Genomic DNA, 144,179 nt, shown 5'->3' with positions numbered 1-144,179 from the left:
ATACGTTCTTAAGCATTTTCTGCTAAAATTGATGGAAACCATTTTAATAAAAATGAAACCAGTATTGTTGGAAACCAGCCAGATTAGTTAAGTAGACAGCCTTAATTGTGAGAAAATTAATGAATAGGCAATTCATTAATAGATATGTTAGAAAGGTTGGAAATATAATTTAGAACACAAAAGTTTATAACTTTTATAATTATGAACACATTATTAGCACTTGATTATTAATACAGACTCTTGAAATGCTGTGGGAATAAGAAGCTTATGCACTTCTCTAGTCAACAGAATAAAAAGAGATAATATGACTTGTTATAACCTTGACTGGTAGGAATATGTCTCAACTTTAAATGATACAGAGCTGTGTTAAACAATTATTGGTCAACACTCAACCTACCTCAAGATAAGAGATATAGCGTGAGAGAAAGCATTGTCTTAAAAGCTGAGATAATGGGTGGAATTTTCCCGTCCCACCTGCCATGGGTGGGACAGGACCATGCAAAGGTCCATTGACCACGGGCAGGATTTTCCAGTCTTGAGGGGAGCATGGCCAGATAATTCTGCCCAATATGTGTAATACCCATTGGTCAGGCCAATCTATTACCATAGCACCTCCGGTGGAAGTGGTATCAGAGACTGATCAGCAGTCTGAGAAGTCTCTACTTTCAACTATGACAACAGTACAGCTGGTCAACTCAGCAAACAATGCATATACTGCTACTCCCAGCCAGCATGCCCAACCACAAGGGATGCTGCAACCTGCTAGCAGTCTTTCATCATTGACAACAAAAAGCAGAGATGAGAGTGCCACTCAACCGTCTACTCATCACAGGAACGCTCTTCCGAGTGCTTCGAGATTGTCCACATAGAAAAAGAAAGAAAGGCTACACCGAGGAGACAAATACCATCTTCATCTACTCTGCAAGAAACAGTCAAGAGTAACAGCAACCATGGATTGACCCAATAGATGAACTGACTGGTGTGATGATACTGTGCTACTTATATACTTTATGTTTCAGGAGAATGGTTTTAAAGTTCAGTTTTTTTTCTATAAGCAGTTGATATGTCTGAAGGGGATGCAGCAGAAGCTGGAAAGCAGGATAATTACTCATTTAGCTATGTCGTGTTTATTTAACAGAAGGCTAATGGACTTTTGTTTATAAATGGGAAAGGACCCCTAGGGTATTTTTTTGATTAGAGTTATGGAAGGTTACTTTAGGTATATAGGGTCATATGATCATGAGGTTGATGGGAGGAACTGGTTTTGTAGCCGAGAAATAGCTTTCTGTGGTTAGTTGCTGACTGGAGCTGTTTAAAGACAGATGTCTCTCCCTTTCTTTGCTAAAGTCGCTCTGTAGCTTCAGTACTTTCTACACTAATTTAAAGCAAGTATGCCTGGGTTTGCTAACTGTATTTAAAGTAGGTTTACATTTATGGGAAGACTGTTGTTTACTTGGAACTGAAATAGTGATAAGTTAGAAATTAGAATTGTTTTTTTTCATGTTTAAAAATTGTTCAATTATTAAGAGGTAAAATGCTTCATTTTGTTAGAGTTATATTTAAGCTGTTTTAGGAAGAAAATGTGTTTTGAAAGAAGATTCCTAATTTATCAGTTAGAATCATTCTTGGAGTGAAGCATCCAATCCTCACATTTATGCCAAAAACAAAAAGAATGTTGGGGTCTAGTCTGGCTTCATAATATACCTTGGGATTTGGGTCCAGGGTCCTAACACTAGACATGGTTCAACATTAAGCAATGTAAGAAAAGAGTGAAAGCATACCCAGTTCAACCTCCTGACCAACAGCAAGAACCTGGCCCAACAGAGCCTACCACTCTCTCAACAGAACAGCACACAAGATGTGGAATGTTTATAAGGCTTCCAGACCATCAGAACCTCTAACGTCAAAGATTTGAAAGAGGGAGATGGGGTACTGAGTATGTTGTTAATGCTAATACTGTAAGAGCAATAATATTGGAATAACATTAAGGTTGTAACAATGAGGTAAAAGCATAAGACTGAGAACAACATAGGACTTGAAGTAAACTAATGTAACTCTAAATTGAGGAAATAAAGACTTGGGATGGGTTAGTAGAAATGTCTGATACATACAGGTTAATGTGGGACTGAGTACAGTGATGTAAGAAAGCACATTACTCAGATCTGGAGTTAGTGTGGTGTTGGTCAGAGATGTGTTAAGACCTAGAGATGGAAATAGTTCCATGCTGGTACCCTTTACTGTGTATCTGTATGTGGTTACAAGTAGTTAATAAAGACTTGCTGTTAACAAGCTGAAGGCTACAAGGACTTCATTAACAGTCACCTTCTTCAAACACCATCCCAACAATTCTTACCACTCTTTGGATAAAGAAGAATTCAATAATCTGACCTTATATTTATGATCTCCAGTTTTGAAATCCCACACAAGTGGAAATATTTCTCCAAGCATATCCTATCAAACCCTTTCATTATCTTAAAGACCCAATCAGGTCATTCTTCAGCCTTCTCCTTTCCGGAGGAACCCCAACAGACTTGTCTTTTCTGATAAGTATATTCTTTCAGTTCTGATATCATCCTTGTAAATTGGTTTTGCACTTTCTCCAATGCATCTCTTTCATTTTTATAATGATGAAGACTAGAGGCAAAATCTTCTGGCTGTGCATGCCAGTGGAATCTTCTGGTCCTGCCAACAGCACGCCCTCCATCGCGGATTTCATGGCAACATGGAGTGGATTCAATAGGAAATCCCATTGACAGTGGCAGGACCAGAAGATCCCACCGCCGACCAATGTCATGCCGCCTCCCACTAACTCTGCTCTGCTCCCTTCCTGAGGTGTAGCTACATCCACAATGCTGTTAGGGAGGAAGTTCCAGGATTTTGACCTAGCGACAGTGAAGGAATGGTGATATACTTCAAAGTCTGGATGATGAGTGGCTTGGAGGGAAATATCCAGGTGGTGGTGTTCCCAAGTATCCGCTGCCCTTGTCCTTCTAGATGTTAGTGGTTGTGGGTTTGGAAGGTGTTGCTGAAGGAGCCTTGTTGAGTTTCTGCAATGCAACTAGTAGATGGTACACATGACTGCCACTGTGAGTCGGTGGTAGAAGGAGTGAATGTTGTGGAAGGGGTACTAATCAAGTGGGCTGTTTTGTCCTGGATGGTGTCGAGCTTCTTGAGTGTTTTTGGAGCTGCACCCATCCAGGAAAGTGGGGAGTATTCCATCACATTCCTGACTTGTGCCTTGTAGATGGTGGGCAGGCTTTGGGGAGTCAGGAAGTGAGTTACTCATTGCAGGATTCTTAACTTCTGACCTGCTCTTGGAGCCACAGTATTCGTATGGCTAGTCCACTTCAGTTTCTGGTCAATGATAACCCCCAGGATGGGGATTCAGTAATGGCAATGCCATTGAATGTCGAGGGGCGATGGTTACATTCTCTCTTATTGGAGATGGTCATTGCTTAGCACTTGTGTGGCGCGAATGTTACTTGCCACTTGTCAGCCTAAGCCTGAATATTGTTCAGATTTTGTTGCATTTGGACATTGGTTCAGTATCTGAGGAAGTCAATGGTGCTCAACATTGTGTAGTCATCAACGAACATTCCCATTTCTGACTTTATGATGGAAGGAAGGTCATTGATGAAGCAGCTGAAGATGGTTGGGCCTGCGGCACAATGGCACAATGGTTAGCACTGCTGCGTCACAGCGCCAGGAACCCAGGTTTGATTCTGGCTTGGGTCACTGTCTGTGTGGAGTTTGCACGTTTCCCCGTGTCTGCGTGGGTTTCCTCCGGGTGCTCCAGTTTCCTCCCACAGTCAGAAAGATGTGGTTAGGTGCATTGACCCGAACAGGCGCCAAAGCGTGGCGACTAGGAGAATTTCACAGTAACTTCATTGCAGAGTTAATGTAAGCCTTTCTTGCGACTAATAAATAAACTTTAACTTTGACTTTTACCCTGAGGAACTCGTGGAGTGATTTCTGGAACTGAGCTGATTGACATCCAACCATCACAACCATCTTCTTTTGTGCCAACCCTCCAAACCCTCCAATCAGCTGAGGGTTTTCCCCCAGATTGTCCCTGTAGTGGGGCTTGAAATCACAACCTTTGAGGTAAGAGGATTCACAACCGAGCTCGGGTTAACACTCAAAAAGATGTATTTCCAGGTTTGCAGACGACACTAAATTAGGAGGCACAATACGTTTCGTAAATAGGTACAGAGGTGACACAGACATATTAAATGGGTGGTTAAATGTGTGGTAGATTGAGTTTAGTGTGAGGTAATCCACTTTGGATCTAAGAAAGTCAAATGAAAATGTTTTACTAATGGCAAAAGATTAAGAACTGTAGAAGAGCAAATGGATTTTGATGTCCAGGTGCACAAATCACTAAAAACAAGAGCTGCATTTGGTGATGTCACCCTTCCCGGGCAGAATGGAAATTTTTGGTAAACTCCTCCTGCAAAGATCGTGCTGCTGTTAGTAACTGGGCTTGATTTTATGAATATAATTTCTATTTGACTATCTTTTATTGGGGGAGGTTGTGGTTACTTTGGTCACGAGCTTGATTTCAACAAGCTCATAGAGATTTAATAAAAATAAAGTCTCTTGACTGCTTGCTGTAGTGTGCTGATCAAATAGACTTTATTTGCTGAATAAATAGACTTTGCTATATAACAGACTGTTTCCTGTAGGTCCACCTGCCTCCAACACAATGGCTGACACAATATTATCAATAGGCATGGTGAGTGGGTGTGTCTAACACTATATTAAAAATTATTAAAAAGGATAATTAAATCTATCTTTGAAGAGGGCTGGTATACAAAGGGGTGGAAGTTATGTTATACCTGTTCAGAGGTCTGGTTAAACATGGGTTGGTGTGCTACACTGTTCTGGGCACCACAACTCACGAGGGTAAATTGACCTTGGCGAGATACAGTGCAGATTCAGTGGAAAAATACTGAGTTAGTGGCATAGATAGGCTTGTATTCACTTGACTGTAGAAGATTAAGGGGTGATCTGATTTAAGATGATGAAAGAATTTTATAGTGTAGATAGGGAGAAGCCTTTTTTTCTAGAATCATACAATCACTACAGTGCAGAAGGAGGCCATTCGGCCCATTGAGTCTACACCGATGCTCCGACAAAGCATCCCACTCAGGCCCTAACCCCGTAACCCACGGGGGGAATAGGGCTAATCCTCCCAACCTACTCCAGACAATGCTAACTACTGTGCCACAGTCCCAACTCTGGTGAGGAAATCCAGAACAATGGGGCAATAAAGGGCCCAATCATGGCCAATCAACCTAACCTGTACATCTCTGGATTGATCATTGTTAAAAGCCTATCTGGTCCTCTAATGCCCCTTTAGGGAAGGAAATCCTTACTTAGTTTGGCCTACATGGGACTCCAGATCACAGCAATGTGGTTGACTTTTATCAGCCCTCAGTTTAGAATGGGCAACAAATGCTGGTTTTGCCAGTGATGCCCAAATCCCATAAAAGAATAAAAACTGGAGTGTGGTACACATCAACAATGATCTAATTGCTTGGCAAAATATACTTAAGAGGCTTATTCAGCTGGGCCAGAGGAAATGGAGATCAATCCAAGGTGCACCTTTCAGACAACTGTTTGCAAGTGCAGCGGACACTGCCATACTAGAGTAGGGCTTGTGAGCCATGCCAGGTGATGCATAATACCACCACAGCACAAACCATTGTCTTACAAGATGGATGGCTACCATCACCTTTATGTTGCAATAAGGCATTGGCATTTTCTCACAGAAGGATAGGAAGTGCATTATTAAAGGCATGATATTGGTGAGAGAAGCAGAGTGCAATCTAAAGTGAGTGGACTTATGTAAAAATAGACTTTCATCAATAACTTCAAAATGCTTTATATTAAATTGGTTATAGTATTGGAGTGGTTGTGTGTCTGCTTTAGAAACATAGATATCTGGACTAATAATGAGTTCAAATCCCCTCCACACAAAATGTGAACTTGAATTTGGTTTCAAAAAGCTGGAAATAAAAAGCTGACATCAGTAAAAGTGACCATGAAACTGCTGGATTGTCAGTAAAGCCCAATTATTTGACTCTTAATAACCCTTTGAAGGTACCTAACAAACCATTAGTTGCTTCAAATCACTAAAGATTGCAGGTGTTGAAGGAAGTGGCCCACCAGCCCCTTCTGACAGCAATTAGGGAAGTGCTATAAATGCGAGACGTGCCAACAATATCCACTTTTCAAGAATGAATCAAAATACTACAGTTGAAGGGGTGCTTTAGTGTACAGCCTCCTTCATGGTAGGCAGAGAAAGTCTCTACCAGAGTAAAATAAGAAAGGTTGTTATGTACCCTGGAAAAATTCAGATTAGGTTACAACTTCATAGAAGAGGTTAAGACTATTTATTGATCTCTCATGGCATCAATCTTGGACTAATAGTTCTCTATTTGGCCCACTTGTTTGTTCCAGCATCTCTCAGCAACAAAGCTTTTTGTTCAATGTCCTTTGGGACTTACAGAGTATGTTTATTTTTGGTTTGTACTTTGCTATTTTAGAAGGTGGACATGAAGGATAACCTCACTTCCTAAGGTTGATGAGCTCGTCTTCTATGAAGCATGATATAGAATAGCTAGTTGTAATTGTTCATATAAACATTGTCCAAAAAGCCCTTTTGTATTTTTCCTCCCATCTTTCTCTCCTTTTCATACCTCTTCTTCTAAAGGTACTGACTCATAGTGAGGCACGATGCCATGAACATGGCAAGTTTCTGTGTTACTTTGCCTAAGTGCCTATTCCTAATGTATATGCCTAAACAGTGTTGGAAAGCTATTTTTTCCTTAAAGGGCTACATTGTTTCACCTGGGGTTCCAAAACGTACATTTTCTGGCAGAGATGGCACGGTGGCACAATGGTTAGCTTGCTGCCTCACAGCGCCAGGGCGATTCCAGCCTTGTCAGCATGGAGTTTGCATGTTCTCCCCATGTCTCTGTGGGTTTCCTCTGTGTGTTCCAGTTTCTTCCCACAGTCCAAAGATGTGCAGGTTAGGTGGATTGGCCATGCTAAATTGCCCCTTAGTGTCAAGGGGATTAGTAGGACAAATATGTTGGGTTACGTATACAGGGCTCGGATGGGTTGCTCTGTCAAAGAGTCAGTGCAGACTTGATGAGCTGAATGGCCTCCTTCTGGACTGTAGGGATTCTATGAGGTAACTGGATAGTTTTCTGAACTGGGAATCCATCTGAATCCATCCTTCTTTCTGGCCTGGAGGTGGGGAAGGGGGACACTGGGAGGGGTCTGAGATTAATTGTAATGCTACAACTGCGGTGTCAGATTTGCCCACTTAGCACAGATCAAAAGTCAAACTCTGGGGCCTTCTGGTTGTCATGTCTCACCAGAACCATTTTAACACAACTTTCTTTCACAGGAAGGTTTAAATGTTTTTAGGAATTAAAGCAGAAAATTCTTGAAAATAGTCATCTGATCAGGCAACATCTCTCAGAAGGGAAATAAATTTGATGTTTCAGGTTGTTAAATTTTGGGCAGAACTGGCAATAAGAGTGATCTGACTCAAAGAAGAAATAATAAAAAAATTGGAAACTTAATATTCCAGACCACAAGGTATTCAGAAAAATAAGGAAGGGGCAAAAAAGAGGGGGTTAGTAGTATTGATCAAATAAAATATTATAACACTGGAGAGATGTAGTTGAGGGGTCAGAGACCCAGCCTAACAGATTAGAATTAAGGAACAATTGAGGAGTTATTACACATGGGGGGTCAGATAGCTGCTTTGTGATGTGAAGTGATGCCAACATGGCAGGTTCAGTTCCTGTACCGGTTGATGTTATTCATGAAGGGCCTTCTCAATCTTGGCCATCCCAGCAGCTCTAGCTATGGATGACCTTCCTTTCACCATTATGGAATCATCAATTTTATCAAATCATCAATTCCCCTGTCCCAGAGCCATTTTCAACTAATTGAAGCCAGCCCACCTTCAGTTAGGTTTCTTGTGCTTGATTTCACCTTATTCTTTTCCATGACTATTCCAAACTGGATTACTGTTCTGCAAATCCTCTCTCACTGAAACATTCAGGACAAGATTCAGCATCGCACTCTTCCTTGGTGATCTGGAAATACACTGATCAAAACAATCGCTTGTACACATTTCAGAAACCGGGATGGCCAAAGGTATAAAGATTAACACGAGACAAAGTAGGATCAAATCACAGGAGAGAACAAAGCTGAACGTAAAATGTACCAAGGTGATGTACAAGAGGAATAAGAGGGACAAAGAAAGAGTATGATAATAGATTAACAGCGAACATAAAAGGAGGCCCCAAAGTCTTTAATAAACAAGTAAATAATAAAATGATAGTGCAAGGAAGAGTGCTACTGATGAGAGATCAAAAAGAAGGTATAATGGAATGAGGGAGGTAAGGGAAGCTCTGGCCACAATCTTCAAATTCTCCTTAGATACGGGGGGACTGGTGCCTGAGGGCTGGAGGATTAAAAAAGAAAGTGGGATTAGAAAGGCAATTACAGGCCATTGAGCCTAATATTGGTAGCGAGAAAACTGTGACAAAAAATAATCCAGGACAGAATGAATCGGCATTTGGAAAAGTCTGGAATAATAGATAAATGTCAGCACAAATATGTTTAAGGGAATTCAGCTTTGACCAACTTCAGTAAGTTCTTTGATCATGTAGAGGATTAATGAGGGTAATATAGTTCATATTGCGCCTATGGACTTTGAAGAAATACCACATAATAGACTTGTTAACAAAATTAAAGCTTATGGAATTAAAAGGACAGTGGCAATGTGGACATAAAATTGGTTAAGGGGTAGAAAACAGAGAATAGTGGTGAATGGTTGTTTATCAGGCTGGAGCGATGTCCCTCAGGGATTGCTGTAAGGGCTACTGCTCTTTTTGATGTATATTAATGATCTAGACAAGGGAATATAGGGCACAGTTTCAAAATGTGCAGCTAATACAAAATTTGAAAATGTAATAAACAATGAAAAAGATAGTACCAGACTTCAGGAGGATAAAGATAGACTGGTCAATTGGCTAGACACATGGCAGATAAAATTGAAAATAGAGGAGGAATGAAAGAAGGCAATACAAACTAAATGGTACATGTTTAAAGGGAATGCAGAAACAGAGACCTGGAAGTATACATACATAAGTCTTTGATGGTGAATGTATAAGCTAATAGGAATATAGGGACATAGGAGCAAGAATTGGCCATTCAGTCCTTTGAGCTGCTCTGCTGTTCCATTGGCAATATTGGGAGAGGCCATTTGCTTATAATTCCCACTCCACCACGTTAAACGACCAATGCAGTGGGGTGGAAAATCCTGCCCTTTGTGTTTTAATAGGGTCACCTCTCATTCCTTAAAACTCAAGTGTGTCCAAACTGTTCAACGTTTCTTTGTAACATAGGTCCCTCATCCCAGGAATAAGTCGAGTGAACATTTCCTGAACCATTTCTAACACAATTATATATTTTTTCAATGCGCAATGATGCATCTAGCAGTCTGCAGCCGGCCTCTCGACGTGAATAGGCTCTATCTGCTCCCCCTACTGGTGGGAAGCAGAATATGGCCTCTGTATTGCATGGAGTGCCGTAAACTCACATAACTTAGTTCGCTGGAAAGACGGGCGAGAAAACGGGAGGTTTTGTCACCCATTCGACACTTAGAATTTTTCTGGGAAAGGATGATGGCAGCAGATTCAGTAGTAACATTCAAAAAATGATTTGATGGAAATTTTTTTTAATGAGGACAATAGGGATAGAACAGGAGGGTGGGATTAATCAGATAGCTCTACCACTGGCACAGGCTGAACCACCTCCTTCTGTGCCCTATTGTTCTTTGACTAATAGTTTGTGATTTAACAGGTTTTGAGCAAGTGCAGAGACAAGGAAAGGGAGGAATGGGGAGGACCATATGTTGGGAGGCAGTGTGAGCAATGGGGAGTGGTAATTGGATAAGAAAAGAACCAAAACATGGATCCTGGGGAGTTGAAAGCGCCAACAGCAGGATCGATATTAGCACCTGCTTGTGTGCAAAAGTGGGGGTCAGAAGTTATGATCTGAAATTGCTGAACTCAGTGTTGAGTGCAGAAGACTGTAATGAGGCAAATCAAAAAATAAGGTGCTGTCCCTTGAGCTGCCATTGAACCTCATTCAATCATTTTAAGAGTTCCAGGATAGAGTGGGAGTGGGAATGGTGAAGTAAAATAGCAAGCAATTGGAAGCTGAAGGTCATGCTTGTGGAGTGAATGGAGAAATTCAGAAAAGTGATCAGCCAACTGCATTTGGTGTCCCCTAAGTGAAGGAGACTGCATTATGTGCAGCGAATGCAGTATAATAAATTGAAAGAAGAGCAATTAGGAGAAATTCTGAAAGGCCTGGGTTAAATATGATCTGATCTTTAGTAAAATTAATTTCAACACAGAACGGGCAACACAATCTTCATCTGTCGTGAGTAAACCTGGTTCCAAAATGAACAGAATTCCAAAATTAAATGGCCTCTTTAACTTGATCTCTTTCTGTCCTCGGAGAAACAGATTCTAAAAATTAAAAGATATGTCAGGTCATTGGGGAAGGGAAAGAATACATAGATAGGTCAGAAGAAGGAAAAGGCCGGTGGCCTGGACCTACTCAAGCTCTTTGGGCTGAATTTGAATTTGCGGGAGTGTGTGGGTTTGGGTTCAGTTTGGCAGGGGGGGGGGAGGTTAAAATCCAGAAAATTGACAGTGCATTGGGAAGTCGGCACCAGCTTCTGCAGTTCATCCCAGCACGATAAGCTGCCTGCGTGCAAACCCCTCAGGAGAGGCAGGTTGGCAATTAACATATGTTAATCGCTCAATTAGAGTGATATTTATACACACTTTCGACTTTAACATTGAGTCCACAGGATGCCCGGTGTATCTGAAATTCACTAGTGAAGGCAAGGTGAGAATACAGCAGTGATTGAAGGAGCTGAAATGATCCCAGGGAAATATGTCAGTAAGTACTTAGCACTCACAATCGCTTGTGGGCAGATGTTTGTCCACAGTACCTTTGCTGTGACGTTCCTTCTACACTTTGGAGTTTACTTTCTATGCTTTGGAGGTTTGCTCTGTTACATTCAAAAGGACGTCACCTATACTGCCATAGATTGTATCTCAAATGAGGATCAAGAAGATCAGCAACAACTTGCTGGCCACAGAACTGTAGCTGAACATCAGAGAAGGCAGCAGCACAGAGCTACCAGCCCGCAATACAAGGTCTATAGACAGGGCTCAGTGTCTGCGACATTTCTGAGCACCAGTGTCTCAGGAGGCTCAGGATATCATGTCAGGTGATGACACTCCATTCACCACCTTAAACATTCACCCTGTCAACTGTTGGCATACTGTAGCTGTGGTGTGTTGCAACCAGATATACAGCAACTCACCAAGGCTTTATCAACAGCACTTTCCAAACCCGAGACCTCCACCACCTAGAAGGATAAATACAATAGACGCTGTGGGAATACCACCTCCTGGAAGTTCTCCTTTGAACTGTACCACTGTTCATTCAAAGAGCAGGATTTTACAGCCCCGCCTGCCACCGGAATTGTCCAGTGCTGCCGATAGTTGAAGGACCTTTAGCTGGCCCACTGCATAGCCAGTGGCATATCCCGTTAGGGAGACGCCGGAAAATCCTGGCCACTGTTACTGGACCATATTCCTGGAATGTCCTACTTAACAGCATTGCAGATATACATACACCACAAGGACAGCAAAAGCTCAAGAAGGCAGCCCACACCACTTTCTCAAGGGTAGTTAAGGATGAGCAGTTTTGACAGACACACCGACAGACTATGAATGAATAAAAAAGAATTGCAACTCTTCAGATAATGAAGCCATCTGTTCCAAATGCAGCAAGACCTGGACAATATCCAGGTTTCCTCTGACAAGTAGCAAGTAACATTCATGCCAAACAAGTATCAGAAATGACCATCTCCAACAAGAGAAAATCCAACCATTTCCCCTTGACATTGAACAGTTTTACTATCGCTGAATCCTCCAATGCCAACATCTTGAGGGGTAACCACTGATCACTAACTAGACCAGCCTTTCTGTGGCTACAAATTAAAAGTCAAAGACTGGGAATTCTGTGGCAAAAAACTCATTTCCTGACTCCCCAAACCTTCTCCACCTTCTGCAAGACGCAAGTTAGGGGTGAACGCTAGCCATTTGTCTGGATGAGTGTAGCTTCAATACGACTCAAGGAGCTTAACACTACCAGGTAAGAGCAACCTATTTAATTGCCACCTCATCCAGCACCTTAAATGTTTACTCCCTCCACTATTGATACAGGTGGCTACAGCATGTAACACCGACAAGATGTGCTATGGCAACTCGCCAAGACTCCATTGGCAGCACCTTCCAAACCTGTGATTGCTACGACCTAAGACAGAATGTCTCCAAATGAGATGCTTTGTCTTTGGAAATATATCTGATGTTTATAGCAAGAGCCTATTGATGCTAGTAATGCTGGGTCTAGGAGAGGTCATTAATATTGATAGAGGGGAGCATTCACTGGCGCTAATTTAATGGGTCTGGGAGGTTTCATGAATGTTTGTAGTGTTGGTGGTAGAAATTATATTGAAGAGTACCATGGCTGGGAGGCATCATTGATGTTAGCAATGGGAAGGATCACTGATTCTGATAACGATGAGGCTCAATTGGAATTTGAAGATGATACAGGTGAGGCTGCTGTATAAAATTGATGCTGATATTGATGGGGTTCTGAAGAATTGCTTAATATTGGTAGTGTTGGGATTGGTAAGAATCACTGGGCCCGATTTTACCATCAGGTTGCACCCATTTTTGGGCGCAAAAACTTGGTAAAGTTGGGCGTGAGGATAGTAGCACGTTCCGTGCCCGCCTCCGCACCGGTTCCCCCTTTGCCAAGGCCCGAAAATGGCCGCGATCGGACTGTGCACAGAACGGGTGCGGTGGCCTTTTAAATGCATTTGCATGCATTTACATTGACTTAATGGGCTGCACACCCAACCTTACCGGCACTTCCCCCTTTACCACTGCATTCGCCCATCCAGAATCAGCGTGAAACAGACATGCTCCACAAAAGTCCAATTTGGGCGCTCCAGTTAGTGAGGAGGTAAGTGCCGAGCGTCTGATGGCCCTCTGCTTGAGATTGGTGGTGGGGGGAGGGGGAGGGGGGTCCGCTGCCACTCTGCTTGAGATCGGTGAGGGGGAAGGGGTGGGGTCCGCTGCCACTCTGCCTGAGATCAGTGAGGGGGGAGGGGGGGAGGGGCCACAATTAGTCTGGGTGGCGGGAGGGGTTGGGGGGGATAAGGGTCAGTAAAGTTTTGGGGTAGGGCAATGTCTGTGGGGGCCAGGGGGAAGCATTATTTGGCCCGGGAGTGATGTGGCAGGGGAACTGCATTTTATCATTTTTCCTGCGAATGCACAGTTGGAGGCTCCGATTGGAGCTGCAGGATTTTGGGCACGTTAAGCCCCACCCACAGGCTTCTGCAGTGCGATTTGCAATTGCTGATATTTTTTCAGGCAGCGTGTGTATAGGGGCACCTGAGAATGGGTCTAAAAGTTGGATCTGAAACACTCCCAGTTTCAAGTCCGTCCAGCACTTGGAATCAAAATGGTAAAATGGGGCCCTCTGAGTCTGGTAATGATGGGGCTGGGAGGAATTGCTGATGTTGGTTCTGAAAGGGCTTAAAAAAGCTCCGTTGCTCAGATGATGTTAATAGTGTTGAGAATGGAAGGCGTCACCTATACTGTGAAGGATGGAATTGGGAGGAACCATTGATGCTGGCACTGCTGAGACTAATAGGAAAATGTCCAGATTGTGAGAGAGATGATAGTGTCCTTGGTGGTATTGGTGACTGGGAAGGAATACTAATCCAGGCTATCATGGGAATGTGGTGGTGAGAGGGTGGGAATCACTGATACTGCTTCTGAAGGGATTGAGATTCAGACTTCCATGGTCCCTGTAATGCTGAAATTTGGCCAAAGTTCAAAATTATTCTGGCTGCAAATTTCAGTTCCACTGGTGTCACCATTATGGAAACCCTAAAACTCAAAAGTAGAAGCTAAACTGTTTTCAGCCACTTCCGGCATGGCATGCATTGATCACCATGCTGGACAGGGCAATATTGCGAGTGTGCAGTGCGTGCATTGGAAATATGCAGAGTGGGCAGATGGTCACGTCACTCAGCGTCCAATATTGATTTGACATCCATCCTGATATTTTAGGACCTCAGAGGTCCTGTTAATTCCCGGTGTTAAGTACTGAGCATGGATTTAGCTTCATGAAGGACTAACGATATTTAAAGGTGCCGCAATGCAACTTTCAGGGCAGGTTTTTTTGACTTTCTTTTTCTGCCACAGTGAGTGGATGTGTTGTATTTTTCTAAGGACTTCAGAGGATTTTGAAGGCCTGAGAGTACAAAGCAACTTATCACTAATGGGGCTATAGTTGCAGTCCCTCTTGATCTGCAATACAGGAAAATGCAGCACAAACCCTAATGTGCAGAAGATGTACACAGAGGCAGGAGGAAAAGGGCGAGCAGTAGAAAGTTGTACTTGCCTGGGATCTGCAGGAGGTATTGCCTCAGCCAAAAGAATGTCTAAGGCAGTTACCATTCACCAAGGAGGTGCTCACTGAACTACACCGCCTCTTGGAAATGGGCCAGCAGCCACAGAGCAAGGTAAGGATGGCAGTGCCAGTGGCCACCAGGATCACCATGGCTCTCAATTTCTACATAAGTGGATCCTTCCAGATAGGAACATGTGACACTGCCAACATTTCATAGTTCACCATACATCACAGTACTGGGGAAATAATACACCCTTTGAGCCAGAAGAAAGAACTTCATAGTTTTCTCACTTACCGCAGGGAAATAGTGAGAGTGGGAAAGTGTGTTTGCCAAGGCAGCAGGAATCCCAGTGGTGCATAGAATCACTGGCTCCACATAAGTGGTTCCCTAGGCATCACATATTAACAGGTTGATGGACCAGAAATGCAAGGGTTACCAGTGACCTTGTGAGCGACCTTGCACCAAGAATCATGTCAGTGTTTTCACACTGCACCGGACAGCAATTCCCACAATGTTTTAGTCACCACACTGAACCAGAGGCTGGGTGCTTGATGACAAAGAATGCCCACTTTACAAGGAGCTCATCACTTCACTTTGCGACCCAACTTCATATAGTTACACCAAAAATAACTTCGGGTGAAGGGGTTAAATGAAAAAGTAGAAACAGAAGTAATGAACAAAGGAGGAGACTGGACTAATCGCAAGTAGTCATGTGTTATTAGAGTCGGAAAGGGTTAAAATATACCTACATGCCCTTGAAGTAATTGGATATTATAATCATATGTACTCACTTGGAATGTAATAAAGTTATCTAGTGTTGTATATGTGAATAGACATAATTGGGTAGAGATAGCAAAGCACTACTGTGTAACTTGATGATTGGTGAAAATTAAATGTATTGCTATCTGTATATCAGCATAAAACTGGTGTTATTGTAGTTTTTTAGGGTACTTGTTCTCCATCTTGAATGGGTATGCGAGTTCCCTCGCATTTCCCTGAATAAACTGGTTTTAAAAAAGGAAATCTAAGTCTTGTTTGGTCTTTGTGGAATCAGAGAAGATCCTTATCTCCCTTTCATAGCACTAAGAAGAGTGAAGAGTTTAGATAATTAATATCAGCAGAGAAAAGTACTGCAAAAACTTAAGGAACTAAAATCCGATAAATCCCCAAGAACTGATGGCCTACATACTAGGATTCTAAAAGAGATAGCAGCAGAGATAGTAGATAGACTAGTTATGCGGGTTAGGTTGATTGGCCATGCTAAAATTGCCCCTGAGATGTGTAGGTTCGAGGGATTAGCGGGTTAATATGTAGGGGTATGGGGGTAGGGCCTGGGTGGGATTGTGGTCGGTGCAGACTCGATGGGCCAAATAGCCTCTTTCTGCACTGTAGGGTTTCTATGATTTCTATGAATGGACGGGAAGCATGAGAAATATTCAAATTGACAGGTTGTGACTAGTGGAATGCCACAAGGATCAATGTTGAGGCCTCAGCTATTTACAATCTATATTAATGACTTAGACAAAGAGTAAAGTATCTGAGTTTGATGATAAAATAAAACTAGGTGGAAATGTAAGCTGTGAGGAGGACACAAAGAGACTGCAAAGAGATATAGACAGGTTAAGTGAATGGGCAAAAACGTATTATATGAGGAAGTGTGAGGGTCATTCATTTTGATAGAAAAACAAGGCAGACCTTTTTAAAAAGGCATCTAACTTGTAAATGTTGGTGCTGAGAGGGACTTGGGGTGTACTCGTATAAGAAACAAAAGTTAGCATGCAGGTGTAATAAGAAATTAGGAAGGCAAATGTCAAGTTGGCCTTCATTGTAAGGGGATTAGAGTAAAGGAATAAGGAAATCTCATTATAATTGTACAGGGCTTTCGTGTGGCCATACCTGGAGAACTGTGTGCAGTTTTGGCCTCTATAGTTTAGGAAGCTCATACTTACATTGGAGACAGTACAGCAAGCTGTCTGGGGTCATCCATCAGTTGTCTACAGCTTGACAGCTTGATGTAATTGAGGCTTGAAGCCCAACAGGGCTTTCTAGCCTAATCAATCCATTGGAGCAATTTTCTCACACTGGGCTAAGAATTGGTCAGCACCACCTTTGGGATATATTTGCCTTGGAGGGGGTGCCAAAATGATGCAGAGGCTAAAAGGAGTAAATAATAAGGACAAGTTGCAAACACTAGACTTGTATTCCCTTGAGTAAAGATTATTGATGACCTTATTTAACTGTTTAAGCTATGTAAAGGATTTGATACAGTAGATAGAGAAAAACCATTTCCTGTGCTGAGGGAACATTAAATTAGACCCGGGCTGTTCATTGCCAAGGTCAGAAAACACCTCTACCTCTTCACACAAAGAGCAGTGGGGATCTGGAACTCTCCACCCCATAAAATCAGTTGAGTCTAGGTCAATTAAAAAACTAAAAATTGAAGCGATTGATTTTTGTTAGGCAAGGATATTAACAATTACAGAACTAATTTGGGCAGATGGAATAAACTAAAGATCAACCACAACCTGATAGAATGGCAGCTCAGCTTCAAGGAACTGAGTGACTTATTCCTGCTCCTATTTTCCTATGAACGATGGTGCAGCATTTTTCCAGAACAATGTGGAATAATTTACTCTGCATATTTGTAATTCATTCATGGGATGATAATGCAGGCATTTATTACTCATCCCAAAATGCCCTTGAAAAGGTGTTAGTGAGCCAGTTTCTTGAACAGTTGCTGCCCATGTGGTGAAGGTAGTGCCATAATGTTGTTAGGATTTTGACTCAGCGACGATGAAGGAATGAAGATACATTTAAACATCAGGGTGATATATGCCTCAGAGGAGAACTTACAGATGATAATGCTCACATATCTCACATTTGTAGACATTCCTCCTTGTTCCATTATTAGCAATATCAACAATGTCTCTCATAATCGTCACTATTATTCTCAGTTAACCTTCCCTGCTCTATCATTACCAACATAATGATCACTCTGATCCTGGCATTTATTGCCAGGGTTTATCTCATCACCATTACCATCAGTGATATTATACCCTGCCAGCACCATCATCAACAGCATCAGTGATCCTTCCCAACCCCATCATGATCAATATCAGCATTCCTTTCATTCCACCTGCATAACGTTGGTCATTCCTGCATCTTTACATATATTAGTGTGGCATATCCCAATTCCATTGCAACTGCAGTTAGTAAACTCTCCCAGTAGGCATTGACCAGCTCCTAGCCTCATTACAATATTATCAGTCCTCTTTTTCAGTTCAATGACTGAGCTTACTTTATCTCCCACCTTCATCTGTAATAGCCCCATTGTCATCAATATTAGCAAGTTTTCACAAACCCATCAGTAGAAAGTCTCATCACCATCGTCATCTGTAATCCTTCCCTACCCCATGTCAACATGCGTCCTTCCCAGCCCTACTATAAATCCGTGCTCTTTCCTGGCCCCATCATTGTAAAAATTAGGGCTCCATCCCAGCCATGATTATTGCAACATAACATTGAATATTCCAAGTTAACACAGATCAAATTCAATCTAAATACAGCAGCTTAATAAATCAGAATACCAGCTTTAATCATCCCCACAGCACTTGACTCTCATTTTCAGTGTCACCTCCTCATCCAGTCATTGTTAGGGTCAGTGCCCTTTCCCAGACATGTGATTGAAATTAGCAGTAAGAATATCCTATTTTGCTGTGCCTCTGACAGCATATTCTGATTGAAAGTAGAGCTGGGTGCAACCAACAGTGAATGACTTCCAATGACACACTTAGATACCAGGAGTTTGAAGGAATGCTGGCTAGTCATTAGAATAGACAGAAACCGCAAAAGAGTTTAGATATATTAACTGGAAAATATGTGTATGGATTTTAGGTGATTCGGATGTGTTATAATGTTTGACTTAGTGAAATATTCGTAGCTGTGATCATTTAAGGATGTGATCAACCTTGGTGTCAGGATCAGTTTGTAAAGCAGAACAGATTTTTCTCTTGGGTCATTTGTGAGCCACTGAATGATTGCTGTCAAATTGCTGCATGAATCTGAAGGACTTTGAATCTGTCATTTAATGCAAACAATCTGTTATGTTTTCCTACAAGGGCAAATGGTCATTCAGGCATAAAAGATCCACAAGCGACCTCTAACTCTATTCATACTAACCCACCTTTTTTGAAGGCCTTCCAAGGACGCATTAGGATAAACATAGCAAACTGGTTAAAAATATATATCCTTGAGTCAATTCCCATTGCTAAGTTAGTTAATGGCAATTGGGACAGCAGTTGGGAGCACCAATTAATCCCACTCCAAGATTTGAGCAGCATTATTTAGATTGATAGCACAGTACTAAGGGGTTATTGTTTATTTGTTCAGGTGGATGTAGATGATCCCATGAAATTATTAAAACAGGATATTTTCCCAGTTTCTTGGCCAACATTAATCCCTCAATTGGTCATTTATCTTACTTAAAGTTTGTGGAACTTCCTTGAACATGTTCCCGTCTCTCAAATCCGCACTCATCAGTCCTATTCCCTCTTGCTACTCCTCTCATGAAACAATATCAAAATAGTCACGTTCAGATTAACACTCCATAAGCATTCAAGTCAAAAAAGACTGATCAGCATCTCTAGAGTTTTAACTAGTCCCTATTCCATGAACAAGTCCGAAGCCTCCAACAAACCACCACAAAACAATCAAAGACGACCACACCATTTCATCAGCTATAGTGAAAAAAACTGAGCCAAAAACAGATTGAATGATTTACTCTTGTGTATTTTGTCCATTCCCTAATATCCACATATTTCATGTAATAAGTGACACACCATATACAACAAACAATAGAACAAAGTAAATCAAATGCACACTGGTTTGGTCACAATGTTGAAGCATACAGGACATATATATAACACACACATGTATGATGTACAATACATATCCGAGCCACCTGCACATACAAATATGCATACACAAACACACACACACAGACATACACAAATGCCATTACAGATACAATATATAATGGACAATTCATAACTTACAAAATTCAATGCTGAGAATTAAACGGCACATGTAACCCACAGAATACAGACAACAGCACATAATCCATAATTTGAAAAATAAATATAATTTGCACCAGCCTCCATCCTGAAAGACAATGCTTTTCATTGTGATAGTCTACTCCGTGTCAACTATCACCTGGTGTGACAAAAGAGTTCAACTCTAGCATGACAATCTCTCCTGAATTTGTCCAGAGGAAGGCAGTGAGCTGAGAAGGTGCATGATTCACTGGTCTCTTTCTTTTTTGGGACATCTTCTAGGCTGGCTGAGCTTTTCATTTCGGCTCACCTCTTCCAATGCCCTTCCAAATAGATAGCCTACAGAGGTTATGGTCAAAAATGACTGCCTCCCAGACACTAGTGGAAATATCCACCATCTTAATATCTTGCCTGCAGGATTCCTTGTAGTGGAGATATGGATGCCCAGGAGGTTGTGCCCACTGGCCAATTCACCATTAAGAAGGTCTTTGGGTATATGGCCAACGAATATGGCCAAGCCAGTGCAGATGCTGTTGCTTTAGCAATGAAACATAATGCAGAAGATTTTAATACAAGCACATAGGTTTGCCTTCATAGGACAGTACTTTAGAATTATGTCATTGGCTGTGAAACACTTTGCAATGACCTGAGGAAATAGAATCTGCAATGTAAATGCAACTTCTTTGTATGTTGTCAATTTGCAATGAATTACACATTGCAAATGGGGGAGGTGGTGGCATAGTGGTATTGTCACTGGACGAGTAATCCAGAGACCCAAAGTAATGCTCTGGGGAGCCGGGTTTGAATCCCACCATGGCAGATTGTGAAATTTGAATTCAATAAAACAAAATCTGGAATTAAAAGTCATCTGGTGACCATGAAACCATTATCAATTGTCATAAAAACCCATCTGGTTCACTAATGTCCTTTAGGGAAAGAAATCTGCCGTCCTTACCTGTTATGGACAACATGTGACTCCAAACCCACAGCAATGTGGTTGACTCTCAAATACTTTGAAATGAAGGGCAATTAGGGATGGGCAATAAATGCTGGTCGAACCCGTGATGCCCACATCCCGTGAATGAATAGAAAATAGCAGGCAACTCACAACAATAGTGCACAATACGCAAGACACAAAAACATGGGCAAACACTTTCCACACATGCCAATATATAAGACATAAATCAATGTATGGTACCAGACACAAATTAACTATTCAACCTAAGAGATATGCACAATGATGCATGCACTATATGGTACAGAAAACATCAGACAGCATATGAGGCACAAGTAAAACAGCACAGCATGCTACACAGAAGATCTCATACAAATACAATGCAGTGCACACACCAACAGTGATTATGCACAAGATTTCTTTCTGCTGTTCTCATAATGTGGGTGACACTGAAAATTCTGTATTTATTGCTCATTCTTAGTTGCTCTAAGTAGATGGTGGTGGATCTTCCTGAATTGAGCCTTGTAGTTGGAGGATAGGAATCAGGGGTCAGTATGTATGGCTTTCATCACAGAGAATACAGCCAAAATGTTGATATAGCTGGACCAGTTCAGCTTTTGGTCAATGGTAAATTCCAAGATGTTGAAAATAGTGGACTTGATGGTGCCACTGAAGGTTAAGTAGAAAGAGTTGGGATTTCTCTTGTTTGATAATAGTAATTTACCTACGATTTGTGTTGCTCAAGTCTGGATTTATCTGGATCCTAATGTTTTGATTTGATTTGATTTATTATTATCACATGTATTAACATACAGTGAAAAGTATTGTTTCTTGCGTGCTATACAGACAAAGCATACCGTTCATAGAGAAGGAAATGAGAGAGTGCAGGATGTAGTGTTATAGTCATAGCTAGGATGTAGAGAAAGATCAACTTAATGCAAGGTAAGTCCATTCAAAAGTCTCTGACAGCAGCAGGGAAAAAGCTGTTCTTCAGTCGGTTGGTACGTGACCTCAGACTTTTGTATCCTTTTTCCGAATGAAAAAGGTGGAAGAGAGAATGTCTGGCTGCTTTGCCGAGGTGGCGAGAAGTGTAGACAGAGTCAATGGATGGGAGGCTGGTTTGTGTGATGGATTGGGCTACATTTATGACCTTTTGTAGTTCCTTGCAGTGTTGGGCAGAGCAGAAGCCATACCAAGTTGTGATACAACCAGAAAGAATGCTTTCTATGGTGCATCTGTAAAAGTTGGTGAGAGTCATAGCTGACATACCAAATTTCCTTAGTCTTCTGAGTAAGTAGAGGTGTTGGTGGGCTTTCTTAACTATAGTGTCAGCATGGGGGGACCAGGACAGGTTGTTGGTGATCTGGACACCCAAAAACCTGAAGCTCCCGACCCTTTCTATTTCGTCCCCATTGATGTAGAGAGGGACATGTTCTCCTTTACGCTTCCTGAAGTCAATGACAATCTCCTTCTTTTTGTTGACATTGAGGGAGATTATTGTTGCCACACTAGTTCACCAGATTATCTCATTCCTGTACTCTGTCTCGTCATTGTTTGAGATCTGACCCACTACGGTGGTGTCGTCAGCAAACTTGAAAATCGAATTGGAGGGGAATTTGGCCACACAGTCACAGGTGTATAAGGAGTATAGTAGGGGGCTGAGAACATAGCCTTGTGGGGCACCGTTGTTGAGGATGATCGTGGAGGAGGTGTTGTTGCCTATCCTTACTGATTGTGGTATGTGAGTTAGGAGGTTCAGGATCCAGTTGCAGATGGAGGTGCCGAGGCCCAGGCCACAGAGTTTGGAGATGAGTTTTGTGGGAATAATAGTGTTGAAGACTAAGCTGTAGTCAATAAATAGGAGTCTGACATAAGTGTCCTTGTTATCTAGGTGTTCCAGGGATGAGCGCAGGGCCAGGGATATGGTGTCTGCTGTGGACCTGCTGTGGCGGTAGACAAACTGTAGTGGATCCAGGTAGTCTGGGAGGCTGGAATTGATTCGTGCCATGACTAACCAAAGATGTCCAAAGATGTGCGGGTTATGTTGATTGGCCATGCTAAAAATTGCCCTTAGTGTCCTGAGATGCGTAGGTTAGAGGGATTAGTGGGTAAATATGTAGGGATATGGGGGTAGGGCCTGGGTGGGATTGTGGTCGGTGCAGACTCAATGGGCCGAATGACCTCTTTCTGTACTGTAGGGTTTCTATGTTTCTAACCTTTCGAAGCACTTCATAATGATTGATGTCAGAGCCACCGGCCAATAGTCATTAAGGCGCGCTGCTTGGTTTTTCTTAGGTACCGGGATGATGGTCGTCTTCTTGAAGCAGATAGGGACCTTAGATTTTTGTAAAGAGAGGTTGAAGATGTCAGTGAATACCTCCGCCAGCTGATCCGCGCAGGATCCGGGTACCCCTTCCGGGCCAGTTGCTTTCCGTGGGTTGACCTTCAAGAAAGCTGCTCTGACATCTGCAGTGGTGACCCCAGATATAGGTTCATCCAGAGCTTCCAGGGTAGAAGGCATGCTCTCGCTGACCTCTTGCTCAAAATGGACGTAGAATGCATTGAGCTCATCAGGGAGCTGGTGATTTTACATGTCTTCATCTTGTAGCCTGTAGGCTAGCGGGGGCTGCCTGATTATAAAAGAAAGTATAAATGGAACTAAACACTGTGGAATCATCAGCAATAGACCAACTTCTGACCTTAGAACGGAGGGAAAGTCACTGATAAAGCAATTGGAGATAGTTAAGCAGCATTTGCTTCCCTGAGTAACTCTGCAATGATGTTTAGAACAATAAACATTACAAGTAACATGCACCAAAAAAATTTACAGTCCATACACACAGCGTAAGAAACCACAGAATGAAAAACAAATGATCCCTCAAACTGTGTGGCTCCTTTCACCAATATAGAAGTGATTCTACACCATTCATTTAATTTCCAAGGGAAATAGAAATACAAGAAGGAACATACTCACATCATAAAAACACAGACAAGGAAGAATGTGAATTGAATTCATAAAGCAAGGCACACATAAGTACACACAGCACAAGACATACAGTGAGGCAGCAACAGCTCATCATAAAGAAAAGCTCTTGTGTATTGTGTATGATATAAAATAACACATCTCGGCCAAGTGTTAAAGTCACTAAAATTCAGCTTCTATTTCAGATGACATTCAGAAACTATAATGACTTTTCTTTTTGAGTTATCACATCATCTGAACCCCCTAGATACTGCCTTTTAATTCATTCCCAGATATTTATTAATCCTGTTTTGTGTGACACTGATATTGATATACCCATAACATTAACTGTAATGACCTCTGAAGTATGGGATCTGTGTGATTGATACGAAGGTCTCTGTAGAAGAAGTAAATGTTGGCAGGCACAGAAAGCCTTTGAAAAACTGCCCCTTTTGACAGATCTAACTTTAATAAACTGTCTGAAAGCGCAAGAGCTGCATGTATGTGATATGTGTGTGCATGTAGACATGTATCTATGTGTGTGTGCATGTACCTGTGTATCTATTTGTGTATGTCCAAATGCTTGTGTGAGTATGCCTGTATTTGTGTGTCTATTTGCATTATTTGTGTCTTGTGCGTGTGTGCATTCACTCCTCCACCACTGGTGCACAGTGGCAGCAGTGCTTACCATCTACAAGATGCAGTACAGAAACTTGCCAAGGCTTCTTCAATTGCACGTCCCAAACCCACAGCCTCTACCACCTGGAAAGACTGGGGTAGTAGACATATCTAGGAAAACCACCATCACCTGCAAGATCCCCTCCAAGTCACACACCCTCCAGTGCCGTTCAGTCAAATTTCTGGAACTCCCTAGTCAAACAGTGGGAGCACCTATCACAATGTGGACTGCAACAGTTCAAGAAGGTGCTTCAAGGGCAATTAGTGATGGCCACATCCAAGGGACAAATGAGAATTTAAAAAACGCTCCAGACTCCCCATCATATTTTGCTGCCCTCCTATAATGAAGTAAGAACAACGGTGGCCTCAGAAACATCCTGGCTTGGCCCTGTGGCAGGTAGCAATAATGTGAAGGTTCTGTGTGTGGGTAGCTTTATGGTTCTTTAGTTATGAAGAGGTGTGTGTGTGTGTGTTAGTGCCTGGCAGCTGGGGGCACTGGGGCCCTGGATGGTGTTTTGAGGAACTGGGGTGGGGAGGAGGGGGGGTGAATTCGCGGCTGCGCAGTGTGGCTGGCGGGGAGGGGGGAGGGGAAGGAGGGGGGGGGGAGAGAGAGAGAGAGTTCCTCCTTCCAGTCGCTGCTGCTGCCGCCGCCGCTGCTGCTGCTACTGCCTTTTCCTTTCTCTCGGCTTTGCCTCTTTCCAGCACCGCCGGCCTCCAGCTCCAACAGAAGAAGGAATGATAACAATGTAGGTGCAAGGCGGAGAGGGCTGCATCAGTGAAGGCTGTGCGCGCTGTTGCTGGGCAGGTTGCCGGGCAGGTCGCTCGGCTGGTTGCTTGGGCTGGTTGCCGGGCTGGTTGCTGGGCAGGTTGCCGGGCAGGTTGCCGGGCAGGTTGCCGGGCTGCAGGGAGCGGAGAAGCGGGCCAGGGGGAGGGAGGCAGATGCCTGGCCGCTGTCCGTGGTGCTGAATGATCAGCTCCGTCCATGTGGCCACCTCCCGCGGCAGCACCCCAGGAAAGCGCCCTCCCTCCGCGACATGTCTGATCGAGGAGATGGGCAAGGGCGACGACAACGATCGCATCGTGATCAACGTGGGAGGGACTAGGCACGAAACGTACCGGAGCACCCTGAAGACCCTGCCCGGCACCCGGCTGGCATGGCTCACCGAACCCGGCGCCTTTGCCAACTTCGACTACGACCCCAAGGCGGACGAGTTCTTCTTCGACCGGCACCCGGGGGTCTTCGCCCACATCCTCAACTACTACCGCACGGGCAAGCTGCACTGCCCGGCCGATGTGTGCGGACCCCTGTACGAGGAGGAGATCGCCTTCTGGGGCATCGATGAGACGGATGTGGAGCCTTGCTGCTGGATGACCTACCGGCAGCACCGGGACGCCGAGGAGGCTTTGGACAGCTTCGAGTCCCCCGACATCAACAGCGGCGACGGGGAGGCAGGGGGCGCCGGGGACGGGGTCGCAGACTCGGAGGATGAACTGGATACCAAGCGCCTGGCCCTGGGAGACTGCTCCCCAGAAACTGGAGCCAAAGCCGGCTGGTGGAGGAAATGGCAACGCCGCATTTGGGCTCTCTTTGAAGACCCTTATTCCTCTAAATATGCACGGGTAAGGAAATAATTACATTGTTTCGTTTTTAAAAAAAAATTCTATGCCAACAATCTCCACACCATTCAAAAGCTATGCACATGGAAATAAAGAACTGATTAGTCAAATAAACTGAGGAACAATTGTAGAAAGACATCCATTTGAAATGAATGCAAAAAGGGCATGTCTCCATTGAATGAATGTGGAGAGGAACCTGATTGCAAAACACAGTCAATTCAGAGGTAGAGAGGAGGAGGAGGAATTAATGTTGCAAGCTCGACCCGGGGTACCTGAGATGTGTATTCATTGCCAGAATTTCAAGAAGACAGGGTAATATCTCCGACTGGAGATCCTGAAAAGGATTTAGCGAACCGGCTGGTGGTTGTAGCAAAACTGCCTAAATAGAAATAAATGTGAGGTCGCCCCGCACATACTGGGAAGGGGGGTTTGGGGGGGGGGGGGTGAGGGGGGATAGAGGTGACAGATATTGCTGCGGCTCAGCTGAGCGCAAAGCCCCTCTTCACAAAACGGCCGAGGGGCTGTTTGTGAGTTCTTTCCTGAGAACATATTCTTTACAGCGACATCAGTAATCGGAAATGCCAGTCACACTGGTGGATCACTTGGAGGGTTTTCTGGGAATTGGATAGAGCCTGTAAGCGGAACCCAGCTTCATTTCAGAGAAGTGGTGCTTCTGATCAAAGCTACCGAGGCAGCGCACAGCAGGGGTTCGTTCAAACTGGGGGCTCATTGATATTCCGCCGGCGTACACCCCGGGTGCAGACTGCAGCGGAATCCAGAGTCGCCGCTTTCACCTCAGATCCCAGTTTTATTCTTAAAAAAAAGAGCCTTGGGTCGCCTTACCGGGAAGGGGGGGGGGGGGGGCGGGGGGGGAGCCAGTAACTCCAGGCACTGAGTATGTTTTGATCTTTGATTTTAAAAAAAGGCTGAGGTTGGAAACGGCAAGAGGAACAGGAATAATGTTACTGTAAAGAGCTTACATCAATACAACCAAAACATCTCTAAGTGCAAATGTATACCTCTAATCCTGCAAAATATGGCATATTCCATTTCAAATTGTTAAGGTTTATACATTCTGCAAAGCGCCTGCGATGCGTGTCGAGTCTTAAAATGTTTTCCTCTTCTATATTGCTGGCTAGATGCCGTGATACATTATTGTCGTTGCCCTCAGAAAATGATAGCTATTGATTTGTAGATTATTTAAAGACTGATAGATGGACAGGGATATTGGACATTCTAACCAAACACAGATTAATACTAGGGCTTCTTCCTTTTCTCAAACCTCTCCGCGCCCCAGAGATTGAAATCACCCCTTTCAGTTTCCTGATAGGCCCATGTACTTATCTAGGGGCAAGATCTGTGTCGCTATTAACTCGCACTATCGCCGTTATTGTGTGGGGGCCACCGCATGTAATTCCTCTCAATGTCTGAGTACTCGAGATGTTAATGAAATCGCAATGTTGTGCTGGATTGAGGATTTATCGCGGGGGGGGGGGGGGGAGGTAGAAAGGCAGCACTCTGCATTTTAAACCCTAAGTAGCAGTAAACAGACCATTTCTACATGGTGCAAGATCTCAAATCATTCTCAGTAGGTTTGCATGCTCCATGTTGGATTGTATACATTCCCGAGTCCTCCCTTCTCCCCCTTGCCCTGGTCGAAGCAGCATCCAAAGTGCCCATTGGAATGTCCTTCGTTATTTGAAAGAGACAATTCCTCTAATTTACAGCAAAAACAGGTCATGTTATTTTCCTGTACTCTCCAGAATATGTGAGATATGTGTGTGTGTGTATATATATTATATATTATATATATACACACATATATATATATACAGACGGGATGGGGGTTTCAGGAACAGTGCGTGATTCCCCCAGACTCCAGCAGGTGGGACCTGGCACCACGTCCGATTTTGCTGAAATCGCTGCAGTAAGGAAAGGAAACGATGTTTACAGTCAACAAACCGACACATAAACACTGAAACACAGACAGCCCGGCACCGGGCACCGTCTCCTTTCCTTGACGTGGGGAATGAACCCGCTGGTTTGATGCAAAGTGCGGACGGAGATTGTCAAGCAGATTGACCTTGAATCCGGTGGATTTAAAATCAAATAACACCCATCTTTGCAAATTTCCCAGCTGACCAATGGGATCTGTCATCCAGGTTACCCACCAATACACCCTTAGAGCTCCTGTGCTGAGCCGGTGTGAATCCCTCCGTCCTGAGACAAGATCAAAGCAAATGACCTTCATCAATGTACCGTCACCAAACAGTGACATTAAATTGACATGTTGCCGGTATCCTTGTTTGTAAATTAGAATTATACATAATATAGCAAAAACAATTCCACCAGTGTGAGGAACACAAACATCGGGGGAATTGCCTCATGTCAAATGCAGAAATGAAAATAGGTGTCCCAATCAATGCTTAGAATTAATCCCATATTCAGAAACGAGTAAGAGCGTTGAAATCGGATTGCTTTGCTGTTTACCACTGTGTTTTCATGGTGTTCTCATCCATGAATGAGTTTATAATCGACTGGGGACCAATGCAGGGCAAGTTAGCGAATTGCACATTAATAACGGAACGGAGCCAGACTGGCTCAATGCCGAACTCCAAACACAAGATTAGGCAGAGGTGGGGGGTTATTTTTTTAAGGAGAATTATGCTATGCGAGGATGGTGATTGGAAACAACTTCTGGGCATGGCTGGTGAACGATTTTTATTTGACCCCTGTCCGCCAATTGATTCTTTGTCATCAAGAAAACACCATCTGCATGAAAAGCAAATGTTAGGTCATTTTTTAATGTCTTTTGGTTGGGCGGGGTGGGGGGAGGTGGGGTGGAAGAGGCGGAGAGCAGCGTGTCACATTAGTCCCAATGTCATGTATGTGATGTGACATTACAAGGCATTTACATCACTGCATCAAACAATTTCCTGCGGACTCTTACAGCACAATTGGTGGAATTGGATAATGCAGTGGCTCAGTCGCTGTCCTTTCATCCCTGGGACTTTTGCTCAAATCCGAGCAGATTGGCGAGATAAAAGTCACCTTTGTTCACTTTGGGTCTGTATCAAAATAAGCTCAGAATAAACAATCCAGATTCAGGTGGGCATGGAGCCCAAAGCATATGACTGCCAGTAATTTAGCACAATCCTCACTAAATTACAACACCACACAGAGCAGGGACAATGCATTTAGACATAAAGCAGACCCTGGATATCTTATCCATACTTTGAAACCTCACTCTCCTATTCACTTCCCATATTCCTTCATATCAGCCTTTCCAAGGAATTATCAAATTCCTTTAAGAAAATATAAGACCATAAGACCATAAGACATAGGAGCGGAAGTAAGGCCATTCGGCCCATCGAGTCCACTCCACCATTCAATCATGGTTGATTTCAACTCCATTTACCCGCTCTCTCCCCATAGCCCTTAATTCCTCGAGAAATCAAGAATTTATCAATTTCTGTCTTGAAGACGCTCAACGTCTCGGCCTCCACAGCCCTCTGTGGCAATGAATTCCACAGACCCACCACTCTCTGGCTGAAGAAATTTCTCCTCATCTCTGTTCTAAAGTGACTCCCTTTTATTCTAAGGCTGTGCCCCCGCGTCCTAGTCTCCCCTGTTAATGGAAACAACTTCCCTACGTCCATCCTATCTAAGCCGTTCATTATCTTGTAAGTTTCTATCAGATCTCCCCTCAACCTCCTAAACTCCAATGAATATAATCCCACGATCCTCAGACGTTCATCGTATGTCAGGCCTACCATTCCTGGGATCATCCGTGTGAATCTCCGCTGGACCCGCTCCAGTGCCAGTATGTCCTTCCTGAGGTGTGGGGCCCAAAATTGCTCACAGTACTCCAAATGGGGCCTAACCAGTGCTTTATAAAGCCTCAGAAGTACATCCCTGCTTTTGTATTCCAAGCCTCTTGAGATAAATGACAACATTACATTTGCTTTCCTAATTACGGACTCAACCTGCAAGTTTACCTTTAGAGAATCCTGGACTAGGACTCCCAAGTCCCTTTGCACTTTAGCATTATGAATTTTGTCACCGTTTAGAAAATAGTCCATGCCTCTATTCTTTTTTCCAAAGTGTACGACCTCGCACTTGCCCACGTTGAATTTCATCAGCCACTTCTTGGACCACTCTCCTAAACTGTCTAAATCTTTCTGCAGCCTCCCCACCTCCTCAATACTACCTGCCCCTCCACCTATCTTTGTATCATCGGCAAACTTGGCCAGAATGCTCCCAGTCCCGTCATCTAGATCGTTAATATATAAAGAGAACAGCTGTGGCCCCAACACTGAACCCTGCGGGACACCACTTGTCACCGGTTGCCATTCTGAGAAAGAACCTTTTATCCCAACTCTCTGCCTTCTGTCTGACAGCCAATCGTCAATCCATGTTAGTACCTTGCCTCGAATACCATGGGCCCTTATTTTACTCAGCAGTCTCCCGTGAGGCACCTTGTCAAAGGCCTTTTGGAAGTCAAGATAGATAACATCCATTGGCTCTCCTTGGTCTAACCTATTTGTTATCTCTTCAAAGAACTATGATGGTAATAATGGCTTTTGGCGGATAATATTGCAGTCCTTATTATTTTAGCGTGAAGACATTTTTTTTCTAACTTTAGCAGTAATGCTTCTTGTGATTCTTAAAATCTGTGCTTTTTTAAACCATCTTTCTCAGTACTTATCTCTACCAAAAGCCCTCATTATATTGAAATCCTCTTTTAAGCCATTCTCTTAACTTTCTCAGATTTGATGTAAACATAGCAACTCCACAAACTGCTTTTCCTAAGTATAATCCCTCATCCAGGTAACCTCTGAAATGTACGCTGCAAATTTCCCATTGCATCCTCCCCACAGTGAGGTTCCCAGAAATACGGGTAGCCTAATTAAGGTCCTCTAGAAGTTCAAACTTACATTCTTGCTGTTGTTTTCTATGGCACTAGATCCAAAGCTGGGGTAATTGTTTGCCTTTTTTGTGGCCTTATCTCCTTGCACTGCTAACCTAACGTCCTGCGTCTATGACAGGGTTCGTTTCCTGCTCAGCTCCATTAAAAAATGTAGGATGTATTTCCTTTTATTATCATTTCCAAAATATAGGACTTCACGTGTTCCTACATTGAATTGTATTTGCCTCCTGTCTGCCCTCCTGCATGTCGATAACAATTTTCAGTCTTGGCTGTAATAACCGATTCAGTATCAGCAACATATTGCAATATTTTACCATCAACTCCTAAATCCAAATTATTAATATATACACATTGTGGAGCACACAGAGAGTAAAAGCCCTGTATAGTCTTCAGGTGGTCAGGTTGAGAAGGCAAAAAATTGATGAGTTTATTGGTGAAAAGGGATTTCTCTGCGGTATAGGCTGAGGAGCTAGAAGATGTAAAATTAAGGCACTACAGTACCACCACTGGCAGGAGAGTGCAACTACAGTGTAACAAGTTTATGTAAACACTTACATAAATAGGAATTTAGAATGGGAAACAAACAGGAAAAATGTGACAATAATTTTAAATATAAATTAGGTAGGAAAAGTAAGAGGAATGGGGGTAAGGTGGCAATGTGAAGTTGAAGTTACAATTGTATCAGCCATGATCTTATTAAATGCTGGAGCAGTCTCCAGGGGTTGAGTGGCCTACTCCTCCTAATTTGTATGTTCGTATGAAGTTAAATAGCAAATAAAGACAGTCCCAACAGGGACCCTTATTGAGGACTACTCATATGATCCCATTCTGGAAAATTTCCTATTCCCCCACCCTCTACTTCTTTCCCTTTAATTATCCATCTGTGTTAAATGTATGTCTTTTAAATTCTGAGTGCAAGTATCTTTGCCAAAAACCTCTTATATGCTTGTTTGCCAAATGCCTTTTGAACATATCCACTGAATGTCCTTTATCTATCCTCACTGTTATTTCACCGAAGAATCATATTAGGTTGGTTGAACATGACTTTCCTTTTAAGCATTCACAATGTCTGATGTAGCTCAGGTTTCTGTAATTTCACCCCATTTGGCAACTGAAGTGATACTAACTGACCTATAATTTCCTTGCTTATCCCTGCCTCTATTTTTGAAAACAAATGTCATGTTTATCACACTCCAGTCCCTGGGCGCAGATTTTCTTTCCAAAATATTTTGGAACATGATATCTCTTTTCCTGGTACATCTCTGGTTTCCCTCTTCTTCATTTTCTCTTCCCTATTCAGGCTGATAATACGTTTGCAGCAAACTTTTCAGCTTTTTTTTCCATTTTTCTGCACGAATCTTGGTCATGCCATTTTTTCCTTACTTTCTCCAGGATTGTCAGATAGTTGTCTGCTTTAAGTTTGAGAAACTTCTTTATAACCATTTCTTGATTAATAACTGTCCTACACTACCTCTGGTGGCATTACGATTCTAATATCTACTTCCTCTGTGGGAACTGAGGCAGAATATTTCCATTCCCTAACTCCCAAGGCAAGCTTGCCTCCCTATTTATTATTACTGTATTTGGTTTGATGTTCTGTGACTACTAATGTGACTTTAAAAGGCTTACTGCTGTGTTTGTTTTTCCTTCTAGTATCTCTTTCGCAGATTTCCTATACTCTTTATATTTTCCCTTGATTTAAAAAAAGAACAATTTGCCCAATGAGCTAATTTTGTTGCCCTATTTTTAATATTTAATTTGAGCTAATTTCACCATTCATCCATGAAAACCCAGTCTTCGAGACATTTGCTTTTCCTTTATCAAAGTGTACTTGATTTGCATCCGCCCATCTCCTGTTTAAGTATGTTCCATTGATACACTTCTATTTGCTAAATTTCTCTTCCATTTAATCTGAGAAAAGTTTCTTTTTTCTTGGTATAGTTATTCTTTTTTCCAGTTAATTACTCATGTTTTAACTTCTCTCTTAGAGGTTTACAGTATGGAAACAGGTCCTTTGGCCCAACTTGTCCATGCCACCCAGTTTTACCACTAAGCCAGTCCCAATTGCCCACGTTTGGCCCATATCCCTTTATATCCATCTTACTGTAACTGTCTAAATGCTTTTTAAAAGACAAAATTGTACCTGCCTCTACTACTGCCACTGGCAGCTTGTTCCAGACACTCACCACTCTCTGAGTGAAAAAATTGCCGTCTGGACCCTTTTGTATCTCTCCTGTCTCATCTTAAACCCTATGCCCTCTAGTTTTAGACTCCCCTACCTTTGGGAAAAGATGTTGACTATCGAGCTGATCTATGCCCCTCATTATATTATAGTCTTCTATAAGATCACCTCTAAGCCTCTTACACTCCAGAGAAAAAAGTCCCAGTCTATCCAGCCTCTCTTTATTATTCTTACTTTTGCTATTATTTGCACTGGACTTGATTTCACAATGGGAACTGCTGCCCAAATATTCTCCTCAGCTTTAGGTCATCTATTTCCTGTGCTTCATAATCAGTCTTTTCCAGTCTTTTCCAGAGAAGTCACAGATTGCCGATATGGGAAATGGAAACTATTGCCCTGGTGTAGCAGGAAAGCCCTTCTGAAACTTTGTCTGACATTCAGGGGTGGCATGGTGGCACAGTGGTTGGCACAATGGTTAGCACTGCTGCCTCACAGCACCAGGGACATGGGTTTTATTCCCGGCTTGCGTCACTGTCTGTGCGGAGTCTGCGCATTCTCCCCGTGTCTGCATGGGTTTCCTCCGGGTGCTCCGGTTTCCTCCCACAGTCCAAAGATGTGTGGGTTAGGTGGATTGGCCATGCTAAATTGTCCCTTAGCGTCAGGGGGACTAGGTAGGGTAAATGTATGGGGTTATGGGGATAGGGCCTGGGTGGGATTCTGGTTGGTACAGACTCGATGGACCGAATGGCCTCCTTCTGCACTGTATGATTCTGTGATCTATGTCTAGTGGAAGCTTTCTTCTGCACCAAAGTGTTTTGTATCTGACCTGGAAATGCTTGATGTTTTATTTGTCATGCCTCATTTTGTTAAATGAAAAAAACAAACATAAAAGTCAAAAATAGGATAGAAACTTTGATCTCACTCCAAACTATGAACATATTGGAAACTGTTCATGTTCCTGTTCCAACTGGAAGATTCTCTAGTAAAATTCACTCTTCTAATAACTTATGATTTTGGAATAATTATTAAAAACCACTGCACATAAGACACAGCCTGCTACAAAGATGAATTACATGGAGCAGGGAGGTGATAAGTTTGCATCCCTGGTCTCTATTGATGGGAGAACAGTCAAAGTGCCACAGTGAGCCTCAGTGCCCTTTTAAGTGTTCTTGCTCCTGATTATCTGACTGGAAATTGCACACTAGGGCGGCATGGTAGCACAGTGGTTAGCACTGCTGCTTCACAGCTCCAAGGTCCCGGGTTCGATTCCCGGCTCGGGTCACTGTGTGGAGTTTGCACATTCTCCTCGTGTCTGCGTGGGTTTCCTCCGGGTGCTCCGGTTTCCTCCCACAGTCCAAAGATGTGCGGGTTAGGTTGATTGGCCAGGTTAAAAAAATTGCCCCTTAGAGTCCTGGGATGCGTAGGTTAGAGGGATTAGTGGGTAAAATATGTGGGGGTAGGGCCTGGGTGGGATTGTGGTCGGTGCAGACTCGATGGGCCGAATGGCCTCCTTCTGCACTGTAGGGTTTCTATGAAACTTCTATGAAACTTTGGATGGGGATGGGGATCGCCTACACTGTAATAAACGGGCAACATGGTGGCACAGTGGTTAGCACTACTGCCTCACAGCCAGGTTCGATTCCCGGCTTGAAGTCACTGTCTGTGTGGAGTTTGCACATTCTCCCCGTGTCTGCGTGGGTTTCCTCTGGGTGCTCCAGTTTCCTCCCATAGTCCAAAGACATGCTGGTTAGGTGGATTGGCCATGCTAAATTGCTCCTTAGTGTCAGGAGGATTAGATAGGGTAAATGCATGGGGTTATGGGGATAGGGCTTGGTAGGGATTGTGGTGGGTGCAGATTTGCTGGGCCAAATGGCCTCCTTCTGCACTGTAGGATTCTAATACTCTTCCCCATTCAGTCTAGTACGTAACTGGTTATTGTGGGTCAGGTGCTGGAGTCAGTAATGGAGGTTTTCTGCTTGTGTGCTTACCAATCTGTGATTCTCCACATTCATTTTAACACAGAGGAAAATTATGTGCTGGTGAATGTAAAAAGCTAGTTTCTTAGTGTAGAACAAAACCTAAAGATAAACATGTAATAGCACAAAGTGAATGTCAAGCATGTTTGTATTTATTTTTGTCAGATTTCCCATGTGGTGGCTGTAGATTATGTTAGGGCCATTGGTTGTCAGCCATCTGGTTACATCCTATTTCTGAATCTGTTAAAAATCAGATCTACAGCTTGGTAATAAGATTGCAGTGTGGTCAGGTATAGTATTTGTAGAGATCATTGCTGGGGGTGGGGGGTTAGAGTTGTAGCTCTGGGGTGTAAGTAATTTAATGAATTATTTATATAATGCAAATTGTACGTTTCAGAGAGCCTGTTCCCCATATGTTCAAACTTGCTATGTGGGGGAGTATGTGTGTGAGCATAGAGTGTGTGCGCGAGTGCAAAGATTACATTATGTCATTGAGAGCGTATTCTCCATTTTAATGAATTTTCTTCTATTTCTTCATGGGAGCATCATAGGCAGGGACAGTATATGTTGCTATTCCTAGTTGTCCTTGATGATGAGCCCAAATTATTGAATCACTGAAGTCCATGTGGTGTACATATACTTTCAGTGCTGTTAGGAAGGGAGTTCCAGGATTTTGACTCAGTGGCAATGAAGGAAAGGTGATCCACTTCTAGGTCTGGATGGTCTTGGAAGGGAACTTTCAAGATGTTCTTATGCGACTGCTTTCCTTCTCCATCTAAGTGGTAGAGATCACAGGTTTGGAAGATGTTGTTGAGACAGCCTTGGCATGTTGCTGCAGTGCATATTGCATATGGTACGCACTAGCATCACTGTGCACCCATGGGGGAAGAAGAGAATGTTTAAGGTGGTGGATGATGTTGAGCTTCTTGAATGGTATTGGAGCTACACTCATCCAGGCAAGTGAACCATATTCCATTATGCTCGTGACTTGAGCCAAGTAGATGGCAAAAAGGCCTCAGGGAGTCAGGAGGTGAGTTACTTGCCGCAGAACTCCCCACCTCTGACCTGCTACTGTAGCCACAAGATTTACTGAGCTGGTCCAGTTCAGTTTCTGATCAATGGCAACCCTCAGGATGTGGAGCATGGAGCATTTGATAATGGTAATGCCATTGAACGTTAAGGGGAATGGTAAGGTTCTCCCTTTTGGAGATGGTCACTGCGTGGCAATGAGTTTTCCTTTCTGAATTGTACGCATGCTTGCATCGCAGAATGGGACTTCTCAAATTAGTGCCAACGTCAGGTTTAGTACAATTTGACAAGATAGAATTTCCAAACAGCAAGCACTATTCTGAACCATGCTTCAAGCAGACTAGGCCTTTTCTTAATCTAAGAACTCACAACGTCTACACTAAATGGTCCATTAAATGCTTCAGGTTACAAGTTAAGTAGGGGTTAAAGCTTCCTTTGCTGTATGGATTGCACGTCTCTGAAGGTGATCATTCTACAGCTTGAGGGTGTGCAGGCAGCAAGGGAATGGGTGACTGCAGACAGTTAAGGTGTTCCAGGCAGGTATTGCAGGAATCTCCTGAGTTAACCTCCCTCTATAACCAGTATTCAGTTCTAATGCTTCCTCTGAGAAATATAATCAGAGCCAAGGCCAGTTGTACATGGGTGGGGGTCGTGGTCGGGGAGTGGGGGTAATCCTAGAGGAGGAAGGTCAGGAAAGCAATAGTGGGAGGAGTATCAGTGGGAGATCATTTTATTGATATTGATCATCGCTCAGTTAGATTTAGAGTAGCTATTAAAAAGGATATTGATAGACCAAAAGTAAACTTTTTAAATTTGGAAAAGGCAAATTTTACCAAGTTGTGTTGCGATTTGGCAAAAGTGAATTGTAAATAGCTATTCAATGATAAATCTTTCAGAGCAGTGGACATTCTCAGAGCAGATAAAGAGGATTCAGAACTATGTTCCCACCAAGAAAAAGGGCAGGACTCCTGAATGTAGTCGAAGAGCATCCAGAGAAGGAGAATACAAAAGAAGGAAACATATGTTGGATGCCAAGAGCTTCATACCTCAGAAAGCCAAGGGAAGTATAGAAAATGAAGGGGCAAAATTACAAAGGAAATTAATAAAACAAGGAGAGGACATGAGAAAAAATATTGGCAAGATAAATTAAGGAAAACCCAAAGGTATATATATAAATACATAAAGAGCTAGAGTAGGGCCAATTAGAGACTGAAAAGATGACTTGTGAGAGGTGATGGTTCTTACTGAATACTTTGTTCGTGTTTCCACAAAACACAGGGACAAGGCAGACATTGTGGAAAAAGAGAAGTGTAAAATATTGGATGGGATAAACATTGTGAAGGAGGAAATATTAAGACATTTAGCATCCTAGAAAGTGGATGAATCAACAGGTCAGGATAAAATGTATCCTTACTAACAGAAACAAGTAAAGAAATAGTAAAGGCTCTGACCATCCAATTCTCTCTGGCTAAAGACATGGTGCTGGAGCACTGGAGAGCTGGTAACATTGTATTGTGTTTAAAAAAGTGGTAACTAGATTAATTACAAATCAGTCAGCCTAACCTTGATGGCTGACTCATCAGAAAATTAAAAGCTCATGAGTTCCAGGGAGAGTTACAAATTGGATCCAACATTGGCTCAGTGGCAGGAAGCAAATTATAATGGCTTTTGGTCGTATGTCATTAGATGGTTGTTTCCAGGGCTCAGGACTGGGTCTCTTGCTGTTTGTGGTATTTATCCATGGTTTAGTGTAAATGTAGAGGGTATGATTAAGAAGTTTGCATGCGACACAAATTGGTTGTGTGGTTTATGGTAAGGTAGAAAGCTGTAGACTGCAGAAAGATGGTCAGGTGGGCAGAAAAGTGGCAAATAGAATTCAACTTCTAAACACCGCCCCCTTGACATTGAATGGTGTTACATCACTGAATCCCCCACTGTCAACATCCTTGGGGTTACCATTGACCAGATACTCAACTAGACTTGCCACAAAAATGCAATGGCTACAAGAGCAGGTCAAAGGCCAGGAATACTGCAGCCAGTAACTTACCTTCTGACTCCCCAAAGCCTATCCACCATCTACAAGTCGGGAGTGTGATGGAATACTCTCCACTTGCCTGGATGGGTGCAGCTCCAGCAGCACTCAAAAAGCTTGGCACCATCCAGGACGAAGCAGCCTGCTTGATTGGCACCACATCCACAAACATTCATTCCCTCCACCACCGATGCTCAGTAGCAGCAGTGTGTACTATCTACAAGATGCACTGCAGCAATTCACCAAAGATCCTTAGACAGCACCTTCCAAACTCACAACCACTTCCATCTAGAAGGACAAGGGCAGTAGGTACATGGGAACACCACCACCTGCAAGTTTCCCTCCAAGCCACTCAGTGTCCTGACTTCACAGTCACTTGGTCAAATTCCTGGAATTCCCTCCCTAACAGCATTGTGGGTCAGCCCACAGCACATGGACTGCAGCAATTCAAGAAGACTCACTACCACCTTCTCAAGGGAAACTAGGGATGGGCAATAAATGCTGACCAGCCAGCGACGCCCATGTCCCACAAACTAATAAAAAAAACTTGGAGAAATGTGAGGTAATGCATTTGGGGGGGTCAAACAAAGCAAAGGAAAAGGTAGGATATTGACAGTTATAGAGGAACAATGGGACCTTGGAGTGAATGTCTACAGATCCTGAAGGTCGTAGGACTAGTGGATACGGTGGTTAAGAAAGTACGCAGGATACTTTACTGGTCAAGACCTAGAGTATAAGAGCAGGGAGATTATGCTGGAACTGTATAAAATATTAGTTAGGGCACAGATAGAGTATAGTGTACAGTTCTGGTCGCTGCATTATTGGAAGGATGTGATTTCACTAGAGACGATATAGAGGAGATTTATGAGGATGCTGCAAGGAATGGAGAATTTTGGCTATGAGGAAAGATTGGGTGGGCTGGGGTTGTTTTCTTTGCAACAGAGGAAGCTGAGGTGTATAAAATTATGAAGTACCTAATGGAGCAGATAGGAAGGATTTGCTTATGTCAGCAAAGAGACCAATAACCAGGTTGCATAGATTTAAAGTGATTGGCAGAGGAACTAGAGGAGAGTTGAGTAGAATTTCTTTCCTCCAGAACATTGTAGGGAATGTGGAACTCACTGCTTGAAAGGAGCAAAAACCCTCGTCATATTTAATCAGAAGTTGGATAAGAACTTGCTGTGCTGCAGCCTACAGGACGATGGACTGTGAGCTGGGATAGGGATGAGGCAGGATTGATGTTTATCAGCCAGCAAAGCAACAAAGGGCCAAATGGTCTGCTTCCGTGCTGTAAATATTCTATGTTTTTAATATGTTCCACTCCTAGTCTGGTGCACAGGAACATAAGGACTAACAGGAACAGACGCGGTCCATCAAAGTTGCTCCCAAAATCCAGGAAAAGTAATAACTACATCTTGTATCTCTCATTTTCTGCCCTTGCTAAGGAGTGATAAACAATTTGATAAGGCTCACTGGTGGGCATGGGATTGCAATTTGCTATTATCCCTGAACTGATGGAAGTGATGGAGGTAGCACACAAACTTCAAGCTGAGTGGCCAAGCACTCAAGCAGGAGGCCCAGGTTTGTGCAAGACTGGAAACAATAAAAAATAGCCTGCACTTCACAAAGCAGCTTGGACCTCTTAAATGGGAGTGTGCTGGAAGTCACTAGAAAAATATCTGAATGGTGCGCAATGGTGCAGCAGGCCAGAGAGAGAGAGAGAGAGAGAGAGCTCCTAGGTTCTCAGATGCAGCGATGGAGCCTTAGTACAGAAGGTGGAATGGAGGATCTTTCTGCAGATAGACACTGCAAAGCCAGTGCAGCAGATAGCCATGGAGGCCAATGCCATGAGGATCTGGGTATGGTGAACTCAAGGTTAGTGAATGCATCTTTAAATGCCAGATCATACAAATCACACCACCAATCTCACACCCCGCTCAATACACTGCACCTACGTCACTCATCCATCAGCAGTTTCGAGCAATTAGGACTCACGCCTAACATTCAGGTGAAATCTCACCCTCACACACTTACTTCTGCTGCAAGCCTCACGCCCACATCTCAAGTTTCTACACACTTCCAGCTATTCAGTTATGACAGGCACTTCATCTAAGCACATTGTAACACACTCACTGACACTCAACCCTCTCTCTTTCAGGAAAACATGGCACATAACTGCAGGTACAGATAGACCTAATGAGGGCCAGTCACGGCTGCATCTTCTGTGCCCCTTGGAGGAGATTGAGCTGGGTATTATTAGCATGGCTATCACTGACTCCAAGGTAACCGGGATTGCTGAATCCCTCCAGGATGATGGTATATTCCTGCATTTCCCAAATCCCACTTCACCTTCATTCCACAATCTTGTATGAAGTACAAGCTGCACATGATGTCACTGTGCACCTCTTACATTCCAGGCATCCCAGCTGTCTCCTTGTGTATTTATGTTTTCAGATATCCAAGACCTACTGCCTGGCAAACCACTGTTAAGTCAGGATGAAAGCCCAAGGGAAGAGCACATATACATCTTTAGAAGAGCTAACACTCACAGCCACCAGTTCAGATATCAGCATTGCACATAACTTATAGAATAGTGGCCAAGCACTCAAGCAGGAGGCCAAGAATGGGCTACGAATGGAAAGGGCAGTGTGAGTGCCAACTTGCTGCAGGCGAGTTCAGTTGCATGGTTTTGATAAGGACATTGATCAGGTGGTGTACAGGAAAAGGCTGATGAGCACGCACACAGAAATGCTCATTGCAGACAGCCTGTGTCATTGTCAAGGAAAATGGAGGATTCCCACTCCAACTTGGCACAGGGCTTTGTGCCAAGTTTAGAGCATTCTGTCCGGCATGAATCAGTTGGCCAACTACATTTACTTGTGGACTCAACTATGATGCAGTGTCTGATCATCCTAGCTCCTATTGCACCCAACATTTGATTGCTTCAGTGGAAGTTCTGACTGAGGTCATGATGTCTCTATTGTTGGGCAAGATCTGCCTGGTGCCATGTCGCTGCCATCATGGCGGCAGATACCAATGCTCAATGGGTCTTGAGAGATCGCATAACAGTCCGGAAATCTGTGCTCTACTGGAATACTAGGATTGCTGAAGCACTGTCCAGTGGAGTGGCAGTAGTATCGTGCTGCATGAACCTGTTATCCTCTCTCAGGAAGACAGAATTCATGCTCTCACCAGTGCTGTCTGCCAGCACTCCTACTGTTGTCTCTTAGCTGAGCAGCCCAGACTGCTATCGCCTAGTCCAAGGTGTCAGAATCTGAAACTGGGCCATCAAGGCCCAAGTTGCCTGAGAGTCACTTGTACGACCATGTATTGAAAGTTAGCTGCCATCCACCATCCATGCTGCAGTCACAGAGATGGAAGTGCTTCGGAGCACTAGGCGAGGCAAAGGCACTCACAAGGCAAGCACGAAGGGAATGCACAAGGGCAAATAGATGGGTGTTGTAAGTGTTATTGGAATTGTTGTTGGAGAAAGTTGGTATGGAATGATTGTTTACTAGTATCTTTTATTTCTGAACTTTGGTCAATAGGATGCTGTAATGCTGTACAATAGAGAGTTGGAAAGGTGCGGAAGTATGGAGCAACGTTAATACGGGGATCTTTTCCTGGGGAGCGGGGAGTCTGATGAGCTGCTGATGGATAGCCTGTTTGGAGCAATGATGTCTTTGATTCCTTTGCTCTTCCTACTTCCCCTCTTCCTTTTCTTCTTCATCCTCCTCAGGCACTTGTAAAAGTCATGATGGCAATGGTGGTGCCTTCATGATGCACAGGTTGTAGAAGGCCATCATAGATTGGGAAACATGCTCTGGTGAGTACTGAGTATTAGAGCACCCCCTCCCCCCCCGCCCCCAATGTAGTCCAGGTAACTGAACTGTTGTTTCAGGACACCATGCTGTGCTCCATGGTATTCCTCATTGCAGCATAGCTGTCAGTGTAGAAGTGTGGTTTATGTGTAGTTTGGTGATGGAAGGGAGTCATCAGCTGCATGAAGAACAGATTGCCATTGTCACCAAGCAGTCATCGTTGGATTGGATGTGGTTATTTGTAGATGGCTGACTGGTGCAGGATGGAAGCATTATGACTGCTGCTAGGGCAGCAGTAATTCAACAATGTGATGGTCTGGGTGAGCACACACACGAATCGCATATTCAGGGAGTGGAATCCCTTAAAGTGGCAGGGGCGGCATGGTGGCATGGTGGTTAGCACTGCTGCCTCACGGCACCAGGGACCCGGGTTCGATTCCCGGCTCGGGTCACTGTATGTGTGGAGTTTGCACGTTCTCCCTGTGTCTGTGTGTGTTTCCTCCGGGTGCTCCGGTTTCCTCTCACAGTCCAAAGATGCGCTGGTTAAGTGGATTGGCCATGCTAAATTGCCCCTTAGTGTCAGGGGGACTAGATAGGTTAAATACATGGGGTCATGGGAATAGAGCCTGGGTGGGATGGTGCAGACTCGTTGGGCCAAATGGCCTCCTTCACCATAAGATTCGATGATAACATCACCCCACTGAGATGCGGCACTCACAAGGCTTCATGCTTGCACTCAATGGTTTCCTACACTACTGGGAATCCTGCTTTCTTGACAAAGCCATGTATCCACTCCTCCTATTCCTCTCTGCTTAGAGGGAAAAGAATAAAGCTTCCTCTTCTGACATACAAAGCATCACTGACCTCCCTGCGACAGAGCAGGATGGTGAACTGAGATACGTTAGTGGTGTTACAGGCTCCCGCCCCACCTGGAAGGATGCTGAGGTATAGAAATTGAGGGTTACGGTAACCTTGTCAACCTCTGGCAGTGTCATCTAGGTCTGGATGTAGGTGATGGTGCGGTTCAGTGATCACCTCCCATGCCACAGACATTGGTCTTGAGTTTGCACCGAGGAGAAGTATTCTCAAAATAGTCTCCTGCCTCAGCCTCCTGCTGAGTGCCCTTCTTCTCTCGCTGTAAATAGCTTCTCCTCTCTGCTTCATCTTCCTGCCATGCTTAGTCCAAGAGAAACTGCAACTATAACCCATCATACTGAGTACAGATACACCACTCAAAGGCCTTTCAAATCTACACCCTATCATTGCCTTCTGACTGAAAGAACTTGTTAACTCCTCCCATTGCACAGTCTTTCCACTAAGTCTTCTGCAGCTAAAAAGTAGTGAAAAGCACCTCATCTGAAATTTGAAAGGTGGTGTTTTAAATAGTGCTGGATTTCTTGTGCAGTTGAATGCATACTCACTTGTGATTAAGAGAGGCTGTTAACATGACCGGCATTGTCCAAAATGGCAGGTCGAGTGTCAAGTCAGTGTTACACTCAGATCATGATGTGCTCACTCTGTATTCTTCCGGCACATACACAAGATACCCATGGAGAGCAGCTTGGGCAATGCTGCGAGTCGCTGAGAGTGGATACCACCCCCAACACTTTTTTTTAAACACCCAGGAACTAGTGGCTCTACAAAACTGAATTTTGTGGTCTAAATATCCAATGTGGACGAGATCTAATTGTCATGTCAAAGATGAAAGGCTGAGAGTCTGGCCCCCTATCCATTCCCCGGTGATTTCTAATAGTTTACCAATTCTTTGTTTATTTCATTCATAGCACTCCATTGCCTTTTCCCTAAATACAGACACGCTAACAACATCTTATCGTCGTGTTAATTTTCAACCATGCACTTCAGCAGCTGCCAGTATCTGAAAATACTCTTGTTTTGGGATCAGTGTTGCTGGGAGACTGGGTGGTGCAATGTGGTTAGACAAAAACCTTTCCATTCTGGACCTGTGTTTCCATCTGGTTTAGACTGGGAGGATGACAGTTTCTTTGTCTGTTAACTGTGAAATACCTATACAGAATTAACCCAATTCTTTTAATTGGACAGTAACTGGCAATCTCACACAGAGACACCACACAATGTCTGCTGTGGCAAATAGAAAAATATTCAAGGAACAGAACAAAAGCCAGTGGCAGTTGTAAAAGAACTGCATCATTCTCTAAGGGTTCATGACCAATGCCATGAAGCTCTATCTAAAGCAAATTTAGTTCTATTCTAAGGACATTTTGTCTTTGCACAAGACTTTGGTTCGCCCTCAGTTAGAATCCTATGTCCAGGTTTGGTCTCTTCTTATGTTGGGGAGTGTTGAGAAAAGGACAGAGGAGAGCCTTAAGATTAATTCCCAGTTTAAACTACCTTGACTACTTTAAAGAGGTATACTTGAAAGAAGCATTGACTTAGGGGTGATTTGATCAAGGTTTGTAAAACAAAATGAGGGGACAGAGTATGTTTACATGGACAAACTAATTGGATAGTTTAGGAGGTACCAAAGGTCACTTTTACAAGTTAAGCAAGAACAGAATGAGATTAAATGTTAGTGCTCCTTCTTTTCTCAGATAATATAGACTATTGAAACATCCTGTCAGTTCTTGTGATGAATACACATTTGCTGTATTCCTTCAAGAGTGAGCTGGATCTGTTTCCAGTTGGTGAAGAGATCATCAATACTCTGCAATATAAATAGGGTCAATGTGGTCTTCTGCACTATGATTGATTAAAGACAAGAAAGGAAATGTTTAGATATTCTCCATCTATATTGACTTGGGTTTACTTCTGTTTTTTGCCTTTCCCAGGCTCGATGTGGGTATGAAATATCAATATGTGATACATAAAGCATCATGACTGTATAGGTTAAGTTGATCAGTTGGTCTTTCCCAGTCTGACATTGCTATATGTTCATATGTATCACAAGAGTGCAGTGGGTGAGACTATGTTTCAACAATGTAGAAGAAAATTTCCTCTTCAATTCAACCATGCTATATTTGACCAGGCTTTATTAATAGACATCACAGCTGCAAACTCCAGCTCTGTAGCTTAGTTCATTGCAACACTATGAAAGCCCAGATTTCCAGAAATTGCGGCAGTGTTACCGCTGTTGACTTCCAATGTGACTTGAGTCCGTTACCAAGCCTAGGTGTCCTGTGTATGCACTGGAAGCAGGAGGGTTGGCAGATCATGACATTAGCTAGAATCTAATAACAATTGTCTGACCTGCCATTCTGGACCTTGCAGCCTCTTTCAACACCCTCTCTTAAACACTCGTGTCTGGACATGTATTCAGCTACAGGAGGGCCCCTCACACCACCATGATTACTATTTAAAGAGATCATTATAGAACTTACAGGGGTGAGGTGCTTTTGACTTTCTTTTGCTACTACAGAGCTGATGGAAGTACTGTGTACTGTGTTGTCGGAGGAATTCACACAATTTGAGTCAGAAAGAAGTCGGGCTGGATCTCTGCGAAGACTGGAGTGCATCTTAAAGGCTTCTTAGAGCAACAAACTTGTTCTAAGTCCTCGAGGCTCTAGTTTCAGTCCCTCTTGGGCTGCAGCATGGCAGGGAGATGGAGCAGAGGCAGCAGAGAGGAGAGGCTGTTCACAGAGGATGTTGTGGTCCCCATGAGGAAGTGTGTCGCAAAATAACCAAATTTACTGAACGGTCCTCAAATTAAGAAATTAGCAACAGGACTTCAGTTTTTGTGATTTCTACTTTAACACAAATCTGAATCAACATAAATTACAAATGAATTAACATGTAAATAATACTACAAATATAAAAGATAAATTTCTCTTCAAATAGTTGATACAACTAGTTAAGTCTTGCAGGATCATAAGCACCCACAGCACTACCCACACAAATGTGGTACAACATAACTGCCCAGCTGCACAATATGCTGATTTTCATTCGCACTGGGTAGGTCAGGAGTCCTATCCAACAACAGCTTTCACCTATTCCAAACATTCTCAAAAACAATGACAGATTCCACAGGTGTTTTAAAGAAATTACAGATTTTCCTGAGTGTACTGTTTCCAGATCAACAGATCACATGGTGCAAGAGGATTGAACAGATATCCTTACCTAGGGTAACAGAAGGACATTTCTCCTACCTCTCAGCCAAGAATAGTGTCTGAGACAGCTACATTTCACCAAGAATGTGGTCACATGTTACCATCTCCAACTGGAGCTGCAGCCAGAGGACAGGGTGAGGATGGTGCTGCCAGTGGCCACCCTGGTTACTGTGCCACTCAATCGCTCAGGATTGCCTCAGGGTCCTTCCAGGCTGGAGTTTGCCATTCATTGCTGCATTTGGGAGGTTACCGGGATCCTATACGCCAGGGGCAGGGACTTCATTGTCTTGAGCAGAGGGAAGCAGGAGGAGCAGGAAAGTGGTTTTCCCAGGGTGGCAAATTTTCAGTTGTACAGACAACCACTAACTGCTTGCACATGACATTAACATAAGAACATAAGAGCTAGGAGCAGGAGTAGGCCATCTGGCCCCTCAAGCCTACTCCGCCATTCAATAAGATCATGGCTGACCGTTTCGTGGACTCAGCTCCACTTACCTGCCCGCTCACCGTAGCCCTTAATTCCTTTACTGTTCAAAAATTTATCTATCCTTGCCTTCAAAACATTCAATGAGGTAGCCTCAACTGCTTCACTGGGCAGGGAATTCCATAGATTCACAACCCTTTGTGTGAAGAAGTTCCTCCTCTACTCAGTCCTAAATCTGCTCACCCTTATTTTGAAGCCATGCCCCTTAGTTCTACTACTTTCACCCGCCAGTGGAAACAACTTCCCTGCTTCTATCTTATCTATTCCCTTCATAATCTTATACGTTTCTATAAGATCTCCCCTCATTCTTCTGAACTCCAATGAGTATAGCCCCAGTCTACTCAGTCTCTCCTCATAAGCCAACCCTCTCAACTCTGGAATCAACCTAGTGAATCTCCTCTGCACACCCTCTAGTGCCAGTAAACCCTTTCTCAAGTCATGAGACCAAAACTCTACACAGTACTCCAGATGTGCCCTCACTAGCATCTCATACAGCTGCACATAACCTCGCTGTTTTTAAACCCCATCCCTCTAGCAATGAAGGACAAAATTCCATTTGCCTTCTTAATTACCTGCTGCACCTGCAAACCAATTCCTTGTGATTCTTGCACAAGGACACCCAGTTCCCTCTGCACAGCAGCATGCTGCAACTTTTTCCCATTTAAATAATGGTCCATTTTGCTGTTATTCCTACCAAAATGGATGATCTCACATTTACCAACATTTGTACTCCATCTGCCAGACCCTCACCCACTCACTTAGACTATCTATATCCCTTTGCAGACTTTCAGCATCCTCTGCACACTTTGCTCTGCCACTCATCTTAGTGTCATCTGCGAATTTTGACACACTACACTTGGTCCCCAACTCCAAATCATCTATGTAAATCGTAAACAATTGTGGTCCCAACACTGATCCCTGAGGCACACCACTAGTCACTGATCACCAACCAGAAAAACATCCATTTACCCCCACTCTTTGCTTTCTGTTTGTTAACCAATCCTCTATCCATGCTAATACATTATCCGTAACACCGTGCACCTTCATCTTATGCAGCAGTCTTTGGTGCGGCACCTTGTCAAATGCCTTCTGGAAATCCAGATACACCACATCCACAGGTTCCCCATTGTCCACTGCGCATGTAATGTTCTCAAAGAATTCCACCAAATTAGTCAAACATGACCTGCCCATCATGAGCCCATGCTGCATCTTACCAATGGGACAATTTATATCCATTGTGGGGACTGCATCTCAATGGAGAGATGAATGGAAGCCACAAAGGTTTCCAAACCCTGAACAGAAACAGAGAATCATAGAGCAGCCACAACTCTGGCAGTCAACCATTCCCATCATCCTCAAGCCAGCATCAAAACAGTAAGGGCTATTGGTGGCAAGGGCTACTTGTTCTGCACATGGCTCATAACGCCCCTTTGCCCTTAGCCACATATGCTTTTATAATGAGACCAACGCTGCAGCCAGGAACATCTGGATTACACCATCAATGCCATCAAACAATGGTTCCCCTGCCTGGACCACTTAATATTTGCTGGAAGGTATCTGGTGATTTGCAGTGGCCTACTGCGACCTTCACAACCTGGCAACCATGACTAAGCATTCTTCATCAACAGGCTTTCAATGACTACCTCAAGAAGAGGAGGAGTAGGAGGAGAAGAGGCATCCAGGACATCATTGCTCTGTGAGCATCTCATTCGGCTCCCCTGAAAAAACTCCCATTGCTCCGCACTTTCCCACTTTTCCATCTCTCTGTTGTGAACCCACAGAGTGTCTCCTTGGCTAAAATCCTGAAATAAAGGACACCACAAAAGAACCATTCCGTAACAACTTTATCCAAACAACATTTCCAATATAATATTCATACAATACTCTTCTAATCATCTTTGTGTGTTCCTTTGCAGCCTATCTTACGGGTGCCTTTGCCTGGCCTAGTGTTCCAATGCAGTGTTATCCCAGTGGCTGTAGTAAGGCTGGTGAAGTATTGCCTTTAGTAGGGGAGGCAGCAAATGAATTTGCAAGGTAATCTCAAGCAGCCTTGTATTGGCCTAGTTTCAGACTGCACCATCTCAGCATGGACCAAAGCAAATTGGGCTGCTGGGCTGAGAAACACCGACTGGAGCATTGGCAGAGAGGCAGTGGTGGAAGCGCCAATTCTGTCATCCTGAAAAAGAACAGAAGCTTTGTGCACCATGGAGCCACTGCCATTGCCCGCAGCTGTCCCTCAACAATCCCAACAACCTGTTGGAGCACAGGTTGCTGGACAACTGCAAGAGCCTGCAGATCCCTTTGAGTATTGGTATCTGCAGCCATGATCACAAGGAGCCAAACCATGGCAACAAGATCTCATAACTTCAGCCTGAGCTTCCTTTGCAGCATTCAGATGTTGGGTGATGCAGTGAAGCTGAGATCGGCCATCAGATGCTGTATCAGGGCACCACAAGTGCTCTCATGGAGTTAGCCACCGCTCCCACACTGGAAAGACTGGGCTCCAAGCTCTGTGAGAACTCTGCCAAGTCGGAGCCATCTCCTCCATGCTCCTTAACGGTGACATCAGGCTTTCCCTTCCAATGCATCAAGCCTTTCTGTGTGTATGTCCATCAGCCTTGTCCCGTTAGACACACCATCTAAGGGCTCACCTGCTTCCTCTGCAGTAGAACTTGCCTCTAGTGGACCTCACCCTCTCGTGGACTGACATGCGCATACTTTTTTCCTGGCCAGCTTGCAGTCCAATCATGCTCGCTGACTCACCACATGCAGATCCCACTGTTATACTATTCTCCAAAGTTCACAGTGCTAGTGTCACTGGTGATACTTTGCATTCAGACATCAGCTCTTCTTCTCACCCGTCATGGTGAGGCTACACTGGGCAGCATTCCTTGGGTCTCTGAAAGCATATACACAGAAGGGGAGAGTTGGGCTGAGGGAAGGTGGGATGGGTCGAAAGCAAGAAGTTTGTTATCACACCATCTGAAACTTGTACTTCATTCCAGATGAGGAGATGAGGGTGAAGTGGGATTTCAGAAGGTGCAAAAGACAAGAACATAGCGTCATCCTGGATGGTTTCAATGACCCCAGTTGCAACATCCTCAGTGACTGCCGTGTCAATAATTTTGAGCAACCATCCTCTATAAGGATTTGAGAACATTCAACAATGCCTGCTTCTGCTGGTTCTTTGCTATTGCTTCTGCTGATTCTTTGCTATTGCCTCTGCCGGTTCTTTGTTATTGCCTCCTGTTATGTGCCACCTTGTCTTGCAGGAGTCTCAGTGAGTGTGATGTGATTTACACAATCTGTTGGGCATTGAGTAATAGTTGGCAATGGTTGGAAGCTTGGATGTATGTTTGCGGCCATTAACAGTAGTCGGTGCGAGAGGGTGAAATATGAATGTTGGGCAGGGATCCTGATTGTTGGAGGTTGCAGATGGATGAGTAATAGGTACATAGTGTATTGAACTATGTGTGATATTGGTGATGTGGTGGGCAGGTTAAGACATTTGAAGATGCATTTATGGACGTTAACCACTCATGCAAGGTAACTGAACTCTTTCCAGCATGTATTCAGGTCCTTAGCGCCAGACTTCTTATATTGACCTCTGTGGTTATAATGCTTTTGAAGTGTATATATGAGGGCCTTTGGCTCCAAGTAGTAAGATGAGCTCCCTCTTCCTTTCCACCTCCTTCACTATAGTCTCCAGTGCTGCATTGGAGAACTTAGTCTGCCATTGCTCTCCTCCTCCATTACTCCTCTCCCTTTCTTCTGAGAAACTTTCGCACAAAACATTCCAGCCCTTGCAGCAGGAAGAATGCATCGTTGTTTTAATAGGTGAAGGTCAGCTTTAAGGAATATATCATAACTCCAGAAGTTGGCTGTGAAGGAACTGTGCTTTTATTGCACAAATGAAAATAAACAATAACCACAAGCCTGTGGTGAACTCAACAGGTCCCAACTGGGACTAAAAGACTAATGGACCCTCTCAGGGTCTTGTTTTATACAGGGCTCAGTATACGAGCTCAACCTGGTGGGCGAATTACCGGTCCTCAGGGAATTCGTACTCAATGAGCCTAACTGGGAGGTCAATTAGTGAGTTCCCATGCAGATTATGGGGTTATCACAGAATATAAGATAGCTTTTACTTGTGCTAGCCTTGTACAAATCTGGGCCCCCTATTGAACATGCAGTCAGAGTGCATTTATCACTGGACTGCACATCCTATTATGAGCTGTGCTGGTAGCATGAAGCTTACAACCCTTATGCCTGCTAACAATTTTAGCGCTGGATATCTGAAATAGAGACGTTCTACTCCTCAGTACTGACATCTCTTATCTTGATTGATAAAATCTACACAAAATTAATACAAAAATAATGATCTTTTTGTCCAGTGTTTGTTCACCGTCTACTAACTATGGCTCCAATTTTAAACTGCCCAAATCACAGTCCATATTTATTGGCCATATTCAGGAACACAAGTGCATTCATGAAGCTGAAGGATTATATGTCCGTGTATATTAGAATTCCTCTTGATGATTTGCCCATACTAATCAATGACAATGCCTTGAATCTTCTAATATCAGGACTGGCGAATGGCTCAACGTAAGTTGCTGCTGTATGTTGGGATGTTGAGGGAGTGATGGGAACTTTAAATTTCTGATTGCAGCCCACACTGCTTCACCATTCTCTACAAGAACAAAGAACAAAGAACAATACAGCACAGGAACAGGCCCTTCGGCCCTCCAAGCCCGCGCCGCTCCCCGGTCCAGGATTGAATCCTGAATCCAGGATCCCCGCCCAATTTTCCAGCCTATCTACATCCTAATATCCTATCCACCGAGCTGTCCCTCACAGCTACGATGCTTTGTTCATCACAACCTATTAACTCACCCCCACCCCCCCATTCCAGACCATGTGATCTCCAGGGAGAGGCGAAAACCCAGAGTGAAAACCCCAGGGCCAATATGGGGAAAAGAAAATCTGGGAAATTCCTCTCCGACCCCCTGAGGCGATCGAAACGAGTCCAGGAGATCACACTGGCCCTGATCGGAAAATGCTTCCCAACCCTATTCATTTCCACTTCTGCTTTACGAACACCATCTGAATTCCCTGCCCCCGAGACAGGTTCCCAACTATCCGCAGTCTCGCTCTGTACTGGCACCAGCAAGATGATCATAGAATGAAGCCTTGAAACGAGAAACAAAGAACAATTAGCCCGCGCCGCTCCCTGGTCCAAACTAGACCACTCTTTTGTATCCCTCCATTCCCACTCCGTTCATATAGCTGTCTAGATAAGTCTTAAGAGTGGGATGAGATAGCCATACTGACCCACCTTAGGCTGCTAACCCCATTTTACCAAGAGCTTTTCTGAGCAGGTATAAAACCTGTTCAGGAGTGAAGCTTCAAATAAATCACAACTACGCTGCTATTCTCTCCCTGCAAACCGCCTCCCTCCACCCCTCCATTACAGCTCTGCACACCCTGACAACACTCAGCCACTTCAAACTCACCCCCGACCAATAATGTTTACCCCTCCCACACACAATGTTCACCCCCACACAATTTCCCCCCCGACAATGTTCACCCCTCTCCCGACAATGTTCACCCCCCCGACAATGTTCACCCCCGACAATGTTAACCCCCCCGACAATGTTCACCCCCCCGACAATGTTCACCCCCCGACAATGTTCACCACCGACAATGTTCACCCCCCGACAATGTTCACCCCCCCGACAATGTTCACCCCCCCGACAATGTTCAACCCCCCGACAATGTTCAACCCCCCGACAATGTTCAATGTGCGGCCTAACTAAGGTTCTATAAAGCTGCAACATGACTTGCCAATTTTTAAACTCAATACTCCGGCCGATGAAGGCAAGCATGCCGTATGCCTTCTTGACGACCTTCTCCACCTGCATTGTCACTTTCAGTGACCTGTGTATCTGTACACCCAGATTCCTTTGCCTATCAATACTCCTACGGGTTCTGCCATTTACTGTATATTTCCTATCTGTATTAGACCTTCCAAAATGTATTACCTCACATTTGTCCGGATTAAACTTCATCTGCCATCTCTCCGCCCAAGTCTCCAACTGATCTATATCCTGCTGTAGCCTCTGATGGTCCTCATCGCTATCTGCAAATCCACCAATCTTTGTGTCGTCCGCAAATTTACTAAACAACCCAGTTACATTTTCCTCCAAATCATTTATATATATTACAAACAGCAAAGGTCCCAGCACTGATCCCTGAGGAACACCACTTGTCACAGCCCTCCATTCAGAAACGCAATGTTCACCCCGACAATGTTCACCCCGACAATGTTCACCCCCCAAAAATGTTCACCCCCCGACAATGTTCACCCCCCAAAAATGTTCACCCCCCCGACAATGTTCACCCCCCAACAATGTTCGCCCCCCCGACAATGTTCACCCCCCAACAATGTTCAACCCCCCCGACAATGTTCACCCCCCAAAAATGTTCAACCCCCAACAATGTTCAACCCCCGACAATGTTCAACCCAAAAAATGTTCAACCCCCAACAATGTTCACCCCCCTCCCGACAACGTTCGCCCCCGTCAATGATCACCCCCAACAATGTTCAACCCAAACAATGTTCAACCCCCAACAATGTTCACCCCTCTCCTGACAATGTTCACCCCCGACAATGTTCAACCCGCAACAATGTTCACCCCCCCGACAATGTTCACCCCCCCGACAATGTTCACCCCCCCGACAATGTTCACCCCCCCGACAATGTTCACCGCCCGACAATCTTCACCCCCCGACAATCTTCACCCCCCCGACAATGTTCATCCCCTGGACAATGTTCACCCTCCCGACAATGTTCACCCCCCCAACAATGTTCACCCCCCGACAATCTTCACCCCCCGACAATCTTCACCCCCCCCGACAATGTTCACCCTCCCGACAATGTTCACCCCCCGACAATGTTCAATGTGCGGCCTAACTAAGGTTCTATAAAGCTGCAACATGACTTGCCAATTTTTAAACTCAATACTCCGGCCGATGAAGGCAAGCATGCCGTATGCCTTCTTGACGACCATCTCCACCTGCATTGTCACTTTCAGTGACCTGTGTATCTGTACACCCAGATTCCTTTGCCTATCAATACTCCTAAGGATTCTGCCATTTACAGTATATTTCCTATCTGTATTAGACCTTCCAAAATGTATTACCTCACATTTGTCTGGATTAAACTCCATCTGCCATCTCTCCGCCCAAGTCTCCAACTGATCTATATCCTGCTGTAGCCTCTGATGGTCCTCATCGCTATCCGCAAATCCACCAATCTTTGTGTCGTCCGCAAATTTACTAAACAACCCAGTTACATTTTCCTCCAAATCATTTATATATATTACAAACAGCAAAGGTCCCAGCACTGATCCCTGAGGAACACCACTTGTCACAGCCCTCCATTCAGAAACGCAATGTTAACCCTCCCGACAATGTTCACCCCCGACAATGTTCACCCCCCGACAATGTTCACCCCCTGACAATGTTCACCCCCTGACAATGTTCACCCCCCCGACAATGTTCACCCCCCCGACAATGTTCACCCCCCGACAATGTTCACCCCCCCGACAATGTTCACCCGCCGACAATGTTCACCCCCTGACAATGTTCACCCCCTGACAATGTTCACCCCCCCGACAATGTTCACCCCCCCGACAATGTTCACCCCCCGACAATGTTCACCCCCCCAAAAATGTTCACCCCCCAACAATTTTCAACCCCCAACAATGTTCAACCCCCAACAATGTTCACCCCCCCGACAATGTTCAACCCCCGACAATCTTCACCCCCCGACAATGTCCATCCCCCGACAATGTTCACCCCCCCGACAATGTTTAACCCCCGACAATCTTCACCCTCCCGACAATGTTCACCCTGACAATGTTCACCCCCCGACAATGTTCACCCCGACAATGTTCACCCCCCGACAATGTTCACCCCCCGACAATGTTCACCCCCCGACAATGTTCACCCCGACAATGTTCACCCCCCGACAATGTTCACCCCGACAATGTTCACCCCCCGACAATGTTCACCCCCCCGACAATGTTCACCACCCCCCCCGACAATGTTCACCCCCGACAATGTTCACCCCCGACAATGTTCACCCCCGACAATGTTCACCCCTGACAATGTTCACCCCTGACAATGTTCACCCCCTGACAATGTTCACCGCCTCTTGAAAATGTTCACCCCACTCCTGACAGTGTTCACCCCCCCACGACAATGTTCACCCCCCCTCCCGACAATATTCACCCTCCTCCCGACAATGTTCACCCCCCCGACAATGTTCACCCCCCTCCCGACAATGTTCACCTCCCCTCCCAACAATGTTCACCCTCCCGACAATGTTCATCCCCCCGACAATGTTCACCCCGACAATGTTCACCCCCCGACAATGTTCACCCCGACAATGTTCACCCCCGACAATGTTCACCCCCCCGACAATGTTCACCCCCCCCCGACAATGTTCACCCCCGACAATGTTCACCCCCGACAATGTTCACCCCCGACAATGTTCACCCCTGACAATGTTCACCCCTGACAATGTTCACCCCCTGACAATGTTCACCGCCTCCCGAAAATGTTCACCCCCCTCCTGACAGTGTTCACCCCCCCACGACAATGTTCACCCCCCCCTCCCGACAATATTCACCCTCCTCCCGACAATGTTCACCCCCCCGACAATGTTCACCCCCCCTCCCGACAATGTTCACCTCCCTTCCCGACAATGTTCACCCTCCCGACAATGTTCACCCCCCTCCCGACAATGTTCATCCCCCCGACAATGTTCACCTCCCCTCCCGACAATGTTCACCCTCCCGACAATGTTCACCTCCCCCCAACTATTTTCATCCCCCTCCCGACAATGTTCAACCCCCCCCTTTGACAATGTTCACCACCCCCCCCGACAATGTTCACCCCCCCCCGACAATGTTTACCCCCCCCCCCCCGACAATGTTTACCCCCCCTCCCGACAATGTTCCCCCCCTCCTGACAATGTTCACCCACCTCCCAACAATGTTCATCTCCTCAGCCCTCCCTAACAATGCTGGCGCTCTTGCCCTGCCCATGACCGAAGAGTGAGCATTGCCTGGGGTGAGGGGAGGTGGGAAGGATGGGAGAATGACCATTGTTGGGCAGGTGGGGGAGTGTGAGGTTTGCGAGTGAATGGGGGAAGGGGATGAACATTGTCAGAGAATAAGGGGGAGGTTAAGCACTGCCACATGGTGAGAGGGCAGAACAATGTTGGGGTGAACAATATTCGGGGGTGTGAGGAGGTCAGTGATCATTGTCGGATGTGTTGCTGAGCACCGTTGGGATTGAAATACCCAATTAAAAACTCAACAAACTGAAGACAGATGTCGGGGGACTTGAATTTGCTGCAATTATACTTCACCACTTCACTTCCTGATTCTGTTTATCACTGGATCCAAGCTGGTGCTGGCATGAAAGGTCCTAATATCTGTGCCAATTAGTCCAGTGAGCACTTCAGTGAGCTTGGGAAAGACTGTGGGTTGATAGCACACATTAGAGGCACGGATCTGTCAACACAGTATTAAATTATTTTCAAAAATTACTGAGATTTCAATCAAAAATCAACATTGTTAAGTTTTGTTCAGTAAAAGTTGTAACAGGATTGCTCGTCCCAGTATAACTCAATAGTATCATCCTTCTCTTTGCGACAAGTTGCTTCTGTTGGCGGGATTTTACGGTCTCGCTTTCGCGAGACGGTTACAGAGAGACGGGAAAATCCTGCCCAAGCTCAACGGACATTTCCAGTGTCTGCCCCTTGCCTGCTCCGATTCCATAGCAGGCGGGGTGGTAGAATTCCGGCGTGTATGTCTGACAAATGAGGGCTTGAATAACCTTGTAAACCCTTGGAGTATAGATGATTAAGCTATGATCTAATTGAGATGTTCATGATGGATAAAAGCTTGAATATGGTAGATAGAAAGCAATTGTTCCATTTTGTGGTGGTGTTTGGATAAAAGGGCCATTTTTGAAAATTAATTTACGGGATGTGGGCGTCACTGGCTAGGCCAGCATTTATTGCCCATCCTTAATTGCCCTTGAGAAGGTGGTGGTGAGCTGCTTTCTTGAATCCCTGTGACGAAGGTACACCCACAGTGCTATTAGGGAGGGAGTTCCAAGATTTTGATCCAGTGACAGCAAAGGAATGGTGATATGTTTCCAAGGTAGAATGATGAGCGACTTGGAGGGGAACTTCCACGTGGTCGTGTTCCCATGCATATCACAGGATCCATAGAATCCCTGCAGTGCAGAAGGAGATCATTCAGCCCATCGAGCCTGCACCAACAACAATCCCACCCAGGCCCTATCCCGTACCCCACGTATTTACCCTGCTAGCCCCCCGACACTAAAGGGCAATTTAGCATGGCCAATCAACCCAACCTGCACATTTTTGGACTGTGTGGGGAAACATGAGCACCCGGAGGAAACCCACGCAGACACGGGGAGAATATGCAAACTCCACACAGCCAGTGACCCAAGTCGGGAATCGAAACCGGGTCCTTGGAGCTGTGAAGCAGTGGTGCTAACTACTGAGCAACTCTGCCACCCAAAATGTTTTGCAACTGCCCATCAGGGAATTGAATCCCGGTCTCCTGCGTGACAGGCAGGGATACTAACCACTATGCTAAGGAGGAATATGCTACTCTGTCGTTCTAGATTATAGCAGTTGTGGGTTTGGAAAGAGCTACCTCAGAAGACTTGCTGAGTTCCTGTAGTGCATCTTGTAGGTGATACACATGATTGCCACTGTTCGTCGGTGGTTGAGGAAGTAAATGTTTGTGGAAGAGGTAGCAATCAAGTTAGCTGTTTAGCCTTGGATGGTGTCAGACTCCTTCAGTTTTATTGGAGCTGCACTCATCCAGGCAAGTGAAGAGTATTACATCACACTCCTGACTTGTGCCTTGTAGATGGTGGACAGGCTTTGGAGAGTCAGGAGGTGAATTACTCGCCACAGGATGTTCGTTGATGTTTGCACAATGTTCAGCACCATTTGCGACTACTGAAACAGTCCATGTCCAGATACTGAAGCAGTCCATGTCCAAATGGAACAAAACCTGGACAATATCCAGGCTTGGGCTATTGCCAGGCAATGACCATTCTGCAAACATAAAGTTTATTTATTAGTCACAAGTAAGGCTTACATTAACACTGCAATGAAGTCGCTGTGAAAATCCCCTAGTCACCACACTCTGGCACATGTTCAGGTCAATACACCTAACCAGCATGTCTTTCAGACTATGGTAGGAAACAGGAGCACCCATTGGAAACTCACGCAGACATGGGGAGAACATGCAAACTCCACCCAGACAGTCACCCAAGCCAGGAATCAAACCCAGGTCCATGGCGCTGTGAGGCAGCAGTGCTAACCACTGTGCTACCGTGCCGCCTTTATCAGTGAACATCCTCACTTCTGACTTATGATGCAAGGCAGATCATTGATGAAGCAGCTGGAGATGGTTGGCCCTAGGACACTGAGAAACTCTTGTAGTAATGTCTTGAAGCTGAAATGATTGACCTCCAATCATCACAACCATCTTCCTTTGTGCCAGGTATGATTTGATTTGATTTGATTTATTATTGTCATATGTATTAACATATGGTGAAAAGTATTGTTTCTTGCACGCTATACAGACAAAACATACCGTTCATAGAGAAGGAAATTAGAGAGTGCAGAATGTAGTGTTACAGTCAAAGCTAGGGTGTAGAGAAAGACCAACTTAATGCAAGGTAAGACCATTCAAAAGTCTGACAGCAGCAGGAAAGAAGCTGTTCTTGATTCGGTTGGTACGTGACTTCAGACTTTTGTATCTTTTTTCTGAAGGAAGAAGGTGGAAGAGAGAATGTTCAGGGTGCATGGGGTCCTTAATTATGCTGGCTGCTTTGCCGAGGCAACGGGAAGTGTAGACAGAGTCAATGGATGGGAGGCTGGTTTGTGTGATGGATTGGGCTACATTCACAACCTTTTGTAGTTCCTTGTGGTCTTGGGCAGAGCAGGAGCCATACCAAGCTGTGATACAACCAGAAAGAATGCTTTCTATGGTGTATCTGTAAAAGTTGGTGAGAGTCGTAGCTGACATGCCAAATTTCCTTAGCCTTCTGAGAAAGTAGAGGCGTTGGTGGGCTTTCTTAACTATAGTAGCGGCGTGGGAGGACCAGGACAGGTTGTTGGTGATCTGGACACCTAAAAACCTGAAGCTTTCGTCCCTTTCTGCTTCGTCCCCATTGATGTAGACAGGGCACATTCTCCTTTATGCTTCCTGAAGTCGATGACAATCTCCTTCGTTTTGATGACTCCAGCCAGCTGAGGTTTCCCTGATTTCCATTAACTCCAGTTTTACTCAGGCTCTTTGATGCAACACACGGTCAAATGGGGCCTTGATGTCAAGGGCAGTCACCCTTCTCTCACCTCCGGAATTCAACTCCTTGGTCCATGTTTGAACCAAGGCTGTGATGAGGTCAGAAGCTGAGTGACCTTGGCGGAACTCAAATTGGGTGTTAGTGAGGGGATTATTGCTAAGCAAGTGCCACTATTGCACTGTTGATGACCCCTTCCATCACTTTGCTAATGATAGAGAAGAGACTGATGGGGAGGGGGAGGTGGGGGGTAGGGTGGGGGGACGATGGGGAGGTATTTAGCTGGGTTAGATTTCTCCTGCCTTTTGTGTACAGGACATACCTGGGCAATTATCCACCTTGCCGGGTAGATGCCAGTTTTGTAAATGTACTGCAACAGCTTGACTAGGGGAGCGGCAAGTTCTGGAGCACAAGTCTTCAGTGTTATTACGGTGATATTCTCAGAGCCCATAGCCTTTGCAGTATCCTACGCCTTCAGCCATTTCTTAATATCACGTGGAGTGAATCAAATTGGCTGGAGACTGGTCTCTATGATTCTGGGGACCTCCGGAGACGGACAAATTGGATCGTCCACTCGGCACTTCTGGCTGGAGATTTTTGTGAATATTTCAGCGTCAGGCACTGATGTGCTGGCCTCTTCCATCATTGAGAATGGGAATATTTGTGGAGTCTCCTTCTGCACCATCATTCATGACTGGATGTGGCAGGACTGCAGAGCTTAGATTTGATTCATTGGTTGTGGGATTGCTTAGCTCTGTCTATTACTTGCTGCTTATGCTGTTTGGCACGCAAGTAGTCCCATGTTGTAACTTCACCTATTGAGTTGTAGTTTCACCAGACTGACACCTTATTTTTAGGTATGCCTGGTGTTGCTCCTGGTATACCCTCCTGCACTCTTCATTGAACCAAGGTTGATCCCCTGGATTGGTGGTAAAGTAGAGTGGGGGATATGCTGGGCCATGAGGTTACAGATTGTGGTTGAGTATAATTCTGCTGCTGCCAACGGTCCACAGTGCCTCATGGTTGCCCAGTCTTAAGCTGCTAGTTCTGTTCGAAGTCTATCTCATGTAGCATGGTGGTAGTGCGACACAACATGGTAGAGTGTACCTTCAATATGAAGATGGGACTTTGTCTCTACAAGGACTGTGCGGGTGGACATTCCTACTGATGCTATCATAGACAGATGCACCTGCAGCAGGCAGACTGGTAAGGATGAATTCTTGTTTGTTCCCTCAATCTTCCTCAGGCTTAGAATAACAGCTTTGTCCTTTAAGATCCTGCCAGATTGTTCTGTGGTACTGCTACTGAGCCACTCTTGGTAATGGACATTGAAGTTCCTCTGCACCTATATTCTGCACCTTTGCCACACTCAGTGCTTTCTCTAAGTGGTGTTTAACATGGAAGACTAATGATTAATCATCCAATAGGGGGGATGGGTACATCGGAATCAGCAGGAAGTTTCCTTGTCCATGTCTGACTTACATTAAAATTAGAGCTAGGCTGTTCAGGGGTAATGTCATAAACCACCTCCTCATAGCAAGGACAGTGGAAAGCTGGAATGTTCGCCCCCAGCTGAAAATTTCAAAACGGAAAGTGAGATTGACAGGTTTTGTTGGGGAAGATATTAAGGATTACAGAACTGAGGATAAATGGAGCTAAGATACCAATCATCCATGATCGAATTGAATGGCAGGACAGCTTGAGAGGTGAATGTCCGAATCCTTTATTGTTATGAAATGGGAGCTGACCCAACCAATTATGTATCACAGATTTCACTTTTGCCCATCACCCCTATTCTTGCTGACCTACACTGACTTCCAGTTCAGCAGCACCTTGATTTTAAAAGTTACATCCTTGTTTTCAATTCCCTTCATGTCCTGGCCCCTCTATCTTTGTAATGTCCTCTGAGCTATCAATGCTTCTCCCATTCTGTCCTCTTGAACATTCCTGATTTCATTCACTCCATCATTGGTGACCAGGCCATCAGCTGCCTCGGTCCCAAGCTCCTAAATTCTCTCCCTGAACCTCTTCACCTCTCAACCTATCCTTCTCTTTGATTTGATTTATTATTGTTACATGTATTAGTATACAGTGAAAAGTATTGTTTCTTGCACGCTATACAGACAAAGCATACCATTCATAGAGTACATAGGGGAGAAGGAAAGGAGAGGGTGCATAATGTAGTGTTACAGTCATAGAGAGTTTATAAGAGTTAGAGTTTTAAAAGCATAGAATGAGAGTAAAAGATAGAATTAGAGGGTATGCTGGGGACAGCTCGCAAGAAATCGCCACGCTCAGGTGCCATCTTGTCCAGTTCTCTTGAAAGATTCTCTGTAAAACTTACCTTTTTGAACAAGCTTTTTGTCATCTGCCTAATATTTCCGAATTTGGCCCGGTGTCAAATTCTGTTGGTATCAAAGCAGCTTGGGACATTTCACTATATTCAAGTTTCTATCAAATTGCAGATTGTTGTTATTATTTCCTTGTTCCCTGTGTTTGGTTTCACACAAAGGGATTGGTGCATTGCCTCCCTCATTCGCAGGAAGCCATGGGGGACACTGAATGTCATGCCTAAGGCCTGTGTCCAAAGAGTCCTCCTCTAATCCACTGGAGAATTTGTGGAAAATTTTCCTTCAGCTGGTAGATCAGAAACGTATCCAGAACAAAACTTTACAAACACAATCAGTTCAAGTGTTTGGATGCCAAAATGAACAATCGCCAGCTAGTGTACCATTATGAACACCAGAAATCAAGATAAAAAGGTTAACTCTCTGCAAAGCTCAATGTAGAGGCTTTGAATGGCAGACCTCATACCTGTGTGACAATAAAATGGCAGCATAATAGCACTAATGGCTTAATCTGAAGCAGCGACAACACACATAACATCTCAAAAGAACAACAGTAATACACTGACACAGAAAAATATAGATATTTTTCATAATAACACCTTATACACAGATAGTAATGGAGATACTCATGCACAGATATTAATAGGCATGTATTTCATAGAATCATTGAAAGGCTATAGCATAGGAGGAGGCCATTCAGTCCTTTGTGCTCATGCCAGCTCCCTGCAAGAGCAACTTACCAGTTCCACTTTCCACCTTTTCCCCATAGCCCTGCAACTTATTGTCTCTTCAGGTCATTCTTTAATTCTCTTTTGAAGACCTCAATTGAATCTGCGTCCACTGCACTCTGAGGTAGAGCAGTCCAGGCCTAACTTGAAGCGCAAGGTTTTTCCTCATGTGACCATTGCTTCTTTTGCCAATCACCTTAAATTGGTTTCCTCCATTTCTGGATCCTTCTAGCAATGGGAGCGGTATCTCCCTGATCATTTTGTTCAGACCCCTCATGATTTTGAATACCACTGTCAGATCTCCTCTTAATCATTTCTCCACCGAGAAGAACAGCCCCAGCTTCTCCAATCTTTCCAACTGGAGTTCCTCAGGCCTGGAACCAAATGGTGAATATTTTCTGCACCCACTCTATTGCCTTCACACCCATTCTAAAGTGCGGTGCCCAGAACTGGACTCAATACTCCAGTTGAGGACCAACCAATATTGTATACTGGTTTATTATAACTTCCTTGTTCCTGTACTCTATGTCCCTATTTTTAAAGCCCGTACACTTTATTAACTGCTTCCTCAATCTGCCCCAGCACCTTCAATGATTTGTGCACATATACCCCCAAGTGCCTCTACTCCTTCACCCCCCTTAGAATTGATCCTTTAAATTGCCTCTCCTCATCACTGTTTTCTGCATTAAATTTCATCTGCCTCTTGTCTGCTTATTCCACCATTCTTAGTCTTCTTGAAGTTTATCACTATCCTTCTCACAGTTAACAATAAGTTCATGTGGAAATTTGGAATTGTGCCCTATACCCCCAAATCAGGATCATTAAAATGCATCAAGAAAAGCAGAGGCCCCAGCACCAACCCCTGGGGAATCTATTTACACCTCTTCCTCCAGTCCAAAAACAAGTGTTTACAACCACTCTGCTTCTGTTCCTTTCATTCCATGAGCACTAAACAATCTCCTCCTGCACTTTATTCACTTAATCCACCATGTTTTGCTTAACAAGATTCGGCAATGTGTCCTTTGCTTTTGGATTGGAAACACACTAATGTAGAAAATTCTGTTGAACATACTCTGCAAACTCTTGCTGCTCTGTACTTTACACTATTCTAGTCTATATTAAGATAATTAAAGTCCTGCATTATAACTACTCTATAGTTCTTGTTCCTCTTTGTCCATTCATTGCAGTTTTGTTCCTCTAAATTTCTCACAAATTGGTGGCCTACAGAATATAGAATACTCCCACTTGATGAACCGAAGAGCCTCTTCTGCACTGTAGATATTCTATGATACATATAGCAATGTAATGGTAACCGTGCTGTTTCTTAGCTCTAACAAATTGAGTCTGTACTTTCCTCTCCCCCAACCCAGTCTGTACTTTCCTCTCCCCCAACCCAGTCAGTCCACCTCCCTCAAGTACCCTTCCAATTTCCTTCAAGATCTGAAGAGGACAGTACAGACTGGGTTGGGGGAGAGGAAAGTACAGACAGGGTTGGGGGAGAGGAAAGTACAGACTCAATTTGTTAGAGCTAAGAAACAGCACGGTTACCATTACATTGCTATATGTATCATAGAATATCTACAGTGCAGAAGAGGCTCTTCGGTTCATCAAGTGGGAGTATTCTGTACCTTCTTACCTTATAATCTAATTTCCAATTACACTCATTGACTATCTCCTCGTGAGCAGTGAATTCCGGGCCTTTATCACTTGCTGCATAAAAAAGTTCCTCTTCACATTCCTCTGCATCACTTGTCCCATATCTTAGAATTGTCCCCCCGTACTTGCACTATTAACTAATGGGGACTGATTTTCCTTGCCTACCCTTTCAAACCTGTCATACTCTTGTACATTTCTCCCAAGCCTCTCCTCGATCTCCTTTGCTCCAAGAAGAATGATTGCAGTTTTCTTTGCAGCTTTGTACATCTTTTCTTTCAATTTGATACCATTCTTAACTTCCTCAGTTCGCCATGAATGTTGGATCCACGTCAAAGAGTCTTTGTTTCTCAATCGAAAATATCTTTGTTGAGAAGAGTTATGAACTGTCTTCTTAAGTGCCTTCTACTACTTCTGTACCTTCTTACCTTATAATCTAATTTCCCATTACACTTTAGCCAATGCTGCATTCACACCCTTATAACTGACTTTATTTAAGTTTAATATACCAGATTCTGACCCAAATTTCTCACCTTCAAACTGAATGTGAAATTATTAGCATGTTATGATCGTTCTTACCAAGACAGTCCTTTACAATTAAGTAATGAATTAATCCCGCCTCATTACACATGACTAGGTCTAAAATTGCCTGATCCTTGTTGGTTCCAAGAAACTGGTAGTGGCTCAGGGATTACATTTGAGCGGCATAGCTTTTCCTGTGCCACCAGAAGACCTAGGAAACAGCAGAGGTACTGTTATATTGATATGTGGATCCCTCTTTCAAAGATATTTAGTGCTCGGTAAAGGAGCATGGCATGCAGTGCTGAATAACCTCCTCCGACAAATCCCTATGCACCGTTGTAGCCACCTGGCCCGACTCCCATCCCACCCTCAGTCAATTGCGGCCTGTGTTCGTTGGCAACATAGGCCTCACACAGGACGCATTGCCAGCAGCAGCCATCGCTCTTGGTGAAGCCGCCAGTAAAGACAAGCTGCTGGCTTCTGATTCGCTGCAGCTGTTGGTAAGCAGAATGTTTGCCCCCAGAGACATCAATCCCAGGGAAGGCCCATGTCGATTCCATCAATGTACAGACACCTCACACACACTGACAGTAATACACAGACACCTCACACACTGACACCTCACACACTGACAGTAATAAAATGACACCTCACACACTGACAGTAATATACTGACACTGACACAGTGGTTAGCACTGCTGCTTCACAGCTCCAGGGTCCCGGGTTCGATTCCCGGCTCGGGTCACTGTCTGTGTGGAGTTTGCACATTCTCCTCGTGTCTGCGTGGGTTTCCTCCGGGTGCTCCGGTTTCCTCCCACAGTCCAAAGATGTGCGGGTTAGGTTGATTGGCCAGGTTAAAAATTGCCCCTTAGAGTCCTGAGATGCGTAGGTTAGAGGGATTAGCAGGTAAATATGTGGGGGTAGGGCCTGGGTGGGATTGTGGTCGGTGCAGACTCGATGGGCCGAATGGCCTCCTTCTGCACTGTAGGGTTTCTATGATTTCTATGATTTCTATGATTTCTCACTCACTGACAGTAATATACTGACATCTCACACATTTACAGTAACATACTGACACCTCGCTCACTGACAGTAATATACTGACACCTCACACACTGACAGTAATATACTGACACCTCACACACTGACAGTAATATACTGACACCTCACACACTGACAGTAATAAACTGATACCTCACACACTGACAGTAATATACTGACACCTCACACACTGACAGTAATACACTGACAGCTCACTCACTGACAGTAATATACTGACACCTCACACACTGACAGTAATATACTGACACCTCACACACTGACAGTAATATACTGACACCTCACACACTGACAGTAATATACTGACACCTCACTCAGTGACAGTAATATACTGACACTTCACTCAGTGACAGTAATATACTGACACCTCACACACTGACAGTAATATACTGACACCTCACACACTGACAGTAATATACTGACACCTCGCTCACTGACAGTAATATACTGACACATCACACACTGACAGTAATATACTGACACCTCACTCAGTGACAGTAATATACTGACACCTCACACACTGACAGTAATATACTGACACCTCACTCAGTGACAGTAATATACTGACACCTCGCTCACTGACAGTAATATACTGACACATCACACACTGACAGTAATATACTGACACCTCACTCAGTGACAGTAATATACTGACACCTCACTCAGTGACAGTAATATACTGACACCTCACACACTGACAGTAATATACTGACACCTCACTCAGTGACAGTAATATACTGACACCTCACACACTGACAGTAATATACTGACACCTCACACACTGACAGTAATATACTGACACCTCACTCAGTGACAGTAATATACTAACACCTCACACACTGACAGTAATATACTGACACCTCACACACTGACAGTATATACTGACACCTCACACACTGACAGTAATATACTGACACCTCACACACTGACAGTAATATACTGACACCTCACTCAGTGACAGTAATATACTAACACCTCACACACTGACAGTAATATACTGACACCTCACTCAGTGACAGTAATATACTGACACCTCACACACTGACAGTATATACTGACACCTCACACACTGACAGTAATAAACTGATACCTCACACACTGACAGTAATATACTGACACCTCACACACTGACAGTATATACTGACACCTCACACACTGACAGTAATAAACTGATACCTCACACACTGACAGTAATAAACTGATACCTCACACACTGACAGTAATATACTGACACCTCACACACTGACAGTATATACTGACACCTCACACACTGACAGTAATAAACTGATACCTCACACACTGACAGTAATAAACTGATACCTCACACACTGACAGTAATATACTAACACCTCACACACTGACAGTAATATACTGACACCTCACTCAGTGACAGTAATATACTGACACCTCACACACTGACAGTATATACTGACACCTCACACACTGACAGTAATAAACTGATACCTCACACACTGACAGTAATATACTGACACCTCACACACTGACAGTATATACTGACACCTCACACACTGACAGTAATAAACTGATACCTCACACACTGACAGTAATATACTGACACCTCACACACTGACAGTAATAAACTGATACCTCACACACTGACAGTAATATACTGACACCTCACACACTGACAGTATATACTGACACCTCACACACTGACAGTAATATACTGACACCTCACACACTGACAGTATATACTGACACCTCACACACTGACAGTAATATACTGACACCTCACACACTGACAGTAATATACTGACACCTCACTCAGTGACAGTAATATACTAACACCTCACACACTGACAGTAATATACTGACACCTCACTCAGTGACAGTAATATACTGACACCTCATACACTGACAGTAATATACTGACACCTCACACACCGACAGTAATATACTGACAGCTCACTCACTGACAGTAATATACAGACACCTCAGTCACTGACAGTAATAAACTGACATCTCACACACTGACAGTAATATACTGACACCTCACACACTGACAGTAATATACTGACAGCTCACTCACTGACAGTAATATACTGACACCTCGCTCACTGACATTAATATATTGACACCTCACACACTGAAAGTAATATACTGACACGTCAAACACTGACAGGAATATATTGATAATCACACAGAAACAGTAATATACTGAAACCACGCCCACTGACAGTAATAAACTGACACCTCGCTCGGTGACAGTGCTATATTGACACCTCACTTACTGACTGTAATATACTCACAACTCGTTCATTGACAGTAATACACTGACAGCTCACTCACTGACAGTAATATACTGACACCTCACTCACTGACAGTAATATACTGACACCTCACACACTGACAGTAATATACTGACACCTCACTCACTGACAGTAATATACTGACACCTCACTCACTGACAGTAATATACTGACACCTCACTCAGTGACAGTAATATATTGACACCTCACTCAGTGACAGTAATATACTGACACCTCACTCAGTGACAGTAATATATTAACACTTCTCACCTTGGCATTAATATACTGATACCACAGTGACAAGAGTAAACTGACACCTCACGTAATATACTGACAGTAATATATTGACACTTCACACACTGACAGTAAGAAACTGACACCTCACTCACTGACAGTGATATACTGACACGTCACACACTGGCAGTAATATATTGATACTCACACACTAACAGTAATGTATTGAAATCACACCCACTGACAGTAATAAACTGACACCTCGCTCAGTGACAATGCTATATTGACACCTCACTTACTGACAGTACTATACTGACACCTCACACACTGACAGTAATATATTGACACCTAACGCACTGACACGAATATACTGATACCTCACACACTGATAGTAATATATTGACACTTCACACACTGACAGTAATATATTGACACTTCACACACTGACAGTAAGCCACTTGACCCACACTTACAGTATTATACTTGCACCACACTGACAGTAATATACTGACACCTCACACACTGACAGTAATAAACTGACACCTCACACACTGACAGTAATATACTGACACCTGACACACTGACAGTAATAAACTGACACCTCACTCACTGACAGTAATGAACTGACACCTCACTGACAGTAATATACTGACACCTCACTCACTGACAGTATTATACCGGCGACTCACTCACTGACAGTAATATAATGACACCTCACTCACTGACAGTAAAAATCTGACACCTCACTCACTGACAGTAAAAATCTGACACCTCACTCACTGACAGTAGTATATTTACATCTCATTCACTGACAGTAACATATTGAAACCTCAGTCACTGACAGTAATAAACTGACACCCCACACACTGCGTGTAATATATTGACAACACACTCACTAACAGTAGTATACCGACAGCTCATTCAGTGACAGTAATATACGGACACCTCACTCACTGACAGTAATATACTGACACCTCACTCACCGACAGTAATATACCGACACCTCACTCAGTGACAGTAATATACGGACACCTCACTCACTGACAGTAATATACTGACACCTCACACACTGACAGTAATATACCGACACCTCACTCAGTGACAGTAATATATTGACACTTCTCACCTTGGCATTAATATACTGACACCTCAGTGACAAGAGTAAACTGACACCTCACGTAATATACTGACAGTAATATATTGACACTACACCCACTGACAGTAATATTTTGATATCTCACACACTGACAGTAAGAAACTGACACCTCACACACTGACAGTAATATACTGACACATTACACATGGGCAGTAGTATATTGATACTCACACACTAACAGTAATATATCGAAACCACACCCACTGACAGTAATAAACTGGCACCTCCCTCAGTGACAATGCTATATTGACACCTCACTCACTGACAGTAAAAATCTGACACCTCACTCACTGACAGTAATATACTGACACCTCACTCACTAACAGTAATATACTGACACCTCACTCACTAACAGTAATATAATGACACCTCACTCACTGACAGTAAAAATCTGACACCTCACTCACTGACAGTAAAAATCTGACACCTCACTCACTGACAGTAATATATTGACACCTCACTCACTGACAGTAATATATTGACACCTCACTCACTGACAGTAAAAATCTGACACCTCACTCACTGACAGTAAAAATCTGACACCTCACTCACTGACAGTAATATATTGACACCTAACGCATTGACACGAATATACTGATACCTCACATACTGATAGTAATAAACTGACACCTCACACACTAACAGTAATATATTGACACCTAACGCATTGACACGAATATACTGATACCTCACACACTGATAGTAATATATTGACACTTCACACACTGACAGTAAGCCACTTGACCCATACTTACAGTATTATACTTGCACCACACTGACAGTAATAAACTGACACCTCACACACTGACAGTAATATACTGACACCTCACACACTGACAGTAATATACTGACACCTCACACACTGACAGTAATATACTGACACCTCACACACTGACAGTAATATACTGACACCTCACTCAGTGACAGTAATATACTGACACTTCACTCACCGATGGTAATATACTGACAGCTCGCACACTGAGAATAATATATTGATACTCACACACTGACAGTAATATATTGAAACCTCAGTCACTGACAGTAATAAACTGACACCCCACGCACTGAGAGTAATATATTGACACCTCACTCACTGACAGTAAAAATCTGACACCTCACACACTGACTGTAATATACTGACCCCTCACTCATTGACAGTAATATACTGACATCTCACACATTGACAGTAATATACTGACATCTCACACACTGACAGTAATATACTGACACCTCACACACTGACAGTAATATACTGACACCTCACACACTGACAGTAATATACTGACACCTCACTCAGTGACAGTAATATACTGACACTTCACTCACCGATGGTAATATACTGACAGCTCGCACACTGAGAATAATATATTGATACTCACACACTGACAGTAATATATTGAAACCTCAGTCACTGACAGTAATATACTGACAGCTCACACACTGACAATAATATATTGACAGCACACACACCGTCAGTAATATATTGATACTCACAAACTGACAGTAATATATTGAAACTTCACTCACTGACACAAATGAACTGACATCCCTCACGTTGACAGTAATATACTGGTAACTCACACATGACAGTAATATATTGCACCTTACTCACTGATACTAATATACTGACACCTCACTCACCGACAGTAATATATTGATACTCACTCACTGACAGTAATATATTGATACTTACACACTTACAGTAAGATATTGGCACCTCACTCACCGACAGTAATAAACTGACACCTCACTCACTGACATTAATATATTGACACCTCACAGACTGACAGTAATATACTGACACAATACTGACAGTATTAATATATTGACAGCACACATACTGTCAGTAATATATTGATACTCACACACTGACAGTAATATATTGCACCTCACTCACTGAGACTAATATACTGACTCCTCACCCACTCACAGTAATAGATTAACACCTCACTTGATGACAGTAATAAACTGACTAGTCACAAACTGACAGTAATATGCTGACAACTCACACACTGATGTAATATGCTGACACTTCACTCACTGACAGTAATATATTGACACCTCACTCACTGGCAGTAATATATTGACACCTCACTCACTGGCAGTAATATATTGATACTCACTCACTGACAGTAATATATTGATACTTACACACTGACAGTAATAGATTGACACTCACTCACTGACAATAATATATTGACACCTCACTCGCTGACAATAATATACTGACACCTCACTCACTGACTGTAATCTACTGGCAGAATGTGAAAATCCCAGCCAATCTTTCTGGTAGATAACCTTTTTGTACATTTGTCTGCAGGTGCTGCTTTACCTTCTGAGTATTTCTCGCATTTTCTGTTTGTTTAGTACAGATTTCCAGCACCTATTTTGCATTAGAAAATCCTTAAATTCATGGGCACTTCATGATGGGGGAAATGCAAGAAAGAATGGAAAGAGCTACTGTTGGCAGACACGCATAGCTGATCAATGAAACCTGTGCTACAATTTATGGAGAAAATATTAATAAACTGTCTCGCTATAGAGCAAGCTGCAGAGGCTCAGGGATATGGAGGATGGAATAGGATTTTTTCCGACAGTCTGGGAGAAGCACAGACAGGAATCTCTCGCAGGACCATAGAATGGAAATAAAACATGGCAGATTTTCCTACCAATTAAAGTACTGAAAAGAAAATCCAAAATGTTCTTTAAGGGACATATAATCCCCTTCACTAGATGTTTAATCCATTCTCCACTCAGGCAATACTAATTCAGGTGGCAGACTTTGAATTTGCCGGCTGCTGCTATGCCTGATATATGGGCCTGAATTCTTCGCACCTCTTGGTGGATTTTGAGGTGGGGGGGAGGGGGGGCATGTGAAATTTCATGGCCAGGATTCCCTCCGGTACCCTGCCCTAACCTGGGTATGATATACGTTGGGTGGAGTCTTGGACTTTAAGGGTCTTTTCCTGTCCAGCCTGAATATTTAGGCTGGCGGGTATTGGGTATTCAGGATGGTAAATAGAAAAATGTTAAATGCTAAATCTCAGGCGGGAAGGTGGGGAGGAGGGTGTCTCCATCAGAAGCTCCTTCTGATTGGGGGTGCCCTCCCTTGAAGGACCTGACACTTCCAGAGCACTCTCCTCCCATCCCTAGCCTATTCACCAATACCCCAATCGCCCCCATTGCAACCCCCTGGAGGAGTCATAGAACCCCTAAAGTGCAGAAGGAGACCATATGGCCCATCAAGTCTGCACCGACCACAATCCCACCCAGGCCCTATTCCCATAACCCCACATATTAACTCTGCTAATCCCCTACCATCCCCTCCCCAGAATCTCGATCACTTACCTGGCCTCCATATCCCGACACTTAGTCCCAGGCACATCACTGCAGTGTCTCTTCCGACCAATGCAGCGCGGTGCCAGGATAGGTTGGTGAGCTGTGGGATAATCTGATTGGCTGGCAACTCTCCAAGGCAGGATTTCTGTCCAAGTTCTGTCCACCTGCTGCCAATCAGCATTCTTTAGAGCGTAAAATGCCGATGGTTCTGTCAGAATTTGCAGGGATGTGCTCCCCACCAACTCTCCCAATAATTCAGGCCATGGTCCACGATCCAAGATGTCCTGTCGTAAAAGTTGGACAGCGTTGATAACAAATTGCAGTCAACTATTAAGGAAGGTTCTTCAGACCTTGCAGGCAAATCGCTGATCATCATGAACAGATGTTGACCTGTGACCCGCTTATTTTCACTCCCATGCTCTCAGATTACTGAGGAAAACAAGATAGCAGTCTAATCAATTTGTTTGCCCTTTTGGTAATTGTTCGCTGATTCTCACTATGGTCAATTTTAATTTGTTGGTGATTTACGAAAGCGGGCCCAGAAATACATCACATTCTGGCATTCTTCTCCTCTAAGTACAATGCAGTCCACTGATAAACCAAACCTCAACTTGTGAAGAGGATTGATTTTCTTTTTAAAATTGTCAATGAGTCGGCGGCAGTGGTCTAATTATCCAAGAGCAGCCACATGTATACTGACAGCTGCTATTGCTGGACAGATCAGAGAACCTGCCCTTGGCTCTGGGTGAAGAGTTGAGTGCCCTGGTGGGCATTCTACAGGAACTATGCCCCAATGGGTCCCATCACCAATTTTCAGTGTTGTGATAATTATGCCCATGGCATTAATTAGTTCCCTTTGATCCTTGTCTTGGATTCATTCAGATTTGCTGTGTCTTGTGTCTCCATGCCTTTACCTCTATCCATCCTCATTTGTTTCTCCTGTAGCTCTTCTTCATGGCCTTATCCGGTCTTCTGTACTTCTCATCGTTTTCTCTTTGCTCAATGTTCTTTTCCTAGTCCCTCTCACTCTTCACCAGCTTTCTTCTATCAGTCAACTTCCACATTGGGTCAGTGATCTATTGTGTTCTTTGTTGGTTCCACTCCTCCACTCGATGATTTCTTCTGCACTCTCCTGTAATGATGGGCTTCGCCAAGAAAACAGAAGGTTAACAAGGAAAAATGTGTACAGAAACTCGCAGCTTCATTGGCTGCCCTGGGACAGCCCACAAACGGCCCCAGTCCCTACAAGTCTGATACATACTTTCTAGATGTCTTCTGCCTAAGAGAGGACTCCACCCCCTGAGGCGATTATCTACTCTTAGTCCCAACTCGTCCCTCAAGCCAGGTGACCCGCTTCTGCTGTTCTGCCCTTCAAGGGGCAATCACCACACCTCCTTAATCCTTCTTTTGAAGATTCCCCATTATTTCTTGATGTTGCTCGACCTCAGTAGTACTTTACTGGAGAGGGCCGCCTTGAAACAGTTCAACATGTCCTTGTCCTTCAGTTTCTCCATTGCAAATGATTGTCTTGATTTGAGGTTGTTAACTTCTTCAACTTCAGGTGGATCTTGTCTAACACTAGGTGGTGGTCAGATTCTACATCAGCACCTTGACGCATCTAGACATCTTGTAGGGATGGCCTCCATCTGCTGCTGATGTATATAGAATCAATCTTGTTCAGGGTGTTGCTATCTGGAAATTGCATGTTGTTTTGTGTATGACTTTGTGTTTATGGAAGGTATTCTCAACATTGAACCCATTACTGTTGCAGAAGGCCAGTAGATAGTCATCATTTCTATTGAGTACGCTTGCTGACCCATGGTATCGAGTTGTACTGTTCAGTCTTCACCGGTTTCCATTGAGCTTAGCACTGAGGTCACCAATCATAGAACCATTAAAAAGTTACAGCACAGAAGGAGGCCATTCGGCCCATCCTATCCATGCCAGCCTGAGGACACCAAGATACCCTTTCTAATCCCAGCTTTCTGAACCTGGCCCTTGGCCCTGTAGCTTACAGTACTTAAGGTGCAGATCCAGGTACTTTTTAAGAGTTTAGGGCCTCTGCTTCCATCACCAATTAAGACTACTAACTGTATAAAAAGGTTCTTCCTCATGTCCCTTCTATACTTTCTGCCACTTATCTTGAATCTATGTCCCCTGGTTCTAGAATTCTCCACCAACGGAAACAACTTTATCCTGTCCACGCTATTTCCTCTCATAATTTTGTTCACCTCATTCAAGTCACCCCTCAGTTTTCTTTGTTCCAAGGAAAATAACCCCAACTTATCCAATCGTAACTATACTTTCCTACCCCGGCAACATTCTTGTGGACCCCCTCTTTACTCTTTCCAGGGCAATAATGTCCTTCCTGTAATGTGGTGACCAGAACTGCACACAATACTCCGGTTGTGGCCTCACCAGTGTTTTATACAATTCCAACATTATATCATTACTTTTATATTCTATAACTCTGCCAGTAAAGGAGCGCAATTCATTCGCCTTATTTACAATCTTGCCTGCTTGAACTGCTGCCTTTAGTGACTTGTGTACTTGTATGACAAAATCGTTCACTTCATCTACCCCCCTTAGCATATTCCCATTTATTGGGTACTCCCTGTAACTTTGACCTCACTAAGTACATGACCTCACACTTCTCTCATTAAAATCCACCTGCCACGTTACAGCCCACTCCACCAAACCATCAATATTGTTTTGGAGACTATGCACTTCTCGGCCAATCTTTATGTTGTCTGCAAATTTCCCAATCATGCTGATGAGAGAACAGCAAAGATGTGACGTAAGTTGGACAACTTTCACCAACACTTCCTATGTAAGATTTGGGGCATTACATGGGGCATTACCAATGAAAAAGTATGACAAAGGGCTGGTCAGATGTGCCTGTGGGACACTGTGGCAGAGAGACCACTGAGGCTGGCTGGACACACATTTCACCTCCCTCATACACGTCCCACCAGTGTGACAGTAGAATGGACACTACCAGATGGAAGAAGTAGAAGAGAGGTCTGGCTAAGGAAGACCCAGAGAAATACATTTAAGGGCTCGTTCAAGAGTAGGGCATCACTTGGGCTGCAGCGGAAGAGATTGCAATGGATCCAAGCCGGTGGCAGAGTCTTGGTGCCCAATGCCCCACATGGGAGCGAAGGCACTAAGTAAGATATTTCAGTAATCAGGTGCATGTATAACTTATAGTTGCAGATGGGGCACTTTTCCAGGGAGTGTGTTATTCCTCCTCTGATACAGTTCAGTCAGCCTTTACAGTTATTTGTGTGGCAATAATTCACAAGCAGCTCTATCCCATATGTTAATGTCCAACATCTATTAGCGTTTCTGACACCAAATAATTACATCTCCGATATTAACAATAAGCACTATAACTTCAGCTCTCCTGCTAAACAAAAGAGCTACCAATCAGTCTCTGCAGTTTTAACCAACTCGCTGTGATTATGTACTCAGGTTAATATATGCTGTGAGTGAAAGGGTTTTAATTTGATTTGATTTATTATTGTCACATGTATTAGCATACAGTAAAAAGTACTGTTTCTGGAGCGCTATACATACAAAGCATTTCGTTCATAGAGAAGGAAACGAGAGAGTGCAGAATGTAGTGTTACAGTCATAGTTAGGATGTAGAGAAAGATCAACTTAATGCAAGGTAGGTCCATTCAAACGTCTGATGGCAGCAGTGAAGAAGCTGTTCTTGAGTCGGTTGGTACGTGACCTCAGACTTTTGTACCTTTTTCCTGACTGAAGAAGGTGGAAGACAGAGGGCCCGATTTTACCAATAATTTGCGCCCGTTTTCGGGCGCGAAATCACGGTGAAGTCAGGTGTGAGGTCTTTATCACGATCTGCACCCGCGTCCGCGCAGACCACCACTTTACCGAGACCCGCGAATGGCGGGGATCCCAACTCTATTAGCATTTCCCCCTTTACCAGCGCGTTTACCGATCCGGAACCGGGCTTTTAGGGATCTGCTGAATAAAAGTCTGAGTCGGGTGTTCCAGCCTCTGAAGAGCGCGTTCAGAGCTTCCAACGGCTCTCTGACTCAGATCAGTGGTGGCGGGGAGGAGGGAGGCAGGTCAGATCATTCTCTGGTTGGAGGGGGGAGGAGGGGAGTGAGGCCAGATCGTTGTCTGGTTGGGGGGGTTGGAGGAGGAGGCTGGTCAGATGTATCTCTGCCGGGGGGGGGGGGGGAGGGCCGATCGTTGTCTGGTGGTGGGGGGGGGAGGGTTGATCATTGTCTGGTGGTGGGGGGGAGGCGGGTCAGATGTTCCTCTGGAGGGGAGGGGGAGTGAGGCCAGTCCATTCTCTGAGGGGGGGGGGAGTGAGGCAAGTTCGTTGTCGGGGAGGGGAGGGAGTGAGGCCAGATCGTTGTCTTGGGGGGTGTGGGGGAGGGAGTGAGGCCAGATCGTTGTCTTGGGTGGTGAGGAGGGAGGCAGGTAAGATGTATCTCGGGGAGGGGGGGCAGATGGATCTCTGGTGGGGGGGGCAAATGGATCTCTGGTGGGGGGGGCAGATGGATCTCTGGTGGGGGGGAAAAGGGGGGTCCACTGCCACTCTGCGGATGATCGGTGGGGCGGAGGGGGGCAGGGGTGGCGATCGGTCTCAGTAGTGGGGAGTGAATAAGGGACACACACACACATCACTGTCCCCCTTATCCACCAGCCCCCGCTACCCAGACCGATCGCCACCCCTGCCCCCTTCCCCCCGACCGATCGCTCGCAGAGTGGTAGCGGACCCCCCTGTGCCCCCCACCAGAGATCCATCTGCCCCCACCCCCACCAGAGATCCATCTGCCCCCCCCCCACCAGAGATCCATCTGCACCCCGCCCCAAGATAGACCCTCGCTCCAGCTCGTCACTCCCAGGCCGCTTTTTCTGCTTTCCGCGGCTCGGGAGCGATCCGACACGGGTGCGCTTTTCCAATTTTTTTCTAACTGCGCATGCGCAGTTCAGAGCTCCGATCGTTCCGGCAGCGCTCAGCCCCGCTCACAGCGTGAATCAGACTGGAGATGGCTGAGAGAATATGGGGGCGCCTGAAAGCGGATTTCTAAGTCGGATCTGTACTACGCCCAGATTCGGCACTTAGAATGAAAATGATAAAATCGGGCCCAGAGTGTCCGGAGTACGTGGGGTCCTTAATTATACTGGCTGCTTTGCCGAGGCAGCGGGAAGTGTAGACAGAGTGAATGGGTGGGAGGCTGGTTTGCGTTATGGATTGGGCTACATTCACGATCTTTTGTAGTTTCTTGCGGTCTTGGGCAGAGCAGGAGCCAGACCTATCTGTGATACAACCAGAGAGAATGCTTTCGATGGTGCATCTATAAAAGTTGGTGAGAGTCGTAGCTGACATGCCAAATTTCCTTATTCTTCTGAGAAAGTAGAGGCGTTGATGGGCTTTCTTAACTATAGTGTTGACATGGGGGGACCAGGACAGGTTGTTGGTGATCTGGACACCTAAATACTTGAAGCTCTCAACCCTTTCTACTTCGTCCCTGTTGATGTAGACACGGGCATGTTCTCCTCTACACTTCCTGAAGTCGATGACATTTACATTTAGTAACATTACATTTAGTTGCAGGTTACATTTAGTTGTAGACCCATATTCTAGGCCATTTTTAATCTTTCGGTTGTTTTTGCTTTGCATTTTTGGCATTGTTCATCAGTTGTTGTGGCTCAAAATATTAGGAACTGAAGTTGGAACCAGGAAGTGTCATGCTTTCAGATCTTTCATGTCAGGAATATCAGCAAAGGAATGAGACCAGGAATTTCCTTTTATCAGCTGCTGCTCTGTCACAGGAAGCGCGGCAGGAATCCTACTTACATGCATGACGGATGCAAGCACAATTCAACATTAGAAAATAAAAATCAGGTGAGGATGGGAGTTCCTGTACCACTCATTTAGTGATCCTTCCACCAAAGCTGAATTTAACTTGGGTTTCTTTGAAGTTATGGTGACTGAGCAGAAGCAGCTCTGACGAAATCCTCAGTCCATCTAGACCTGTTTTTAAATAAGAACATACGAACTAGGAGCAGGAGTAGGCAACTCAGCCCCTCAAGCCTGCTCCGCCATTCAATACGACCATGGCTGATCTCATCTCGGCCTCATCTCTGTCTTCCTGCCCCCTTTCCGTAATCCTTCATCCCATTACTAATTAAAAACCCATCCATCTCCTGTTAAATTTGTTTCTTGATCCGGCGTCCACTGCGCTCTCGGGTAGCGAATTCCTCAGATTCATGGCATTTTGTGTAATTCCTCCTCATTCCTGTTTTAAATCTGCCACCACTTGGCCTAAAACTAAGTTCTCTCATTCTAGAATGTCCAACATTTTACTGAAGGTAAAAACGTGATCCCAGAAATAATCAACTTGGTAATTGGGGTCGGGGGAGGATGGTGGTGCAATGATTACTGAAGTTTATTCATCAGAAAATAATTCAGAGCATTTAATGAAAATGGGTGAAGTAATTGTATGCCGGCATGGGTTTAAGAAAAACAACTTATGTGTGCCAAAATGCAATGGAGTTCTTTGGGCATATGATCTAGTTGTTTTTTTTCAGGAGACAGTTGAACAGCTCTGTAATGCAACCCAAAAGGAGGATGTGATAATGTGAGTAATGAACTGGCTGGCGAATAGGAAACAGTAAATCGGGATCAATGGGAATATGCCTAATTGAACAGCTGTGACCCAAAGACTAACTCTATAATTAACTCTGCATCTCTGTTGTTCACAGTATTTATACATGATCTTACAACACAAGAATGCTTTTGAAACAGAAAAAAAGCCATTAGGCCCAAAGCGCTCATCCCTTTTTTTCTGGAGATCCCTCCTGCGAGTCTGCTTCTGGTTACACTCCTCAACTCTTTTATTTCCACAGATTGCATCAAATTGTCTCGTGAAACCATTGCGTGGATCCACTTTGACAATTTTAGGATCACTACGTTGAGGATGCTCATGTTTGAAATATGTGGGACCATTATTAGGGGGGATGAAATTATGTAAAAATAATTAAATGATTAAAAGTACAATTTCCCATACTTCTCAACAGGATGGTGCATCTAGAATACTGAGTCTATCTGGATCGGGCCCACGGAAAGAGTTCTGTGTCTGATAGTGGTTTTAAAGAGCCATAAACCTTCATTTTCAGATGGTTTTTGTTTGCAGTTTACTAGTTCATAAGACCATAAGACCATAAGATATAGGTGCAGAATTAGGCCATTCGGTCCATCAAGTCTGTTCCACCATTCAATCATGGCTGATAAGTTTGTTAACCCATTCTCCCGCTTTTTCCCCGTAACCTTTGATCCCCTTACCAATCAAGCACCTATCTATCTCTGTCTTAAATACACTCAATGTCCTGGCCTCCACAGCCTTCTGTGACCTATTTATGCATATGATTGTGTTAATTTTAAAAACATTTTGAACTTTAAAAGCCTAACATTACCTGCTGTTTCATTGAAAAGGTGATTGTAAAAAGGCTTCGACAGAATAGGAATACATGGAATCATAGAATCTACGGCACAGAGACAGGCCCTTTGGCCCAAACTGGTCCATGCCGATCAAAATGTCCACCTACGCCAACCCCATTTGCCTGCATTTGGCCCATATCCCTCTAAACCTTTCCTATCCATGTATCTGTCCAAATGCCTTTTAAGTGTCCCTGCCTCAAGAATGTCCTCTGGCAGCTCATTCCACATACGTACCACATGAAAAAGAGGGCACACGAGAAAGGAACATGTTCAACATAAACTTTTCACAGGCACTTGGGGAGCAACAAGGGAGAAACATAAGCCCAGGATTTTCCGGTGGCAGGGCTGGAAAATGCGGCAAACAAACCAAAATTCCATTGAGTTCAGCAGGACCAGAAGATTCGGCCATAGAGCTCTCCAGAGATTGGCAAATCAAGATAAAACTATTGATGAGGCTTAGTTTTGGAGAGCCTCAGATCCAGCATGTCCGAACTGTATAAAATTAAAGACAACATGCTGGGGAGATTCGCAGTGCCACACCTGCCATTATGCTACTAGTTATACCTTTGAGTCCTAGTTTACCTACATTGCAATGACCAGGGAGATCTGGATCACGTGCTGTGGAACAGGAGGGAGTCAGCTACACAGCTTTGCCATTTGTTGCTAGGACACTGACAGTAACATTGTGTCATAGGAATGGCACTGCCAAGTAGCAAATAGGTCGCTTTTGCAATTGAGGTCCAATGACCTCAGTTCTTGTGCCTTCTCCACCTTCCAGCCTAGCCTAGGGGTGAACTGGGGTATCAGATCCTTTGCTGCCAATATATTAACCACGTGACTGGTGCATAAAGTTAGCATTTTCATCTCTCCAAACTGCTACAATTGCAAACTCGGAGGGATCATTGATGTCAGCAACCTGGTCATCCTGACGTCAAGCTCCAAATGCTATTCTGCTATTCCATAGATCTGCACTCTCTGAAGGGCTGAATCTGCCTCGAGGCTCAGGGAAACCCCCACCTGTCCAATTTCCCAGCTTGCAAGCTGCACACCTGACCTGTGTGTAACTTCACATGTCTTTCTTGTCTTTCCACACCCAGTTTGTGAGCCACAGACCAGTGCAGGAGGAATGTGGGCGTGGAGGCGGACCAGTTAGAAGACACACCAATACAATATCTCAACTCCCAACATTGTTTAAAAGCCCCCTAAACCTCACAACCCCCTCAAAACCATAGCCTCGAGCTTCAGGCTAGCAATCTGTTCTAGGAAAGACAATCCACTGAAAACAGACGTAAGCACGTGCTTTGTCTGCGTCATACATTTCAAGATTGGGGAGCCTTCTAAGTCGAAGTCTAAACCTCATTCCTCATCCCCCCCATCCACCCTTGTGCCAGTCGATGCTTCATCATGTTTCATCATAAATTGACCCTAGTGTCAAGGGATTAGCAGGGTAAATATGTGGGGCTATGGGAATAGGGCCGGGATGGGATTGTGGTCAGTGCAGACTCGATGGGCTGAATGACCTCCTTCTGCACTGTAGGGATTCTATGTTTCTATGTCACCCATACCATCCCTACACCCTCATGCATCCTCCTTACCCCTTCAGATTAACCCATACCATCTCTCTGCCTCCCATGTCTCCTACAAACATACAAACAAGGAGCAGAAGTATGGCATTTGGTCCTTTGAGCCTGCTTCGCCATTCAATAGGATCATGGTTGATCTGATGGTAACCTCAAATCATAACCACACACTCCGTACATACTTTGTACAGTCCTAGAGTTCCATGCAATCGATGGAGAACATTTTACATTCCTTGGAGGAAAATATGACCCTCTCACTATCCAATAAAAGCCCCCATCTCATGAATAGTGAGAGAAAAAATGCATCGGGCAAGCGAAAAAGACACCTACTAATACTATTAGCCAGTGTCAACAAGCCAGAAACCATATCAATGGCACAAACTGTTATTCCAGCTTCTTGAAACTGTCATTCATTCTTCAAGGAATGGAACACCTGTTGTGCTGAATCCATCAGCACTTGAAACTCAGTCATGTATTGAGAATGGCCATAGCTGTCTAAACAATAGACTGCTCTCTGGGAAGGGAAAACCAGGTGCTCATTGTAATTCCAATACGGAGTGCCTGTCAATCAACGTAGGGAAGTAGATTTTTCTCAAGTGTCAGAACCAGGCTTTTTTTAATCAGCCGGAGCCATTTAAATCACAGTAGAAAAGACGGCAGCACAGGTTGACAGAACATTTTGTTACGTTTTTCACTGCGTTATGGTACTTTTTAACCATTGGAAAAACACTGTAATGCATCTGAACAACTACACAAGGCTGGTCAATGTGAGGGTCAACGTACCTTTAAGGGACAGGTCCCTATCATGAACTCCAATTGCAAACTGCACTGGCTGCTCACTGGTTACTGTCACATACTGCACTGATTAATTCTCCACACTTGATTTCTCCTCATCTTCCCACTACCCTGTCTCCCCTCATGCTCTGCTCCCCACCTCCTTCCCTTCACTTTGTTCCATAGGGCCACGGTGATGTAATGGTTATATTACTGGACTGGTAATCCAAAGTCTTAGACTAATAATAGAGAGAACCTAAATTCAAAACATGTCACTTTGACTTCAATGTTGTAAAAAATGGAAATAAAAAATATACTGGGCCAGATTCTCCAAGCTCGCCCCCAGCTGTGATTCTCCGGTCCCGCTGCAGTGAATGGAGGTTTGGCTAAGTGACAAATTCCCTGTTCTCGCTGGCAGTGGCTTTGACAAAGGCAGGGCATGAACGGCCAGAGAATTCCAGTCTATACCAATAAACATTACATTACAGCTGTTGGCTAGAGAAAAAAAATCCAACCAGTTCACTGACTCTCACCCTTACTTAGTAGCCCTATACGTAACTCCAGACCATACCAATGTGGTTGACTCTGAACATCCCTCTGAAGAAGCCCTCTGTGCCCTACAATGAGAGGGCTTCTCAATCCACTGAATGGACCGTATAGTGGCCTCAGGCAAGGCTAGGGGAGGTGGGGTGTGCTTCCTAATCAACACCTTGTAGTGCCTAGATATAGCAACACTGGCAAGTTTCTGCTCCCCGGACCGAGAATACCTGATGCTAAAATGCCGCCCCTTCTACCTTCCGTGGGAGTTCACCTCTGCTATCCTGACAGCAGTCTACATCCCACCCAACGTGGGCATGAAGATCGCGTTGGACAAAATATGCACCACTACAAATAGCCTTGAGATGAAACATTCCGAGCGCTTGTTCATCGTGGCCGGGAAGTTCAATCAGGCCAAGCTTAGGAGCATCCTACCAAGATCCACCAACACACTGTTCCACCAGAGGCCCAAACATCCTAGACCACTACTACACAAATATAAAACATGCCTACCACTCTATCGATCGCCCACACTTTGGCAAATCAGACCACAAGGCTGTGTTCTTGCTCCTGGCTTACAAGCAAAAACTGAAATGGGAGAATCCATTAAAGAAAGTCATGCAATGTTAGTCTAAGGAATCGGATGATATCCTATGGGACTGCTTAGAGTCCGTAGACTGATCAATATTTAAAAACTCAGCGACCAGTCTGAATGTGTATGCCGCTACAGTAACTGACTTCATTAGTAAGTGTGTAGAAGACAGTGCGCCAAACAAGCAAATCCATATGTTTCCCAACCAGAAACCATGGACAAACAGGGATATCCACTTCTTGCGTGGATCCAGGTCTGAAGCATTCAAGTCAGGTGACCCTGACCTATACAAGAAAGCCAGATATGATCTACGGCGATCCATCAAAGATGCTAAAAGACAGTACCAGACCAAGCTAGAGTCCCAGGCTAGCCACACGGACCCCCGCCGACTATGGCAAATTCTGCAAGACATTACAAATTACAAGGTGAAGGCATGTAAAATCACCGGCACCAATGCACCCCTCCCTGATGAGCTCAACGCATTCTATGCCCGTCTTGAGCAAGAGGTCAGCGAGAGAACGCCCTCCATCCTGGAAGCCTCAGACGAACCTGTATCCGAGGTCACCACTTCAGATGTCAGAGCAGCCTTCTTGAAGGTCAACCTACGGAAAGCGACTAGTCTGGAGGTGGTACCCGGACCAGCACTCAGATCCTGAGCGGACCAGCTGGTGGGGGTATTCACAGATGTTTTCAACTTCTCTTTAGAACAACCTGAGGTCCCTATCTGCTCCAAGAAGATAACCATCATCCCAGTACCAAAGAAAAACCAAGCAGCTTGCCTTAATGATAATCGCCCAGTGGCTCTGACATCCATCATTATGAAGTGCTTTGAAAGGTTAGCCATGACACGAATCAATTCCAACCTTCCAGATTGCCTGGATCTAGTACAGTTTGCCTATTGCCGCAACAGGTCCACAGCAGATGCCATTTCCCTGGCCCTACACTCAACCCTGGAACACCTAGATAATAAAGATACCTATGTCAGACTCCTATATATTGACTACAGCTCAGCCTTCAACACCATTATTCCTATGAAACTCATCTCCAAACTCCATGGCCTGGGGCTTGGCTCCTCCTTCTGCAACCAGATCCTGAACTTCCTATCCCGCCGACCGCAATCAGTAAGGATAGGCAATAACACCATCTCCACAATCATCCTCAACACTGGTGCCCCACAGGGCTGTGTCCTCGCCTCTTAATATACCCCTTATACACCCATGACTGTGTGGCTAAATTCCCCTCCAACTCGATTTTCAAGTTTGCTGATGACACCACCATTATGGGTCAGATCTCAAACAATGATGAGACAGATACAGGAAAGAGATAAAGAATCTGGTGAATTGGTGTGAAGACAATAATCTCTCCCTCAATGTCAACAAAATGAAGGAGATAGTCATTGACTTCAGGAAGCGTAGTGGAGGATATGCCCCTGTCTACATCAATGGGGACAAAGTAGAAATGGTTGAGAGTATCAAGTTTTTCGGTGTCCAGATCACAAACAACCTGTCCTGGTCCCTCCATGCTGACACTATAATGAAGAAAGCCCACCAATGCCTCTACTTTCTCAGAAGACTAAGAAATTTTGGCCGTTATGAGGAGAAACTTTCAGCTTTCAGGCTTGAATGGAGTTTTAAGAAAGACAATCTTTTACAGATGCACCATAGAAAGTATTCTTTCTGGCACTATCACAGCTTGGTATGGCTGCTGCTCTGTCCAAGACCGCAAGAAACTACAAAGGGTCGTGAGCGAAGCCCAGTCCATCACTCAAGCCAGCCTCCCATCCATTGACACTGTCTACACTTCCCGCTGCCTTGGAAAGGCAGCCAGCCTAATCAAGGACCCTACGCACCCCGGACATATTCTCTTCCACCTTCTTTGGTCGGGAAAACGATACAAAAGTCTGAGGACTTGTACCAACCAACTCAAGAACAGCTTCTTCCCTGCTGCCATCAGACTTTTGAATGGACCTACCTCACATTAAGTTGATCCTTCTCAACACCCCAGTATGACTGTAACACTACATTCTGCACTCTTCCCTTTCCTTCTCTATGAAAGGTATGTTTTGTCTGAATGGTGCACAAGAAACAATACTTTTCGCTGTATATCAGTGGCACAGTGGCACAGTGGTTAGCACTGCTGCCTCACAGTGTCAGGGACCCGGGTTCGATTCCAGGCTTGGGTCACTGTCTGTGCGGAGTCTGCAGGGAGTCTGACAGGGAGTGTCTGCGTGGGTTTCCTCCAGGTACTCTGGTTTCCTCCCACGATCCAAAAAATGTGCTGGTTAGGTGCATTGGCCATGCTAAATTCTCCCTCAGTGTATCCAAACAGGCGCCGGAGTATGGCGACCAGGGAATTTTCACAGTAACTTCACTGCAGCGTTAATGTAAGCCTACTTGTGACTAATAAATAAACTTTACTTTATATGTGACAATAATAAATCAAATCAAATCAAGTATACTAGCAAGGCACTCAGTTACATCAATTTATGAGAGTAACTAGGAATGAATGAGCAGTCAACCCTGGTCGTGTCAGAAATGTTCACATCCTGAGAATGCATAAAAAACTAATTGGGGTGAGGTTGAAGAAGTCTTTGTGGCCTCAATATTCAACTTGTCCAAACAATGCAGAGCTACAATCAATACATTTAACTGTGTATTGGGATGCATCATCTGAGTAGTAGAATGTACGTCACAATCAAACTGAATCATGTTCCAATCAAACTGCATTTTGAATGCTATGTCCAATTTTGGTCACCCAAATTCAAGGAGGTATTAAAGCATTGCAAGGGTAACCTCCAGTTCTAGAGATCTGAGTTATGAGGAGAAACTTTCAGCTTTCAGGCTTGAATGGAGTTTTAAGAAAGACAATCTTCGATGTCTATTGTAGCGTGGCCTCTTTAAGGGGGGGGTGAGTTTGTGAGTCATGGGACTGTCCTGGGGTCTATCAGGAGGATGCATGTGAACCAGCATTGATTGGTGTTAGGGCAGGGGTCCTGGTAGGAGGAACCTTCAATGTGAGACCGGGAGTCGGTTGAACTGGACTTGTACCTGCATCGAGCTTGTTGTATATAGTTATATCTTTCCTTCAATGAATCACTGTTGCAATTCAAGGCTTCCTCGTCGTGATGCCTCATGCTATTACATCTATAAAAGAGAAGTCATTGGTATAGGAGAAATAATAAAGGTAAGAAGTCACTTATGGCAGTGATTAATACACCACCCCCCACACTATAGGGCAGGGTATACAGGAAGAAATAAAGGCTTGTCAGAAAGGTATAACAATAATCATGGGTAGTTTTAATCTATATATAGAGTGGACAAAACAGATTGGCAAAGGTAGACTGGATGATAAGTACATAAAGTATTTTCAATAAGAGCAATTATGAGGGATTGAAGACAAACCTGGCTAAAGTGAACTTGTAACTTAAGTTAAGGGATAGAGATGTAGTGACTGACATTTAAGGAGATGTTTCTGAATACTCAGAAAAGATACATTCCAGTGAGAACGAAAGAAAGACTCTAAGGGAAGGACACACCATCTGTGGCTAATTAAAGAAGTTAAAGTATTGAATTGAAAGAAAAACCATATAATTCTGCAAAAAATAGTGGTTGGTCTGAAGGTTGAACAAAATATGAAGAGCTGCAAAGAACAAAATCTTGGTATTTACGGTACCCTAATGCATTCTCCATGGCAACACCTCTACCAATCAGAGTCCACTTGCCAACCAATCAGCACTCTCTTCTAACGCAGTATTAATTGTTGTTCCCTTTACTATTGTTATTCTTGCTAATCTGTTCTGATGAGTGCAAAATGAAAAGCTTTGACAGCTTGTTTCTTTTTTCAGAAATACTCAAGTTCTGTACTTGCTAAATGACTTTGTCTTCTCGAAAGAGAAGCACATTCTGATCCATAAATTTGTCTGGTAGCTCGGAGCCATTTTGATATTCAGTTTTGTTTTGAATCAGTTCAACGTTTTTAAATATAATCTTAAAATGCAGTTGTTTAAAACTAGAAGCCCCCATGAGTTGGTGGGGCTGTTTCAAGTCCTCAGAGGTGCTTTGATGGCATTCCTAAAGCATTTCTGCTGCCCTCCTGGGCATCTGCTGCTGCAACCATGTTCCAGATAGAGAGGTTGCTTTAGAAGTCTAGTGTTGGGCATATGTACAACAAGAGTCGACTAGTGGAGCTGTTTTGATTAGTACCTTGACTAGTTAGGCACGATGGCTTGGGAGAGTGTGTTACTGTTGTCTCATCTTTCTCACCACCGGATTTGGAGGATGGTGCAAAGGCACAGCTAGGGTACTTTGCCAATGCCTTGGGGTACCTGCTTCAGGCTGTCCAGGTCTCTGAAGTATATGGAAGTGTAGAGATCACTGCTGCCTAATAAACCGTGAACTTAAACTCGGGTTTGAGATCCTGGTCCTCAAATATTCTTTTCCTGAGTCAGTCAAAACCTAAGCTGACATATTGGAGGTGATGATGAATTGTGTCATCTATGTCTGCCATTGTCATGAGGAGACTTCCAAGATACAGAAAATGTTCCACATTTTTTGGGCGGAGGGGACGGAGGGGTGGAAATGTGCTGTGAGAGACTGAATTAGGTGACTATTGATTACTGCAATACACTGCACTGGGCAATCATGGGTAACAGTAATGAACTGCTTAGGGTTCGCTGACCATGCAGTCCAATACATTGGGCAATTTCTAATTATTTTAATGGAATAAATTAGGTGACTATTGATTACTGTAACATACTGCACTTAGTAATAATGGATTATTGCACTCTCCTGTACCAGATATCACTGATCTCTGAATCACACTGCAGTGAGTGATCACTGATTATTATATTACACAATAATATTTGTTTTTGGATTAGATTAATATTGTGCTAGCTAAATTAGTAATAACTGCAATACATTGTCCAAATACACAATATGCTTAGCAATTACCTGATTACTGTAATACACTGCTCAGGGTGATTGTTAATTACTGAAATACAAAATACTAGTCAATCACTGCTGTTATGCACTATTAATGTAATATTATTTACTGAGCAATCGTTAATTACTAAAATATGCTGCACTAAGTGATCACCGATTACTGTAATCCAATTTTACACACTGGACAATCACCAGCCACAGTGATACGCTGCACTAAGCAATCCCTGTTTACATCAAAACAATGTGTCGGGTGATCATTCATCGCAGCAAAGGAAAAACCTGCGGGATATGGGAGAAATGTGGGCGAATGGGACTAAACTGGATAACTCTTTCAAAGAGTAGACACAGATAGGATGGGCTGAATGGCCTCCCTCTGTGTTATAAGATTATATAATGATACTGAGTGATCACTGATTGCGATGATCCACTGTACAAGGTCTTCCCTAATTATATTAATACTTGCAATTATAAATACTGTTCATTGTCTTAAACTCCATTGGCCGATCACTGTATACTATAGTATAGTATACTAGATTTCATATGATGACAACTGTAATGAGTGATTGCTCTTTATTGCATTAGACTTCAGTGGATAACTGTCAATTATCATAACATGCTGCTGGCCGATGATTTATTGCTGTAATCCATTGTGCTGGTGATCATTGATTAATGTAATACATAGTATTGGCTAATCAATTCCTGTAACATACTGGCTTGCTTTCTCACTGATTGCTGCAACATTCACTGATTACTGATAATTGCAATGGTGCTTTAATAGAATGTACTGGAGGCACTAATGAAGTGCACTGCATGATCCCTTTGTGCTGTAGTGTGTGACACTGCCCTGAATGATCTTTCAGCCTGCTAAAGTAAACTTTACTGGGCGATTGTGGATTGTTAGAACACACTACTCCATTTGCTCATTTATAATGTTTCATATGCTTTAGAGAATTATAGAATGAGACAATGAAGAAGGCCATTCATCACTACTCTCCGCTTTCTATCTCTTAGCCAATATCCAGACGGCACCGTCCCTTTAATCTCAGGGGCTTCAAATTTTGTAAGAATTCTATTGCATAGTATTTTATCAAACACCTTTATGCACAATATCAAGCAAATTATCCTCAGTAACCTGCTCCAATACTTCATTAAAGAAAACAATTAAGTTCGTCAAACAAATCATTTATTAATATATCTTTGCCAAATGATAATTAACTTCATCTCTGATTACTGTCTCTGAATATTTGCCTGCCGCAATTTTTAGGTTGACTGGCATGCAGTTACTGGGTTTATCTCTCTTTTTTTGACCAGAAGTGTATCATTTGCAATCCTCTAGTGTTCTGGCACCATTCCCATATCTAAGGAGGAATGGAGGATTATGGCCAGAGACTCTGCAATCTACAACCTTATTTTCTCAGCAACCTTGGATGCATCCCATCTGGACCAGATGATTTTTTTTTGAGTGTGCCAACCTTTTAAGTACCTCTTTATTTTTATTGTATCCAATTTTGCTACTATACTATGACATCAGCAGCATCCTGTTCTTTAATGGCAAAGGATGCAAATACTCCTCTAAGTACCTCAATTATGCCCTCTGCCTCCACTGGAGTTATTGTTCTACTCATTATATTTTTATAAGATATTTTATATGTTCTCTTTTACGTTACCCACAAATCTATTCTCATCCGCGCTCTTCGTCCCTCTTCCTTTCCAGTTCTCCTCTGCGCTTTCTGGGTTCAGTTTGGTTCCCTCTTGTACTGTGAGTCTGAGCCTTACCATAAGCTTCCTTTTACTTAAGATAAAAGCAAATTACTGCAGCTGCTGGAATCTGAAACAAAAACAGAAACTGCTGGAAAATCTCAGCAGGTCTGACAGCATCTGTGGAGAGAGAATAGAGCCAAAGTTTTGAGTCAGGATGACCTTTCATCAAAACTGCCCTTCAGCAGGGCTGTGACAAACGGTCACCCTGGCACCATGATCCTTAGTCATCCAGGGAGTTCGATAATTTCCTGACTGTTCTAAGCCTAATAGCATTGTGATCACTATTTTCCAAATGCTGTACCAATGAAACATAATCCATTTGCCCCACTGCATTCCTCTGAACTAGATCCATGTGGCTTCTTCTTTTGTAGGGCTGGAAACATTCTACACCATGTTGCCTGCAGCAGTTCAAGAAGGTGGTTCACCAACACTTTAATTAAAGGCAATTGGGAATGGACAACAAATGCTGACCTTGCCAGTGACACACACATCACATGAACAAATAAAAGGGAGTGAGAGTAGTTAAGAAGTAGGTGTCACCGGACTGTGAATGAATGTAAGGCAGATTAAGATGAGTTTTGAGTGCAAGTACAGAAATGTACGAAGCATAGTTAGTAATTTGGCAAGCTGCAAGCACAAATTATCAGATGGGATTATAATGTAGTGGCAGTGATGGAAACCTGGCTCAAATCAAGGAGAGGATTGGAAACTTAATATTCCTTGCTATGAAGCATTCAGAAGAGATATGGATGGTAAAGAAAGGAGAGTGGGCAGTGGTTGAGATCAAAGGTACTGTGACAGCACTGCAAGTGGGTGCTCTACTTTAAAGTTCAAAGACAGAATATATTTGGTTAGAATAAAGGAGCAAAAGAAGCACTTTATACTTCTGGATGAATATTATCGGCAACATGGTGTAGGTACATCCATGGTACTGTTAGGGCGGGTGTTCCACATGTTTGACTCAGCAGCAGTGAGATGGGGAGATAATTCCAAGTCAGGATGCTGTGTCACTTGGAGGGAAACTTGCAGTTGATGGTGTTTCCATATGCTAGCTGCTCTTGTTCTTCTAGGTGTAGAGTTGTGAGTTTAGAAGATGTTGCCAAATGGAGTTTTTTGGTGAATTGCGGCAGTCATTGGATGGTACATTCTGCTGCCACAGTATGCCAGGGATGAAGAGAGTGAATGTTTAAGGTGGTTCTTTTATCCCCCATAGCATTGAGCTTCTTGAGTGTTATAGGAGCTTCACTTAACCAGTCAAGAGGAAACCATTTCATCACATCCCTGACTTGTGCCTTGTAGATGGTGGACAGGCACATGGGGACAGGGAAGTCAGGAAATTAGCTACTCACCACAGAGTTCTCAGCTTCTGATCTGCGGCTGGCCCAGTAAGGAATGGACTGCTTCATGAACTGAGGAGTTGTGAATGGGATTGAACATTGCAATCAACAGCAAATATCCCCATTTCTGGCCTTCTGATGGTGGAAAAGTCATCAATGAAGCAGCTGAAGATGGCTGGGCCTAGGGGCATTGTTCTGAGCAACTCCTGCAGTAATATCCTGGGGCTGAGATGGTTTGCCTCCAACAGATGGAACAAAACTTTGAAATATTGTAAAAGGCGAGGAGGTGATAGGTTTCATGAGGAAATAATAAGAAACATAGAAGATAGGGCCAGGAGGAGGCCTTTGGCCCTTCGAGCCTGCTCCGCCATTCATTACGATCATGGCTGATCATCCAACTCAATAGCCTAATCCTGCTTTTTCCCCATAACCATGGTGGGTGGCAGCCAGCGTAAATCGTGGCCACATTAGGTCAGCGGGGTTGGTGGGGGCAGGCACATAGCGAGTGCCGTTTTCAATGGCCGTGAAGTTTAAAGGTGGCATACAGAGGTCACAGAGGCATCACTGTCTGCAGAATGGTCAGTGCTGGTAGGCACAGCAGGCATGAGGGGAGTTCTGGGGCCAGCAGGGGGACAGCACTGTCCTGAGAGCTCCAGACTGTGCTGCACCCAATACAGAAAACAATCTCTCAAAACCCCAAAATACCACCTCAACTGTGACTCCCTGAAACTCCCAACTCCTCACACAGCATCTACTCCATTCCCCTTTTATCTTGCCCTTGAATCCAAAAAGTTAAAAAACAGTTGGTCCATCTGCCCATGTTTCCTGCACTCGGAGCTTGAAATTACTCAGGGCCCATAAAATGTTAGTTAATTGGGGATTTAATCCCTTCAACAAGTAGCATAATTGTCAATGGACACAGAGCCTATCTGCACCCATTTCCGCCAACTGAAATATCATGCACGTGCGTGACATGATCACGCACTATTTAGTGCACTTCCAGGTCGGGTGTGTGACCACAGCGGACATAAAATTCTATCCTAAGGCTGGTGGAATGGGGGCAGGTGGCAGATGAAAAAACCTTTTCATGTAGCGAGTGGTTAAGATCTGGAATGTGCTGCCTGATTGTTTGTGGGGGTGGCAGTTCAAAAGGCAATTGGATAAGCACTGGAAGAGAAACAATTTGCAGAGCTCCAAGTAAAGGGTGGGGGAATGAACTAACAGGTTCTTGCAGAGAACCGACATAGTGGGACAAGCAGGAGGAAACAAAACTGTAAAATTTGGGAAATGACTGGTACTGGTCCAAACTGGTCTTATATATCTTAAAATGGAAGTCCAGTTCAGACCAGTGCTAGTCTTTTCCAATGGCGGGATTTTCCAGTCATATCCCCTCCAAGACTGGAAATTCCTGCCTGAGGTTAATGGACCATCAAATGGTGCACCAGATTTTCAGTCCCACCTGCAACAATTCCCGCGGCGGGCAGGACTGGGAAATTTACCCACACGTTTTTCTAGTTTTTCCTAGCTAGCTCCCTTCTCTGCTGTAACCATTCTATAATTCTAAGATTCTAACCTTCACTATCTTCCTTTGTGTTTGGTACAGCTCCAGCCAGATTTTCACCCTGATTCCCATTGAATTCGATTTTGCTTGGGCTCCTTAATGCCATACTTGGTCAAATGTTGTCAATCTAATCTCACCTCTGGCTTTCAGCTCCTTTGTCCATATTTGGACTAAGACTGTAATGGACCTAGAGCCAAGTGGTCCTGGCTATATCAGACTAACAACACCAGGTTAAAGTCCAACAGGTTTATTTGGTAGCAAAAGCCACTAGCTTTTGGAACAGGTTGTTCCTTCATCAGGTGGGTGGGAGTTCTGCTGCAGAACTCCCACCCACCTGACGAAGGAACAGCCTGTTCTGAAAGCTAGTGGCTTTTGCTACCAAATAAACCTGTTGGACTTTAACCTGGTGTTGTTCGAGTTCTTACTGTGTTTACCCCAGTCCAACGCTGGCATCTCCACATTATATCAGATTAACCGCTGGTGGACAAGTTATTGGTGAATAAGTGAGACATGATAGCACTCTTGATGACACCTCACGATGGCACAGTGGTTAGCATTGCTGCCTCACAGCACCAGGGACCTGGGTTCAATTCCTGGCTTTGGTCACTGTCTGTGTGGAGTCTGCAAATTCTCCCAGTGTCTGCGTGGGTTTCCTCCAGGTGCTCCGGTTTCCTCTCACAGACCAAAAGAAGTGCTGGTTAGATGCATTGGCCATGCTAAATTCTCCCTCAGGAATATAAATATCTGGAACCACTCTGTAATGATTATCAGAAAGTGAAGAGGCAGAAGAGAGATGGAGAGTGTGAACTTATTCATGTGGTTGAATGTATGGATGAGTTACTCCATGAAGAGTGAGTTTGTGATATTATCTTGCCCTGACTTCAGAAACTGTCTTGTGTCTATGGGCAGAATTGTACAGACTCTTGTGGTTGATCTACAACAGCTGGAATAAACGGTGCTAGCCAATTAGTGAACCAAGATCACAATGCTTGTTACATGTTGTATTTGGTGATCAGTGATTACTGGAGCAAACTCGGTTAGTGAATCATAAGTATGATATGTATCAGCATGAATCGATCTTTTGCTGATACTGCAGCACTGAGGGAATGCTATGTTGTCGGATGTGCTGTTATTCAGATGATATTTGTTCAGCTGGCTTTAAAATCTCCCATGGCACTATTTACTCAACAGCTTCACCGAGGTTTAACTGATTATTAATCTCATTGGTTTAGGAGACCTTACTCCATGTTAAATGGGTGTAAAACTGGTTGTTATATTTTCTTACATGACGATCACAGCACTTCAACATTAGTTGATTGATTATTAAACACTTAGCAACGTCCAGGGTGGAATTTTCCTGTCCCGCCTGCCACGGGAATCCTAGCAGGCAAGGGTATGTTGACCGTGCAAAAGTATGTTGACCTTGGGCGGGGATTCCTGGCCTTGGGGCGAGTGTAGCCAGAAAATCCCGCCCCCAGAGAATGTGAAGGGACTATATGGACGCAAGACTTTTATTTATTTTGTGACTCAGCTCCTCTGTACTGGCTGATTAATCATTAGTTTGACACATTATACTGGGTTATCATTTATTGGTGTGTTATTGTACTGGTTCTTCATTGATTATTCTCAAAGTTCCACTGGTGATCTCAGGTTATGGGTGGGATTCTCCGATCACCTCCATGCCCATCCCATTGGAAGTGAGATCGGAGAATTTGGCATTCCAGCCAAAACTCCATTCACTTTCAGTGGCACCGGAAAATCCCAGCGGCAAACGAGGATGGAGATTTTCAGTTTATATTGCTTCACTGTACTGACTAAGCACTAATCACTGGAATCGAGTGCAGCTAAAGCTCTACCTATGTGTTAAGTATCAAAAGCAGCAGACTATTGAAAGAACAAAGTAGAATCACCAACCACGAATTGCAGCAAATTCTATCCATTGGTTTGGCCCTTCTCTCCTGCCTCTCCCCTCATTCAAATGAGACATCTTTGGAGGGAAACATGCAACAACTAGACAACTCGTCTATATAACCATGTGGAAAACTTGTTCAGGTTCAAAAATAAAGCCTCCTCTGTTCAGTGTCAAAGTCTGGACACAGCAGAACTCAAATGAATGCACAGTCACCTTGAAAGCCTGCAAATCGTTGAAGTCACAATGAGCTTCCAAGCTCTGAACATCGCCAGTATTTACTGGGTCCCCTTGTTTCGGGTCATGGCCAGTGACATCAGAGGCTGGACAACTCACTCTCCAGCACTGATTGGGCAGGATGAAGACCTCAAATCTGCCCTGAGATTTCAAGTGCCCCAGTTAGCACTTTCGAGGGCACATTTCGCAGATGGGTCTGGAAGTTGGAAGGCTACCAGCTTCCGGATGCAGAATCTGTCTCCCCTTGCTGCAGCGTATTACGCAGCCCATTGTTTAGCATTTCATTTATTCATCTGACGTGAATAAGTGGGCGAGTGCATTGAACAAAAAAGGCTCTGGGATTATCCCAGCTTTAGCTCAGGAGAACTATAGCCAGCCTGATATCCAAGTTATCCCATGAGGTAGGTTTCTACCTATCAAGCCCAGGTATGGTTGATCCACAAAAAACAGGGTTCACCTAACCAACAGCATTTCAGCCTCCTCCCAATTAGTACTAAAGTGATGAAGGAGTCATTAGTGATGCCATCAAGTGGGATCTGTACACAAAGAAACAAATTCAGTTTCTTCCAAACCTAAGCAAGACCTTGATCCAGACATAAGGCAGAATTTTAGTGTCCCCCATTGGTGGATTTGCAGGCGGGTCCATAAAATTCTGCAGGTCGCTTTTCCCAGCCTCGACCTGCCCATCATTTTACTGGGAGCGGGCAAGGCTGAGGGCACCCCCTATCCTCACCTCAACTGAGGCTCATAAGTGGCCAAATACTGGGTACTTAAGGGCTGCTTCCTGCCAAAATGAAGAGTTCAGGGGGAGAGACAGGGAACCCCTCCATTATTGGTCTCCTTTCTTGATTGGGCTGCCCCCAAAGTCTGCACCATTCCCCACACCTCCCCCAACCCTCCACGTGTTTTCTCCATGCCTGACTTGCCATCAGGAACCCCACCGTCTTTTCCACTGCACCCCAGGACACACCTGACCATCCTCACTAGGAAACCTCCACTGTTACCTCAATCCCTGAATCCAGAACTTAGAATCTGGGGACTGGCTAAATTCCCAGCAGTGGCCACTGTTCCCTCTGGCACTGCTGGGAATACAGAACTGCTGTGCAATCAGATTGACTGGCACCTCTCTGAGGCAGGATCTTTGCCCAAGTGAGAGGCAGAAATCCCACCTCGGCTGTGGGGCAGTCTTGGGTAGAGGATCAGGAAACCCTGCCACCTGTACAATTCTGCCCATCAACACAAGACAGCAGTGATAAAAACCAGAGGAGAGGTGAGAACAGCTGCCCTCAACACTATTTAACTGAATATGGCACCAAAGTGCATCAGTAAAACCAAGATCATTAGGAGTCAAAGAGCAAGCCCATGAGTTGTTGAAGGCATAACTGGCACACAAGAAGGTGTGCATATGGAAAAATATCATTAAGCGCTGAGAGCACAAAATAATAGATCATACGGCTCGTTGAGCCTGTTCCACCGTTCAATATGATCACGGCAGATCTTGTGCTTTCACCCCACTTTCCTGCCCACTTCCATATCCCTTGATTCCCAAACTTCTGTCTATCTCAACCTTAAATATATTCAATTATGGAGCACCCACAACCCTCTGGGGTAAAGCATTCCAAAAATTCACAGCCCTTTGAGTGAAGACATTTCTCCTCATCTCAGTCCTAAATGATTGGACCCTTATCATGAGACTCTGTTTTAGCTTTCCCAGCCAGAAGAAACGCTCTCTGTGTCTACCCTATCAAACCCCTTCAGAATCTTGTGGGTTTCAATGAGACTGACTCTCATTCCGTAAAGCCCAGAGAGTATCGACCCAATTTACTCAAACTCTCTTCATAGGACAACCCCATCATACCAGTGGTTAGGGATCAATCTATTGAACTTTCATTGCACCGCCTCCCATGCAAGTATATCCTTTCTTAAATGTGGAGACCAAAATTGCACACAGGTCTCACTAAAACCCTGCAAAATTGCAGCAAGACTTAATTATTCCTGCATTCTAATTCCCTAAAGGCCAACATGCCATTTGCCCTCCTAATGTCTTGCTGCATCATCTTACAGTAGTGTCCTCAGCCCAGCTATCTTCAACTGCATTGTCGATGAACTTCCCTCCAGCTTAACAACAACTTGCATTTAGATAAGTCCTTTGCAGTAATAAAATGTTTCAAGGTGTTTTGTAGGAGCATTATGGAACATCATTTGACACCAAGCCACATAAGGAGGCCAGATGAGCAAAGCTTTGTTCAAGAAGTAGATTTTGAGGGGTCTCTTCAAGGGCAAAAGAGAGTTAGAGAGTGAGAAAGACAATGGGAAGAGAATTCCTGAGTTTAGGCAGCTGCAGGTTTGGCCACCAATTGATGGTGATTGATCAGGAATTTTTTTTTATTCATTTGTGGGACATGGGCGTCGCTGGCTGGCCAGCATTTATTGCCCATCCCTAGTTGTCCTTGAGAAGGTGGTGGTGAGCTGTCTTCTTGAATTGCTGCAGTCCATGTTCTGTAGGTTGAACCACAATGCTGTTCGGGAGGGAATTCCAGGATTTTGACCCAGCGACTCTGAAGGAATGACGATATATTTCCAAGTCAGGATGATGAGTGGCTTGGAGGGGAACACTTCATCAGGTCCCGGGGAGGCCGTAAAATCCTGCCCATTGTGTGAGAGGGAGCAGGGGTAGGAAGAAAATCTATTGCAGGTGATTCTCTGGCTGCAGACAAGTCGAGCAGGGATAGTTGCAGTCAACAAGTCTAACATTTGTGATTTTGGTAAGTTGTTTCTGTTGCCCTGTCAGTGCCTCTCCACCGGGACGGCTCAAGCTAGGAATTGATGGAATTTTCAGCATTTGTCTGGATAGGTGAAACTACACTAATAGTCAAGGAATTCAACATTCAGCAAGAGAGAGCTTGACCTGCTACCCTGCCACTGGAAACAATACCCACCCCTCATCACGGACACACTGTGGCTGCAGCAATGGTGAATGAAAAGTGTGAAGCTTGTCACTTTGGTGAAGTAGTAAAGTGTTGACATGGCGACCTTGACTGGAAATTTGATAGAGGCGTTCAAAATCATGTAGGATCTGGACAGAGTAGATAGGAAAAGCTGCCCCCACTGGGTGGAAGGATCAAGAACAAGAGGGAAGATTTAAGGTAAGCGGCAAAAAAAATATAGTGGAGGAAGGTTCAATTGAGGTGTTCGAGAGGGAATTGGATTATTATCTGAAAAAAAAGAATGTGCAAGGTTACAGAGAGAAGGTGAGAGAGTGGCACTGGGTGAATTGCTCTTTGGAGAGCTGGCAGAGACACAATGGGCTGAATGGCCTGTTTCTGTTTTGTAATAATTCTATGATTCTATGTGAAGTTCACAGTTTGGATAGTTTCTAGCCAGCGTCAGTTTACATAAAGTCTCACTAGGCTGTAGGGGCTGGTGCATTGTGGGATTGAAACCAAGTGCAGGAACGTCATACTCGCTATGCCAATGGGAAATAACTATTTACTGGCTGTAATTAGATTGCACTTAGACCAGCCAATCAGCCGTGATGCGATGGATCAAATAAAGCTCGATTTTGTACAACTGCATTTGTGACCTACACTGAATAAACCTTGACAATCTCAACTTATTGCTCCTTAACATGCATCTCCAAAATAGACCATCACTTAATGGCATGCTTTAACGAATTTTATGTTAGACAGGTTCAATTGAGGCTATAGCAGTGTACATTATGCAACTTACATTTCTGCCCTAAATGACAGGTGCTTCACCACCGTGACAAGACTGTCTGCAATACTCAAAGGTAGAGATCTCAAAGACTAGCGCAAAATTGAATTACCCCATTAGGTGGAGATGAACATAACAGGGCTGCACAGAAAAGACAGAGTAAATAGGGGAGGAAGAGTATAACTTAATGGGTGATTTTGATCCCACACTCTCTGCGGGAATGGTGGTGCGTGCTCAAAATTCAGAGATGTGATTTGCGCCGGCAAGTTTCCGAATTCCAATCTTACCATCCCCTCGCCAGTGGAGTAGCGTGGGACCGCAGAAGGCTCATTTTAATACATTAGCATGCAATTAGCAAGCACTCTTTCCGGGACTTTCCTCCATGACCGGATTGTCAATGGGTGCAGCCACACCCACGCCATTTACAACAGGTCTACTGGCTGTGAGGGTCACCCTGGGGGAAAGGGACATGGCCGGGCAGTGGCCTGGTAATGCCCTGGCACTTCCCCATGGCACAGGTAAGCACTGCCAGGTTGGCACCATGCCACCCTAAGAGTGCCAACCTTTGCCAAAAATTGGGCTCCAGTGGGATCCTGATTGAAGGGGGGGGGGGTATTCATTTTATATGTGGTGGTAACTGGCAGTAGATGGAGGAGCAGGGGAGGCTGGCGATGACCGTTTTGGTGGGGGGGAGGCTGAGGAGGTGGAGGTGGGTGCTGGCTTAGACTGTAGAGCTGTGGGTGGGGGAAGAGGCTGATGAACGGGGGAGGGGGGAGAAGGGGCCGCTGACTGGGGGATGCTGGAGGAGTGCTGACTCCAATTGGGGGTTGGGAGGGCAGCCCCTGAGACCTCCGTGGTGAGCAGGTGGGAGGTTAACTCAAGTGCTGACTCCAATTGGGGGTTGGGAGGGCAGCCCCTGAGACTTCCGTGGTGAGCGGGTGGGAGGTTAACTCAAGTTCTGACTGGGGCGTCCTTTAAAGGTAGCGCCCCGATTTCAGTGCAGCTGGACTTCACCAGCATGTTGAGGCCCTGTGCTCCTGTATGATGGCATGAAACACACCCCCTTACATTTTTTTAGCAGAGTGTCGTAAGATCTGGAGAGAAAACTGATTGGTTTCTCTGGAGAGAAACACACCGGTTTTCTTGCCAGGAACCATATGGCTGATTCTCCCAGCCCACTGCGCTGCTTTTGTAGCGCAGTGGACCGGGAAACATGAGCGGAGCCCATTTCACGAGCTTCCTGCTGGGTGCCATGGCCTCCATGTGTCTCTGGCAGCCTGATTTCCAGCGCCATTAAATCCGTGCCAGAAATCGGCGCAGAGCTGATTAATTTATGTAAAATCTCATTTAAATGCAATTTAAATAGTATTAGCGGGCCCGGGTCTGAAATCCCCAGGCCTGATAGCCTCTCCCAACCCCCTGCCAGGAATGTTTCACTCCAGCAGTAGTCCCCTTGCAGGGAGCTGGCGGCCTGACCCCGCTTGAGTGAAGGAGGCCATCGAGGTCCTTCAGAGGGTAGGGCACCAAGGGACAAAATGCCAATGCCCAGGAGGCATCATGACACTGCCCACCGAGCATAGGGCAGTGCCAAAGGGGTGGGGCCTAATGGGGTCAGGGCCTGATGGGGGGGCGGAGCCTCTGGAGGGCGATCGGTGAGGGTTGGGGGTCCTGTTGCCACTCTGCACACAGGCTGTGTGACAGAGGGAGGAAGGCCAGCTTTCAGGGCTGGCCATCGGGGTTTGGGGGAGGTCAGCTTGCTGGGGGAGGTCAGGGCTGCGGGGGTGGCAGGAAGGGGGTCGAGAGTGGCCTGGAGGGTCCGGGGGGCCAGTGATATGGGTGTGGGGGGGGCATCGGCAGGCCATCAATGTGGAGGTTGTGGGGCTGGCCAGTGATTGAGCAGGCCAGCGATCGGGAGGTCGGCAGTGTGGAGCGACTGCGCACGCGCCGATCTCGGCACTGAAAGATCGGCACATGCACAATGGCCTGCTCAGCATTATGCTGCCGGCCTCTCCAGTGGGAATAGGCCCCACTGACAGATTTTCAGCGTGATTCACACTGAAGCACTCTGCAGTGTACAGAGCGTGGGAGATTCATTTTGAAACACCCGCTGAAAAAAACAGTGGAATTTACTCCAATTTTTATGCAAATTCGACACTTAGAATTATTTTGGGAGAATTGCCCCCAACATTCTGCCATTTTTGGGTAAGATTTTTCCCTATATGTCAGAGACCCCTGGGAGGTCAAGGTAAAATGTTGTAAAGAAAAAGCTTCCAATGAAATACTCTGGCGGAAATTTGAGGTGGGTTGAGAGCCAGTGCCACCAAGAGTTTGCTGTAGATTGCCAGCTCAAAATGAAGAGGACAGACTACCTCATGAAGAAATACAGTGAAACCTGTAAATAGGGAAACCATATTATATCTGCCAACAATGGAAATGAAGGCACCTCTGGGTGATAATGCCACAGTGACCTCTGGGTGATAGTGACCGCAGTGACCTCTGGGTGATAGTGACCGCAGTGACCTCTGGGTGATAATGCCACAGTGACCTCTGGGTGATAGTGACCGCAGTGACCTCTGGTGATAGTGCCACAGTGACCTCTGGGTGATAGTGTCACAGTGACCTCTGGGTGATAGTGCCACAGTGACCTCTGGGTGATAGTGTCACAGTGACCTCTGGGTGATAGTGCCACAGTGACCTCTGGGTGATAGTGACCGCAGTGGCCTCTGGGTGATAGTGATCACACTGACTTCTGGATGATGGTGCCACAGTGAACTCTGGGTGATAGTGACTGCAATGATCTCTGGGGGATAGTGATCACAGTGACCTCTGGGTGATAGTGCCACAGTGACCTCTGGGTGATAGTGACCGCAGTGACCTCTGGGTGATAGTGACCTATTCATAACATTCAAGAATCTGGCACAAGTGCTGGACAAGTGCGACTAATTTTAAAGTTTAAAGTTAAACTTTATTTATTAGTGTCACAAGTAGGCTTACATTAACATTGCAATGAAGTTACTGTGAAAATCCCCTAGTCGCCACACTCCGGCGCCTGTTCAGGTACACTGAGGGAGAATGCACCTACCCAGCACATCTTGCAGACTGTGGGAAGAAACCGGAGCACCCGGAGGAAACTCACGCAGACATGGGGAGAATGTGCAGACGCCGCACAGACAGTGACCCGAGCCGGGAATCGAACCCAGGTCCCTGGCGCTGTGAGGCAGCAGTGTTAACCAGTATGCCGTATCGACAAGGGCATGAGTAAAGAGTGGATATCTGTACTGAGGAGAATATAAGACAAGTGCACACTAAAGATGAGTAAATATAGTCTCAAAAAATGACCTTGGATAGATGAGTAAAACATGAAATTACAAAAGAAAAACTAATTTCACAAAGACTGCAGGGAAAGGCAAAGAGTACAATGGAACAAATACTGGAAATTACTATAACTACTGATGATGAACACAACAGCAAGCAAATTTTCCAGTACATTTACAGCAAGATGACAGGAAATGAGCAGCTTATCAAAGTGCCGATGGGAGTGGAACAGAGCAGGAGCACAGGGTTAGTGATGAACAACACTGCCTCGAAATGTTAATGTCTCACATTATTGGGCAGAATCCAGGCAGATGTGTAGACTTTCAAATCAAAACAATAGCTCTGATTAAATACCTAGATATGGATAATATCTATCCCAGCACCCGAGGAGAGACTGGCAGGTGTAAATTGGATAAAATCCAAAAACAGGCATGGAGATGGTGTGACTCCACATTCCTTCATTGTGATGCAGGAAGTATGTTAAATTTGTGCTGCCTGCTGTTTTTAATGATAGCTACATGCGGCCAAAACTACCCACGCTGTTTATTTGCTGCATGCGTAAGCAAGAGCCCAATATCACGAGTGGCTAGCGCTATTTAAAGCCAGAAATCAGATTCTCCTTCTCAGCGCTCTCCACTCTTCTCTCCTTCTCCACCTTCTCCTCCTCTGGAATCTCCTTCACCATGTTCTCCTTCTACGTGCTCTCCACCTCTGTGCTTTCCTTCTTTGTGCTTGTCAGCGTACGCTCCTTTGCCACTTGTACCATTGTTCTGTGGCTGGAGCTAAGCTGCGTAGTTTGGATGGTGTAGACAGAGCGTTATTCAGTTTTTTAGCTAACTTGTACTGTATCTAACTTAGGAATGGTTGTTGGGCACTGGTTATCTAAACTGGGAAGTGTTCCATTCTACAACACTAAAGGTATTCACCTTTTGGAAGTTAGCACAAAAACATAGAAACTAGAGGTAGGAGTAGGCCATTTGATCCTTCGAGCCTACTCCGCCATTCATTTTGATTATGGCTGATCATCAAATTCAATATCCTGATCCCCCCTTATTCCTTAATCTCTTTAGCCCCAAGAGGTATATCTAATTTCTTCTAGAAATCAAACAACTACTTTCAGTGGTAGTGAATTCCACACATTCACCTCCCTCTGGGTGAAATCATTTCTCCTCACCTCAGTTCTAACAAGTTCACCCTTTATCCTCAAACTATGACTCCTAGTTCTGGACTCCTCCACCATTGGGAACATTCTTTCTGAATCTGTCTAATCCTGTTAGAATTTTATAAGTTTCTATGAGATCCCTTCTCTCTCTTCTAAACTCCAGTGAATATAATCCTAACTGACTTAATCTCTCCTCATAAGACAGTCCTTCCATACCAGGAATCTCCCTCAAAAGCAAGGACGTTCTTCCTCAGATAAGGACACCAAAACTGCACACACAATACTCCAGGTGTTGCCTCATCAACACTCATCAACATCAGTACAATTGCAATAAAACATCCTTATTCCTAAACTCAAATTCTCTCGCTATGAAGGCCAACATACCATTTGCCTTCTTTACTGCCTGCTGTACCTGTATGCTTACTTTCAGCAACTAGTTTGCATGTTTTCCCTGTGACTATGTGGGTTTCCTCTGGGTGCTCCGGTTTCCTCCCACGGTCCGAAAAATGTGCTGGTTAGGTGCATTGGCCATGCTAAATTCTCCCTCAGTGTAGCTGATTAGGTGACGGAGTGTGACAACTAGGGGATTTTCACAGTAACTTCATTGCAGTGTTAATATAAGCCTACTTGTAACGAATAAAATAAACTTTTCATGCATGAGGACACCAAGATCTTGCTCAGTATCCACCTCCCTCAATTTACACCCATTCAAGTGATAATGTGTCTTATTATTGCTCCCAAAGTGGATAACCTCACATTTATCCACATTACACTGCATCTGCCATTATATTCACTCAGCCTGCCCAAATCACGCTGAAGCATCTCTGCATCCTCCTCACAGCTCACCCTCCCACCCAGCTTTATATCATCTGCAAATTTGGAGATAATGTATTTAGTTCCCTCTTCCAACTTTTATTCCAAGTATATAAGGGGAAATTCTCCCAGCCCCCTACGCTGCTCGAGCAGCGCAACAGGCCAGGAGACATCAATGGAGGCTGTTTCGCGGGCTTCCCACTGGGCGCCACGGCCTCTGCATGTCTCCGACTCCAAGTTTTTAAAATTAACATTAGCATTCCATTAGCAGGCCCGGGACTGAATTCTCCGCTGGCATCTCCCCACCGCCCCCCACCAGGAGTGGTTCACTCCAGCATGGTTTACAATGGCTCTCGATTAACAGGGAACAGGCGGCTGACCCCACTGGAGGGAACAGAGGCCATTGAGGCCCCCCCAGGAGGTTGTGGGGTAAGGTGGGGTTCCCCCTGGACAGTGCCAGCCTGGCCCCCTGGCACTGCCCAAGGGGCAAACTGGCAATGCCCAAGTGGAAATGTGGCACTGCCCACCGGGCAATGGGCAGTGCCAAGGGGACAGGGCCAGAGGGGGTGGGGCCTATTGGGGGGCAGGGCCTATGGGGGAGTGCGATCGGTTGGGGTGGGGGGGACCCACTGCCGCTCTGCCAGAAAATAGCAGCCAGAGGGAGGGAGGATGGCAATCGGGGCTGGCCATCCAGTTGGGGGTGGTCGGGGCTGCTGGGGATCAGGGCTGCCGGGGTGGGGGGAGTGGGTGGAGGTAGGCAAGACTGGGTTTGGCAAGGGGTCAGGGAGATCAGGGCTGGCCAGGTGGGCGGGGGGAGACATCGGGGATGGCCAGGTGGGGGGGAGACATCGGGGATGGCCCAGAGACGTGCAGGAGGCCAGCGATCAGGGGTGGGAGGGGCAGTAGGCCAGCGATGGGGTTTGCGGGGCTGGCCAGCGATCGGGCTGGCCAGCAGTCAGGAAGCTGACAATGCGGGGCTACTGCGCAAGCGCCAATCTCAGCGTTGACAGATCAGTGTGTGCGCAGTGGCCCACTCAGCACTATGCTGCCAGCCTCTCTGGCAGGAATAGGTCCTGCCCCCTCATTTTCACCGTGAATCCCGCTGAGGTACTCTGCAATGCAGAGTGTCGGAGATTCAATCTGAAAATCATGCTAACAAAAATCAGCGTGAGTTACTCCCATTTTCACGTGAATTGGGACTTCGAATTTCTTTGGGAGAATCCCAGCCATAAAGTGAATAGTTGGGATCCTAACACAGATCCGTGCGGAACCTCGCTGGTCACTGCCTGCCAATCAGAAAAAGACCCATTTATGCCAGCTCTTTGCTTCCTATCTACTAACCAGCTTTCTATCCATCTCAAGACATTACCTGCAACCCCATGTGCTTTAATTTTACATAGTAGTCTGCTATGTGAGACCTTGTCAAAAGCCTTCTGAAAGTCTAAATAAACCACATCCACTGGTTCTCCTTGGTCAACTCTACTAGTTACACCCTCAAAGAATTCCAATAGATTCATCAAGCATGATTTCCCCTTTGTAAATCCATGCTGACTGTCTGATTATACCACTGCCTTCCAAATGCTGAGTTATGAAATCCTTGATAATGGACTCTAGCAATTTCCCCAGTGCCGATGGTAGGCTCACTGGTCTATGGTTCCTTGTTTTCTCTCTACCTCCCTTTTTGAATAGCGGGCTTATATTTGCTATCCTCCAAACAGAATGGTTGTTACTAATTTCAGTTTAGAACTAAAAATCCAATACCAACAAAGTACGTACTGAATGGTTGTCCTCCAGCAGGACTGGATCATGATGCTCGCTTGATCTTGTGATTCACTAAACATGATCTATGACCCTTCAACCAATTTTGTTTTTAGGATAATTTAAACTTTGGATGTTATGAGTTTGACATATAAAACAGTGATCATTAGGGGTGGCACGGTGGCACAGTGGTTAGCACTGCTCCCTCGCAGCGCCAGAGACCCAGGTTCAATTCCAGCCTTGGGTCACTGTCTGTGTGGAGTTTGCACATTCTCCCCGTGTCTGCGTGGGTTTCCTCCGGGTGCTCCGGTTTCCTCCCACACTCCAAAGGTGTGCAGGTTAAGTTGGATTGGCCGTGCTAAATTGCCCCTTGGTGTCAGGGGGTTAGCAGGGTAACTATGTGGGGTTATGGGGATAGGGCCGGGGTTGGAGTGTTGGCGGTACAGGCTCGATGGGCCGACTGGCCTCCTTCTGCACTGTAGGGATTCTATGATTTAGAGAAATGTCACAGGGCAAACAACAGACCTTGGAAGCTCAGCCTGATTGTTCAATGATGAGACAAACGGTTCAGGCTGATCAGAATGAATTGTTACTGCCATTAATGGATGGTGTTGTGCCCCATCAAAATACTGTTTCACCTGAGTGTTGATAAATCACTGGGATATTCCTGGGACTGGTTTCAAGGCGCACTTCAAATCTGAATGGTGAAAATCAAAATTCCGACAGTCAGTAACAGCATGGACAAGGCAAATTTTACTCAAAAAATTGTTCTTACATAATGGCTATATAATAAGTGGATATTGACTGTGTTGCAGTGAGAGGAGAGTATTCACAGAGTGTACTTTGGAAGATGAATATTAATTAACCCTCTTACAATTTCTACAGTCACTCTTCCCCCTTCATACTTTCTGAAGAGAAAGCGTTCACTGGCTTACTATCCAAGTGGAGGGGGGAATGTTGACAGTAACACATTGGGGAGGGCAATATTAATTGAATTGCACAGTGAAGAGAGGGACAATATTCAGTGAATTACACAATAGGAGGCAGAGAATATTCACTGGGTGAAAAGGTGAGGAAGGAAAAAAAAATCACCAAGTTGGGCAAGAGTGTATTCCTGAATGTTTATCATGAAAAGGGTTTACCATGGCATTGTGCTACTCACCAATCAGGCAAACTTTACAAAGCTGATTAATGTTCTGAGAATGCACACACTTTACAGCATACACTTCATTTCCAGTACAACTGTCATACTTCCAGCAATAGCATTTGCAATAATCCAGGAAGAATCATGAGTGAAAGCTTCATAACTTAACTCACAACATCAAGTAGGCACTTCTCTTGATCTTTTGGTAGGCTGTTTTACAATGGCTATAATCCACTCCCTTTGTCAGATATACACATATTGTTGCAGCATTGTATGGAGTTCCAACCACTGTTTTCTTACCACGGGAGCTCCTTTATCCTTGGTATGTTTGTCAGTACTCAGAATGAAACACATCTTCATGTCCTTGCACAGTCAGGCCACGATGGCAAGGACAGATACACATCAGAATTCCTTGTGAATTAATCTGGGAATATGCCACACATCAAACTCAGTGCAGCCACTGTATTAGGCCGAGCATGACAGTCCTAGTATGGACTTTTGATTATTACATTGATTAAAAAAGTCAATGTAATCATCTCTACCAGGACTGTCATTGACACTGCGATTGGGTGCCAGGCTGGAATTTTAAAAGGTTAGGTGAGCCCTTATTATTATGAAATGGAATGGAGGTGGGTGCTGCTGATAGTGGAGAGCTTTGATCATTACTGAAAGTAAAGTCAAAGATTTGGAAGAGCAGGGATCACAGAGCACCATTTCTATCATTTCTGGTAACTTTGGAATTTCTGTCCTCAACCAGACATCAAAAATTGTTGACTGATTGCTGACCTAGGATTTCCTTGATGTTGTCCGCATTTTTAAAACAATTTACATCTTTGGTGCCTTCGACAGGAAGTTACACATGATTTTCCTGGATCTGCTCAATTTCATTCCCACTGGTGTAAAACTGGAGGAGGCAGCACAGCTACTAGGAAACCTCCGTAAATTTGGATAGGCTGAGCGAGTGGGCGAGGATCTGGCAGATGGAATATAACGTTAGCAAATGTGAGGTTATCCACTTTGGAAGAAATAATAGTAAATTGGAATATTATTTAAATGGAGAAAAATTACATCGTGCGACTGTGCAGAGGGACCTGGGGGTCCTTGTGCACGAATCGCAAAAACTCAGTCTGCAGGTGCAGCAGGTGATCAAGAAGGCAAATGGAATGTTGGCCTTTATCGCGAGGGGGATAGAATATAAAAGCAGGGAGGTCTTGCTGCAACTGTACAAGGCACTGGTGAGGCCGCAACTGGAGTACTGTGTGCAGTTTTGGTCCCCTTATTTGCGAAAGGATATATTGGCCTTGGAGGGAGTGCAGAGAAGGTTCACCAGGTTGATACCGGAGATGAGGGGTGTAGCTTATGAGGAGAGATTAAACAGATTGGGTCTGTACTCGTTGGAGTTTAGAAGGCTGAGGGGTGATCTTATAGAGACATATAAGATAATGAAGGGGCTGGATAGGGTAGAGGTGGAGAGATTCTTTCCACTTAGAAGGGAAACCAGAACTAGAGGGCACAGCCTCAAAATAAGGGGGGGCCGGTTCAGAACAGAGTTGAGGGGGAACTTCTTCTCTCAGAGGGTAGTGAATCTCTGGAATTCTCTGCCCATTGAAGTGGTGGAGGCTTCCTCGTTGAATATGTTTAAATCACGGGTAGATAGTTTTCTGATCGATAAGGGAATTAGGGGATATGGGGAGCAGGCGGGTAAGTGGAACTGATTCGCTTCAGATCAGCCATGATCTTGTTGAATGGCGGGGCAGGCTCGAAGGGCCAGATGGCCTACTCCTGCTCCTATTTCTTATGTTCTTATGTAAAACCTTTTAAAAAATACACTTGGGCCTGCGCTTATTATCATCAGATCAGGAAACAAACTGATACACAAACAGAGGCTTTTTCTGTCACTCTTCTGACTTTGCAGGCTACTGTAGCAATATTTTAATGAATATTTATACTGAATTATGACCATTCGAACTCCACCATGGTCAGAGTTCATTCGGACATAGCGCTAAGGCAAAATCCCTCATTCAAACCTCAACAGCACCACAAGAATATCCTCGGGGTAACACACTGCCTGCCTACTTTTCCTTCCTTGCCCAACCTGACCAGTCTTCACCCCTTTAAAGCAACAACTGCTCAGTTAACCCTTTGCCGTACTCTCTGTTTAAGGGTGTGCGCGCGGGGGTTGGTGGTGGTGGTGGTGGTGGTGGTGGGGGGGGGGGGGGGGGTGGTTTCTCCAATTTGGCTTCCCCACATAACAATCACAAAAGCCTGAATCCTCAGCCTTCAGCCTAACAGCCACATAACTCCTCACCAGTTACTCTGTCTAAAATCATATATCCCAGAAAGAGGCCATTCAGCCCATCATGTCAGGTTCAGCTCTTTGGAAGAACTAAAAACGAGTCCCAAACCCATACTTTTCTCCATTGCCCTGCAGGTTTTCCTCTGCAGGTTTGCCTTTTCAGTATATATCCAACTCCCTTTTGAGACTTAACATTGAATCTGTTTTCACCATCCTTTCAGGCAGCACATGATCAGAACTTGCCATGTAAAAAAATTACCCCATCTAAACCCAGTCCTGCCAAGTAATTTTGCCAATTATCTTAAATCTCTCATTACTGACCCTCTTGCCCATGAAAGTGGGATTCTCGCTCTTTACTCTGTCAGACCTTTCATAATTCTGAATACTTTTATTAAATCTCTCATTGACCATCTATGCTTTCTTTCTAGACATTCCACATAATTGAAGGACCTCACCCCACTACTATTTTAGTAAATCTCCCTTCTACAGTCTACGTTCCTGATATCCTACCTAAAGTGTGGTTCCCAGAATGCAACAAAATATTCTTGCTGAAGTCTCATTGGTGATTTGAAAAGTCTTAGCAAAATTTCCTTGCTTCTTCTCCCATGCCACTTGACACATATCCTGAACTGCTGGCCGTTGTTCACTTGCCCATCTTCTTGCAGGAGAATTTGATACAAAATGTCTGCCACAGTTTTAGCACCAGAGGGGGGTCTCCCAACCTTAAGTACTTCAACCCTTCAAGGAGAAGTCCATGAAACATATGCAGAAACACTTATCTCTCATTGTCAGGTGGCAATGGATTTTTCCAGTGGTAGCTTACATAAATGTCTGATTTTGTTGCTATCCAAGAACAGACCAACTATTGAAGATGACATTTTAAGAAACATTTACAGACTTTGACCACTCGTGTGAGGTCATTGATTTCCTTGTGGCACTGCACCCAGGCCGTTGGGGCTAGACTCCTGATATAGATTGCTAAGGCTATTAGGTCCAACTGCCTTTGCCAAGTTAGTCTAGTGTGGGGTCGGTAGGGGTGGTTCCTGATCACCTGTGATTAGATGACATATTCCCTTTCTCCATCTCCACATGGCCTCCAGTACTATCTATCAGGAACTCTTGAGGCTTATTCTCTGCCATGTAGTGCCATTTTTTTGTGTCTTCCCTATGTCGACATCACTTTTGGGATAACTTACAACCCCTGTTCCAGCCAAAATAAACCTCCCCTTTGAGGGGTTCAGACTTGGTTTAAGTATGCAGATCAGCTTGAACCCATGCTGCCCTCTCAAGATTTTGCAACTGCTGCTGCTGTATGCAGCCCTTCAACAGTGCGTTCAGCACTGGATTCATGAAACAATCATTTCAGTTAGCAGGCAGTTTGCATCACAAACAATGACCCATTGTGATACCCAAGCCAGTTTTCGGGGTGTTATCGAATTTCAGGGTCATGCTCAATCTGTTGAATCATTTGTTTCTCTTTCCATTTCTGTATAGGATCATAGTTCCTCGGAATTTAAGAACTTTGTCGAAATGGGGTCATTGCTATTGTTAAAGACTTATTAGCAAGAGAAATACAGAATTTTAAAACTCTCAAGCTGCACATTCGGAACAGTGACAGCTTTTTCCATTACAAACCAACATTGGTGTTAGAAAAGGATTCATTCGAAAGTGTTTATGGATTCCTGCATTCTTCCACTCAGTGCTCAGAACATTTATGCTATTATAAGAATATCCTGGTGACTTTGGTTGAGTGTGTCCCTCTCATTAATCTCGAAGCAAGGAGGAATTTTAATTAAATAGAACAATTCTATAGCATCCTCTAACAATTCTATTAACCATGAAAGACATCTAGAGGTTATAAGCATAGAAATTACTTTACTTATGAACCTGGTAATGCTTACAATGAATGGGTTAACTTGAAATGGCAACATAGTGGCAATGTTGCAACTAGACTAATAATTCAGAGGCAAAAACAAAAAATGGTGGAAGATCTCAGCAGGTCTGACAGCATCTGTGGAGAGAGAATAGAGTCAACATTTTGAGTCCAGATGACACTTCATCAGAGCGCAATATTATACTGCAGTAGCAGCTTAGATTTTCTGTTTTTGTTTCAGATTCCAGCAATTACAATATTTTGCCTTCATAATAATTCAGAGGCCTTGACTAATACTCCGGAAACCTGAGTTCAAATCCTACCATGGCATCTGGTGAAACTTAAAGATACAATTAATTATGTAAATTTGGCAACAAAACTACTGATTTGTCACAAAACCGAATGTCCCTTATGGAAGTAAATCTGCGATCTTTTGCCAGCCTGGCATACATGAGACTCCTGACCCAGAACAATAAGGTTAATGCTTAATTTCCCTCTGAAATGGCCAAGCAAACCACTAATTTGTACCAAGCCATTAGACACAATTACACCACAAGGATAATAAGAAATATAATGCCTTTCTTAATGCAATAGAAAAAGATCATGGGTGAGATTCTCCGGCCTTCCAGCCGTGTGTTTCCCGGCAGTGGAAAGTGGTGTGCTGTTTTCTAGCAGTGGGATTCTCTTGACATTACCCCACACTGCTGTGAAACCAGCAGGGGGTGCGATGCTAGCGGGACCGGAGAATTCCAAGCCCATATCTATGAATGCACTAAACATCCATTTTCCACACTGTTATGAAGTCTTTAATGCAGTGCTTGGCTGCAGTGAAGGGTAAAGTTCAAAATGAAAAGTTTGGTTCGCTGCTTTTGGGGTCTCCTGTGCAGTTCTGGTCCAACCAATCATACAAAGGATATGATTGCCCTTCAGATAGTAAAGGGATTTATAGCAAATATGCAATTTATTGGGGACCTAAGTATGTTGGAAGATTAGGAAAGTTGGGCTGACTTTCTATGAAAAAAGGGGAGGAGCTGGCATAGTAGTATTGTCACTAGACTGGTAATCCAGTGACCCAGAATAATACTCTGGGGTCCTGGATTCAAATCCCACCATGGCAAATAGTAGAATTTTAAGCTGAATAAAAAAATCTGGAATTAAAAGTCTAATGATGACCACGAAATCATTGCCGATTGTTGTAAAAACCTGTCTGATTTACTAATGTCCGTTAGGGAAGTGGCCTAGCAAGACACTCATTTCAAGACCAATTGGAATGGACAATAAATGCTAGCCCAGCCAGTGACACCCACAGCCCATGAAAGAATTTAAAAAATGACATTAGCAAAGTTTTCCAAATTGCATAGAAATTGAGCAAATTGATCCAAGCAAATTATTCATTACAGCGAGGGAATCCAATTAAAGGGCGCATAAGTTAAAAAAAAAGAAGTTGGGAATCAGGATGAAATCAAATGAAACTTTTACTATCCAAGACAGAGATTTACAGAATAAGTTATTGAAGAAGACTATTGAAACAGGCACTATAAATGCTTTCAAGAGACAACGGGATACATTTCAGAGGTGAATGGTTTGAATGATATGAGAGTAAATTGAATGGTCCTTTGCTCTGAGCAAAGATATGATCATGGTGACCACAGTTAACAACTAGAGCAACACTCCGTAGTGCTGTTTTTCCAAACCGTGCTTCTTTTGAACAGAATTTCCTATTGGGACCATGGGACCACTAAATTTACCTGATGGTGAGAAAGCAGATAAGTAGGGCTGCAAGCAATTAGGAAAGAGCAGGCTATTTGGGAATAAGAACCTTTCCCTGTATACAGAAATAATTATGTTCTTATGATTTGAACCTCTATGCATGCTTTGATCTGATCTTCCAAATCTTGCCAGTGACTTTCCTTTTCTCTTTTTCTCTTCACAGTACTGTGCTTTCGCTTCGCTTTTCTTCATTCTGGTGTCAATCAGCACTTTCTGCCTTGAGACCCACGAGGCATTCAATCCAATCGTGAACAGAACGGAGATTGTAAGGAATGGAAATGAAACCCGGATGGAAATTATTCAGGAAACTGAAACAGAAGCCTTCTTAATGTACATCGAAGGAGTCTGTGTGGTATGGTTTACCTTTGAATTTCTCATGAGGATCACTTTCTGCCCCAACAAAGTGGAGTTTATCAAGAATTCTCTCAATATCATAGACTTTGTGGCCATTCTTCCCTTCTATCTGGAGGTAGGACTCAGTGCTTTGTCTTCCAAAGCTGCTAAGGATGTTCTGGGCTTCTTGAGAGTGGTCCGCTTTGTCCGAATCCTGCGAATCTTCAAGCTGACCCGCCATTTTGTGGGACTGAGAGTTTTAGGACATACTTTGCGTGCAAGCACCAATGAATTCCTGCTGCTCATCATCTTCTTGGCACTTGGCGTCCTGATATTTGCCACCATGATCTACTATGCTGAGAGGATAGGTGCTAACCCCCATGACCTGAGAGCCGATCAACACACACACTTTAAAAATATTCCGATTGGATTCTGGTGGGCCGTGGTAACCATGACTACACTTGGCTATGGAGACATGTATCCTCAGACATGGTCGGGCATGTTGGTAGGAGCCCTCTGTGCTCTTTCGGGCGTGCTGACCATTGCTATGCCAGTCCCTGTCATTGTCAATAATTTTGGAATGTATTACTCCTTAGCGATGGCCAAACAAAAATTACCAAAGAAGAAAAAGAAGCATATACCGAGACCGCCCCAGCTGGGATCCCCCAATTATTGTAAATCTGGTGTAAACTCTCCACATCACAGTACACAGAGTGACACATGCCCACTCGCTCAGGAAGAGATTTTAGAAATAAACAGAGCAGGTAGGAAACCTCTTAGAGGAATGTCCATCTGACCCTCAATGCCTCCTTTGCACCTACCCCCGGTAGCCATTTTATATCCCAACCAGCTTTGGGTTTCTAGAAAGGCAGCACATTTAAGCCATGCCAGTGTTTTGTAAGAAACGTCCTTTTAGTAAGCATGTTACCAAATAGGGTGCAGTCAATCCAGTAGATCCTACTTTGGACCTAATCATTCATCATTGAGGTAATTCAATAACATTAGCCTGTTGTGGATTCTTAGTATAATCTGTAAATGAATGGCTTGTGCCAATTTTTCTTTAAGGTAAAAAGAACAAAAGACGTAGACGATTTATATCCCAGAACGGCTACCAAAACCTCTGTATAAAACCTGAAGTATTTAGCATTATTCATAGTTTACTGTCTAGTAATCTATAGAATTAGGCATTGCAGTCTTGGAGGTGGATTTAGGACAGTCCCTGACCCTGCTTGGCCAGCTATAAGGATCAAGATTGGGGAAAATGATCATCTCTGGTACAAGAAAATGTGAGATTAATGAAGATTAATTACACTGAGGGCCTTGAATTCCAAATCATTTCTCTGGAGCCTAATTACTGCCTCTCCTACAGAAATCTTGCTGCATGAAAATATATACAGGGTTAGGCTCGAAGCTCCTAAAATAGTAGTATAAAGGAGTTTCACAGCAAAGAATATTACTCCTGACCTTAGTTTGTCTTTCTGTGAATATATCTCTGTTGCTCTTAAAAGTCTGCCATGTATTCTCCTTGAACTAACATAGTGCAATAGTGCAAACAATATTATATCTCTGCAATCTAATGTGAGAAGAAGCCACTTACCCTGTTGTTTCTGAGTGAATTAGCATAAAATAATTGTGCATTTTAGTACAAAAGATGTTTAACTCTTTCAATGAGAGAAATATAGTCACATAATCACATCCGATTAAGATGTTTCTAACACCTATTTTAGTATTAAAAATTTTTAGCCTAGAAATTGTTATTTGTATACTAATGGACACAGTTAAAATAAACAGGTTAACGCCTGTATTAAAATAGGAGTGTCAAGCAAATGCTTTAAGTGTGCCGACGTCTGCTAATATCACAAACAGAAATGTCTTATTTTGCTTCAACAAATTGTCTTCTGAGAGAAAAAGAGATATTAAAGTATAAACAGAAAGGTTAATCCTAGAATATTTAGCAATGAATTGTCTCTGAAACAAAGGAGATGGCATTACGGTTGGCAAAGTTATCCTGCAAACATGAAATGCACTCCTACCAAATTTCTTTTCCTTCTTTTCAACAGTAAAGTTAATCAATGAATTTTAACCAATGACTATCATCAGTAAAATAGCAGAGCGAGGACTATTAAATTAAACACAGGAAACAAACTTATTATAACACTGTCAACAGTAATTTCCACCTTACTGGCTCTATTTTCAAGTTCACTGTCTTTTTATATTTCTGCATTGTGAAATCAATGTTTCTGTGGTGATTAGAATGTGAACTGATATCCTGTACATTTTCACCCAGCCTATGGGTATCGCTGGGATCCTTTAGATACAAGGATGACTTTCACTTGTTGGAGTAAAGGCCATTGGCAATGAGAAACATGGGTCACCTCCACTTCTAGCTCCACATCCGACAGGACATCAATTCAGCTACCATGTACAATTCCACATTCCTAGTTTTACTCCTACTTCCATACCCAGTTCTGCCACGACTCACATTCACACACCATTGCAAACTTTCTCCAGCTTAATTCACCTCCCAAAAAATCCACTGTATAATTTCAAATTAATCAAGTATCTGTCTTACTTTTTCCTCAGCTGAGGATTCAATTTTGCCATGGTTTACAGGGCCCTCAATCTGTCAATTCTATTTCCTGCACTTTTGCTCTCACCCAGTTCCCTCCTCCCTGAACAATAATAGGGTTTCCCTTGTCCTCACATTCTACCCCACCAGCCACCGATAAACACATTACCCTCCACCCATTTTCACTACTCCAGCACCAAACGTATCCTCATATTCCAAATAGAGAGTTTCTCTACCTTGGTCCACTCCTCTATCACTCTCAACATCCCCTCCCCTTCTCCTGCCACCTTCTCAAGCAAACACAGGAGGTGAAACACTTGTCCTTTTATCTCCTCTCTTCTCACTCCACAGGGCCCCAAACAATCCATTTAAATGAAACATCAATATTTGTATTTCTTTGAATTTCGTATCCTGCAATCACTGCTCATAATGCAGTCTGCTCCACATTGAATAGTCAAAACACAGGTTGGGTGATTGCTTTGCGCACCACATCTGTTCAGTTTTCAAGTGGGACCCCGAGCTTCCAGTCTCCTTTTTACTTTAATTTTCTGCCCCATTCCGACTCTGACCACTTTGTCCTCTGCCTTCTAGACTTTTCCAGTAAAGTTCAATGTAGATTCATGGAACAGCAGCTCATCTCTTGATTCAGCATTTTACTACCTTCAATATTGAGTTCAACATTTTCAGATCATAATCTCTGTTGCATTTTGTTGGACATTGGTGATGATTCTGCAGCTCCCCATTTATACCTCCACTCGATCTATCTTTTGGTTCTTTACTTGTCCCTATGCCATCTCTTTATGCCTTGCACCATCACCCCTCTTTGTCATTTCATCTCTTCTGTTTTCTACCCTTTCTTAATCCTTCCCTTTTGTTGCTTCTCCTTGCTGCCTTTCCCTTTCTCTGCACTTGCTTAAAACCAGCAGATTAGAAACTCCACAGATGCTGCCTGACCTGCTGAGTATTTCCAACAATTCTGCTTTGTTTCAGATTTCCAGTGTCTACAATATTTTGCTCTTGTCCCCGTATTTGGAAATCGGTCCAGTTCATGGAACTACCAGTATAATGAGAATGATTGGTTGGATACCTCATTAACTGCGCTAAAAGCAAATGACTTCATTCCCAGATGAGCTAATATTTCTAAGAGTCATGTCTTCCCTGTGCAGTTGCATTTTATTGAACAAAGCCAAAACATAATGCATACTTTGCACTTCAGTTCTACAGCTAGCTGTCTCCAGCTGGCAATATTCCCTTACCCACATGGTGGCCCTGTACTATCCACACATGGCTAATATATATTGACAAATAGATAAAGGTCACAAGAGAGATGGAAGAAAGAAAGAAGATTGACAAGATTGACATCTTGATACATATTAATCATTCTGCTTGTCATCTGGCAGCATAATACAAACAAGATTAAACCACAAATATTTAATTAATGAGCTGCTACTTAAACTATCCTATTAGAATGTAGCCAAATACAGAATGCTGGAAAAGTTCATTCTCTGTAGCCCACTGTCCTCCTCCATCTTCTTCAACGTCCTTCCTGTGCTCTTCATAGTATTGTCATCTACTTCCTATATCAATACCTTCATCATTACTTCAATATTTTCCTCCACATCTTTTTTCCCATGTTCACAATGCTCTTTCCCATTCTTGCATTGCTCACTATTATTTAGTGAGTTTTTTTTGGGTGGTTGGGAGAAAGAGAAGCAATGTACCCTTTTCACTGTGACAATGTCATGTGCAAGTGATAGATGATGTACGACAATGCATTTTGTGATAATGGGACATATACTTGTGATGAAAGGAAAGTAATTATTCATAATGAAGGCAGTGACCCTTCATTCAGTTGGCGCTGGATTTTACTGAGGGATGCAAATCAGACTGTTGCTGCTTGATGCCGCATGGTAATAGGCCTGCACAGCTGATTAAAAGCCTTACTGTCTGTAAAACAAATTGAGCACATGACTGTGTCCAAACAAATATTACTTTACAATTTCAGCCTACATGAAATAGAATATTAATCTTTGATCTACAGGCACTTATCTATCACCCAGTCACGTTGAATTAAGCCCACTGACCAGAGTATCCCCAGTCAATATTTCTTGCTGGTTGTCTCCTACTATAGAAATTATATAAAGGTATTCCCTGTACAACACGTTAATCCTAGTGGTGTGTATTTATATTCCTCCATCAGCCAATGTTTTAGAACTTGATTGTTTGTGTCTCTTCAAGTTGCACATTGAAGTTAGTTACTTTTCTTTAGAACTATGAAACCTATCTCTCAAATTTTGGTGCCTTTGCTTACTATATTTGTGTGATTTCATTTGCAAATGCAAAATATTTTATTGGCTGAATGTGCTGCCTCTGGAGTAGATTGCATAGAGCGTTACAAAGTGTAGATTCTACTAACCTTTAGTAAGAAACGCAAACATAGTACCTAGCATTTCATTCAGCTTTTGCTTGTATATTTGAAGATTTTAAACAGAACGGTGATGCAGCAAATGCAGCATTGGCAAACGAAGATTGTCCTCATATTGACCAGGCACTGACGCCTGAGGATCACCTCCCCTTCACTCGTTCTAACACCAGGGAGAGGAATGCCAGAGACGGACCCTGCTTCCTCTTATCAACCGGGGAATTTGCATGTCCACCCGATGGAGGAATAAGAAAGGGTACGTAATACACAGGCAAGATACAGTAACCTTATAGGTATACATATCAATCTGTTAATCTAGTATTGCTAGGATATACAGCTGCATTGGAGAAAGTATATCATGGATTAATAAGCAATGCTTAGCTGTGTAGAGTAATTGTCTATGAAATTCCATAGAGATTTTAGAAAGACGCTAAGCGCCATGAATTAAAGTGTAGAATTTCATTCAAGTCCTCTCACTGGTGTATTGTATATATATATGTATATATATAGATCTATACATAGAGAGACAGTATTATCCAAACCATGCCATTGGTGTGGTATATAGGAGCTTCATGTGCCATTTCTGATGGACAGTCTTCTATAGAGAACATTTAATATGTAAATATAATTTATAAAGTAAATTGAAAGCCAGACTAAAAATTTGATCACAACACTTTCATAAGAAAGTAGCTCGAAAACCTCAGCTAAAATTAGCTTTGTAGCAAAGTGTTGAATTTGATTCCGTATTGGACAGATTGGCTAAAGAGTAATTCACTAGTGTGTTTCAATGTCAGCATATTGTTGGCCCGTGGAAGTGTGTTTCTACCAGCATGAACGATGGAAACCTTTCAGCTTAAATCCATCCTGTACGTGTTCTTGTAGATCAGTTCAATGTTAAGTTTTTTGTGCATGTTTGAAATGGAATTGGTTGCATGTCTAGTCTTTAAACGCTTCAATGGACTTCAGAATAGTATCAAATTGGCATCAAAAAGAGGCCAATTCCTACTCATATGAAAGACTAAAGAGTTCCCAAGCATTCCTTCAGTCATTCTCGGTATTATATGGAGTGAGATTTTATGGGGCTTAACCTCAAAGCGAATACATTACAATCTGGTTTCCACCACAGAGTTGATACTGATGACCCTAAATTTGGTAAAATTAATTGGCTAATCCATTTCTTAGTTATTCATTCATATTTTAAAAAAATATTCAAATGGAATGGCTTTGGCATAGCTTATTTTACCAGTACCCTTAGAATTGCAATATCTGTTCAGTTAGCTTAATGTTTGTTTACTGCTTTTGACTTTCATTGTCCAGGTCTTATGGAGGTGAATAATTAGAATAGAGTCAACTCTTCAATAACTTGCGAACTAAGTCAAAAAACTAACTCAAGGTTAACCTAATGACCTCATATTTCTGAGGCATTAATTTTCTGATGCAAAGTGATTTTAATTACATCCCTGTGATGTGTAAAACTGTGGCACTTTCCTGGTTTGAAAGCTGAAATTGGACATCTGGAAAGGGAGTAGGGGTGGGTGTGCAGCAGTGATTTGGTGAGTTATTTGCTAGCCCCTCAGCTCTACAACCTGGTTCCAAATCATGCTCACATAATGAAAGACTCATCTGTCTCTTGACCAATATAGCAAATGAATCTGGACAGTCTCAGTAACATTTCTGCATTGGGTAGCACGGTGGCACAGTGGTTAGCACTGGTGCTTCAAAGCGTCAGGGACCCGGTTCAACTCCCGGCTCGGGTCACTGTCTGCGTGGAGTTTGCACATCCTCCCCGTGTCTGCGTGGGTTTCCTCCAGGTGCTCTGGTTTCCTCCCACCCTCCAAAGGTGTGCGGGTTAAGTGGATTGGCCATGCTAAGTTGCCCCTTAGTGTCAGGGGGACAAGCTAGGGTAAATGAATGGGGTTATGGGGTTAGGGCCTGGGTGGGTTTAGTGGTCTGTGCAGACTTGATGGGCCGAATGGCCTCCTTCTGCACTGTAGGATTCTGTGATTTGGGTGGGATTGGTTCTTCTGCACTGAAACCTATTTCTAATTTGGCAATTTTGCATACTGTGGGGTGTAGAAAATGGAAAACAAAATGCTTCGCAGCGAGTGCTCCTCTGAAGTAGACATTGTGAGATGTTGCTGAAGCAGAGAGAGTTTCACTCTGCCTCTAAATATACTATATTATATTATATACTAAGCAATACCTGACCCGGGAATGCGTGATATGGACATGGCTGAATGGAAAGAGCTGTTTCCCCAGCACTAAAATCTTTGCCCTTGATATGTACAAACGTAACATGAAGAGTTTCATATGTAAACATTCTGTATGAACCTTTTAAAATATTTCCCACTAATATCTCCACTGAGCCAATGATGTTGCTATGGTAACCGTTTAGATTCATTTCGCTTTCCGTCTGGCTCCAAGGGTAACTAATAACTAGGTGCCTGAAAATAATTAAGTTGTCTTTCTCATTTTATATTATAATTCCTACCTCAGAAAAACTCTTCAACACAACATAGCAACCTTTTATTTATTTTCTGTATTTTTGTTCTCTAATCAAAAATTATCTTTAAATCAATATTTACCAGTTCAAAATTGCCCTGTTTGATGTGCTGGAGATGTCTGTGTACTGCAATTTAAGTCTCGAAAGACCATGCTTTCCATATTGTCCTGGCATGTAGACTGTGCTTTAGAATCAGGGCTGCCTTCTGTATTCACATCACCGGCCTTGACATAATCTTGATTTGGACAACTCTTCCCTCGCCCCATTTGAAACAAATGCTAACTCCTTTGCACAATCAGTTTAATATAAATAATCAATAGTGGTCAAGAAAATATGGGCATACAGAGTGGTCGTTGTCTATCTATGGAGATCAGATGCTAAGTGGAATTGGACTTGGCAGTTAGTTCAACTGGCAGGCCAGTTAGATTTTTGCTGTTCATTTTGCTGCATTTTGACTTGAAGATTGAGTGCATTGTTGCCATCTCAGGGACGACACCTGTCAGCTGTGTTGAAGTAATAATTTACTTTAAAACTTACAGTTCTAACCTCTAAGATTGGTATAATAAACCATATTATGACTAAACAGAGATAAATTATTACCTAAAACTGAACAACAATCAGATTATCATAGGGGCGAGCACTATGAACAGCATCCAACGTAACATTCATAGATATCACATCACCTAAGTGCTTTCTTAGGAACTATTATCTGGTGAAATGAGAGTTGGGATCATTGGGAGTTGGAAGCAAGCCCTAGTAACTACTCTTTGTCTTTCATTAACAATGATACTACTCTGAGCATGCAAATGCATGGAGATGCTTTACCAGACTGGCAATGATGTAGATTCATCATTATCCATTCTATTGTTGATCCAATGCTGTACTTTGCATTTTTCCTTACATAAAGGTTTTGAAAACTCAAGGAGCCTAAACAACAGAGCTGGCATGAGCAGAAATATACTAAAATTGCCTTCAGTGTCTTCTTCGCTCTACAGCTCTCCTTGTCCATTGAGGCATTCTCCGTCTCCCATACCATCCATTTTATAGCATGGATTAGTAGCTGAGAATGGTCCAAAGCTTTAGTCCTACAGCCTATACTGTCTTGCATAAAACCAGGTAATAAGTCTGAAGATCGCATGTCTCTGGGTAGCACCTTGCTTCTGGCGGTTCTACTGTTGACGTTAGGTGGAACAAGCCGCGGTAGTTTCTAGATGACATTACGCAGGCACACAGTGGCACCGGCGGTCCATATGCTGCATGTGTTTGGTGCATACATGGAGGTTATGCAACTACATTCAGTTCCCAATAATAAATGGTGCAGCCCATTGCTTTTGATGCTTAGCTATCCAATTATGAATACACTGGCTCTTTGGGAATGGGTAACCTTTATGTCTGCTGCTGCACCTGGTCAACGTTTGAAGATTTCTTTCTCAGGATCTTTTGAGCCAATGGACCCTGAAGGAGTTCAGGCAAACATGCACAGTTTGAGGTGCCAATGCATGGAAGCCAAACCAGTTGCAAGCAATACTCTGTAGAGGTGCCAGTTAGTCTGGGTGCATGCAAAGGTCATTAGAAGATGGACACTGCTGCCTCTGCATGTAGCTATCAATTTATTTAACAGAACAAAATGCCACGTTTATATTGAAGGGTAGGGAAGAAAGTTCAAGTATTCACTGTATTCTTTGCATGCAGATTTCTGCAAAGGCAGCCCTGTCATTGCTAAATATATGCAAGCAGGGGCAGTCAGAGTAACTTAATGTGCTGGGACAGAATTGGACGCTCTGTGGGCAAATATCTGCCCACTGGAAACATTTCAAGAGAAGAAGACCAACCTCTTTAGGACAAGCAAAACTACTCCAAGCCAAACAGATTTCTAAGGACCATTGTGTGTTACAAATTTGACCCTGAGTTGTTGGATGTTTCTAAAGCGTATTGTTTCTGGAAAAAAAAACTGTAGAAGATTTGTAATTATTTGCCAGCATGAACTGCATGTGATCGAAACTGTAATTCTATGATTAACCTTTAAATCAGAGGTTCTGTTTCCTTCCAAACTCCTTTAATTTTACATAACACTGATGTAATCATAATGTAAAAGGATTATAATTAACTACATTTATTTGCAATGGATTGCTTTTTTTGTATTATTCATGGATCAGTGCAAGATTAGAGAAAAATATATGTAGGTGGCAATCGGTCATATTGACCACTCGTCCATGCTTTAGAGCTACATCAGAAACAAACAGTTCAAACCATGTATTCGGAAAGCACTTTTGCCCCTGTCTCTGATTAGGTTGGCATACTAGTGATCTTGTATTTTCTGGACATGTGTATCTCTATGGATATTAACTCTTCATCCAGATGGTCCGGGCCTCTTTCCATTCACCACTGTATATTTTCAGACTTGCAGACTCTCAATTAGGAAGTGTGCATTCCATTGAACAGTACCAATTTATCTGTGTCGTTTTCCGTGGCAGGACTGTCAGTCCAAGTCAGCGAATGACTTCACTCCAATTTGGTCTCCTAAAGTTGGAATCAATACTTCAGCACTGTATGCAATTTAGTTCTGAATACGTGCATGCACAATATGATATGCAAAAAAATCTAGCATGAAATAAATTTTGTATTAACTTATCCTCTGCTTGCACTGTTTAGTTTATTTTGTTGGCTTCAATGTAAGAAGTGCACTGATGCATTCACTGTTATGTCCGAATAACAATAAAGAAGGGTTAGACTGGTGGTTTCAGGCTGATCTTCAAATGATGAATGTGTGAGCCTTGATGGACTTGGGAAAAGCTGTTACTTATTACCAGTGGTTCCTATTCAGTCTTAAAATCTATTTATAATTTTTAAAATGTGTTTAATTATGGATTTTATTATTCAAAAGGTAATGTAGCTGTTGAAAGGTCTAGGATCTTTTTGGGACAAATGAATGCCACCAACATTTTCTGCTAATGCTGCCCAAGCTCACTTTAAACTTTTCTCAACCATGAGGTCAAATGGTGCCATGCGTGGGTTAATTTAATTGTCTTCTTGATTCTAGTGTCTGGATTCAAATCCATTCTTGACAGAGGAAGTGGAGGCATCCAGTATCTACCAGGAAATTGGGTGATATTAAATGTTTTTGTTTCTCATTGTTAAAAAATAACCTGGAATCAATCCAAACCCAATGTGGGCCATTTTAACTCAAGCTCCCTAATGGGTAACGGGTCAGATGTCCATTTTACAGCCCATCCGATTTCACACTTGTGCTTCCGTGGAGCACAAGTTCTCCAGCTCACTCACCTGAGGGTACCCAGGAATACGAGAAGAAGTTAGCAGTTTGCTTCAGGACCTGTTTCCCCCTCCCCCTAAACAGGAGGGTCTGGGAACCATTGGCAGCAAAGACAATTAGAGCTGAAAAGGTAAGCAATCTTTATTTCCTCCAGATACTGCAGTGAACTTTCAGGGAAGAAGGTCTTCTTACTGTTGTTTTTGAACAGCAATCAGAAGGCCAAAAGGTTGGTGGCCATTGTTATTGTCGCAGTTATCACAGAGTTGTAACCACGGGGAGTGTGGCTCTAATTCTCAGTGCAGGCTCCTGCCAAGAGGCTGGTTTATCTCTGAGGGATGTCACAATGCTATGGATAACTCAAGACCTCAGGATCACACAACAAAACAAATCAGGATATATTGCTTTCACTCTAGGAGCTGTTTAAATTTAGCCCAGACACAGAATAAAGATGTCTCTCTGTCTCTCTGATAGTACAGTGCGTTGAATTTTGTGCAGTCACCTCTAAGATTGTGCATTCACCAGACAAGATGAAGGTCTCTTTGCTGGGAGAGTGAATCATGTAATCAACCAGACACTTGAGGGGGATTCTTGGCACCTTGATGGTACTGGTGGAATGCCCAATCTGCTCAGCCAGAAACTGCAGTGAGAGGCCTGGTCCATATTAGCAACTAGGAGTCATTAACATTCCACCTGCCATATGCCCACCTGAAACATGAATCCAAAAGAAAGCAGTTCACTCGCTTTGGGTCTGTGAAAATCAGAGGGCCTAGAGACTGACAGATTGCCAGTTGGGTAAGTCAGCGAAGAGGGTGTTCAGCTTCTGCCAGACAGAGGAAATTAAAATCACTCTTCTTTCACATGTGGGACAAGGGCTGAAATACACACAGGGTTGAGATATCGCCGACAACAATTCTTCAGCCATGCTGTGTCCAGTCACAGGTGTTTTCTTTCAAAACACTTTGCAGCTTCAATATTCTGCAAACTTTAAACATGCCATTTTTCAATTTCATGTGATCTTGCAGCATTGAAGAGGGCCCGACAGGTTGTTCATTAAATACCTAATCATCAGACTGCATCCATTCTCTTTGATAGCTCACAGAGTGCAAGATTACTTCTTCCCTCGCCTGCAGATGCTGATTTTTGCAAGGGAACAGATACAAACAACTCTCCGTATGTCATGCTAATGACCCTTCATCATGTGTCAGCTAGCAGGATATTTACAATTAGATTTATCTGGCTCTCACCAAAATCACAGACACACATTCTAGGAGATGCAATTAGATTGTGAGAAGGAGCAGAACACCTGATTTTTCCCTTCCCTGGTTCAGGGACACTGAAGCTAACTGTAACACTGTAAACAGCATCACAGTAGAAACTCAACACAAAACATAGAAAATAAGACAGTAGGCCATTCAGCCCATCGAGCCTGCTCTGTCATTCAGTGTGATCATGGCTGATCCTCGATCTCAATGCTATATTCACACACTCTCTGTAGCCCTTGATGCATTTAACATCCAGAAATCTATTTATTTCTTTAAATACATTCAGTGATTTGGCCCCACAGCATTATGTGGTAAAGGATTCTATATGTTCACCACGTTCGGAGTGAAATTTCTCCTCATCTCAGTTTTAAATGGTTTACCTCGTTTCCTGAGACCGTGACCCCTTGTTCTAGATTCCACAGTAGTCATGATGTGGAGGTGCCGGCGTTGGACTGGGGTGAACACAGTAAGAAGTCTCACAACACCAGGTTAAAGTCCAACAGGTTTATTTGGTAGCAAATACCATAAGCTTTCGGAGCAGAGCTCCTTCGTCAGATGGAGTGGTCCGGACCTTCAGAGCACCCTCCGTGCTCTCATCCCACGTACTCCACGCGTTGGAGATCTCTACTGCCTCCCAAAAATACACAAGGCAAACACACCCGCCGTCCCATCGTTTCAGGAAACAGAACCCTGTGCGAGAACCTCTCCGGCTATGTCGAGGGCATCTTGAAACCCATTGTACAAAGAACCCCCAGCTTTTGTCGCGACACTACGGACGTCCTACAGAAACTCAACACACATGGAGCAGTTGAACCAGGAGCACTCCTCGTCACAATGGATGTCTCGGCACTCTACACCAGCATCCCCCACGATGATGGCATTGCTGCAACGGCCTCAGTACTCAATGCCGTCAACTGCCAGTTTCCAGATGCAATTTTACAACTCATCCGCTTCATCCTGGATCACAATATCTTCACCTTCAACAACCAGTTCTTCATCCAGACACACGGAACAGCCATGGGGACCAAATTCGCACCTCAATATGCCAACATCTTCATGCACAGGTTCGAACAAGACTTCTTCACCGCACAGGACCTTCAACCGATGCTATACACTAGATACATTGATGACATTTTCTTCCTTTGGAGTCATGGTGAGCAATCACTGAAACAACTATATGATGACATCAACAAGTTCCATCCCACCATCAGACTCACCATGGACTACTCTCCGGAATCGGTTGCATTCTTGGACACACGCATCTCCATTAAGGACGGTCACCTCAGCACCTCACTGTACCGCAAGCCCACGGATAACCTCATGATGCTCCACTTCTCCAGCTTCCACCCTAAACACGTAAAAGAAGCCATCCCCTACGGACAAGCCCTCCGAATACACAGGATCTGCTCGGATGAGGAGGATCGCAACAGACACCTCCAGACGCTGAAAGATGCCCTCATAAGAACAGGATATGGCGCTCGACTCATCGATCAACAGTTCCGACGTGCCACAGCGAAAAACCGCACCGACCTCCTCAGAAGACAAAGACGGGACACGGTGGACAGAGTACCCTTCGTCGTCCAGTACTTCCCCGGAGCGGAGAAGCTACGGCATCTCCTCCGGAGCCTTCAACATGTCATTGATGAAGACGAACATCTCGCCAAGGCCATCCCCACACCCCCACTTCTTGCCTTCAAACAACCACGCAACCTCAAACAGACCATTGTCCGCAGCAAACTACCCAGCCTTCAGGAGAACAGTGACCACGACACCACACAACCCTGCCACAGCAACCTCTGCAAGACGTGCCGGATCATCAACACGGATGCCATCATCTCACGTGAGAACACCATCTACCAGGTACATGGTACCTACTCTTGCAACTCGGCCAACGTTGTCTACCTGATACGCTGCAAGAAAGGATGTCCCGAGGCATGGTACATTGGGGAAACCATGCAGACGCTACGACAACGGATGAATGAACACCGCTCGACAATCACCAGACAAGACTGTTCTCTTCCTGTGGGGGAGCACTTCAGCAGTCACGGGCATTCAGCCTTGGATCTTCAGGTAAGCGTTCTCCAAGGCGGCCTTCACGACACACGACAGCGCAGAGTCACTGAGCAGAAACTGATAGCCAAGTTTCGCACACATGAGGACGGTCTAAACCGGGATGTTGGATTTATGTCACATTATCAGTAACCCCCGCAGCTTGACTCCTGGACTTGCACAATTTCACAAGCTGTACTGTCTGGAGACAATACACATCTCTTTAACCTGTGTTGAATGCTCCCTCCACCCACATTGTCTGTGCATTTAAGACCTGGCTGGCTGTAGAGATTTGCACTCTAATCAGTATTCTGTAATTTGATTTCTGTGTCTGTGCCCTGTTTGAGAACAGAGACCACTCCATCTGACGAAGGAGCTCTGCTCCGAAAGCTTATGGTATTTGCTACCAAATAAACCTGTTGGACTTTAACCTGGTGTTGTGAGACTTCTTACTAGATTCCACAGCCAGAGGAAACACCATCCCTGCATCCAGTCTCTTCAGCCCTATAAGAATTTTATCTATTTCAATTAGACCCTCACTCTATATATACATATATATATGGACGCTGTAGTTAAGAAAGCCCAGCAACGCCTCTACTTTCTCAGGACACTAAGGAAATTTGGCATGTCCACTACAACTCTCACCAACTTCTACAGATGCACCATAGAAAGCATTCTTCCTGGTTGTATCACAGCTTGGTATGGCTCCTGCTCTGTCCAAGACCGCAAGAAACTACATCAAGTAGTCTCACAACACCAGGTTAAAGTCCAACAGGTTTATTTGATTGCACGAGCTTTCGGAGCGTTGCCCCTTCATCAGGTGAGTGAAGAGTTCGGTTTCACAAACAGGGCATATACAGATACAAACTCAATTACAAGATTGGAAAACGAGTCTTAACAGGTAACCAAGTCTTTACAGGTGCAGACAATATGAATGGAGAGAGTGTTAACCACAGGTTAAAGAGGTGTGTATTGTCTCCAGCCAGGACAGTGAGTGACATTTTGCAAGCCCAGGCAAGTTGTGGGGATTACAGATAGTGTGACATGAACCCAAGATCCTGGTTGAGGCTGTCCTCATGTGTGCGGAACTTGGCTATCAGTCTCTGCTCAGCGATTCTGCGTTGCCGTGTGTCGTGAAGGCTGCCTTGGAGAACGCTTACCCGAAGATCAGAGGCTGAATGCCCTTGACTGCTGAAATGTTCCCCGACAGGAAGGGAACACTCCTGTCTGGTGATTGTCGAGCGGCGTCTATTCATTCGTTGTCGTAGGCCTTCACGACACACGACAACGCAGAGTCGCTGAGCAGAAACTGATAGCTAAGTTCCGCACACATGAGGACGGCCTCAACCGGGATCTTGGGTTCATGTCACACTATCTGTAACCCCCATGACTTGCCTGGGCTTGCAAAATCTCACTCACTGTCCTGGCTGGAGACAATTCATACCTCTTTAGCCTGTGGTTAACCCTCTCTCCACTCACATTGTCTGCACCTGTAAAAACTTGATTACCTGTTAAGATTCGCATTCCAACCATTATCTTGTAATTGAGTTTTTGTCTATATATGCCCTGTTTGTGAACCAAATTCTTCACTCACCTGATGAAGGGCAATGCTCTGAAAGCTTGTGCTACCAAATAAACCTGTTGGACTTTAACCTGGTGTTGTGAGTCTACTTACTGTGCCCGCCCCAGTCCAACGCCGGCAACTTCACATCATGGCAAGAAACTACAAATGGCTGTGAATGAAGCGCAATCCATCACTCAAACCAGCCTCCCATCCATTGACTTTGTCTACACTTCCCGCTGCCTTAGAAAATCAGCCAGCATAATCAAGGCCCCCACGCACCCCGGACATAGTCTCTTCCACCTTCTTCCGTTGGGAAAAAGATACATAGTTCTGAAGACACGTATTAACTGACTCAAGAACAGCTTCTTCCCTGCTGCCATCAGACTTCAAATGGACCTACCTCACATAAGTTGATCTTTCTCTACACCCTAGCTCTGACTGTGACACTACATTCTGCACTCTTTCCTTTGCTTCCCTATGTACGGTATCTTTGTCTGTATAGCGCGCAAGAAACAATACTTTCCAGTGTATACTATTACATGTGACAATAATAAATCAAATCAAATCAGTTTTCTAAATTCCAGTGAAAACAGGCCCAGTCATCCCAATCTCTCCTCATATGATAATCCTGCCGGCCCAGGAATCTGTCTAGTGAGCCTTGATTTTATTTGATTTGATTTATTATTGGTATACAGTGAAAAGTATTGTTTCTTGTGAGCTATACAGATAAGGCACACTGTTCATAGAGTACATAGGGGAGAAGGAAAGGAGAGAGTTCAGAATATAGTGTTACAGTCACAGCTAGGATGTGGAAAAAGATCAGCTTAATATATGGTAGGTCCATTCAAAAGTCTGATGGCAGCAGGGAAGCTATTCTTAAGTCGGTTGATCCGTGATCTCAGACTTCTGTATTTTTTTTCCCGATGGAAGAAGGTGGAAGAGAGTATGTCCGGGGTGCGTGACGGCCTTGATTAGACTGGCTGCTTTTCCGAGGCAGCAGGAAGTGTAGACGGAGACAATGGATGGGAAGCTGGTTTGCGTGATGGGCTGGGCTACGTTCACAACCTTTTGTAGTTTCTTGCGGTCTTGGTCAGAGCAGGAGCCATACCAAGCTATGATACATCTGGAAAGGATGCTTACTATGGTGAATCTGTAAAAATTGGTAAGAGTCATAGCAGACATGTCAAATTTCCTTAGCCTCCTGAGAAAGTAGAGGCACAGGGGGCTTTCTTAACTATAGCGTCAGCGTGGAAGGACCAGGACAGGTTGTTGGTGATCTGGAACCTAGGAACTTGAAGCTCTCGCACTCCCTCTATGACAAATATATCCTTTCTTAGGTAAGGAGACAAAAACTGCACACAATACTCCAGGTGTGGTCTCACCAAGGCCCTGTACAGCTGCAGTAAGAAGTCTCACAACACCAGGTTAAAGTCCAACAGGTTTATTTGGTAGCAAATACCATAAGCTTTCGGAGCACTGCTCCTTCGTCAGATGGAGTCAGTAAGGCATCCTTGCTCCTGTTCTCAAATCCTCTTGCAATGAAGGCCAACATGCTATTTGCCTTCTAACCTGCTTGCTGCACTTATGTCTGTTTTCAATGACGGATGTACAAGAACACCCTGGTCCCTTTCCACATCAACATTTCCCAACCTGCTTGCTGCACTTATGTTTGTTTTCAATGACTGATGTACAAGAACACCCTGGTCCCTTTCCACATCAACATTTCCCAATCTTTCACTATTAAATAATACTCTGCCATTCTGTTTTTCCTACCAAAGTGGATAACTTCACATTTATCCACATTATACTGCATCTGCTGTGTATTTTCCCAATCACTCAACTTGTCTAAATTGCTTTGAAGCCTCTTTACTTCCTCCTCACAATTTACAATTCTACCAAGTTGTGTGTTGTCAGCAAACTTGGAAATACTATATTTGATTCCAAATCATTGATGTATATTGTTAATATCTGGGGCCCAAGCACTGGTCCCTGTGGTACCCCACTAGTAGCCTCCAACTTCAAAAAGACCCATTTATTCCTCCTCTCTGTTTCCTGTCTGCTAATTCTCAATCCATGACAATATATTACCCTCAAACCCATGAGCTTTAATTTTGCACACTAACCTTTTAAGTGGGACTTTATCAAAAGCTTTCTGAAAATCCAAATACATCACATCCACTGGCTCTCCATTATCTATTCGACTAGTTATGTCCTCAAAAAACTGTAGAAGGTTTGTCAAACATAATTTCCCTTTTATAAATCCATGTTGATTTTGTCTAATCCCATTGATATTTTCTAAGTGTCCTGTTATCACATCCTTTGTCATAGACTCCAGCAGGTTGCCTACTACTGGTGTTAAGCTAACTGGTCTTTAATTCCCTGTTTTCTCCCTCCCTCCTTTTTTAAATAGTGGGGCTACATTTGCCACCCTCCAATCTGCCAAGACTGTTCCAGAATATAAAATATTTTGGAGGATGACAACCAATCCATCCACTATTTCTGTGACCACCTCCTTTAATGGTGGAATTAAACCTAGAATGTTTCTGGTCAGCTTGGCTTAATACAGCAATTGGCAATACTTTTCACTAGTAAACCATCAATGAAGCCAAATTCAGGTTGAAATGGATCTGATCACTTGACATAATGCTCCAAAGTCACAAGCGACTACCATAAATACAGCAACTTCATTCTTCATAGAAATCATAGAAACCCTACAGTGCAGAAGGAGGCCATTCGGCCCATCGAGTCTGCACCGACCACAACCCCACCCAGGCCCTACCCCCACATATTTTTACCCACTAATCCCTCTAACCTACGCATCTCAGGACTCTAAGGGGCAATTTTTAACCTGGCCAATCAACCTAACCCGCACATCTTTGGACTGTGGGAGGAAACCGGAGCACCCGGAGGAAACCCACGCAGACACGAGGAGAATGTGCAAACTCCACACAGACAGTGACCCGAGCCGGGAATCGAACCCGGGGCCCTGGAGCTGTGAAGCAGCAGTGCTAACCACTGTGCTACCGTGCCGCCATTCTGAGAGCCACAGTGTTCCACTTAGCCTCCAAGTAATATAGTCAAAGATGCGGGGACCTGGAATTTTCTCAATGGGAGCAACCCTGAAGTTGGGCTTGAAGATACACCCACTGTGTACCCATTTTGCTGATGTTAAGTTATGCTCAAGTTTCCTTCCAACATGCGATCAAACTTAAAATAGGCTTAAATCAGCTGAAACACTAGGACCCGATGAAAGCATTGGAGGCATGCTGCTTATATTTATTCTTTAAATATGAAAACACAAGTTTCAATTCATTTACTTTGTCAGGAAGTTGTCAGGCCTACCTCTGCTCCTATGTCTTATGGTCTACAATAAAAATACACCAAAGGAAATTGAAAATGAAAGTAAGTCTCAGAATAATGTTTTTAAAAAGTTCAAACATTGCTATAAAGCATCTGAAGAATTACTTTTCCTGTGACTCTAATTTTTGGGTAGAGGCTGTAAAAGATCGAAAGACACAAACATATTGTACTTGCACAATATGATCTTAAATATAGCAATTTCAGTCTGAGATCTTTGAAATCACATAATTAGTTTATGCCCAGATTATTCCTGTCTCTGGGCATGGATGTATGAGAGTCTCCAAGCCTGAATGTTTTTACCTTATTGCTTCATTTCTTTGGATTCTGAGGACTGTCAAATTGAAAAAGAGTAAACCTGATGAAGTCTCCATAAAAATGAAACATTAGGATAGAAATTGCTGCAATGGTGGGTTTGGTGGTGAATGACATTAATTGGACTTTTATGTTCAATACATATATTGCATTATGTTGTTGCCATCTTTCTATTTTTGAGAGATGATGGATATGCAGCAAACAATCCATTTAGGTGGGTGACTCGTCTCCTTTGCTGATGGCTCTGAAGGTTAATCCACGAGAGGCAGCTACTGCCACATATGCCACACACGAAGCTGCCAAGTGAGGTTATGGGTTATTGTTTTCGGCATTGGCACCAGTTGCCAAGCTGCTATAGCCACCGGTCATCATGGTAGTTCATGCCAACCCAGTCATTTCCCTCTTTCACCAGCTAGGAACTCCCATGTGCAATTGTCGATGTTTAGGATCTTCATGTCACTCATACACGCATCCTTAAAGTGGAGCCTTTGGCATCCCACTGGTCGCCTGGTTCCAACGTTACCTCACATTACAAAAGTCTCTTGGATATTCGACCCTCTTCTATCCTGCAGAATTGCCTGAGCCACCAAAGCTGCCTCTGTTTGATTAGTGCCAATACGCTTCGGAACTATGACTTTGAGAGGATTCTGTTCTGCCATGATTTACCCATAATGTACCACAAGACAGTAAAGATGTAAATTATTGAGCTTCTTTTCCTGGTAGTGGTAAGTCACCCATGTTTCAAAAACCATACAGCAAGATGCTCATAACACAGGCGCTATAAGCCATCTGCTTGTTCCTAAGGGTCAGTTTGGTGTTATCCTGTGAGCATTTTGCAAGTTGCCCCAAGGTGGTAGCTGCTTTCCCTATACATGTATCAAGATCTGCATCAAGGTATAGATTGTCACCATGGACCCGAGGTAGCAGAATCTGCGAACCACTTTAAGTGGAGTGTTATTTAGTGTGATCGGGGCAGAGATACAACACCTTATCCCATGACCACTCTTTTCCTGATGCTTATAATTAGAGAGAACAATATACTTGCATTACATTAACTCTATGTTGTGTTTATAGTTACTAGCATTTTATTAACTCTATATTATATTTACGTTTACAGGCATTATATTAACTATATTATACTTACAGTTACAGGCATTATATTTACTCACAAACTGTTGGAATGTCGATCGATTAACATCACGGTGATGTCAATGGTACATCTGAGACGTATGTCCAAGACCTTATTTCTCTGACCAATGAAAGAAAATAATAAAGAAAGAAACTGAACTAAAGGCAGAGAAGGATGAATAAACTCAGACAAAATAGAAATAAAGAGACGAAAAAAAGGAATGTACTATGAGAGTAAAAAGCGACAGAAAGTTTTTTTTATTAAAGAACAAATAGAGACATTATGGCAAAGGCCAAATATTATGGCTTCAGGCGTCACAATGCTTAACTTGCAGCTTTTACACAATCTAACAACAGAAACAATGGAGGGGTCGAGAGAGTGGCAGAGAGGAAGAGCAGGGTGTCAAGAGTGTATGTGACCCAATGTCTCGGAGTGGGAGGCCAAGGATAGGTGATTCAGAGACTTTAGAAGTAACAGTTTTCGGGCAAAAAGTGCCAAGTTGTTATTAGCTGCAAGCCTGTTTCAATAAAACCAGGTTGCCAATCCATCCAGATTAAGATTGTGGAAAGAAAGGACCTTGTCAGCAACTGAATGGATAGTCTAGAGGGAAGGGTAGAGGTTCAGAGGTAAAGGTCAACTTGTGCAGTCAAGGGGTCAGCGATGAGCAAAATGAACAGGATGGGAAGGAGCATGGTGTGATTAGTCCCCAGCGGGTGGACCGATTGGTGAGAGGAGAATAAAGCAGTTGGAGTTACTGTTCATAAAGAAGAAGTGATGGATGCTATCATAGGCCTTTCAGAGAATGTGAGCGAGGCACATAGTGTAGTTTATAAGTTTATTAAATGGAGAATTAAAACCCCCTCTGGAAAGATAATTGGGAAAGCAATGGGTGGGTAGGGATTGAGGAAGGAAAATATTCAAGAATGAAGAAATGACAGTGACAAGAAGGGGAAGAGACGAGAAAGAAGGATGGAACAACAGTCAGGATGAGAAAGAAGGAATGAGGTCAGGACTGGAGCCAAAATAGGCGTGGATGGAACCAGATAGAGTGCAAATTACAGCAGCATCAAGCAAGATACAGCATGAACTTTTCAACTTTACTCTAAATAAAAATCTCGGTCATGATATTCAAAGGATTATTTACAGCATTTTATGTATGTGCCCATTGAAACTTTAAGCAATGCCAGGATTCAAAGTGGAACTTTATATTTTCTAGTGAACTATCAAATATAGAAACCACTGGAGGTTCCTGAGATTTTACAACACTGGGCCAGATGTTCTGGGTATTTGCAGCATACAGGAAGGGCCTTGGGTGTTAGGACCACTGCAGGAGTAATACGGTTTTGTTAGCTCTCCAGTGGGTTAACTGGACTTTGGCATTACTGGGACCAAAATATGAAGCACTGGAGAGTTTGTTCCCATGATATGTGATATTGAGTGAGGGTTGATGGAGTTTGCACATTCTCCTCGCGTCTGCGTGGGTTTCCTCTGGGTGCTCCGGTTTCCTCCCACAGTCCAAAGATGTGCGGGTTAGGTTGATTGGCCATGCTAAAAATTGCCCCGAGATGCGTAGCTTAGAGGGATTAGCGGGTAAATGTGTAGGGATATGGGGCTGGGGCCTGGGTGGGATTGTGGTTGGTGCAGACTCGATGGGCCAAATGGCCTCTTTCTGCACTGTAGGGTTTCTATGATTCTATGGTGAAGAGAAATTTGGAAGATATTTATGAGTGATTTCTGCAAATACAATAAAGGTATGTTTTATAATTGCTTCGAACACTAAAGATATTAATAAGCATCTGTTGAATGCAGAAACAATCTCAGCTACAAACTTTAATTTGGTGTTAAAAATGACAAAACAACAATTCAACACTGAACTATATAAGGATATAATAGGGCAGATAACCAAAAGCTTGGTCAAAGAGATAGCTTTTAAGTTGTGCCTTAAAGGAAGGAAGTAAGGTTTAAGAAGAGAATTCCAGAGCATAGGGCCTTAGCAGTTGAAGACCTGGACAAACAATTAATATCAGGGGTTCTCAAGAGGCAAGGGTTATTGGAGTGCAGACAGCTCAGAGAGTTGTCGGGCTGGAAGAGATTACAGAGATGGGGGGAGAGGCTATGGAGTGATTTGAAAACAAGGATGAGGATTTTAAAATTGAAATGTTGCTTAACCTGGAGCCAATATCAGCCAGCAAGGAAAGGGTGATGTGTGAATAGGACGTGTGAGTTAGGACACGAGCAGCAGAGTTTTGGGTGACCTCCAGTTTACATGGGGGGGGGCTGGTTCGGAGTGCGTTGGAATAATCAGGTCCAGAGGTCACAAAGGCATAGGTGAACATTTCAGCTGCAGATGAACTGAGGCAGGGATGGAGTCAGACCATGTTACAGAGGTAGAAATAGATGGTCATAGTGATAGTGTGGATATGGGTTGGCTAGCCTATCTCAAAGGTAAGGTTTCCAACAGTCAGCCACAAAACATTGAAAAGATCATGCTTTCTGTTTCAATTTGAATGATGGGGTATGCTTGGAAAAGTAGGTGGGGAAAGGAAGTGGGGGGGTGGGAGGGAGAACATTGCACATCTCCAGAAACGTTCATACTTCTCTCCAGGCTGCTAATCAAACAAATGTTTTTTGATTAATTGTTTTTCAGGAATGTCTAAATAAATCTTTACATAAACAATAAATACCTACAGACATCAGTAACTGCACTACCAGAGGTAATTCATTGGCCTGGCAGGCCTTGAGGAAGTGAAAGTTCAGTTCTTCCATCTTGCTCATTGTAAAACTTTTAGAAGTAGAAGCAGGAGTAGGACATTTGGCCCCTCTATTCGGCACTGCTATTCAAGAAGATCATGGCTGAACTTTCACATCAATTTTGCCCCATACCGGAATATTCATGGCTCTCTGGGGTACAAAATTCCAAAGATCTGAAGCTCTCTTGAATGAAGAAATATCTGTCCTAAATGACTAACCTCTTACCCTCAGACTGTGACCCATTGTTCTAATGGATGATCTTACCAAACAAATTCTAAATGATAAATGGGACAGAAGTGCACCCATTTTTTCAGCAAGAGAAAAATTCAAATCTTACGCCACTTAGAGAATAGAAATGAATCAAAGTGCGATTCGCGCCGGTAGGGGGAGTGGACGGAGTCTATTCACGCCAGGAAACCAGCTGCTGACTGCTAGCGAGTGCTATCGTACAGGTCCATAATCTCCCAGTCCAAAAATGTGCAAGTTAGGTGTACTGGCCATGCTAAATAGTGTCAGGGGAACTAGCTAGGGTAAATGCATGGGGATAGGGCCTGGGTGGGATTGTGGTCAGTGCAGATTCAATGGGCTGAATGGGCTCCGTCTGCACTGTAGGATTCTATGATTCTATGCACTGTGCAAAGTGCACTGGGAATCTGACACTCCCCCACTCCTCCCCCCCCCCCCAATTGTGTCCCCGATCATGGCACCCCGGCCAATCATCCCCCCCCAATTCCAACCCCATCACCGTTCACCCCACCCCCATCCCAGCCGATCACCGCCCCTGTTCACCACCTTGACTGATCTCCACCCCCGTTCACCCCCCCAGTTGATCGCCACCCTGTTCACACCCCCCAGTTGATCGCACCCCTGTTCACCGCCCCCGTCCCCCCATCAGTTGATCACCACCCTGATGATCCCTGATCACAAAGTGTGCAACTCCCCATGCACAGCCTCCCCTTCAGGCTCCACCCCCTCCTCTTAAGCCCTGCCCTCCCCCTTAAACCCTACCCCTAGGCACTGCCTGGTATCCAGTGGGCACTGCCAAGGTGCCTGGCACTGCCAGAGTACATGGTGGGCAGCATCAGGCTGGCACAGTCCAAGGGGCACAGTCTCCCTGCCCCCAGGGGGCCTCAATGGCCTCCAGTCCCACTGGCAATGCCATCACATCTGGTCCCCGTTGCTGGGGACCATGCATGATCCTTTCCGGTGAAGACCTACACCTGTGAGGTTGTTAAGGCAAGTGAGCCCAGACGATTCTGTCCCAGGCTCACTATTAGTGTTAAAATTTTGATTTAAATATTTAAATCAGCCTCAGGGAACAAGGCCGATCATGCCAGCAATCCAGTGCTGGTATCATCACAAGAGGCGAGGAACTGGGTGCGAATTTACTGGCGTGAGAAGCCAGTAAGATCACCCCTTTAGACTCTCCAGTCAGGAGGAACAACCTTGAAGCAGACACTCTGTCAAGTCTCCAAGAGTTAAAACAGTTTGAGTGAGGTCATCTCTCATCCTTCTCAGCTGAATCTCTCCTCATAAGACAGGCCTCTCATCCCAGGAATCAATGTAATGAACCTTTATTACATCCACACTAAGGCAAGTATTCTTTCTTAGGTAAGGAGATCAAACTGTACTTAATGCTCCAGGTGTATTCCCAGCAAAGTCTTGCATAATTGCAGCAAGACTTCTTTATACTTACACTACTCTTACTCTAACCTCCTTACAAATTCTAACATACTAAAGTCCAACATACCATTTGCGTTCCTAATTGCATGCTGTACCTGTGTGTTAACTATCTATCATTATTGTATAAGAGCACCTCAGTTCCTTTGAGACCAGATATTAACTGGACTTTCACCTTTAAAAAAAAAGTTCTGCTTTATCGTTCTCCCCACCGCATCCCTACAAATATATTCCATCTACCAATGTCTTGCTCAATCACTCAACCTATTTATATTGCTTTGCAATCTCTTTGTAAGTTATTTCCCCACCTGGCTTTGTAACATCTGAAAGCTTGAATATATTACATTTGGACCCCATGAGGTGGTAACAACGGGCCGGACAATTCCCAGTCCCTCCCGCTAAAAGCCTTCAACTAACATAGATTGAAAATAGCTGAAGCCCAAGCTGTGATGCTTGCGGCACTCCATTAGTCACAACCTGCCATCCCAAATGACCTATTTATTCCTGTGCTCTGTTTAATCAATGCTCAATCTGTGCTAATAACTCTCACAGATCTCCAAGTATGATTGGCGGCTTCCATATACCCAGGGTCACGCCAAATGGTTCCATGGCATTTCTCTCACTTCCTCAGCATCTGGTTCTTCAGTGGGCTCTGCTGGCCCATGTTCCATAGGGCAAGGCTCTGCCCTGTGCCCTGCCAGATGATGACAGGCCCTTCTTCCCTTCCTCTGTCAGATCCAGGCCATCAAGAAGCCTGCGTTCTGCATTATTCCTTGTCTCCGTGGAAGAATAGATTAGAGACATGATTGCACTTTACCCTGCAATGATCACCCTCCATCACCAAGCTAGGAAGCCATGGTGGAATGCTTAGTCTGCCTTCATTCCATACAGTTCATCCCCAGGTCCACATTCTGAGGGATCACAGGAGGCCGGGCATCATCGTGCCACCACATGCCCACCTCCACTCCACCACCCCACTCCCCCCACACCACCCAACCCCTGACACAACAGCACATTCACAAAGAGGGTTGGATCTGGAAGCCTGCAGCTATGTGCTGTCGACCTCACTCAGGGCAATACCAGGCTGCTTCCTTTTACCTAGTCTGCCAACCAGCCTCGCACTAATTTAATAGTTGTGATCATTGTGTTCTGTAAACCCTGAACAACCCAAATATAATGTGCAGGGTTGTCGGGAGTATGTTGCATATGTACTACAGCTGTGGTCCCTTAATAGTCTCCCACTCTTTATCCCAGCTTCCACTCCCGCTCTTTATCCCAGCTCCCACTCCACTCCCACTCTTTATCCCAACTCCCATTCCCACTCTATCCCAGCTCCCACTCTCACTCTATCTCTGCTCCCACTCTCACTCTATACCAGCTTCCACTTTCACTCTATCCCAGTTCCAAGTTCCACTCTTTATCCCAGCTCCCACTCCCACTCTATCCGACTCCCACCCTCACTCTATCTTTGCTCCCACTCTCACTCTATACCAGCTCCCACTTTCACTCTATCCCAGTTCCAAGTTCCACTCTTTATCCCAGCTCCCACTCTCACTCTATCCCAGCTCCCACTCTCACTCTATCCCAGCTCCCACTCTCACTCTATTCCAGCTCCCACTTTCGCTCTATCCCACTTCCCACTCTTGGTCTATCCCACCTACCACTCCCACTCTTTATCCCAGCTCCCACTCTCGCTCTATCCCAGCTCCCACTCCCACTCTATCTCTGCTCCCACTCTCACTCTATACCAGCTCCCACTTTCACTCTATCCCAGTTCCAAGTTCCACTCTTTATCCCAGCTCTCACTCCCACTCTATCCGTCTCCCCCTCTCACTCTATCTTTGCTCCCACTCTCACTCTATACCAGCTCCCACTTTCACTCTATCCCAGTTCCAAGTTCCACTCTTTATCCCAGCTCCCACTCTCACTCTATTCCAGCTCCCACTTTTGCTCTATCCCACTTCCCACTCTTGCTCTATCCCACCTACCACTCCCACTCTTTATCCAGCTCCCACTCTCGCTCTATCCCAGCTCCCACTCTCGCTCTATCCCAGCTCCCACTCTCGCTCTATACCAGCTCCCACTTTCACTTTATCCCAGTTCCAAGTTCCACTCTTTATCCCAGCTCCCACTCTCACTCTATCCCAGCTCCCACTCTCTCTCGATCCCAGCTCCCACTCTCACTCTATCCCAGCTCCCACTCTCACTCTATCCCAGCTCCCACTCTCACTCTATCCCAGCTCCCACTCTCACTCTATACCAGCTCCCACTCTCACTCTATCCCAGCTCCCACTCTCACTCTATCCCAGCTCCCACTCTCACTCTATCCCAGCTCCCACTCTCACTTTATCCCAGCTCCCACTCTCACTCTATCCCAGCTCCCACTCTCACTCTATCCCAGCTCCCACTCTCACTCTATCCCAGCTCCCACTCTCACTCTATCCCAGCTCCCACTCTTGTCTCTCTATCTCATTCTGTTCTTGCTGTTGATTCTCTCAGGTCCGCACTCACTGCTTTCTCAAGGCTCCCACCACCACTCATTTCAATGGAACAATGGTTTTAGAATTCTATCAATGAACATTGTCTTTCTGGAACAATCAATAAACTTAAAATGCATAATTAACCCTAAAATTTACTTCAAACCGTCAAGGACTCAGATTGTGAGTTTTTGTACAAAAAATGCAATTTTGTTCTTACTTTGAAATCTAGAAATATTTTCCTGTCAACAATTTTCAATTTCTTGGAAAGAGTTGTGGGGCTTCACATCTCAGGGAATGGTGATTAACGTACTTGAGAGAAGTCTTTGGGGTGTTTCTGATGTTGATAAAGCCACTTGCTATTGCTGTTTCCAAATAATCTACAAAGCTGTCAAATCCTGCTGTACCTGGGTGGCTTTCAGCTGAAAGATAATTTTTAAAAATTCCTTTACAGAATGTGGGTGTCGCTGGCTGGCCAGCATTTATTGCTCATCCCTAGTTTCTCTTGAGAAAGTGGTGGTGAGCTACCTCCTAGATACACCCACAATACTGTTAGGGAGGGAGTTGCAGGATTTTGACCCAGCGACAAAGAAGGAACAGTGATATATTTCCAAGTCAGGATGGTGAGGGACTTGGAGGGGAACCTCCTGGTGGTGGTTTTCCCAAGCATCTGCTGACCTTGTCCTTCTAGATAGTAGTGGTCATGGGTTTGGAAGGTGCTGCTTAAGGAGTCCTTGTGAGTTTCTGCTTTGATCTTGTAGATGGTACACACGACTGCCATTGTGCGTCGGTCATGGAGGGATTGAATATTTGTAGGAGGGGTACCAATCATGTGGGTCAGGATGTTGTCGAGCTTCTTCAGTATTGTTGGAGCTGCACTCATTCAGACAAGCAGAGAGTATTTAATCACATTCCCGACTTGTATCTTTGTAGATGGTGGACAGGGAGTCAGGAGGTGAGTTACTCACCGCAGGATTCCTAGTTTTTGACCTGCCCTTGTAGCCACAGTATTTATATGGCTAGTCCAGTTCAGTTTCTGGTCAATGGTAACCCCCAGGATGTTTGATAGTGGGGGATTCAGCAATGATAATGCCATTGAATGTCGAGGGGTGATGGTTAGATCCTCTCTATTGGAGATGGCCATTGCCTGGCATTGTGTGGTGCGAATGTTATTTACCACTTGTCAGCCCAGGCCTGGATATTGTACAGGTCTTGCTGCATTTGGACATGGACTGCTTCAGCATCTGAGGAGCTGTGAATGGCGTTGAACATTGTGCAATCATCAGTGAACATCCCCACGACTGACCTTATGATGAAAGGAAGGTGATTGATGAAGCAACTGAAGAGGTTGGGCCTAGGACACTGTCCTGAGGTACTCCCGCAGTGATGTCCTGAGACTGAGATGATTGACCTCCAACCACCGCAAACATCTTCCTTTGTTCCAGGTATGACTCCAAGTTTTCCCTTAATTCCAATTGACTCCAGTTTTGCTCAGGCTCCTTGATGACATTCTCAGTCAAATGATGCCTTCGTAGCAAGGCCAGTCACTCTCACCTCATCTCTGGAATTCAGCTTGTTTGTTCATACTGGGCCTTCAAACCTTAACCAATTGTGTTGATAGATTATTGATCAAAAAGGAATGAGAGGAATCTTGTCAAACACAGAGAGCTGCTTTAGCATAACTGAACCCACCACCTGTCTTGGTTCCCTCCCAATAGCAGTGAGCAGCCTGAGCCTGCTAATGGAGTGCATATAACAAGGCATTGGCTTACAAAATTACCTCCACTGCCTCACTCCCTCCCTTACCCCCAAAAGATGATCTGCGAAGAGCATAAAACTGCAGTCACTCAGGGGTGTGTCAGTTGCGTTCAGTTGGTAACACATTTGCTTCTGAATCATAAGCTTGTGTGTTCAAGTTTTCCTCCAGGATTTGAACATGAATACTAAGGTAGTACTGAGGGAGTGCTGCACTGTGGGAGATGCTGTCTTTTGGATGAGATGTTAAGCCAAAGACCCATCTACCCTATTTGGTGGATATGCAAGATCTCATGGTGCCATTCCAGAGAAGGCGTCTCACAACAGCAGGTTAAAGTCCAACAGGTTTATTTGGTTTCACGAGCTTTCGGAGCGCTGTTCCTTCATCAGGTGACTCACCTGATGAAGGAGCAGCGCTCCGAAAGCTTGTGAAATCAAATAAACCCGTTGGACTTTAACCTGGTGTTGTGAGAGTTCTTACTGATTCCAGAGAAAAGTAAGGGAGTAATCCCCAGTGTCCTGACCAATATTTATCCCTCAATCAACATCACAGAAACAGATGATCTAGTTGTTCTCACATTGCTGTTTGTGGAGGTTTGCTATGCACAAATTGGCTGCTGCATTTCCTACAACATAGGCTTCACTTCAAAAATACAATTGGTTGTAAAGCACTTTGAGATGCCAGTGGTAATGAAAGGTGTTATATAAAGATGAGTCTTTCTTTCTTTTCTTTGACTAACTCGATTGAATTCTTTGATGAAGCTATGGAGAGTTTTGATGAAGTTAGTACATTTGATGTGTGTATATGAAGTTTCAAAAAGTTCCACATAAGAGAATTGCGTGGGTGCGTGGAATTGGCTGCCGGTAGTGGTGGTGGAAGCGGATTCAATTGAGTCTTTTAAGAGACGTTTGGATAGGTTCATGGAGGTTAGTAAGATAGAGGGTTATAGATGAGCCTAGAAGATAAGGAAATTGTTCGGCGCAACTTGTGGGCCGAAGGACCTGTTTGTGCTGTAGCTTTTCTATGTTCCATGTTCTAAAATTGGAACCCATGAGATTAAAGGGACAGTGACTCAATGGACATGAAATTGGCTAAGACAGAAAGCAGCGAGTTGTGGTAAACAGTTATTATTCAGACTGGAGAGAGGTCTACAATGATGTTTTACCAGAGGTCTGTTTTAGGACCACTATTCTTTTCCATATCTAACGATGACCTGGACCTATTATACAGAACACAATTTCAAATTTTGCAACTGGAACAAAATTTGGGAGTGTAGTAGTGAGGAGAATAGTAACAGGGGAATATAGCCAGACTTGTGAAATCGGCAGACACATACAAACATAGAAAATAGGAGCAGGAGTAGGCCATTCGACCCTTCAATTCTGCTCCGCCATTCAACATGATCATGGCTGATCCTCTATCTCAGCATTATACTCCTACGCTCTCCCCATCCCCTTGACACCTTTAGAGTCTAGAAATCTATCTATTTCGTTCTTAAATATATTCAGTGACTTGGCCTCCACAGCCTTCTGTGATGGAGAATTCCACAGATTCACCACCCTCTGAGTGAAGAGGTTTCTCCTTATCTCAGTGCTAAATGGCCTACCCCATATCCTGAAACTATTACCCATCGTTCTAGACCCTCCAGCCAGAGGAAACATCATCCCAGCATCCAGTCTGTCCACTCTGTCAGAATTTTATATGTTTCAATCAGATCGCCTCTCATTCTTCTCAATTCAAGTGAATACAGGCCTTGTCAACCCAATCTCTCCTCATACGGCAATCCTGCCATACCATGAAACAGCCTGGTGAACCTTTGCGGCAGCCCTTCTATGGCAAGTGTATCCTTTCTTAAGTAAGGAAACCAAAACTGCACAAAATACTCTAGATGTGGTCTCACCAAAGCCCTGTACAGCGGCAGTAAGAAGTCTCACAATACCAGGTTAAAGTCCAACAGGTTTCTTTGGAATCATGAGCTTTCAAAGCACTGCTCCTTCATCAGGTGTGTCTCTGTCGGCTGTTCCAGTTCATTGGTTG

At 44.1% G+C, this 144,179-nt stretch overlaps 1 protein-coding gene across 8 annotated transcripts; it reads left to right on the top strand.

The window, feature by feature from the left end:
- The first annotated feature begins 25,220 nt into the window (after positions 1–25,220).
- kcnc1a (potassium voltage-gated channel, Shaw-related subfamily, member 1a) lies at positions 25,221–122,288 on the top strand. 8 transcript variants are annotated; one of them, XM_078221247.1, is made up of 5 exons: positions 25,221–25,874; positions 112,868–113,801; positions 118,087–118,288; positions 119,572–119,573; positions 121,439–121,578. In XM_078221247.1, exons 1-5 carry the CDS (start codon positions 25,221–25,223, stop codon positions 121,576–121,578), a joined length of 1,932 nt encoding a protein of 643 aa, XP_078077373.1. The 8 variants fall into 8 exon arrangements, with proteins under 8 accessions (XP_078077373.1, XP_078077372.1, XP_078077376.1 ...); XM_078221246.1 differs by lacking the exon at positions 119,572–119,573 and adding an exon at positions 119,558–119,559; XM_078221250.1 differs by lacking the exons at positions 119,572–119,573; positions 121,439–121,578 and adding an exon at positions 122,224–122,288 and having other exon boundaries at positions 118,087–118,284.
- The last annotated feature ends 21,891 nt before the right edge of the window (positions 122,289–144,179 follow it).

The sequence above is a fragment of the Mustelus asterias genome, chromosome 9, assembly GCF_964213995.1.
Source record: "Mustelus asterias chromosome 9, sMusAst1.hap1.1, whole genome shotgun sequence".
In the NCBI taxonomy this organism is placed as follows: Eukaryota; Metazoa; Chordata; class Chondrichthyes; order Carcharhiniformes; family Triakidae; genus Mustelus; species Mustelus asterias.
Note: the sequence above shows the minus strand (reverse complement) of the source record. Positions and strands in the feature narration are given on the sequence as shown.

Excerpts from the sequence above, each read along its gene's own strand:
- kcnc1a (XM_078221247.1), top strand. The coding sequence starts at position 25,221 with ATGATCAGCTCCGTCCATGTGGCCACCTCCCGCGGCAGCACCCCAGGA. Across the intron at positions 25,875-112,867 it reads ATTCCTCTAAATATGCACGG|TACTGTGCTTTCGCTTCGCT; the intron begins GTAAGGAAATAA and ends TTCTCTTCACAG. Across the intron at positions 113,802-118,086 it reads TTTAGAAATAAACAGAGCAG|ATTTTAAACAGAACGGTGAT; the intron begins GTAGGAAACCTC and ends GTATATTTGAAG.